The 136,712-nt window shown below is 39.3% G+C and overlaps 18 protein-coding genes and 1 long non-coding RNA gene across 26 annotated transcripts in view; 12 read left to right on the top strand and 7 right to left on the bottom strand.

Annotated features, from left to right (window-relative positions):
- The window catches only part of LOC117385800 (3-keto-steroid reductase/17-beta-hydroxysteroid dehydrogenase 7-like), a 2,167-nt gene extending 39 nt beyond the window's left edge, over positions 1-2,128 (top strand). Inside the window, exons 1-9 of the mRNA XM_033983129.2 lie at positions 1-137; positions 438-641; positions 717-809; positions 877-991; positions 1,063-1,257; positions 1,328-1,432; positions 1,508-1,564; positions 1,633-1,731; positions 1,797-2,128. The exon at positions 1-137 is cut by the window's left edge and continues 39 nt beyond it. Coding sequence (XP_033839020.1) covers positions 103-137; positions 438-641; positions 717-809; positions 877-991; positions 1,063-1,257; positions 1,328-1,432; positions 1,508-1,564; positions 1,633-1,731; positions 1,797-1,877 — 984 coding nt within the window. The 5' untranslated portion in view covers positions 1-102 and the 3' untranslated portion in view covers positions 1,878-2,128. The remainder of the gene's footprint in view (positions 138-437; positions 642-716; positions 810-876; positions 992-1,062; positions 1,258-1,327; positions 1,433-1,507; positions 1,565-1,632; positions 1,732-1,796) is intronic.
- Positions 2,129-2,523: 395 nt separating this feature from the next.
- Positions 2,524-8,088, top strand: serbp1b (SERPINE1 mRNA binding protein 1b). The gene is made up of 9 exons (XM_033983128.2): positions 2,524-2,939; positions 3,362-3,542; positions 4,380-4,520; positions 4,600-4,671; positions 4,795-4,869; positions 5,276-5,453; positions 5,531-5,596; positions 5,981-6,166; positions 6,469-8,088. The coding sequence occupies exons 1-9, from the start codon at positions 2,684-2,686 to the stop codon at positions 6,526-6,528; spliced, it is 1,215 nt and encodes a 404-aa protein (XP_033839019.1). The 5' UTR covers positions 2,524-2,683; the 3' UTR covers positions 6,529-8,088.
- A 292-nt stretch (positions 8,089-8,380) lies between these two features.
- LOC117385120 (UDP-N-acetylglucosamine/UDP-glucose/GDP-mannose transporter-like) lies at positions 8,381-10,601 on the top strand. 2 transcript variants are annotated; one of them, XM_033982393.2, is made up of 13 exons: positions 8,381-8,575; positions 8,717-8,750; positions 8,868-8,954; positions 9,045-9,112; positions 9,181-9,252; positions 9,329-9,397; positions 9,471-9,573; positions 9,639-9,731; positions 9,805-9,872; positions 9,948-10,026; positions 10,105-10,187; positions 10,268-10,320; positions 10,388-10,601. In XM_033982393.2, the coding sequence occupies exons 1-13, from the start codon at positions 8,388-8,390 to the stop codon at positions 10,396-10,398; spliced, it is 1,008 nt and encodes a 335-aa protein (XP_033838284.1). In that variant the 5' UTR covers positions 8,381-8,387; the 3' UTR covers positions 10,399-10,601. The 2 variants fall into 2 exon arrangements, with proteins under 2 accessions (XP_033838284.1, XP_055084676.1); XM_055228701.1 differs by having other exon boundaries at positions 10,268-10,499.
- Positions 10,602-10,661: 60 nt separating this feature from the next.
- mier1b (mesoderm induction early response 1b, transcriptional regulator) lies at positions 10,662-19,399 on the bottom strand. 2 transcript variants are annotated; one of them, XM_033982594.2, is made up of 13 exons: positions 19,320-19,399; positions 18,592-18,616; positions 17,901-18,049; positions 17,245-17,430; positions 13,587-13,710; positions 13,422-13,489; positions 13,270-13,342; positions 13,022-13,173; positions 12,867-12,948; positions 12,691-12,785; positions 12,424-12,551; positions 12,176-12,303; positions 10,662-12,102 (listed from the first exon to the last, which is right to left on the bottom strand). In XM_033982594.2, exons 1-13 carry the CDS (start codon positions 19,326-19,328, stop codon positions 11,786-11,788), a joined length of 1,536 nt encoding a protein of 511 aa, XP_033838485.1. In that variant the 5' UTR covers positions 19,329-19,399; the 3' UTR covers positions 10,662-11,785. The 2 variants fall into 2 exon arrangements, with proteins under 2 accessions (XP_033838485.1, XP_033838486.1); XM_033982595.2 differs by having other exon boundaries at positions 12,424-12,470.
- A 491-nt stretch (positions 19,400-19,890) lies between these two features.
- Positions 19,891-20,833, top strand: LOC129457043 (uncharacterized). Its single transcript, XR_008649054.1, has 2 exons — positions 19,891-20,256; positions 20,610-20,833. It is a non-coding gene; the product is annotated as an uncharacterized LOC129457043 (long non-coding RNA).
- Positions 20,722-22,077, bottom strand: LOC117385688 (dynein light chain Tctex-type 5-B-like). The gene is made up of 5 exons (XM_033982998.2): positions 22,014-22,077; positions 21,657-21,733; positions 21,423-21,505; positions 21,200-21,324; positions 20,722-21,109 (listed from the first exon to the last, which is right to left on the bottom strand). The coding sequence occupies exons 2-5, from the start codon at positions 21,725-21,727 to the stop codon at positions 20,906-20,908; spliced, it is 483 nt and encodes a 160-aa protein (XP_033838889.1). The 5' UTR covers positions 21,728-21,733; positions 22,014-22,077; the 3' UTR covers positions 20,722-20,905.
- A 385-nt stretch (positions 22,078-22,462) lies between these two features.
- Positions 22,463-32,926, bottom strand: LOC117385637 (SH3-containing GRB2-like protein 3-interacting protein 1). Its single transcript, XM_055228702.1, has 24 exons — positions 32,606-32,926; positions 30,808-30,871; positions 30,642-30,687; positions 30,502-30,558; positions 30,309-30,366; positions 30,010-30,185; positions 29,877-29,888; positions 29,154-29,165; positions 28,882-28,906; positions 28,743-28,800; positions 28,589-28,659; positions 28,440-28,514; positions 28,285-28,353; positions 27,462-28,205; positions 26,848-26,969; positions 26,638-26,773; positions 26,439-26,495; positions 26,117-26,228; positions 25,858-26,013; positions 25,641-25,773; positions 24,783-24,985; positions 24,640-24,704; positions 24,386-24,550; positions 22,463-23,911 (listed from the first exon to the last, which is right to left on the bottom strand). Exons 1-24 carry the CDS (start codon positions 32,613-32,615, stop codon positions 23,889-23,891), a joined length of 2,649 nt encoding a protein of 882 aa, XP_055084677.1. The 5' UTR covers positions 32,616-32,926; the 3' UTR covers positions 22,463-23,888.
- An 11,917-nt stretch (positions 32,927-44,843) lies between these two features.
- LOC117385017 (phosphatidylinositol 3-kinase regulatory subunit gamma-like) lies at positions 44,844-50,351 on the top strand. Its single transcript, XM_033982240.2, has 10 exons — positions 44,844-45,161; positions 46,754-46,859; positions 46,945-47,043; positions 47,124-47,301; positions 47,387-47,503; positions 47,621-47,763; positions 47,886-48,062; positions 48,168-48,242; positions 48,331-48,501; positions 48,815-50,351. Exons 1-10 carry the CDS (start codon positions 45,107-45,109, stop codon positions 49,086-49,088), a joined length of 1,395 nt encoding a protein of 464 aa, XP_033838131.1. The 5' UTR covers positions 44,844-45,106; the 3' UTR covers positions 49,089-50,351.
- A 4,732-nt stretch (positions 50,352-55,083) lies between these two features.
- ipp (intracisternal A particle-promoted polypeptide) lies at positions 55,084-58,056 on the top strand. Its single transcript, XM_033982986.2, is given in 12 exon segments — positions 55,084-55,155; positions 55,396-55,788; positions 55,883-56,079; positions 56,183-56,273; positions 56,276-56,401; positions 56,479-56,513; positions 56,515-56,635; positions 56,721-56,888; positions 56,958-57,095; positions 57,197-57,319; positions 57,441-57,661; positions 57,740-58,056. Coding segments are annotated over 11 exon segments (1,788 nt in total). The 5' UTR covers positions 55,084-55,155; positions 55,396-55,445; the 3' UTR covers positions 57,965-58,056.
- Positions 58,057-58,788: 732 nt separating this feature from the next.
- On the bottom strand, positions 58,789-59,931 carry LOC129457045 (transmembrane protein 69-like). Of its 3 annotated transcripts, none has more exons than XM_055228732.1 (3): positions 59,825-59,931; positions 59,569-59,610; positions 58,789-59,487 (listed from the first exon to the last, which is right to left on the bottom strand). In XM_055228732.1, exons 2-3 carry the CDS (start codon positions 59,602-59,604, stop codon positions 58,801-58,803), a joined length of 723 nt encoding a protein of 240 aa, XP_055084707.1. In that variant the 5' UTR covers positions 59,605-59,610; positions 59,825-59,931; the 3' UTR covers positions 58,789-58,800. The 3 variants fall into 3 exon arrangements, with proteins under 3 accessions (XP_055084707.1, XP_055084708.1, XP_055084706.1); XM_055228733.1 differs by having other exon boundaries at positions 59,845-59,893; XM_055228731.1 differs by lacking the exon at positions 59,825-59,931 and having other exon boundaries at positions 59,569-59,642.
- Positions 59,932-60,163: 232 nt separating this feature from the next.
- Positions 60,164-67,209, top strand: gpbp1l1 (GC-rich promoter binding protein 1-like 1). Of its 3 annotated transcripts, none has more exons than XM_033982139.2 (12): positions 60,164-60,357; positions 61,627-62,689; positions 63,048-63,162; positions 63,404-63,539; positions 64,396-64,715; positions 65,284-65,359; positions 65,435-65,628; positions 65,729-65,872; positions 66,016-66,171; positions 66,272-66,393; positions 66,474-66,576; positions 66,645-67,209. In XM_033982139.2, the coding sequence occupies exons 3-12, from the start codon at positions 63,103-63,105 to the stop codon at positions 66,813-66,815; spliced, it is 1,482 nt and encodes a 493-aa protein (XP_033838030.1). In that variant the 5' UTR covers positions 60,164-60,357; positions 61,627-62,689; positions 63,048-63,102; the 3' UTR covers positions 66,816-67,209. The 3 variants fall into 3 exon arrangements, with proteins under 3 accessions (XP_033838030.1, XP_033838029.1, XP_055084703.1); XM_033982138.2 differs by having other exon boundaries at positions 60,165-60,357; positions 66,010-66,171; XM_055228728.1 differs by having other exon boundaries at positions 60,345-60,468; positions 66,010-66,171.
- A 966-nt stretch (positions 67,210-68,175) lies between these two features.
- On the bottom strand, positions 68,176-71,897 carry LOC117384804 (histone-binding protein N1/N2-like). The gene is made up of 14 exons (XM_033981955.2): positions 71,785-71,897; positions 71,586-71,706; positions 71,325-71,405; positions 71,119-71,249; positions 70,128-70,799; positions 69,626-69,720; positions 69,486-69,562; positions 69,350-69,423; positions 69,084-69,272; positions 68,845-69,017; positions 68,733-68,780; positions 68,592-68,654; positions 68,389-68,534; positions 68,176-68,315 (listed from the first exon to the last, which is right to left on the bottom strand). Exons 1-14 carry the CDS (start codon positions 71,879-71,881, stop codon positions 68,309-68,311), a joined length of 1,974 nt encoding a protein of 657 aa, XP_033837846.2. The 5' UTR covers positions 71,882-71,897; the 3' UTR covers positions 68,176-68,308.
- Positions 71,898-74,384: 2,487 nt separating this feature from the next.
- On the top strand, positions 74,385-75,944 carry prdx1 (peroxiredoxin 1). Its single transcript, XM_033983039.1, has 5 exons — positions 74,385-74,497; positions 74,661-74,814; positions 75,186-75,308; positions 75,382-75,512; positions 75,702-75,944. The coding sequence occupies exons 1-5, from the start codon at positions 74,392-74,394 to the stop codon at positions 75,782-75,784; spliced, it is 597 nt and encodes a 198-aa protein (XP_033838930.1). The 5' UTR covers positions 74,385-74,391; the 3' UTR covers positions 75,785-75,944.
- Positions 75,945-76,765: 821 nt separating this feature from the next.
- On the top strand, positions 76,766-78,381 carry zte38 (zebrafish testis-expressed 38). Its single transcript, XM_055228730.1, has 11 exons — positions 76,766-76,913; positions 77,009-77,072; positions 77,166-77,202; positions 77,293-77,313; positions 77,385-77,411; positions 77,480-77,547; positions 77,631-77,779; positions 77,856-77,941; positions 78,008-78,133; positions 78,203-78,257; positions 78,332-78,381. The coding sequence occupies exons 1-11, from the start codon at positions 76,832-76,834 to the stop codon at positions 78,379-78,381; spliced, it is 765 nt and encodes a 254-aa protein (XP_055084705.1). The 5' UTR covers positions 76,766-76,831.
- A 437-nt stretch (positions 78,382-78,818) lies between these two features.
- aldh9a1b (aldehyde dehydrogenase 9 family, member A1b) lies at positions 78,819-83,436 on the bottom strand. Its single transcript, XM_033983148.2, has 12 exons — positions 83,274-83,436; positions 82,966-83,185; positions 82,679-82,824; positions 82,467-82,596; positions 82,051-82,185; positions 81,772-81,968; positions 80,344-80,484; positions 79,674-79,862; positions 79,521-79,608; positions 79,293-79,434; positions 79,110-79,222; positions 78,819-79,028 (listed from the first exon to the last, which is right to left on the bottom strand). The coding sequence occupies exons 2-12, from the start codon at positions 83,138-83,140 to the stop codon at positions 78,934-78,936; spliced, it is 1,551 nt and encodes a 516-aa protein (XP_033839039.1). The 5' UTR covers positions 83,141-83,185; positions 83,274-83,436; the 3' UTR covers positions 78,819-78,933.
- Positions 83,437-83,589: 153 nt separating this feature from the next.
- On the top strand, positions 83,590-87,831 carry uck2b (uridine-cytidine kinase 2b). The gene is made up of 7 exons (XM_033983149.2): positions 83,590-83,790; positions 84,943-85,102; positions 85,503-85,599; positions 85,686-85,828; positions 85,909-86,006; positions 86,081-86,129; positions 86,728-87,831. The coding sequence occupies exons 1-7, from the start codon at positions 83,608-83,610 to the stop codon at positions 86,862-86,864; spliced, it is 867 nt and encodes a 288-aa protein (XP_033839040.2). The 5' UTR covers positions 83,590-83,607; the 3' UTR covers positions 86,865-87,831.
- A 206-nt stretch (positions 87,832-88,037) lies between these two features.
- Positions 88,038-89,906, top strand: czib (CXXC motif containing zinc binding protein). 2 transcript variants are annotated; one of them, XM_055228734.1, is made up of 8 exons: positions 88,038-88,146; positions 88,238-88,322; positions 88,644-88,700; positions 88,791-88,872; positions 88,956-88,987; positions 89,481-89,558; positions 89,641-89,706; positions 89,780-89,906. In XM_055228734.1, exons 1-8 carry the CDS (start codon positions 88,142-88,144, stop codon positions 89,855-89,857), a joined length of 483 nt encoding a protein of 160 aa, XP_055084709.1. In that variant the 5' UTR covers positions 88,038-88,141; the 3' UTR covers positions 89,858-89,906. The 2 variants fall into 2 exon arrangements, with proteins under 2 accessions (XP_055084709.1, XP_055084710.1); XM_055228735.1 differs by having other exon boundaries at positions 88,644-88,705; positions 88,796-88,872.
- Positions 89,907-93,823: 3,917 nt separating this feature from the next.
- Positions 93,824-101,397, top strand: scp2a (sterol carrier protein 2a). The gene is made up of 16 exons (XM_033983147.2): positions 93,824-93,973; positions 94,754-94,811; positions 94,913-94,984; positions 95,530-95,661; positions 95,741-95,805; positions 96,014-96,140; positions 96,210-96,273; positions 96,347-96,433; positions 96,503-96,653; positions 96,725-96,872; positions 96,955-97,062; positions 98,217-98,370; positions 98,770-98,866; positions 99,781-99,910; positions 100,884-100,963; positions 101,083-101,397. The coding sequence occupies exons 1-16, from the start codon at positions 93,914-93,916 to the stop codon at positions 101,176-101,178; spliced, it is 1,629 nt and encodes a 542-aa protein (XP_033839038.1). The 5' UTR covers positions 93,824-93,913; the 3' UTR covers positions 101,179-101,397.
- Positions 101,398-104,689: 3,292 nt separating this feature from the next.
- slc1a7a (solute carrier family 1 member 7a) lies at positions 104,690-131,409 on the bottom strand. The gene is made up of 11 exons (XM_033983056.2): positions 131,235-131,409; positions 128,599-128,678; positions 115,654-115,869; positions 113,745-113,787; positions 113,173-113,404; positions 112,901-113,000; positions 111,688-111,921; positions 110,636-110,830; positions 107,897-108,031; positions 107,094-107,193; positions 104,690-105,346 (listed from the first exon to the last, which is right to left on the bottom strand). The coding sequence occupies exons 1-11, from the start codon at positions 131,373-131,375 to the stop codon at positions 105,080-105,082; spliced, it is 1,743 nt and encodes a 580-aa protein (XP_033838947.1). The 5' UTR covers positions 131,376-131,409; the 3' UTR covers positions 104,690-105,079.
- Positions 131,410-136,712: the final 5,303 nt, after the last annotated feature.

Here is a 136,712-nt window from a genome sequence, read left to right as displayed (position 1 = left end):
GAGCTGCTGCCTGAAGTCATCGGACGATGGGGTAGTACAGCCTTTAACACAGTGCAGGGGTTAAACTTTCCTTCTCCAGAGTGTTGTTAAGTCGTGGTCAGGATGGAGCGGATTGTGATTGTCAGTGGTGCTAACAGGCAAGTCATTTTTACAATGTTATTGAGTCGATCTTCTGTTAATAAGCAGGTAGCTAACCGTGTGTTTCTATTATACAACTATAGCATGTTTTACAATTAGGCTATTTGAACTATCATATGACCCAAATGTATGCAGTTTATGGGATATCATTAAGCTAACTTTCTGCTTTGTGACAATATTCAAAGCGTATACCAGCTCTAAACGTGAAAAGTTTACCACTGTTCATTAGCAGAGACTAGTTTTGTGATTATAGTCAGTGTATATTACCAACCAAGGCCAAACCTGCCATTTCCCCACAGTGGCATTGGTCTGGCGTTGTGTGAGAGGCTGCTGACGGAGGACAGTGGACTTCGGTTGTGTTTGGCCTGCAGAAACATGCAGCGAGCTGAGGCTGCCCGCTCTGCCCTCCTCACCTCTCACCCCAGTGCTCACGTGGACCTACTGCTGCTGGACGTAGGCTCTGTGAAGTCTGTGCTCAGTGCTGCTCAGGAGATCAAAGCCAGGTAAAAATGCCCAAAACTTGCAACACATATTATGAGTTTGCACATATTTAAAGCAGTGTTACCGTCCGTCTACAGGTACAGCAGGGTTGATTTTTTGTACCTGAATGCTGGAATTATGCCCAATCCACAAGTGGACTTCAAGGCACTTTTCAAAGGTCTTTTTTCTAGGTATGTCATGTTTCTGTTCTAAAGCAAAAATCTTCTGAGCGGTATGCCTCCTCTCACCTTCCTTTAGGAATGTCATTCATATGTTTGCCACAGCTGAGGGTCTCCTAACTCAACAGGACCGGGTTAACTCAGATGGGCTTCAAGAGGTTTTTGCCACTAACCTTTTTGGTCATTTTCTCCTGGTAAGATAAATATTAAAAACACACACTTTCATTGTTTATGCTTTGATTTACCATACATGTTTGCATTGCAGATTAGGGAGCTGGAACCGCTGCTTTGCCAGTCTGATCACACGTCCAGCGTAATTTGGACATCTTCTAGTAACGCCCGGCGATCTGCCTTCAGTTTGGAGGACATCCAGCATAAAAAGGGGAAAGAGCCCTATAGCTCATCCAAGTATGCCTCTGACCTACTCAGTCTGGCTCTGAACCAGCACATGAACAGCCGGGTACGTCTTCATCACTGCTGATATTTATTTGACTTACTTATATTATCAGTTGTTTTAATTATTTTGGCAGGGGCTTTATTCATCCGTTGTCTGTCCTGGTATGGTGATGACTAATCTGACTTATGGCATCTTGCCCCAATTCTTCTGGATTCTAATCATGCCAATAATGTGGTTGGTATGTTTTATTATTGTTGATTTATTTTTGAGAATTCTCGTCATAAGTTTATTACTATACTTCTTTCCCCAACAGATAAGGCTATTCACCAATACATTCACTATAACACCATATAATGGGGCTGAAGCACTGGTAAGTTGCTTCAGATCATAATGTTACTCAATGGATGTTACAAAGTTATAAAATGTTATTTTCCTTAGCTCTGGTTGTTCCTTCAAAAACCTCAGTATCTAGATCCAAGGTCAAAGTATCACAGTTTGACATCAGGCCTTGGAAAAAACTATACACAGCCTCGAAAAGTAAGTAATGCTCTGACGCCCCTAAATATACTACAGTGAAAAAACTAACTATGCTTTACTTTTAGATGGACATTGATGATTCTATGTCTGCGGATTTTTATTTGGAGCTTACTGAACTTGAAAAAGAAGTTAAAAAAAAGCTCTGACATCAGTACCCTTTTGTATTGTTATTGTGCAGCATATTCATGGGTTTCACTGAGGACCTGTGCCCTTGCAAATAGACAGTTTCAAGTGTAAATATCTTTTGAATAGGCAAATGTCCTCAAAAAGTCCTTCAAAACTAGCATAGTGATGTCATTGAAACCAATAAATAACTGGGAGTGCCTTCAAGAAATTTGTATTTGATTGTGCTAAATTTGTTTTAACGTTTTAATAAAATCAACCCACACACTGTTTCAGATCAGTTTGTTTTCTATTTGCAAAACTACACATTTTTATTCACCTTGCAGATGACCAACAAGGTGGAACAGCTGACCCTACACACATGTATTTTTTTTTTATCTCCAGGGTGATAACTTGCTGCTATGATTTAGGTTATTACTACTGCAGTCTTAAACTGTTTAAAAACTATAGCCACTAAGTGAGCTGTGTCAGTTGCTATGATTCCTGTGCCCTGTTCGCCCTGTGTCTGCTTCTCACTGGTATTTGAGAACTGCACATTGCTTTTTACATTATATCAATAAGTGGAGAATCTGTACCGGAAATTTCTCTCCACACGTGGCCAGAGTTTACAAAAGAGACTTTGACAGTTTCGCAGACCACATGATTACATAATGTCAATAAAAACATTGCGCAGCTCGTGCAAAGATTGGTGGGCCGCGCGGTGTCCCGGATGGTGCTCGCACCGGAAGAGAAGGGGCAGCTCTCCCAGCCATCTTGTGGCAGCATCCCGCTAGTTGTTTGCATCAAGCCTCGTAGAATCGGAGGTGAATCCCGCTGAAGGGGCGCCATCATGCCCGGACACCTGCAAGAAGGCTTCGGCTGTGTCGTGACCAACCGGTTCGACCAGCTATTGGACGATGAGACCGACCCGTACGAGATCCTGAAGGCGGCAGAAAACAAGAAGAAGGAGGCGGCCGCTGCTGGTTCAACCAAAACCGCGGCTCAAGCCGCAAAGCAGCCGAAGAAAGAATCTCAGAAAGACAGGAAAACCCCGCTGCAGGACAAAAAAGATGAGTCCCAGCCCCCTGTTCCACTCAAGAAAGAAGGTACGAGCGGGTCCTGTGAGCCTCAGTCACCAGTTTAAGTGCACATTTGTTGTTCTGTTATGTGCAGGTTCTGCTAGCTCCTTTAGCTCCAGATGGATGTGCAAAGCTAAACAGTCAAGAGTCCTGTCGTGTAATCGTAAGAAGAGAAACGTGCTTTCCTCTCAGTCTGTCAGCTTCTGTGAAAATACAAATGATAGTCCAGCATTTGTGTTTACAGTGTGCTGACAGGCTGTATGTTCTGCAAAACAACACTGGTCCCCCAGAGGTCATGTTAAACAAACGGGCTGTTGTTTTTGCCTTCCATGACTCCCTTCCATAAATGAAAATATCCACTCCACTTGTATATTTTATTAGCAGTGCCTTAACTGGTCATAAGACTCTGACAGCCAGCTGACAGACCTTGCATGCTCTGTGATTGGCAGGTATCAGACGGGTTGGCAGAAGACAGGATCAGCAGGGCCAGCCTGGTCCTCAGCACCAGGGTGGACAAGGTGAGGGGCGGCCTGCCGACAAGAGGCCTGACCGGAGACCTCCTCGAGAGCGGCGCTTTGAGAAGCCCTCTGAGGATAAGACCGAAGGAGGTGGAGAGTTCTCCACGGACAAGTGAGTAAAACCTGAGTGACCTGCTTTGGGGGGCTATCAGATGCATTTACAAATGCAGAGCAGTCAGCAGCAGGTCTATGAAGTGTATTGAGACCACAGGGCTGTGGCGTGAATTTTGTTTCGTTTTCGTGAGTTTTGTTGTCATATGTTCCCGGTCTCCAGTTTCCAAATTAGGGTCTGACTCCCCTGCTTTTCACTTGCCATTAATATTGAATTCAACACAATGCTTCAGACTAGAGGTAGAAGAGGTTCAAGAGAAGAGGTTTTAACAGACCAGTGTGTTGTTTACACATATCTTGACATGTTTCTGATGCCTTCTGCATCCTGCTGCAGAAGGGTCACATGATGTTGTCATATTTTGTTACCATTCTCCTACCTGCATCGGTAGGAGACTAGCGGTCTGCAGTCAGACTTCTCCAGGACAGCATCCCAGGTCCCTGAAAGTTGATATGCCCTCTCGTCTCTGTTTACTGTCCTATGGGCTCATTTCAGGATCTCAACCCCAGGAAGACTAGCAACCACTTTGCCGCTAATGAGGACCCAAATGACGAATAGCCTCCTTAGTCCAACGTTTGTGCTTGTTGTCCTATTAGAAGGATGCAGAAGGCATCTCAAACATGTCAAAGTATGTGTAAACAACACACTGGTCTGTTAAAAATAACTTTTATTTATTCAATATAGTGTTTAAACATGGCGTTGGCAAATATTTTATTGTCTAACAAACTCCATAAGCTCCTACATGTAAGATTCAAAGATTTGGGTGTATTTTGGTGGATTACTGCAACCACTGATTTAGTATACACAAATATGTGATAAAATTACCTTGCTGTGTTGTAGGCCTTCTGGAGACAGGCCCCCCAGAGGGCGTGGTGGCGGCAGGGGTGGGCGTGGTGGTCGAGGACGGGGAATGGGTCGTGGAGACGGATTTGATTCACGTGGGAAGCGAGATTTTGACAGACACAGCGGCAATGACAAATCGTAAGTCCAGATTAAATTTCAGTTAAATCAAACTTGGTATTAATTTTTTTTTTTTTTTTTTTTTCTCATTTTTCTCAAGCAACCAGAAGAGTGATGAAAAGCGTGGTGGCAGTGGTTCAAACAATTGGGGCTCTGTAAAGGATGAGATCAGGTGAGAAACATCTTGGACCTTTAAGCTTCTTTTTTTTTTTTTTTTTTTTTTTTTTTTTTTTACATTAGAGCACATCATTATTTTATATAAATCACTAATTTCAAGGCTCTTGGCTCTTTTCAGTGAGGCTGAGCCGACTCCTGCTCCTGAGACGGCCCCTGAGGGAGAGGAGAGTGCTCCTGCTGGCTCTGAAAACAAGTGGGTATTCAGGTTGTACCTTTTTTAGAAAGATTGCAACTTTGTATTAACTTACCTCTATCATTTTGGTCTGGAAGTTTTTAAAAACTAGGGCTAATGTTAAAGTATAAAAAGTACAGATGCAAAATTTAGACCCTGATATTTGATATTCCACATTCAAGTAAGACCATGAGACCCCAGTTGATATTGGCTTTCCATTTTTGCTTTTGTAAGACACTGAAGGCAAACCTACGCACAAGCCTCTTATAAATAAAAGACGTTACAATGTTTTTTGTCACTAATATTGGTGCAAGTGGGATAAACATTGTCTGACAAGCTGGCCTCAGGATTAGGCACTGCGCATAGAGCTAAGAGGATTGCTTTGTTGGAAGTTCACGCAAGTCTGTCCTATTTGAACTTGTTTCAGAGAAAATGAAGTTGAAGAAGTAAAGAATGAAGGTCCCAAAGAGATGACTCTGGATGAGTGGAAGGCTATGCAGGACAAGGAGCGTACCAAAGTCGAGTTCAACATTCGCAAACCTAACGAAGGAGCTGACAGCCAGTGGAAAAAGGGATATGTGCTGCACAAGTCAAAGAGTGAAGATGTAAGACATTTGTACAGTTAAGTGTGTGTTTTTTGCAGAGTAATTGCTGGATAACACTTGTTTTTTACTATGTGCAGAGGCCAGTTGGAGCTTTGATTGACCCTCCAGAGACTGAAGTAGAGCCCAACACACTTTACCACAAGGTATACATTTATTTATTTTTTAAAATTACTACAGAGAATATATTCTACAGTGCGGTGTAGAATAAATTGTAGTAGTCTGAGAGATGAAGAGAAGAGACATGACGCTGGCACCCTAAAGCAAGAGTTTATTTATGATCTGTTCGGTACCCAGCACCCGGAGATGTAAACCCTCAAGACATTGTGATAGTTGTCCATTCCAGTCTCATGCAGTCCAGTCTGGCTATTCTTCCGTTGTAGGTAGTATTGTATCTATGACGATGATGTCATCAAGGTAACAAGGACTGAACTGGCAATGTATGCCCTCGGTACAGCACACTCTATCAGCTAGTTCATTATGACTTATATTTGTAAATGTTTATTTATATTTTTTTCCTTGTTGTACAGGGCACTCCCGATGAATCAAGTGATCATCATTTCCGCAAACCAGCTAACGACATCACATCCCAGCTTGAAATAAACTTTGGAGACCTGGGCCGTCCTGGCCGCGGACGTGGGGGAGCTCGTGGAGGCAGGGGTGGCCGTGGTGGGGGAGGCAGCAGAACAGCACGAGGGGGAGGACGCTCTGAAAAGGTAACAATAAAAGCTGTTTTCACAGCTTTAACAACAAAGTCCAGTCGTGATGAATAGGATAGAAAACTACTGAGTTGGGAACCCAATTGTGGCTTGTTAAGTCCTATGATAGCATGGAACCAGACTCGTGGCGCTGGAGATTGTGGATAACGTAGCTTTTACTCATCCTCTGAGTTATCAAAATCTAGTTTGTTTTGTGGGTTAGTCATTAATGTTACAGCTTCCTTAACTGCTTTGTTTGCCTTTTTCATAGAATAAGATTTGTTTAAAGTTTTTTGTTTTTGTTTTTTTTCTTTTAACAGGCCGGTGGAGTGTCAGTCCCTAATGTGGATGATCCTGAAGCCTTCCCAGCTTTGGCTTAGGCCTGTCCACACCACCTGCCCACCCATCCGCCCCTCCGGGCCCCCTCTCTCTACGAGGCTTGCATGCTTACCACATCCTCAAGTATAAAAGAAAACAATGAAAAAAATACTGTATAGTCATCCCACATCCCCACACCACCTGAGGACTCAGACTTTAAGTTGAGGAGAACAAAGACGAGCAGATGGAAAATGGACCTCTTGTTACACTGAAGTTTTGTACCTAGGAACATGAAAGCAGGGATGTTTTCATTTTTATTTTATTTGCCCCACAAATTATGCATACTTAACTGATGTTTTGTGCTGCTTGATTTTCTTCAAATTGGTTGAAGTGCAGCTTTTTCCGTACAGCTTTTGTGCTCTTCATGACTTTAGCCTAGTATTGCATTTATACTGGAGTTTTCCCCCAGTAATAACACTGATGTTGTAGCACTACACTACATAGAGGACTTTTAATAGTTACTGAAATATGGCTAAACTTGCTTTTTAAAGTGTAATTAAGCTTATCCTAAACTTGGCTGCCCATTTTGTGGGGTTGGAATTGAAAATGGGTATTCAGGTGAAATGGTATTTTTCTGCTTGTCGTGCAGTGAGAAGTACATGCCTCTTTTCCTTTTTTAATAGCTTGCCTTTTTTGGTGGACCAGTGGTTCGTTTTGTATCCCTGATGTGCTGCCTGTGTTTTCAGGGTGTTCCAGGGCCCAATGTATATTTTAGACTGGTCTTCTTAGGTCATACAGACTGTAAAACTTAGGACCACTAAGCAATTATTGTATTTTTTTGTTTGAAATAGTGTGAATGTTTGTGTGTATGTGTGAACCTGAATGTGTGAAATGGACAGCTTGTTGCTGATAGTTTTAAATAATCTTGTTTGTTTTTTTGGGCACATTTTACACCTGAACAGTTGAACTTAAACTGTTTCATTTTAGTTGTGATTGACTATTGTAAACTGATACATATCTTGGAGTATCTGTAAGAAAAAAAAAAAATCAGATCTCAAAGAACATGTCCTGATTGTTGGTTCCTAATCATGCTCACTGTTTAATGGTTTTGGTCCAAACTGCAGCACAAATGCATTATTTGTCTGAATTGTCATTGCTGTCATTGTGGAACAATCCACAGCTACAGAATGTAATGTAAGCTAGTGGTGCTTCGGCCACTTGTGTCAGCACTTCTAGTGAGCATCTTATTTCAATGAAGTAGGTATATATTTCACACGGGACAGGGAGTGTGGGAGGAATATATGTAAAAAGTGACTTAATTTAAATTATGTTGTGCTTTGTAAAGACTTGCTGCCAGTGCCCTGATACAAATGACTGGAGCAGTTTTATGTAGGACTTTCTGGCCACATGATGGTAATAATTTCAAACGTCCCTCTTCTAATAAAATGCTTTAGAGGTGTTACATCCTCTCTGCCAATCATGGTTATTTCAAATCAAATCGTTTTCATGTCTTCACAAAAATCTTATAGAAAACGGGGTACATTGAGCCATTTGTCATTGCATTTGCAGTCTTCGTGTTGAGACAATGTAAAATAGAAATAAAATAAAACCCTTTACATACATTTAGATTGTTTGCTAATTGTTTGTAAAATGCAAAAGTATTTGGTGAGAGAATTTTGTTGCATTAAGAGAAAAAAAATGCTAGATAAATTCCATAGCTCACTGGTGATTAAATCCATATAAGACATCCCTCAAGTATTATTGTCATACTACTGCTGGCTCAGATCATGGACTGTATATGTATTTGACATGTATGTATATTTTGACATGTATGTATACTTTGTACAGTCTGCTCCAGATGTGGCTAGGTGTGACCACTGCGCATGCGCGTCACCATCCGCTTCCTTGATCCAGTAAAAACATGGCAGAGAGACAGAGGCACCGAGAGGACCGTAACGAGTCAACAGTGCCTAAACAAGCACACGGAAAGTCTGAAAAAGACTCATTAAATGATACTGGGCTTTTCCCCAAACTCTTGTCCGCGGTCTTTTACGGACTCAGCTCTTTTCTCATTGTGGTCGTCAACAAAAGCGTCCTGACTAACTACAGGTAGGCGAACAACCGCCTTCAGGGTCAAAGTTCACTTCAGTCCAATCTCAGCCGTATGGAGAGTCTTATGTTAAAACCATATGTTAAATTTGCCGCTTAACAAAATAGAACAAACATTGGCTACGATTTTTTTTTCTACAGTTTTCCATCATCAACATGTGTTGGAATCGGCCAGGTAACTTTAAAACAGTCACTCACCAAAAAACACAAAAACCTGATGCATGATACAGCATGCATTATTATAAACGTGTGACTGCATCTCTACACGCAGTTTGTTTTGTTTATACCGCAGATGTTTGCTACAATCTTAGTTTTGAGGCTTGGGAAGATGTTTGGTGTGATCTCATTTCCAGGTATAAGTTTAAGTATACCAAGAAAGGTGAGTTTATACTGTGGACCTAGTTACTTTCATGGTTAATAATTATGTAATTACCATTATTAAATAACTATTTGTTCATTATTGTTACAGATGTTTCCTTTGCCTTTGCTTTATGTTGGCAATCAAATCTCGGGACTCTTTGGAACACAAAAGCTCAAGTTAGATTTTGTTATATTTTGTGATTTACAAACGGCAACCTGCTTTAACCTGTTTTTTCTTTCCCCAGTTTACCCATGTTCACTGTTCTGAGGAGATTTAGTATTTTACTGACAATGGTATTTGAAGGTGTCCTACTCAAGTAAGTCAGGCCTAGTATTTTGTTGTACTCATAAGGAGTACAACTCAGGACTAAATCCGTGTTGTTTTCTTCACAGAAAATCTTTTTCTACTTCCATAAAAATGACAGTGTTTACCATGATCTTTGGAGCCTTTGTTGCTGCCAGGTAAGCTGTGACCTAAACCCTAAATCTAAAGCCTGCGGGCCTATGCTATTTGTTTTTATTTGTTTTATTGCAGCTCTGATTTAGCCTTTGATATAGAGGGATATATTTTTGTAATGCTGAACAATGTTATGACAGCAGCCAATGGAGCTTATACAAAACAGAAACTTGAGTCCAGGGTGAGTGGCATTAATGATAATAACATGAAATACGTGACATTGATATTGTTATGTTTTTTTTACAGGAACTTGGTAAATATGGACTTCTCTACTACAATGCTTTGATTATGATTTTTCCCACTGTGGCATACTCGTACTACGTTGGTGATTTGCAAATGGTCAGGACTCAGTAAAAAAGAAATGTTTGAGATTTGTTGAGATTTTTCAGATTTATTGTTTTGTGACACACAGGGCCTGGAGTTTGGTGGATGGACAGATGTGATGTTCGTCTTGCAGTTTGTGCTTTCATGTGTCATGGGGTAAAATCTATTTTTTCCCTCAGATGGATTTTTTCAAATATTTTAGCTTGACTCTTTTCTGATTTTCACATTCAGCTTTATTTTGATGTACTCCATCTTGCTGTGCACACAGTACAATTCAGCACTTACCACAAGTATAATAGGCTGCATCAAGGCAAGTAATTTTACTTCATTTTCATCATTTTAATTATGGTATTCATGTTCTGACAAGCTTCCTAATCAAAATCAATAGAATATCCTGGTGACATACATTGGGATGGTATTTGGAGGAGATTACATTTTCACCTGGACTAACTTTCTTGGTCTCAATATCAGGTAAACCTGCTGTTATCAATTCAGTCTTATATATCACTCAGTCCTTTTATTCTCAGCCAAACCATTATCATCTCCCGTAGTATTGCTGGCAGCCTGGTGTATTCATACCTCACTTTTACACAAGACAAAATAAGTAAGTGCAACAGGTACGAGCAATTGGTTCAGTTTATTTGACCTACTGAAACTGTTGGAGTTTACAGAAAATGCATGACAAGAGTGAAGGCCTATTTTGAAGAGGATTAAGCAGCACTAATCATCATAACCTTTTTATAGATTACAGATTTTTGAGTTTTAGCCACGTATATCCATAAGCATGTCAAAAAGACTTTTTTTTTTTAAATTTAAGTGGTGTCTCATTTTATTGTATTTTTACAAATAAAAAAATATAATAAAAAGTACTGTTTACAAATATTACTTCTGGTATTGATGAATTTACTGCATTTGTTAAACAGGCAACAATACAACTGGTGGTCATTCTTGGAATACACATACATTTATTTATGTCATTTACAGAAAAATAAACATTTTCAAAGCAACTACATGGTAAATTTTTGAGGAAAACTAATCACGAGTCTGAATGTTTGTGGTGCAAACAAATAACTCACATTAGGCGGCTACTTTACCAAAGAATAAATTAAATCTGTGAAAAAGATATGTAAAAGTCTACTTTCAAGAACCCATTTACTGAAGACACTAGCTTCACAAAGGAGCAGAACATGTTCTCTTAAAAGTCATAATCGGAAGTCATACGGCCAAAGCGCTGCAGATGGAAAGTCATTTTCGGATGATGCATCCATCTCCACAACAGATCAAAAAAGCATGGCATACAAAAGCAACCAGACAATACAGACAAGCAAATGGTTATAAAATGTACCAACTGCTTTAGTTAAGAAATTTATGCAATGTTTACAATAAAAAACAGACTTTCTGTCTAGTAAAAACAACTGTCAAGCACCGACTATGAAAATTCAAAAATACAGCAATCTTCAACATCATGAGTTAATAATACAGGACATCACTGATGTCAGTCTTTACACAAACAAACCTGCTGGTTTATTAATGAGATCAGGTATTGTACAGTTCATTACATGTCAAGGAGTGGAAAGGTTCTGCTGGGTTTCACTTGCACTCCATGAGGAACAATCTATCAAAGTGCGACTGCTAGCTGGCGATAGTCTTTGCCTTGCTTGCTTTTTGATAAGTTAAGCACATATTGAAGTTCATTTTCAACAGATCCTGTTTATTCAAATGCTTAAATGGCTTAGGCAGCGAACCATCATACATTTTATTTTATGTTAAAAAATATAAATATCTCTTAAGTATAAAAAATATTGGGAGTTTTTAAGTGTACAAATAGAAGACAGAGGTTCTAGTCAAGAGTTCAAAATGGAGAAAGATGGAAGATGTGCAGAATGCGTTCGCAGTGTGGTGCTTTGGGATGAGCTTCTCAGGCAGCCAATACATGAAGAGGTCGGAGGGCCTTGGTCGAAAGAGTCAATGACCTTTTTAAATAAAGTTCTTCTGCTTCAGTTTGAAATTGCCCTCCTAAGATCACTGAGGCAATAAATCCATGTCAATGGTGTTACATTGAGCACAATTTAGTTCTCCTGGGTATTTGACTCCATTTCATGACAAGGCAAATGCTCTGCTTCAGTTCGACATCTTTTGGTTGGTCTCTCTAGCTCCAGAGCTGGATCTGCTGTAGAGTGCTCTACAGGGGGTTCCATAGACCCATTTCGGTCATGGATGGGTGCATTAGTCTGGCTGCAGCCATTGGAGTTTTCTAAAATGTGAGGTCGTGTCTCCAAAATTGAGTAACAAGGACCGTTGGGCTGGGGAGGTTCAGGCTTCACTTGATGTGTTGCAGATAATTGGGCACCATCCACAGAGTGGCTTGAATTGTGGTTTGTAACACCTGTGAATGTGATGAGAACAGATTAGGATTTGCAAAATTCAAAGGCATCTGTTGAGACTTTGTATGGACCAACCATTGTGACCGCTACCATCTTCTTTCTCAGAGTGACTGGTGCTGCTGCCAGATGTGGCAGGTGGAGGGGACGCTGCTCGACTGGACGTGGCACTCTCTGTTTCATCCAACAATCTGTCCATGTAATCTCTGGAAACACATACACCTTCACTTCACAAGTAGCCCAAAACGCAGTGCTGAATTACTAATCATGGTGAAGTTAATCTTCAACTAAATATTATGTTAATACTACTATGGAGGTAAACTTACGTGACACCTGGGTGAAGGTTGTATTTCCTTTTTCCAAGTCTGGTTTGCTGTGCAAAGAAATCATAACGCTCAGACTTCTTCCACATGTAATAAAAGGCCACACAATCTCCTACAGACCTAGTTCTCACCTGAAAGATTTAATTCAAAATTAACCATTCATAGACTTTAACCTATTATCAGTAAAAAACTGTAAGTTCCCCCCCCCCAGCATCCAGTAATCACAAAGCAAGAAATTGCAGAAGAAAATGAAATATTGGCACAAGTTACCTTGTTGGCCTGTATTAAATGAAAATCTTTCCCATATGTTTTCAGTCCCTGTTCAAAATTTCGACATTCTTCCTCCGTCCAAACTGAGAGTTCCTCTGTTCACGAGAATAGGAAAAGTTATCATTTTACTTTGAATAGTGTACATTAAAATTTTAAAGAGCTTATTGAGTACTTACCTCTAGCAGCTTTGACATTAAACCTCAGCCTCCTTAAAGCTTCCTCTGTATCAAAGTCACACTTCACCAGTTCATATAAAGCCTAAAGAAAATTAAACATTGGTTTGCAAAGGAATCTACTAGAAATGACACAAACATTCATTCGATGCTCTTACTTGTTCATTGTCTTTGATATGAGCTCCCTCTGGAATGGCATCTACTCCTTTTTCCTCTCCTGTCCGCTTGGACGCCTCGGCCAAAAAATCAACCACTTTGTCTTCAGGCAGACACTCTGGGTTCCACAGAAGCTGGTCATCATTTTCATAAACTAGGAAAAGACAATCAAAAAAGACAAAGAAAATTTGACCATATTGTGATGATAATGCATTGAGTTCAGCAAACTATACATAATAGCTGCTCTTACCTTTCTCATTCTCTTTATATTTGCACAGCCCAACAGGAGTTTCTGCTTGATACATGGAACCTACCATAATTTCCTGTTTGAAAAGAAAGTGAATATAGTTGTGCTAATTTAGGCAATACACAGTACGTGTAGTATAAAGTTGGACCTCAAACCTTTTTCCAATCTTCAGACGGAACATAGTCCTCATCTTCGTCAGATTCCTCTTCAATATCATTATTATCTAAAACAACAAATAATATAAAACAAATACAGTCTGTTGTAAATCACTGGTGTAAGAATAAAATGTATGCACTGAATAACAAATTTACAATACGTACTATCAAAGTACTTCAATTTCTGAGGACGAATAAGTTCTGCTGTGCCAAGTGATCTGACGGGACGTGTGCGACCCTCGGGGGGAGTCTGCACCTCTTCACCAGAGGAGCTTTTCATGCCCTCACCCTACACAGATACAGGAAACCATTAAAGGACAATGCATCTACACCTACAGTTCAATTAAACCTCAGCTGGTATTGGAAAATAAAGTTATGCAACAACTAGTAGTATTAAAGAGGTGGTCAATATTGACAATATTACTTTAATGTAATCTAATAAGTAATCTAATACTACTTTAATGTAATCTGATTTAAAATGAAAAACGACTGATTATAATTTCATCAGTGCCCTGAAAACAAAAGTCAGATGGCATTTTTGCAAAGCATGAGAAATGCTAAAATGTACTAAGACTCAAGTATTTTGAGTGTACAATGATGGGTTTTAAATTCATTACCTGTTATGAAACGAAGGGCTGCGCAAAAGAGTGTATCTAAAAATTTCAAAGTAGAGGCTGACGTCTGAATATATATTTCTTTAATTTAGTACACTGAGGAAGGTTCCCTGAATAATTTTTTGTAGCTTGCACATCACATGTTTTTAGAAAAAAAAATAGTTTTATTTACATTCAATGATAACTTAAGATTTTTTGGGGAATTTCGTATTTTATTAAAATCTTGCTGCAGTTTTAAAATGACCTGATCAGCAGAGGGAGGTCTTGCATACAAAACAGCATCATCTGCATATAAATGTATGAGGCTTTCTCTTAAATTACAACCAATAGAATTAATAAATATAGTCAAAAATAGTACGTCCAAAATTGAGCCTTGGATCACTCCTTTACTTAAAGTCAAATCCAATATGCTTCAGGTGCTTCAAGAGGATTTTATGATATGATGAATCAAAAGCTTTAGTTAAATCAATAAACAGAGCTACACAATCTTGTTTGTCATCAAGGGCTGTGAAAATGAAAACTTTTGTGGTTGCAGTGACAGTACTATGCCCTTTTCTGAAACCTGATTTTTAAGACTTCAAAATTAAACATTTATTTTAATAAACTGTAACTTGATTTGCAACTAACTTTTCTAAAACCTGACCTAGTTGTGTGTGTGCAGTTTTTCAGGCAGCATTTCTTTCTCTAATTAAACTTAAATTTTTTCTCCTTGTTGAAACAAGGATTGTTATAGCTTTTCATTCTATTTTTTTTCTTTTAGGTGCATGTCAGTCTGCAATTTCATTAAATGTACGAATAAAAAATATTTAAGCCCATATCAGGGTCAGGGAATGCTGATGTTAACCCGTTATTATCACTGTAATACAGTGAATGAAGGCTTGCTCATTGAAATGTTTATATAATCTTTCCACCTTCTGACCTTGTCTTTTTAACTTTTGTATTTCGTATACACCCAATTGGACAGTGGTTACCAAAATCCAGTGGGAAAACACCATTTCCCTTTTAATTATGGGGTTGTTTTGTCAAGATTATATCAATGAGTGTGCCTTTATTTAAACTTCACTAGTCAGGTCTAGTTGGAATAGAAATTGTGTGGTATGCAAAATTCAGGTCATTGCATAAGTCTTTTAAAGTTTCTGGCTCTTTCCTCAGCCAGTTAAAATTTATATTGCCCATTATTAGGATCTCGTAATTTTACAGTTTAGAAAGCATCATGAACAGATTATTAAGAGCATTTTGGGTACTGAAGGTGCACAATAAGTGTGTGCAAAGACACATATTCAAATCATTTAGACTTTGAGAAGAACAGAAGGTCCACAGACAAATGATCTTTAAAATAAATGGTAAAACCACCTTCTTTAAATTGCAGTCAATTTCCTTATCACTTGTTAGTCAGGTTTCAGAAAATACAAATATATCTGGATCTGTTTGAGTTGCCCGGACTTTAATGTAATCTAATTTAGATGTGATACTATGTACATTAATATGTATAATTCCCAGTCCCTTCCCAGTCTTGAAGTTTTGTATATCAAATAGGCCCGACTCTTAAGGGACACTAGGGCTTATTTGTGTTTGATCGGGATTGATCTGATGCCTGAGGATTAGGTTTGTTAGTGATATTAATATCAACCAAGTTACACGACCTCCAATAATTTCTTTTGTGTTCATGTGATATTCTCTGTGAAATCTAAGCCGGTGGGCGCAGATTTTGTGAAAGAGTCACATAAGACGCTGTTTATTCTATGCGTAAGAAGTCACCCAAAAGGCCTTTTGGGGGCAGACTCCAGTGTTAGTTAAATAGTGTCACTCAACAGTTTTTTTCCGTCCCTGTTGAAATGAATACCATCACGGGCAAATAGATTATTCCTCTTCCAGATTCCACAATGACTATCCACAAAAGGAACTCCTAGAGCACTGCAATAACCCTTAAGCCAAACGTGCAGTTGGCGGATCCAACTAAATTTCATGTAAACGAAACTAGGAGATGGAATTGGACCATATATTACACATTGTTTTCCAGACTTTAGCACCGTGTCTATAGGCCATTTGAAGTTACTTCCCAACACGTCAGACTGTTGTAGTTTAACGTCATTGGAGCCGATCTGCACCATCACAGTGGATATGTCTGCATGATTGGTCAGTGTGTCTGTAAGCACGATGTTTATGTGTGATACCTCAACTCCAAGGTGACACTTGGCTTCAGCCCATGAGATGGCTACATGGCATACCATACACTAACTGATGAGGACCCAGGGCTGGTCTTATTCAGTGAAGGACGCTGTTCCCTTACAAACCGAGGACATGCAGTTACATGATGAATCACACGTTTCAGTGGGAAGGTTTTGTCCTCTTTTCCACGTTTTGTAGTATCTTCATAGACATAGAAATTACTTCGATTTTGTTGTCATAATGCAGTGGGTGTTGCTGTCCTGTCCCGTGAGGATCTAAAAGGGGATGGTAACTTCTTGTGATTTGATAGCGATGGAAACTCGTTCAGGTTAAATCAATTTGACAACTCCAATGGCTGCCTCCAATTAGGACTTGGATGATGATGTGAGAGCTTTACCTTTTGTTTGTCAGTTGTATGAGGGAGCAGAAGATGTTGGACCTTTTGGTTTAACTGTACCATGACAACCCCATGTATCATGCTGAACATGGGTAGAGGTTGGCTGACTGCATGCCTCGCCATCATGGCAAAGGACATGGTCTTCGATTTTGCCACTGTCACCAGAGAGTCAAGGTGCTGCTCACAAGACTGGCTCTGGGTTCAAGTAAGTAAGGAGATGCGGTTCTTTAATTCTGTCATCCTTGCTTACAAGAGTAGGCAGGTGTCACAGTGAGTCAAGCTGGCGAGTGACACCATAATACAGGGGACCCTGAAAAGGAGCCCACTGTACTGAGATGACTTGAGACAAATCAACACAGGATCCACACTCTGCCAGGAGGTATGTGTTTGAATGTGTCTGGCACGTAATGTAGAAATCCTCGCTTAATATTGCAGTTGCATCATAGTATAAGAATATTTACATCCGCTCTATATTTTGCGAGCTTGTAACTTTGATTTAATTGAATTTTTGAGTAAAAATCCCCTATATGTTTTCACCACCATACTTGAAATGCGAAAGCTACACGGCATCTATTTTAAACTTGTAGAAAATATACTGTGTCCCTCTCTTCTGATTTATTTTACATATTATTTCTGCCCATACCCCGGTTCGTTTGAGCTCTCCAGTGCTCCTGCTGCTCTCATCGTTGTCCATGTCCTCTTCCTCATCCTCTTCATCATCCTCCTCCTCTTCGTCAGGTTCTTCATCCTCCTCTTCATCATCCTCTGCTGGTGAACCGCCTCCATAACCATACATGCTTAATAACTCATGAATTGGCATCTCTCCCTCCTGTGTAATAAAAGTAGCTTGTTATATCAGTAGAATAATGTGATCAAGTATTCTGATAGAAAACAAATGTGCACTTATTTAGCATTACATTACATCTGGTTTATAAAGGTTTGGGTCGGGGAGCTCCCCCTTCATACAGTGGATTTTAGTTTTCAGGATTGGCCATTGTTAATAAATGTGTAACACTATGTAAACAGTAATAAAAACATATTATTCATTGCCAGTACCACTTGTTCCTAACAAATGAGAACAGGGCAGTAGCTCACTAAACTGCAGGACTATTGTTGAATGAAGAATCATTACAATCAAATTTGAGAATCCAATTCTGGAAATTAGGCCAAGAACTACCCAGCTCGCAATGCAAACATCTACAGAATATAAATATGTAGCATTAAAAATATATCGGTCTGTTAGAGATATGTCTAATAAATATGAGGTAGCATGTAATGGATGCATTTTTTGTACTTTACCCGTGCAAGGTCATCTATCTCATTAGCATTAGCTTCATCAGTTGCCTCCATCATCTCCTCTTCCTCCAGGGTTCTCTCGTCATCAAAGTCATGCACAAGCATGTCTGCTGATGGGTCGAAATCATGGTCATCAGAACCTGCTGAACCTCCTGTAATTTATTTCATAAATGAAAGAGATAAAACAGCTATTTGGAAACCATGCATCCATTACAATATATCAGGCATGTCCAAACTTTTTTCATTAAGGGCCACATATCAAAATACAGACCCGGGTGAGGGCCGATCAAGGGCCATAAACCTGCGGTCAAAACAGTGAATAATTCAAACAGGTTACAATGAGCCACTTTTTTCATGCTTTGATCTTAAAGAGGACACACTACATATTTACTTTAATGAGGTAGATTTCAAAAATATGCAGTACAAAGTACTGCTCACAGTAATATGGGCCAATTCACCTGGAGCCAGAGGGCCAAGGAAAATTGGTCCGAAGGCCGCATTTGGCCCCTGGGCCATAGTTTGGACATGCCTGCAATATATAATGCTACCATGTTATAAGCATTATATTCTAAATATTGAAAAAAATCACATGCTAAAATTAATTCCACAATACAGCAATAAAATCTCTAAAAATCTACAATTTCTCTGATAAAAAGTCAATGTACAATAACAACATTATAGAATAATAATTTACCTGGACTCAAATTGCCAAAGGAGGACTGAAACACAAAAAGCTGCATTACAAATTCTTAGTTATAGCACTACAGATATTGAACAGAAATGGAGTTATATGAATGTAAACAATAGTGAACTGCAGACACATGATGTCGTCTCGAGTTAAGAAAAAGCGCGCCTGACCTAAAGCATGGACTAAAGCATATACTAAAAACGAAGCAAAGACTCTGGGATCATCCTGCAACAAACTCTGGTCCTCTTTTAAGAGTGCCTTTACCGATTATATGAGTTAAACCCTTGCGTGAGCATTAACAAAGTTTTATGTCCAACTAAGTAACCTAAGATAACAAGTTTGAAGACCTCGCTCCTAGAGCAACGTTAGCTCATTTTGGACATGCATGTAATAACAATATGCGCTATCAAAATAAATGCAATAACCACACCCCTTTGTTTAGAGGAACACATAACACACAAATAAAGAGATTTGTATCGAGGCTTTCCAGTTGTTTAAGCAACCGAGGGGAAACATCGTTAATGCCGCAGAAGCATAGGCTAGCGGAGCTAGATTAGCCAACCCCGAAGTTTAATAAACAGAGTTGTTTCAAAATATTACATTTTATAGCATTGAAAATAGCGCATATACGACTAGATTTGTTACAGTTACAGTTAAAAGCATTGCAACTATGCAGATAAAAAATATACTGTCTTATAAATGTATTTTTGCAATTATTTATTTCACTTTCTTACCTCCGCCATGTTTGCAATCCGACGGGTTCACGTAAGGGGTCAGCCAAAGACCCGGATGTTCAGTCCCGCCCCCCTTCTACAACGCAAGTACTTTAAACGAAAAGTAAGCTATTACTAAATAAATAAATAAATAAGTAAATAAATACATAAATAAAAGAATAAATAACAATAGCAATAATTAGACGGATAAAAACATGTAAAAAAAAATGTTTTTCCAAACATGGTGTTACACATTAGACCAGGGTTTGTTGTTTATTCACATTATTCCATCATATTGTTACAATAATTTTTTGCCATTACAGCATCTGAGAGAGTGTATTTAGAAAGGTGCTGGAAATGCGTATTTGGAAACACCCACATGAGCAGTTAATCACTGATTTATTTGAGTGATAGTGGCCACAGTGCACTATGTTGCTATGCAGAGGACCACTTGCTGTGGAAAGCACATTTACAGTAATCCTTAAGCAAACACTTTTCTTATCCCTGACAATAAAAAAACATATGCTCAACACTGAGAAGTAGGATTTTCTTGGGTCATTTGGGTGCATCAATGGCTTTTCTAGTTCCCACACATGTGCCAAATGGGCAGAATAATATCCATTTCTGAAGGCAAATGACAATTACCCAAGATAACATTGTATTTCCGGTTGTCTTACCCGAAAGACATCCTTTGCAGGTCTATAAAAGAAACGGTTGGGCCAAGCAGTTCAATAAACAACACATTCATCTCAAGATTTAAAGATAGCCTTTTGAATTTCAATGAGACGTGCAGTTGTAGTGGTTCTGCTGTGCATACTATGTGTGGCACAGATTGAGAGCCAAAATAATGCCAATACTCTGCGGTTGTGCGGGCGAGCGTTTGTGCGGGCGCTGGTTTACACATGTGGAGGCTCCAGGTGGAAGAGACTGATGACAGAGGAGGGTGCTCTGCTTGGAGGTAACATATTATTTCTGTCATTGTACTTCTGCTCATAATATTGAATTTAAAGGTGTACTGTGTAACTTTTTTGGTTAGGGGTCCACCACCTGCTTGATTCCTTGATGTTATTGCTTTGCCTAATATATTCCACAGAATGGCATTAAAGTTGTCTATCACCTATACAATTCTGCAGGCTCACTTCTCAACAGTTCAGACCTGTAACTTGGCCTGGTCATATACAAGTGATATAGAGTGGAAGATTCCAGGCAAAGCATTAACATCTCTGTAATATAAACGTTACATAGCGCACCTTTAACCCTTAAGACCTTAAGACCAAAACTGTTACAAATTAAACCACCATCTCATTGCAGAGACCACAGCAGCAAATCCTTTAAGCACAGAAGTTTTGAGGCCTATGAATCGCCAATGGAGGGACCACCACCAGGCCTTAGCAACAGAGTGCTGCGATGTAGGATGTCAAAAGAGTGACCTAACTTTACTCTGCTGAGGGAGCACATCCCAGTTAGCTTTAAGGATCACAAATTTGTTTGTTAAATGTAATTTTATATCTTTAGTTAGTAAAAACATAAAATCACTTGTAGTTTCTGAGTTCTTTGTACATTTTGCATAACATAAAACATGCTCTAGTAATAACACACAGTCCCACTTACTCAAAATATACAACATACACAATTGCTAATCCAAACAAGGAGCTGTTTTTGAATGAATAGGTGGCAAAAGTGTCATTGGTTGCATCCCAGAGGCAGCGGCTGCTGATCTGCATGCCCTGTCCACTTAATTGTCCTATATTAACTATAACAACAGTCTTATATCTCGGGATCATTAGCTCCTTCACACGCGCCCTGATCACCTGTGAGAACATTAGACAGCAATTAGACTACATACAGTTACAGGTAAACTTAATTATAGCACATCTGTACCATTTGCATATTTTACATACATCACATAATGTTTTTGTCATTTGTCGAGACCACTCAGCTTCATATGTTTCATGCTGGAGATAACAAGTGAGTACATCCTTTAGTATTTCCGTGATAACAGGTACTGAGTGACGTTTATAAGGTCCTACAATATAAACAGAAAACACAGATATTGTTGTGCCTTAATATGCTTAACAGATAATAATAGGTTAAACAATGACAAACATTTTAAATACAGCTGACCTAGTTGATAAGTGTTTTCAGTAGGCAGTCGTGTGTCATCGTGGTGTAAGGGGTCCTCCACATTTGAGACAGTGCTTATGGAGCTATGGATGGGTTATCAGAAAATCATCAACAAGAAATATTAATTTAATACAAATCAGGAATCTGCCATTATTGAAAATAAATGTGTGTGCATGTGGCAACAGCGTGCAGACACGTGTCCATTACTTTGGCCAGTAGCTTAGCTTTACTTACTCCTTTGGTCTGCCATCTTTTCCCATCTTTTTCTCTTTCTTCAGAGCTCTGTCTTTGAGCAGGTCCGACATGACAAGCTATAATTAGCAACATAATCAATATATGAAATTAAACTTAAAAAAAACAAAAAAACATCAACTATAAACTACAAGCAGATGATACAGGAAAGCTAGCAGTAAATCAAAACCAAACAGACTTTAACTGTTAGCTTACATTACACTATCTTGAGTTTTTTGTGTGTTTTTTTTTTTTTCTTTTCTTATAAAGCGAAATCTGGCTACACGTTTCTTAACAATTATCGTATTATCGTAGTGTACTATTGTCTAGGAAACGATTAGCGTTAGTAAAATAATGTACCTTTTATTTTGTTGGTTAGCGACGAAATGTTGTCAAGGCTGAGGGTTATGTCGTCATGGTAACTGTCCCAGGGCGGGTTCACGCTTTACGTGGGTTACGTGCATCTGAAGTCTTAAATTATGATCAAAATAAACCCAAAACTCGTGCGAGAGGCTAAAAATAATTCATAATAGTTTATAATAATACATCATTTTAAATAATAACTACATTGGCATTGGCACTAAGAAGGCAAGAGGCAACATTTTATATCTCTTTATTATCAAGGGAAACAGGTATTACATTACAATGACTTTTTAAATATATAACTATACTTCAAATCTTTGGATGGGAAATTTACATGAAATGATTGCATATTATGTGTTCACTTTACATAAAATAAAGTTATTTAAAAAAAAAAAAAAAAAGTTAACACCTTTACCAATAAGGCAAATAAAAATCATATATGTGCTTGGTTGAAAAATCTCAATTTAAATCTTTCAGTTGAAAATATGCCATTTTACATCATAGCTGCAAAAAATAATAATCCACGTTAGGCAAATATTCCCAACCTAAGCTACACATCAATTGTTGCCTATTATTAGGATAATGCCACATATGTTTGAGTCCAATTGTGAGACTGACACCACCAACTGTAAAACATGAGGTGCTATTGCTTTTAATCTGAATTAAACACATTTTCAATCTCTGTTTGAATGTCACATTAATGCCAAAACATGGGTGAAAGTTAAGGACAAGATAAAAACAGTCTCATAACAAAAGTAGCATTATTTGATAGTAGACATTTATTTTTGGGGGGAAATTGCATTGTGTATTTGCAAATTTCATGCAGCACTGTTTGGGAGTCAATGAATGGCCACACAGTTTTAGACAAAAAAACATTCCCAACAAAATATGGTGCAGAGTTAAATAAAGACCTGACAGCAATAGAAAACAACAACAAAATAGACCCATATGTCCAAAGGACATTTTTATATACACTTTTTACAAGGTTTTATATTGCTATCAGAAAACAAGATTACTGAACATGGTGGAAAAAGAAGAAAATACATTTGTATGAATAGTATTTTTTTCTGTATGCCTCTCAACCATCTTGCAGTCAGAAGTGTCAAAGGCAACTCTAAAATTTGTCAGCTGTCTTTCTTTCACAATTATCTTAAAGCTCCATCCCACCACACCTTTATGGCACAGCAAACATTTAAGGCCATTTCAGATAAATACAACAGTCCAACTTTAAGCACTTCTGTCATATTATAGTAACAAAACACAAACAGTCATCATCACTCATCATTGCACAATCCCATACTGGTAATTTCACACTATGGATAAAAACACCGCCTTAGTATAGGCTACGGCAGCATCTTTATGATTCCCTTCACATTTAAGGGGAGCACAACTGCTGGAACAAAAAGCCAAAACATCTGGCTATAGATGGCAGTGTAAATAAACAACAGCAAATTAACCTTATGCTACAAATTTCTAATATTTTCTATCAGTTTCCACCTTGTTTAAGATTGTTTCATACTTTATTATAATCTATTAAGTATTCACATTGTTTTCTTTTTTTACAGTGCAAAGACAACAGGTTAGACAAAACAAACTGAGGAATAAGGCTGGATCACTGCATGAATCCACAAATCCACAAGACCTAAAAAATAGGTGGATGTACTTACATTTGACTCCAAGTGTTCCAAGTGCATAAAACTAATCATCTGTTTTTACTTGCATAATCTCAGCAGTAGCCAGTCTATTGAAGTATTTTTGTGTTATTGTGTTAAAACAGCACGTTAAACAGCTGCTAAAGATGTAGATTAAAATGAGTTGAGATACCAAGTCCAAGTGTTCACAGTCAAAAGCCAGTGTTCCACGCATGATCTGTTATTTATCTGCCAAATATTTTCCTGCAAAGACATAAAACAAGAAGCATAATCAATAAGCAAGAAACTCTTACTGAGTTTATGACATGTGATAGATAGCTGCTAAGTGTTATGCACGTGATAGTGTGCAAAAGGTGTAATGTATGAGCGCTATCTGTACGATAGTACATAGAGCACAGTGGCACTTCCTCTCTGACTGCAGATGGAAATAAGGTGCAAAGCTACAAGATGGAACGGGCACCTCTATCATTATGCTTTCATTATACTTTGAATAATTGTACATTGTCCTTCACATACACAAATTAAATGACAGTATGAGACTAGGGCAGATTTTTTTTTTTTTTAGAGTTAATTGAACAACTTTGGAACATTTCAATCTGGAGTTGTTTTTTTTCCTACATGATAATAGTGGTAGTCAGTACTTCAACAATGGCAGCACAATATTTACAGCTATCAGTGTTGTATTAGCACAAAAATGTAAGCGGTTTCCAAGCTAACCTGCTGCAAATCTCTTTTTGACCAGTGATAACCGGTATCCAGTCCCCACCAGCTGGATGTCACACCCAGAAAGAGTGTTACCCTCAGAGCTGAACTGAACAGAGAGCTGTGAGGGCTTACACGGACCCTCTGTCATCTGAAAACGTCCCAACAAAGCCCCCACTCCTACAAAAGTACAGAATCACTTATTTTATACAAAATTGTACAGATTTACAGTTTACTATATAAAATACTTTTAACTGCAATATGGCTACCTCCATTTTCAGATCTATGTGAAAGACTAGGGATCTTCCACTGTATAGTCTGTGGCTCTGGCGTCCTGAAAAGAAAATCATTTTATACATTTTTAAGCATATACAGACGATCTCATCTAGGCTTACAGATAAGGAGCACTCACCATGTGGCAGGTGGGATCATGGTCTGGAGTTTGGCAATGCCTCCATCCACTGGGACCACAAAAATTATGTTGTGTAATGGAGCAGGGGCAGCCATAGCCCCAGTGTTGTATTTGTAGTCTATTCTGAGGTCGGTGGAGTTGGCATCACCTCTCCAGCTCACAGCCAAGTTTAGGGGAGTCGACTGGATGCCCTCGGCTGACACCTGATGAGCATGGAGAAAAGTTACAGTCCATCCATTCATTTTCTTCCTCTTATCTGGGGTCAAGTCGCAGGGGCAGCAGTCTAAGCAGGGACTCCCAGACTTCTCTGGGGCCTCCTTCCAGTGGGACATGCCCGGAACACCTCCCTAGGGAGGCGTCCAGGGGAAATCCTGAACAGCTGCCCAAGTCACCTCAGTTGGGTCTTCTCAGTGTGGAGGAGCAGCGGCTCTACTCCGAGATCCTCCAGTGTGACGGAGCTCCTATCTCTAAGGGAGCGCCCAGCCACCCCACGGAGGAAACTCATTTCGGCCGCTTGTATCCACAATCTTGTCCTTTCGGTCATTACCCAAAGCTCATGACCGTAGGTGAAGGTAGGGATGTAGATTGACCAGTAAATCGAGAGCTTTGCCTTTCGACTCAGCTGCTTCTTTACCACAACAGTATGATACAGCGACCGTGGACACTGCACCAATTTGTTTGTTCATCTCACACTCCATCCCTCCCTCACTCATGAACAAGACCCTGAGATACTTGAACTCCTCCACTTGAGGCAAGGACTCACCACCCACCGGGAGAGGGCAAGCCATCTTTTACAGTTACAATATTTGTATTTATTTTTTTTACAAATTAGGACATGAAACCTTTCCATAGACATACTTGGTATTTGATCATATCCACATTGTAGTATGTCGCCTGCGGTTTCTGCTCAGCAATCTTCTTAAGATGGCTCATCAAGTTTGGCATATTGACCGAGAACTCCTTAATGTTTGTGCTCTGTGTTAAGGATTCACTAAAGGATAAAGCATCATTAATCTTAATGGCAAATCTAAAGTCACTTTTGTTATTATTAATTAAGTATTTATTATTTTCTTACCAGCACAACAGTTGTGGGTTAGGTAGGACTTGCTCTAATCGATTATAGTTGATAATGTTAAAGGTGAGGGTGGGCTGAGTTGGATGACTTGCAAAATGACGGGTTATACCCGCAGGGAATGAGAGAACCATCTCCCCCGTGATCTTCACAACACATCTAACAGACACAAGACATTAACAACCAATATGAATAAAATACTAAAATGAACATAACAAGAAGTTATTATTTTCTATTAAGGTGTTTTATACAGCAGCCTTACTTGCTGGGGTCAGCGCCTTTGAAGTAGGCATTGATTGTTTCTGTGAAGGCAGCTGCCACTGGTAGAGTGTCCTGTGGCCCCATGGTCAGTGGACTGGGTCCTCTTGAGCAGCCTAAGGTACACACACAAGTATAAACATTTAAACATGTATGTAATACATATACACCATGTCTGACTAAAAGCACTGCATCTATACCTCGCACATTTTCTAATTAGAGGTTTTCTAAACTTAACTACTTCAAGCACTGAGGGGGTGGAAAGCAACTACTCCCAAGTCATGCACCAGCAGCCATACAGAAGCGCAGTATCTGACTCAGCTCACCTTCAAAAGCTAAATAGAACCTGCCATGGTCAAACCACACCAGAGGCTGAGATGCCTCTAAGCAGGAGACATGAGGAGAAAAGAACATGAATGGACAGGAAGGAGTGGTGACGGTGTGTCAATGGTAAAGGTACAAAACAGGTAAAGCCAAAAGATGATGACAGCTGTCTGAACACAAACTACAAAAATCTATATATACCTGTGTGTATCCCTAGGGTTGGGGTGGATGCTGCACTGTGTGAAGTAATGGAGGAGATGGAGGAAGAACTCTCTGCTCTGGCCAGAGGGGCGAAAGGAGGAGGGCTGCTGGAGACAGGAGGACTGTAGGACCGGCTCTGAAATAACACACCCCGATGATGCGGTTCATTTAACACACAATACAGAACAGTTCACAGCTTTAATCACATACAATATCTGAAAAGGGTTTCCCTGGAGGCAGCTTAGGACGAGAGGACGGCCGAGGAGGAGGAGGTGGTGGGACAGGACTGCCTCGAGACTGAGGTGTGACTGAGCGAGCTGGAGATGAGGGACCTTAGTGGAACAAACAGTCTTTTGCTTTAGTTTAATGTAACTGAATGTTGACAAAAGAAAGAAAAACATCTACTCTTTTTTCCTACAAATCTCAGGAAACAGGACATTTGTTTATAATTTCGGTGATGATGCCAAATAGTTACAGGTATATTCACCTTGCCCCTGAGCGCTACCATTATTATTCTGGTTGTGTGATTGTTGATATGGCTGCAGTCGCCACAAGAAAGGGTACATTGTTGATTGACTTGGCAAATTAACCTATTTTATGTAATATTTTAGCTTTGAGACTTTTCCCTAGTTCTCAATTAAAATTACTGGAATCTGATTACAAAATGAGATTGCATGGGAAGTGCAGGTCAGTAACAGTCAGATGTAAAAGTGGCCAGGTCAGAATAAGGTGAATAATTACCACATACATAATTGCCACATACATTTAAAGCATATTCTGCTCAAAACAGTGTAGACATGCCAGAGATAAAGTGTGGTACTCACTGCTCCCAGAATGAGGCCCAGGGGAAGACATTATGGACCTGTAGGTGGTGGGGGGAAGGGGAGGTGGGGTACTCCTAAAAATGGGAGTCAGTTCTCGGGGTGAACCCACAATGTCAGGGAAATCATCTCTCAAGTATGACCCATCAGGAGTGCCTTTGCCACTTGTGACCAATGGAGAGGTCACTGCTGTGCGGTGCCTCCATTCCACCGGGAGGGGGGGTACAGGACTGGTGGGCGCAGGTGAAGAACTGTACTCTGCAAACTGAAGTACCTCCTCATCCAGGGCCTCCTCATCAAGGCAGATAGGTGGTAAATGACAGGGCGAGAAGTCAGGGGGTAGAGGTGGTGCGGGTTCAATGGGAGGCGGCGGCCCAAGCATGATGGAGGGGGGTGAGTCCAGGGGGGTAAAGGGCGATCCTGGTGAGAATGGTGGGGGCGATGGCGGCGGTTCGTTTGGTGGTGGTCCGGGAGATAGACATGGCGTGGATGGGCTGGACAGAGGTGTTCCTGGGGCAGGCGAGTCTGGAGGGGGAGGGGGAGCGGGTTCATCTGGAGGTGGAGGTCTGTCCTCAGGGAAGGTGACCCATCTGGGAGACATAGTGTCCTCCCTGGTGTGTGAGTTGTCAACAGGTCCAAATACATCGTCCAAATCAGGAGCAGGGGAGCCACGGTGGGATGCAGGGGATAGAACATTCAGGTAGATGGGTGCAGAACTACGAGCTGCTCTTCCATTTGGTAAATCAGCTGAAAAAAATACATCGGGTTAAGGTCTCTTGTAAAAATGAGCTCTCAAACTTGAAAAGAAGCTGATGGATGATCCTACCAACACATTCAGACGGATATCCATACTGACATCTAGAAGGAATGTTTTTAGGAGGAAGAGGAGGGGGAGCTATGGTGAAGAAAAACAATATTTTTAATAAATAGCAATATAGAAGATAAACACTTAATTATATCAGATAGACTAGTCTTTCTCACCTCCTGTTGGAAAGCTCCTGCTCAAAACTGATTCAGAATGTGGTCTACATTCTCCCCATGCATCTGTAGGAACCACTGTTACACATGAAGATACTAATTACTATCAAACAGTAAATATTGCTTATGTATTACTATATGATCAGACAGACCATCATATCGGGCATATTTGATCTCTGGAGGAAGTCCAAAAAAGGTAGGGACATTTTGTGATAGCCTGTCGCTGTAAAAATTGAAAAAATATAAAAATAATAAACATGCTTTAGCTCTTAAAACACAGACATAGCTTGTCAGATTAATACAAACATGGGGATCTCAGGAGCAGCAGTGGGTGTGGATCTTCTGGGTCTTGCAATCTCCTCACCTAAAAAAGGAAAAGAAAAAAAAAATCACTTTTTTGCTCTAGTCTAATAAATGTGGGAAAAAAAATCTAACAAACACATACAGGATAGATTTCTTTTCATCTGTCCCTGAAAAACACAAACAAATATTTAATTCAAGTATAAAATAAAGTGCATGTTTAGAAATAGTAAATTAATGAGTAACTAAAACTAAATATGTACCATATGCTTTCAACCACTGTAATAATGTTATTTCTCTTTATATTTTTAATGTTGAATAATGCACAATAACAGGCAATATGACCAGTCCTGCCAAATGCTTACTGATAGAGTTGTTTTTGAGGCCATGGTCAAAATAATTGTTTGGGGAACTTACCGGGCTACGTCTCTGAGACCAGCAAAAAGGAAGAGAGAACAGACCTGGGTCAGAGAGTGAGTGACATATCAGTCAAATGGACACAAACAAAAATGCACAAGAGCCTCTTTACTTTCATTGCAAAGTGCTGGGGATCTGATATTGTCCATAACACCACTTAGAGCACCATACCTACAGTTTTAGTATAAATCACAAGTAAACTTTGCAAGAAGTAAAGATTTGCTCAACAAAGGAAACTCAAAAAGGTTGGAGGTTGTTATATTCTGCACAAACACAATAGATGGTGGTGTTAGAAAAGGACTTAAAATGGCATACAGCAGTGTTTCTCAAACTCTTTGATCCAGGTATCACCGCAGACAATACTTGATCATTATATTGTGTTATGATCTTTATTTTACCAATTTACCAAGGCAAAATGTTTTATTAACCAGTTCTTCTGATGTGCAATATAGAAATAAAGGAAAAGAAACTCAAACCCCGCTTAAATGAAGACTAAACCAGGTCTAAACTGATACTAGTCAAGGATTAACTCATGTCAATACCAAAACTACACACACCAAACCTGAACTAACTAACTTGAAAGACAAAACCCCTTTGAATATCCACAAAAAGAGGATTTTGTCACATGTACCTGTACCACAGTTTGAGAAGCACTGAAATATAACATATCAAACAAAGGAGCCCCATGCCATGCAATCTTTCCTGCTAATTCTATATGCTTACCGGACTCCGTCTCTACAAGGTGGCAACAAAAAAACACAGGAAACAAGTCAGACTGAAAAGAGGTATTCATGTGACAGCAGTAACAGTTTTGGTGTGATCTGAACAACCACACAGTGTCCTTGTCAGTGCTCACCAGAGATGGAGAGAGAGCCAGGCCCCCCACCGAGGCTTTGAGCTCGTCCATAGAGGGAGGCAAACACTTGGCGCTGTCTGAAACTAGCGGCTTGATCCTGATTTTGAACTTTCTCTTGCTGTCCTCGTCGTCCTCTGAGTCACTGGAGGAGAAAAAGTGCTTCCCCTTGGAGGCGGGTGAACTCTTAGTCAAGGACAAACTGAGAGACTCATTTAGACAATAAACATGAGCTACCTTTAACATATTACAGTACAGAATGAGGTGCCGTTACAATATAAATTTGTTTGCTAAAAGGATATAGTCCCCATCATCACCGGGTCGAAGGCTGAAACCCTCCTCATCAACATCAGGAGAAGCCTACAGGGAGACAAAGAGTTAAACAGATCTAAGGAAATCTTTATCACTGGATCAGATGCTCAGTGGCCTCTTCACTAATGCTGACTCTACAAATTTGCTGTTCCAAAATGTAATTTTAGACCCAGAATTACTTACATATCTATCCCAGTCGATTTCCCCATAAAACCCATTGGGCGCTCCATTCGCTTTTTTCTATACATTAATGTAAGAAATAGTGTCATAAAACGACTTAACAACTAAATCCAACAAGAAAAAAAAAAGTAATTTGGACTTACACTTCCTTTCTTCCCAGTTCCACCTCCTTCTTTGTCAGGTGAGCTTCTGTTGATAAAAATAAATGTATACAATAGACTATTAATTTATGCTAATAAACCTAATAAACACATTGTATTATCAAATGTAAGTTCAGCACATATTTTTGCAAAGATCAACAAAACTTACGTAGTGTCTGAATCCCTGTCTTTTTTTCGCAGACCCAGGGCTTTCCTGGTGCGTTTTTTCAATCCTAGTACAAAAAAAGTAAAGTAAAAAGAATACACAGAGAAAAAAAGAAAGTTTAGTGATGTTGATGTTCATTTGCGGCCCAAACATTTTGCCATCAGCATACAGCTCCTTAATGCAGCACAGTAGCTTTTGATATGACGCCCTGACTCTCATTGTATGGAAGAGAAAGCAATCGCTAGCAAGAATTGATCAGTGGCCAATTTCATTAGCGTGAGAGACCCACTCGAGTCTGCCAAACTGAATGCCAAACTCCCTGCAGCAGTGACGCCTGGCAGCACGCAGTTCTAACCCACAAATCTGAGACAAGTTTATCCAAGTAATGTAATCTTTAGCTGTGTGTATATTTTGGACTATCAAACTGAACTTGGCAAGCCAAACAATTAAAACCAAATAATTGCTACCACATTACAAACTCATAAAAACAACATAGACAATGAAGTAAACTATACAGAAAATCTGTGTTCAAGATTAGTGTCTCTCAAAAGTAAACAAAGCAGAGAGTTGCTGCACTAATCCTGATTGGAGTAAAGAGTACTACATGTGTGCGCTTCACTCGTGAGCGTCAGTGACACACCAAGGCCTGTGTTACATTAGAAGCTGCTTAATGGCAGAGATCATGCTCTCAAACCCATGTGTATCATGCTAGCAGAGTTAAAAATAAAACTAAATCAATTCTGGCAAGGCAACATCTTCAATAATGAACACAGAGAATTACGCAATGATAAATAATAAACAGTGGCTGTACAGATAAGTACATATGCAGGATCAACACTTAAAACTACCCATTTTACCACTTAAATCCATTACATGTTTCCCAGTGAAACATATGTTTTGTTATTTTATAACAAATCATTTGAATCTACTAAAATGTATTGTACATCAAAAACAATGAACTCATGTATAGTATTTAAATTAAATAATAAAACATATGGCCAAGCAGAGACTGGCTGGATTTTATTTAACCAGGCATAAATCATAGCATCTACAGACATGTCCTACTTCTATGGACACTCATAGTGTTTCACAATATGGAACCATTCATCCATTCAAACTCACAAGCATTCACCATTCATTCAACGCAGTTTCATACACTGGGGGCAGGGTGGGCAAAGTGTCTTGCCCAAGGACACCTGAAGTGTATGTCAACCTTCATTTTATTGAACATAGATATTCCATACACAACCATCAAACTATGCATATGAGTCAGATACTTTATTATAAACATGTGTTCATTATAGAATCGCTCTGTTTCTTGAGGTAAACTATCACAGCTGCCCGACAGTAGACCTCTGGCTAATTATAGCTGGCACTTCCATTACCTTAATGGATGTTTAAGGTCCAGCATGCTATGATTTATAACACAGTGTACAAATGAGTTACTTTAACTTGATACTTTTGCATGGTGTATGTTGGCATGGTGTATGACAAATACCCTACAGGCCAATGGGATGAAAGTAGTAGGATTAATCAAAGAAGTTGTATATCTTACTAAAGGCAGCACATCTCAACCAGCTTTACATTACCTGTTTACTCTATGGTTTACACTAATCTGTGACTTTGTGCTCACATGTGTTGTTACATGAATCAGGCAAATATCAGTATAGCTCCAGAGGTCTAGATAGCACAACGGATCACATCACTGCTAATAGCCCAGCAGGACAGCCAGAGGAGGACAGGAAGAGGACACACATAAATAACATGTAATAAAATGATACGGAGGGGTGCAAAGATTTACCTTGCATCATGACTGCAAATTTTCATCCTATGTTGCCCCAAGCCTGGTGTGCAAGCTGCTAAATCAGAAATCCGGCCAGTCAGAAGGTGCCTCGACAGGGCATAGCTAATGCTCCATGATATTAAGTCCTTCCTTTCCCCAAAGGACTGGACACCCAATTATCCGCACAGAGGAAATGGACAGTGGGAGTAGGCTCCACCGTCAGGCGCAGAAAGGTCCACTATTTCGGGGGAAGGTGTCCCCTGTGCAAAAGGCTAGGCCCCAGAAGCCTGAGCAGCATCGACACACGCCATCTCTGAGAGGGGGATGCTGAGGAAAGGAAAGAGAAAAAAAAACAGTGCGTTAGAGAGAGAGGAAGATGGGCGAGAGAGGCAAAGAGACACTGTAGGGGGGGGGCCTGGTGATGTCACATCTGCACTAAACCAATCCGTGCCACCGCAGTCACATGGCTCTGCTCCTAATGCTCCAGCTCTGTTAGTCCTGTAGCTGCACTCTACAGCTCAACGACACGTGAAGAGGACAAGATTAAAGCCACTAGAGAGTCAACAATCACTCTCTACAAATGGTGTCTACTCAGGCCTGGATTCAGTTTACCGTTATAGGTGACATCTTGAGGACTTTCCCCCATTCAAAAGATATATGTGCAAATATTGTACATATTTTATACAATTTGATTATCTTAAACTATCAACAACAGGCTCCATTGTTGATGAATACAGGGTCTGTCATGTTCAATATTTTTTAACAAATGGACATTTAGAGACACTTATAGTAAACTGGGTATAAATATTTACAGGTTAACTTTATAGGTTAACTGCAAGTGCACATAAAATTATACTTATTGTCATAATTGTCATATGTAAGATCCCAAACCTAAATCATAATAAAACTATTGGCCTAATGGTATTACCTGGCCTGGTCCAGCATCCGGGGTAAAAGTTTATAATCATCACTGGATCAGAGGAGAAACTAGGGTAGCCCAGTCTGACCTTTAGATCCATGAGCCTGACAGTGCACGTGAGAAATGCCCTGGAATTAGATTGTTTAAAAAAAAAAAAACGAAGAATCGAATTGCTTAATATATTCGAGTTATTCAATTCTAGCAATTGTGCTGTTTTTAAAAAAATGACAATGATTGCAAACAAAACATTTTAAGATTCTGTGATGCTCAGCACTGCCCCCTAGTGCATGGTCAAATCAACTGCAGTTTCACAATGAAGTCTCGAGGCTCAAGTATGAACAGGTAAAGGTTGGTAAAGTCGTGAGTGTATTCAAGAAACAGTTTTAATTATTTTTCTGAGCCAGCAGCATTACAAATAGACCCACTTGACGTTTGCATTAAGAATATGGCCTCCCACACAAAAAGCCATAAAAAGTGTTGCTGCAGTTGTAGATGTAATTCATGAAAGGCACAGTAACAGCAAGAACAAGTAGCCTAATACATAGTTTATTTGTGTTATAGCCCTACCTGTAGCCACAATTAATGCCCATTTTCACTCCTTGGATTTTGTAGTCAAGATGGCAAACAATTACTGAGTCTTGACACTAGATGGTGTCCTAACATAAAACAACCACCATAGGCCTCTCCAGCTCAGATGACAATAGTAATAGGATTGCCACACTGTATTTTACCCAGCTAACATCTTCATCTGTTAAACACCATCTGAATTGCCTGTTTTTTATGCGCATTATGATTTTCAGGTTAGGACTGACCGAAATCATCCCCTGTGGTCAGTGCTGGAGTCGTCAGGAGATGGCAGTGTTTTGCACTTGTGAATGCACCAATTGTCTCTGGGCAGAAAAGGCTGAAGACTGAGAAAAAAGGAGCTAGAGGATGATGTAATCCCATAAAATCTGCTACAATGGACACCAGGTAATGGCAGCACAGACAGGCCATGCAACTGTATTTCTGTCACAGACGCATGACACTAACAAACAATACTGTAAATATTGGATATTTGTGGTAATTAAGGTAATTTTGATGAACAGAATGCCCTTTGTTTATGGGGATAACCCAACTAAAATTACCCTCGGATGCAGACATATTTGCATTGCTATTTTTCTCAACATGCCATGGATTGTTATAGTATTCGCTTTAGTGCTTTCCTCGATTCACTATTTTTCAGACCTTGCCATGAGCTGTACTTTCAGATGTCCTTGTTGAACAATGTTAGATTTTCTGAAAACATTAATCATCATACTAGAGGACTTAATTCTTCTGTTATGCAAATGAATGGAAAGAAACTAACTGCACGCCTGAAGCAATCTATTGATGTAAGTGAGAAGTGAGGTGGTGTTAGTGTTATTCAAGGCTTTTAATTATTCCAGTCCTGATTTAATTTGGCGATTTACTCATTAAGTTTAGACAGACTTGGCCTAGTTTAGTTTAGTTCTAATTTACCAAGTTAGTCTTTAATCCTGTCTTAAATCTGCATCTTAACCTTGTTCAGTCCTTAATCACAGTACCCATCTTATTATTTTATCTACTAATGACTCTATATCTTTGACTCCCTGTCAATATATGTAGCAGAAATTTTTTTTGCAGTGACTGTATAAAAGTCTAGGCCAAAGATCTGCCTTGTTTGCATATGACCTCAGTCCCAACGCCTAAGGCTAAACAGAAACACCATCCATTATGAGGAGTGGTTAACCAGCTCTCTCCCAAATTACAGTGACTCTGGGTTCCCATTTTACTGATTTAGCGGTTGTGTGGTTCCCCATCTCATGTATACGGACTATTATAAGCGAGACAAACTCACGCCAGGCCATCCTCCCCTTGTAAAAACTACCTCGCCATTTGGATTTAACCAAGCACCAACCGGGGATCACAGGGTAGCACTTTGAGGGAACGTTTACTTATTTTTACAAACGACATTTCAAGTATAATTGCCAGTCCAATTCGTTGAGCTTATGATGGATCATGTTGTCATTGTTGCTTCAGTAACACGGCCAGCTCCAGGCGAAGACTTGACCACATCCTCCGTCATGGCAGGGGGAACATTTTTACCACCATGACCAAACAACTGTTAAATATTTTTTTAGCAGATGACAGTTGCTGAGCTTGGATGTTTTAAATCAATAGGTTTTTTAGGCTGATTGGCAGCTGTGAAAAGGTATACAGATAACTTTGTGCGAATGGCGCTGACCCGCTGCACACCTCCTGTCTGCACCCAACCCCCTCCCTGTCTAACTCCTAGGCCTATCCAACACATTTACCCTGCACCAAACTCCTTTAGGAACATCTGTCATTGTTTTTAATGTGACCTATGACCTCAAGGCTAAAGATAGTTAACCTTTACAACCATGTCCTCGCACAAGCAACATATTCCTTGTATACTATTGTGCTGCATGTGCGGACAGCTGAGTGGAATAAGATTGTAATAAAATAATTTACACAGACTTGGTTGAAGAGGGGGAGAGCTACAAAGTTTTAAAGAATTTGGTCTGTAGCTGTATTCCTCCTGTTCTGCAACACCAGTAAAGGGATTTTCCTTCCCACCATCTCCGGCTATGGAAAGCTATTCCGGATTGTGTCGTTCATTTACTTACTTTGCTGAGGCGCCCAAGAATGAGAGGGCCATGGAAAAGTGAGGTGTGGCAATGTGGCTTTAGTGGTAAGACAGACAGAGAGAAAGAGAGTATGTGTAAGAGGTGGATCGCCAGAATACAAGCCAAAGCAGGGACATTTTTACAGAAATAGCACAAGCAAGAATCTCCGGGGGCTACATACAGAATGATGAACATGATAAATAAAAACAGTGTCATAAGTTTCCCATATGTATTGAGAAAGACCATGCTTCTCACATAAAATTGCATGTAATGGCGGTAAAAGCTTGTTTTGTTTGGTCTCCAGTCTGGAATTTAGTTCATTCTTTCTTAGAATTTGAACTGGCTTTTAGTTTCACTTTAGTTCCTGGTTTTAGTCCTGGTTTTGTTGTCCTTGTTTTAGATTTTGATACTAAGGAAAAGGCTTGATATTCAATTATAATTTGAATACCACAATCATAACAGAAACAATCACATAAGCAGTAGTTTCTTCAGTGTTACCATGTGGTTGTATGCTAGTTTGGATATTGTTTAAGACTAGAGATGTAAACATTCATTATTCATAATCATAATAACTAAATACTAATAAATATAATATCTGTGACAGTTTTAGAAACATAATTGAAATGTCATCTCAATTTACCCCAAAAAGTAGAGCTACATGTAAAGTTCTTTTAGTCTTGACTAGTATCTAGTTATTGATTTTTGAAGTTTTCAGTAATTCACATTTGACTTCATTAGTATTTTCAGGCCCATATTTTAAGGGGGGATGTGATGTGAGAGGTTTAAGAATCAGTTCTCTGTACAGTACTTCAGCTAAACACCAGACAATGGTTTCTGTTGACCTATTTACCTTTTGACATTTCTTGTATTGGTTTTAGGCTAACCCTCTGTGACAGGCATAATTTCCAAAGAAAGGTGGTCACAGGAGCTTAAGAGGCCTTCAACCTTCCAGCACATGCTCTATCCGTGTATAGATGACCAAACAGGATTGAATCCAGTCAATAAGCTCATCTTTGTCTTGACCCCAGGGGGTTATTACAGGAAGATATAGGCCAAAAGGAACAAGGCACATATTGAGTCCCCACATTTCATTATTGTATGTACACACCAGCCAACAGCAATAACCAAAACCACACTCCGCTATTTAAAACGTAACTGTATTTATTTTATTAGACTGATCTATAAAAGCCAGACAGATGTTCCACATGTGCAGCACTGTGGTGGCACAAAGTTGGCTGTTAAAGTGCGTGTGATAAGCTTAACCAAGTTTCTCCAATTACTTTGCCATTAAATTGTGGAAAGGGACAATAAAACAGCTTTATTATCTTCTTTTTCACTAGAGAGATTGATGAGAAATTCACTATAGTCTACTATAATGAAGACATTTACTTCATTGAGCTTACACTGTATATTTAGGTAACTGTTTTAGCAAAATATCACACAAATACTAAGACCATAACATCATGAACGACTTTATTTCTAGTTTATTTCTGGTTTTGCAATTTTCATGTAATTTTATTGATACTGCTACTATTACTACTACATGTTCAGAATTGGATTTGTCACTGGCATCTATGATTATATTATGTAAGTACCCATTCATTAAAAGCATGTCTTGTTTAACTTTTTTATTTCTGAGGTCACTGTGACAAATCCAGGCAGTCAGCATTTACAGTGTAGTCATCCCAGACCACAGGTGCAGAGTGGAAAATGACAGCAGCGATAACGTAATCATTATTTTGGAACATTTGCCGAACATGTTGTTTTAATAAATTTGTAGTAATTTCCACAACAGGAATAGCCTTCACACTGGACCATTAATGCATAACACCAAAGTAGAACAGAGCAATGTGACTCCTGATAAGTTATGTTATGTAGATTATTCCAGATTTGGCAGAGTTGAAACAGGATTAAAAAAAATCTAGCACAGCAGCTCTCTAACATTTCATAATAAGTACCACTAAAGAATAGATTTGGCTTTATGAATACCACTGAAACCTCTAATTGAATAAGTGCACGATAGCTGCAATGCAAACCCTCCACCAGAAAAGTTGCACAGTGCATCTTTAATGACAACTTTTTATTTATTTATTTGTGTGTGTATGTGTTATTGTGAAGCACTATACCCACATTATTTAAATTGCAGTTGTAGTAATCGTAGGAGCGGGAGTACTCCACTCTTATAATACCACAAAGTTTTATTGCAGCCATTTATCAAATATGTTACTGTATGTCCAAGAACATTTTGCTCTTGTGTCGCTTTAAAAGTAACTATTTTGACTACAGTCAGCTATGGCAAAAATGTACTGGAATTATCATCTGATCTGTACTTTTTCGAGTTTGCTTCCAGCTGATAAATAATCCTTGATCTTTTGAGGGGGTTGAAAATCGGGACGTGGAGTTAAGTCAGACCAATGATGATGCTCTTACTGTTCTGGGTCAGATATACCAGCCTTTGGCCTTAAAGTGCCAAGGTAAATCCAAACGCATGACGCAGAAAATGAGTTAACTGGCTCTGCCCATAGCTCAAGGTTGTCTCATTTGCTCAGGTCAGTGGTGCTGCTATTGTTTCGTGCCGCAAGTTGTGTAATCCTAGATACATTTGGGCCTATCCTCTTATTGTTATGGCTCCTCACTGGCTGCTTAACACACTCTGAAATAACTTCCTTAAGACCTATGTAAGCAAATGCCACTTAAAGTATTTGTATAGCCGCACATGATAGTAGTGATGTGTGCTTGAGTGTGGGCGTGGGCAAAAGGTAGAGGGGATGGGGGGGCTATTGCGTGCGGTTTGTATTGTCAGCAAAATGCCAATCTGTTCTTGCAAGGTTATCCCATATGATCTCCCTAAATACACACGGGCCTGCTTGTCCATCTGGTTGGCAGTTAAGCACCCACCCCACCCCACCACCCCTACCCCAACCCATTTGACACCCACCACCTTTACCACTAACCACCAGGACTATAGGTTTGGACTTCGGAGGCCTTGCCTTTTACCTCCCACTGAGAGGATACGAAAAGGAACGACAAAAACTTTCCATTCTCTTGGATTTTTTGGATCGGTGTAATGCTCAATGGCTGCAACACAAGTACAGCGGTTTGGTTGCTCCCTAACAACTAACTTGACAACGAAACAATGCAATGCTCTTTGAGACAGAGGACACTAAAGATTCATGCACTCTTAAACGCACACAGACACAACCGGGCTGCCTTCCAATTTCCCCCAAAAAGTAAAAAAAAAAAAAATCATTCTCTTTCCAAAGAACTTTTTTTTTTTAAATGAAAGATGTGACTTGGAACAGCCAGAGCCTCCGGGCCTGAGCAGAACTAACCTCGCACGCAGCAGCCCTCTAGACAAGTTTGGCACCCACACCAGCTTGTTGCGTGCTAACTCTCTCCCTACCCCCAATTTCTCCTTGCTATCCCGCTCTGCAATTATATGCTACGCTCCCACCCAAACATGCAAGAATAGGCCCTTCTCAGTCAACAGACAAACCAAGTCATTCTGTCCTTCAAACCATGACATCATGACCATTTGACTTCAGCGTGAAATTCAAGCTTAATTTAACTCTGTGTCAGTGGCAAAAGAGAAAAACTGGTGTGTCTTACATCGGCAGTACTGGTGTGGCGAACAGCAAGCACTTCTGGGAAAACCTTTCATCTAATAACTAAATAAAGTGAGACTTGAGCATTCTAATTGGCAATGGATGACAAAATGATTTATTTTATAATGCGTTTCATAAAAGTCCCTAAAAACATTCCAAAAAGTAGATTGTACATAGTTTTAATAATATTTGCTCAGTGTTGTAGTACTCTCTAGGCACAGATAATTGCAGTTTTTATACTTTTTGTGCCGGTTCAAAGCTAATATATATGCACATGGTTGTATTAAGCCCATCTGGTTTGAGAAAAACATCACAATTATGATTATTTTTGGATGTAATTAATGTAATAGTTAACATGCAGACAGGGAATAGACTTGTTATTGTGTATTTGTTATTCATGTTTTAAAAGTCTCTGTAAATGGGTCCAGGTACAAGCTTCATACTCAAAAACTGTAGCTTCATTTTTACATTTCACTCTTTAATATTTTGTATGGGTCAGATCCTCTCTCAATTGCATTTCTCAAACTGCTGACAGCTCTTGAGAAAAGCACACCTCATTTTCAAAATCTGCCTTGCAACAGAGTGCCTCCCTCTCTGTCCTTGCCGCTCTGGGAGGGGATCTTAATACTGAGTGTGCATACATGACAGAACCGAGCCAATGACAGGCAACACCTCTACCCTGGCCAGCCCTGGTAACAAAGAGCCCCCTCGCTCCCACACACGCATAAATAACCACTGCACACAGTCCCAGGCCGGGACAGGGGGAGAACAACTAGAGAAAGGGACTATTTAGGTTGGTCCTCTGCTCTCATGGATTCCAACTGACCTTTACTGTGGGTCACTTAGGCCAGCCACAGCTAACCCAGAATGCCCCTCATTCTCTCTCTCCTTCACACTAGCCTGAATCATCTCAAGACTGTTCTAGAAAGACCAAAGTGTATGCATTACTGTTCATTAGTGTTACTGTTAAAAAGCTAAGACATATAGGTTCACAAGATCTCCTGTCTAGAGCATGGGATGGTAGGCAGGGTTAAAGGTGAAGGTCACAATAAGGAGGAGGAATAAATCCTGTAGGAATAGAGACAATGGTTGCAATCCCTGCTGACAATGCTGCCTTTGTAGGTCCTGGGTTGCTTAGTGTGTCCTGGAGCTGTGCCTAATAGAGTTATAGTGCTGATGTGATGGCCGTGGAGCCGAGGAGAGTAGTGTCCTTTTATATAAAGGGGGCAACAGCCAAAGAGCTTGAAAAGAGCCCTCGGCTTCTCAATTTTGCTCTGCATGAAAGGCGCTGATTGTGTGAGCGAGGGGCCGAGAGAGTTTACCAGCTTAACTCGCTGAGCTCACAGCCATAACTGTGCTCTCTGCTACTCACATGACTTTCTCTCCGTAAAGATTCACAGTCGACAAGACACATCATCAAAGGTCAGCTCAGGTGGGCCAAAAGAAACAAATGTACCAAGTTTGGTTCTATTTTTGTAAATATTATATTCACCTGCAATATTAGTTTTACAAATGTGCATATGACAGGATAGACTCATTTCAATAAAGCATAATTAACACAATATTTTTTTCTAAAAGAAAATCTCGCCTAGTTTCTCCAAGTCTGACACTTTCTGTAAAGTTTATCATTTTACTTCCTGGTTGGACATGGACAGCAGATGTGACATAAAATATCAAAGTATTATCTTGCAATAAAAGCTTGCCTTATATACTCCAGTGATTATTTAAATAATAAACATAATATGATTGATGTAAAAACTATTATCCTTAAACACAAAACATGAGTCCATCTTGTGTACATAATATCGCCCCAGCACGCTCCAGTCGTCCTCCTTAGCTCACCCAGACACTCAGCTGCTAAATGTTATGCCGTGGCATGCCACAGCTACCTCAGTTGTCACCTCTGCTGGTGAGATTAGTCTGTGGAGAGTCAAGTGACAGATGATGAGTGGTGTGACCACTGGGTGCTACACGAAGCAGGACAGACGGCCTCCACACACAGTCCATCTGAGTCTGCTGCTAATGTCTGTAAATGCAGCCTCCAATTTTACATTTCCTTCACCAAACACTGGGTTATTGCTTTTTTTTTTCTTTTTTGGCTTTTCTTTGACCTCTGAAATGAACAAGCTATGTTTCCCAGGCCCAGCTATTTGAAGCTCATAGTTTTGGTCATCCAAAGAAATCCATTCCAACTCCAGCCGTTAGACACTGTCCGCACTTACATATCCACAATGGTAGGGTCCTGGGGGCCAGACCAGAGCCGCCCTGCTCACTGCCCACAGTTGAGTTGCCTCTGGCAGGACGACTGCATGCTTTGTATGATGGTTCTGGCCCCTGATCAGGGAAACCCCAGTCTCTCCATACTGAATGTGGAAGGCCCTGCCAAGACCGTTCAGCCTCTCTTCAATGGTGGTAAGCAGCTCACTAGAGAGAACTACAGCTCAAACTACACACAACAGCACAAACAGTATAGACAACAGTACACACAGCAGTGCAGTAATGTGTGACCATGACACAGATACTAACCTTAGTGAACTGCACTAATCTCTGTCATGGTTTGTTGTGTTGCGTCTTTCAGGATCTGTGATGCACACCAAAGAAGACAGTGATAAATACTGGCTGAATAGTGGCTTGTACTTAAAATATGAGGGCTCAGGGTAGGAAGCAACACATTTTTATTCTTTGTCATTTCAAATAGTTGACTAAGACAGTTGAGAAGAATAGGCTAAAGTCAGTAGCAAACAAAGCATATTTTTGTCATAAAGTCATAAACCTATATCACACATTTGAAATCTTTACATGGCAGGCCTTACACAAGTGAAGAAGCTGAAATTGAATTAAACTGGGACAATGTTTTTTTATTATGTTTATATTTTTACATTTTCTGTTGTACCAGGTTTACTGAATAGGTCCTGTGTTCCCAGTGTTCCCACAGCACAGAGGCATATTGCAGTGGTGTCAGGATGAGTCACACCAGTGAGCAGGCAGCTGGCCGGCTTGCACTATCAGCCTATCTCCTTAATCTTACGATTAGCCTTTACTGATCCCATCAGGGCTATCTAGATCTGAGGTGCAGAGCCTAAAGGTTTAGCCCACAATAAGCAGCACATGATAAAACACACAGAAACAAGCCATTCAATTTATTGATAAATAAATTAAAGTTTATGGCACTTATTAAAGCTGCAATACCTATTGTCCTCCAAAGACTTGGTTGGTAAAGAAACCTGTTTTTTTTATCGAATAAGAGTTCTAAGTACTTCAAAAATATTACTCAAGTAGAAGTGAAAATTAGTACATGTCTAGTAAGGGTACTGTTACATGGTAACATATTACTCAAGTAGGCTAACAGTAAAAGCATTGCATCTGAAAACTACTCAGAGACTCAAGTTACTCGTGGTTTGATGGACTTCAGGAAACAGTACAAAATAATGTATACAACTGTTGTGCCAAAAGATAGTACCAGGATAACAGTTTAATTATGTACTTTCTCCTTTATGATTTTATATATATCTCAGCTTTATTTTTTATTCTCTGTATAATTACATTGTATCTTGATTAAAATTACATTATGTAAAATTGGGTCAGAGATAGCAGTCAAAAGTTGAGGGGGAGGGGGACTGGGGAAAATCCAAGTGACATGCTGCGGCATGCCCAAGGCCTCATACAGTTTAACACATAGACATACCCAGCAGGCCTACATATGCACACCCATATGACTTGTCAAAAGATGACTTTGTTGTCAGTGAAAATTGAGATGAGCCCAAAACTGTTTTATGTGTGAGCAGCATAACTTTATTAATAGATCATTTTCTTTATAAAGACATGGCCTGCATTTTGCAGGTAACAGAACATCACTTTTCTTCACTTGGCTGGATGTTTGATGAGAATGGGGAATGTTGGGGGCAGTAACCTCCCTGACGAAGTCTTGGGTCAAAAGGGGACCAGTCATAAACGCTGGGACACCAGCTGAGCAGACCCCTGACCAGAGACCTCATTTCACTCTCCCTGCAGCCATTAGCATCAACTCAGAGCTGTGTAAATGGGCACTGCACAACGAAGCATCCATTCATAATAGCACTCATACTAACACCAGCATGCATTCATAATGGCACTCATACCAGCAAAGAGGCATTTCATTCTTTACTAGGGTTTTCCATTCTGTCACTTGTAAAGTGCAGTCTTTAAGTGTCCATTATTCCAACAGTCAAGATGCCATTTTTTTCTTTGCCAGTGAACATGTCCAACAAGCTAAACTAGTATACCACTCATACTTGCCAAAAAAGGCAGTCAACCCTGTTGCTGAAACTGAATAGTCTAGTGCAGTTATGTCAAACCCAATTTCACAAAGACATGCTGAATCATGAGTCTAAATGATGATAATTATTCTAACTGTTAACTAATTTTCCATTCAATGGTGCTATTCAATGTTTCTTGCAGGACAAAGCCTCTTATATTTTATAAGCCTTTTATATGTTATGTTATAACAAATGTGGATTGGCATTATTGTATTAAACATTAAACTAAAACTTAGGTTTTCTTTGCTAAATAGCAATAACACCAAAGTTTTGAAACTCCAAGCAAAAGTAGTAGGCCTCAGTTTATTACTTACTATTACTGGCTAGAAAACTCTTTACTGCTGAATAAGCCCCAACTGTAAGAAGCAGGCTATTTAAAAGTTTTTAGATTGTTGGCCTATAAGGTATTCACATTTTTGGCTCTTGTAAAAACACAAATGGAGATTCTGTCACAACCAAATGGTTTAAGGTTTTAAACTCCCCTTTTCCATTCATGCCCAGTGAGGCATTTTTCAGCTGTTAACAGTGAAGCTTGAGGAGGGTGAATGAAACGATCTGGGTTGTACCATGACATTTTAAGTGGCATCTCATGCGCGCAATCATTTCTGCACTACTGTTTGATTGCATGCAACGACAAGTTCATTTTCATATGTAGGATAGGAAATATGTCATATTATTAACATCCTACTTTATATGGTCCTGTCCCTACAGCTCTTTTGAACAAAATGCACCCCCCTTCAGAAATCCCGTTGGACTCTACCAAGATGATGTGACGAGCAACCCTTTAAAGTAGCTCCACTTCCGAGATGAAGTAAGTAGAAGAGCTTCTGCACAGCGAGAGGACGAAGACAATCTAATTCTCTAAACATAACTTTTGACAATTAGACTCTTTTGTTTTATGGAGTCGGGGGAAACGCATTTAACATTTTTCCACATCTATGTAGGACGTGACGTTTGTCTACTCTGAAGTTGCCTAAAATCAAAAGAAACAATTGTGCATTTTTACGCACAAACACAGCGACAGAAAACTGGACCACTTTTTGCGAACAGGAATGGTTTATCCTTCTGAAGGGTTATTTTACATCGAAATGGATCAAGCACCACCAGGTAAGTTAGGGTTAAACTAAGACATCTATTGTCTGCTCCGTATGCTTCTGGACAGCGTTTTATTCGTGCATTTCTTATTTTATCCTATTGACAGCTCATTGACAATGCTTGTAATTATGTTGACACATTTTGGGGTGCTCAAAATGCTGTGCAGGTGTCACTAAAGCGTTATAATGGAGTCGTTCTGGGCGCTGTGCTCCCCCAGTGGCATTGCCCAGGCATGCATAGCGCAATTCACTTGGCAATTACGTAATACCTTTCGGTGAACCAGCGCTCAAGCGTCAGTCTTTTCCTTTGTCCCGGCTCATGGGCACAAACTTGGCCAAAATGCGCACCCTGATTGCTTTGCAGCACATTACCGAAAAGAGATAGTCTGGTCGTGGCAATCATGATGGAGAAGAAATACAATTGAGACAGCGATAATGAACGGCGCATGAAACGAGCGCTTTGTTCTCCCTCTGCAGCCAGCCGTGGTTAATTTGTGCGCTAGCTCTGAAAAGTAGGCTAGAGGCAAACAGACTAGACGGCTCGTCTCATGACTTGGATCCTCACGAACACTTCATTTTCTATTTACATTTGACCATAGCTGATAACTCTGTCTTCATTTAAATTTAGGCCTGTGTTTATTTAATCATAATTCACAGCTGACAGCCTTTATTTGTTCTTTTTTCAGTCAGTGTCAGTGCCATAATTCCAAGCACAAATTACAATTGGACTTGCTGGAATGCCTAAAAGTGTGTTTTGACCATTTTCCTCAAACAGTTTCCAAAAATCTGTGGCGTGACGCGTTCCTTCTTTCTTATGCCTGTTTTATGCGCACATTGATTTAGCGCCAGTAGTTTCTTGGCAGCACACTGAAAGGGGAAGGTGTGCACATTTAATTTTGCTGAGTCCAGGGGCCGCAGGTTTTCGTTTAGCCTGCCACTGCTCTGCTGCACCTGCCTTTTATTTATTTTAAGGTCAGAAAAAGAGGAGAGCGGATGGTGGAGAAAACCCACATTTGGTTCGTTTCTGAGGCAGCTCTTGTGCGCCATGAAAGGCACTTTTGTCCTGCACTGAAATATATCGCCTTCACCTCCCCTTGATGCGGTTTGTCCGTTTTTCATTTTTAGGAAAACGCTTAGTCTCAGGCAGGTTTTTGTTGATGGAAAACTTACTAGCGTATGAAAAAGTGAAATAATTATAAAAATAACAGGAGTTGGCCAGAAACATAATAAAATGGTATGCTTTTAACATGAGTCCAGTGTGTGCCAAAAGCAAAGGCAAGACATTTCCCTTTTCACCGCCCTAAAACAGCTGAATGCAATTACACCATGGCTTAAATCAATATTTGGGAGAATTAACACACAAGTATCAACTTTCTACCACAGTAATGAATCAAAAGGATGTTAGCACGTGGTACCTGTTGGAAACATGCCTGGGCTTGTCTAATCTTGACAGGCTTCAAGGAGCAGAGGGAGCAAGGAGTGGGGGTGACATGTCTGCACAGCATCTATACAGGCCAATTTGGACGTGCTCTTAGTTCTGTAATGATAAAATAGAAATGTTTAATTCTTTTATAAACTAATTTTTATTCATTTTAATTTTGCCAGCTCTGCCACCTCGGTCTGCAAAGCCAGTTTCTTCAAGCATCAACAACAACATTCGGCCAGCGCTTTCTCTACAAGATGCTGAATGGTATTGGGGAGACATTACAAGGTAAAAGAGATAAAAAAGTTTTATTATCGACATAGTATTTTGCAGCATTTTTGGTCAGTTTTGATCATACTCATTCATCCAACAGAGATGAGGTGAATGAAAAGCTGAGAGACACACCTGATGGCTCTTTTTTGGTGCGCGATGCCTCCACGAAACTACAAGGAGATTTTACCTTGACATTAAGGTAGGTAAACTGGAAAATAAAAACTGATACCTTTTCGCTTCTTACATAATTGAACAATGTTTATTATAATTGTCTCACAGGAAAGACGGACACAACAAGCTGATCAAGATTTATCATTGCGACGGCAAATATGGCTTTTCCGACCCTCTCACTTTCAACTCGGTCGTAGAACTTATCTGGTACTATCAGCATCATCCGTTAGTGGAGTACAATGCAACTCTGGACCTTATGCTCACCCATCCCGTGTCTCGCTTCCAGGTCAGTAAGAACCCAATTTTTTTATATCAAGGTTACTGTAATTGTGTTTACAGATTTGTTTTAAAATATTAATTTTGGATTTTAGGTGAATGAAGACACCGTGGATGTGGCTGGGAGAAAACTTAAGGAAGTGCAATGTCAGTATCACGAGAAATCAAAACAGTTTGATCGTCTTTATGAAGCGTTTACAAAGACTTCACAGGTAAAATAACACCAAATTTGTTATAATTTGATTGTCGTAATGAACTGTAAAAACATATTTGATGCATTATAAGGCAAAATGCATAGCACTTACAAGAGGTTTTATTGTGTGCTGCAGGAGATTCAGATGAAGAGAACTGCAATAGAGGCATTCAATGAGACAATGTTGATTTTCGAGGAGCAATGTCGAGAACAGGAGCGCTACGGAGAAGAGTTTGAGAGAAATAATCAATCAGAGGGAGCTGACAATGATCTGGAAAGGTAATTACAGCATCACATGTAAAAAACATTCAATACATTAAACTCAAATTTCTCCTTTACTCTGGATTTTCATGTACACCATTAAGTTTTGAGTCTGATGACCTTTTGCGTTTTCTCCGCAGTTTTCTGATAAATTATGAGAAGTTGAAGTGCCGCCTTGGGGAGATCTACGACAGCAAGATCCATCTGGAAGAAGACTTAAGGACCCAGGTGGAGGACTACAGGGAGACGGACAGGAAGATAAACAGCTTGCGACCTGACCTTATCCATCTAAGAAACATCAGAGATCAGTATCTAAAGTAAGGACGAACTTAGTTTTTTTAACAAAACTTTTTTCAACAATTGTATTTTACAATTCAACAATTGTAAATTAGAAAAAATAAACCTATTTATGTTTTCTCTAGCTGGCTCAATCACAAAGGTGTACGGCAAAAACGCATTAATGAATGGCTGGGACTACAGAGTGACAGCCTTGATGAGTAAGTCATCAAAAACATTTATGTTTACATTTAAAAACTGATGCAGTTGATATTGTGGTGTAATGTAACTATTTTATTTTTATTTTAGCACGTACGTATTGAAGGGGGATGAAATGAACTTGCCTCATCAGGACGAGGAGAGCTGGTTTGTGGGGGAGCTCAGTCGGACTCAGGCTGAGGAGATGCTGCAGGGAAAAGCTGCTGGAACGTTCCTGATTCGAGAAAGCAGCAAACAGGGATGCTACGCCTGCTCTGTTGTGTAAGTGGGGCATTTTTAATATTATTGTAACAAAAAGGAACAAAGTACTAAATGCTCTCTTGTTTACATGTTTCAATATTTAAGTAAAACATTTGTGTACAGAACTAAAAACTGCACCCAGGACTTTTTTCATTTTTGACCAAGTTGAAAAATTATTATTTTATTATATATTTTTACATTTTTAATACAAACCTATATCATAATTAAAGTCATTCTTATTTATTCAGTCTCTGATAATTATGAATATATATAGTACTAAAAGGGGTCCTGTGTTGTCATTTGTGATAATAATTTTGTGCCTTTTTTGTTGCAGCGTAAATGAAGAAGTGAAGCATTGTATGATCTACAGCACGGCTCACGGATATGGATTTGCCGAACCCTACGACGCCCACTGCTCGCTCAAAGACCTTGTCCTGCACTATCGCCTGCACTCCTTAGCACAACACAACGACGCTCTGGATGTGCGGCTGTCCCATCCTGTGCACGCAAAAGCTGCAGACAGTAAAACGTCACACACAGAGAAACATAAACTCTTACAAACTCCCAAACACCCAGTGGGACTCCTGCCTGCTGCCCCAGAGATGTAACCACGGTGGACAGGCGATAACGGACATTTTGTTTACTGTTACCTGCGAGAACGACTGCATCGAGGTGCATTGTGTAAAAATGTTTTGCACTACAGTGATTCCATCGGTTTTTGTGACTGCACAGTTCACAAATGAAGTGGGACCGGAACTTGAATGTCAGCTGAAACATAGATTTTTTATATTTTTTATTTTCAGAGAGACTGTTTAAGCTTTTACATTTTTTACGTTTCATTTTGGCCGTTCATTGGGATGTTGTCTATGAGAAATAATTGCTCAGTCGCATCAGGTGCTGCACTTTTGACTTCAGCTTCCACTCGAGTTGATGTTCCTATAGCTATTATTAATTCTAGCTCTAATGAATTCTGCGTTTGCATTCGTCAGAAAAAAATGGTGCTGTCATATTGATGTGATTGACCAAGTTAATTTTGGCATAAATGCTACATGCAGATTATAAAAAATGTGTTGGTGCATTTTGACAATTTGATACTTTCATTAAGATTTATATTCAACACAATGGATGATTATGTAGCATTGTAATCCTTTAGAATATGATTGTAACCTGGTGAATACTTAGTCCCATTGACCAAAGCACTTAACTTAAAGTTAACACACATCCCAAGTGTATTTTGAAAATTGTATTTGAGCAAACGATAGGGCAGTTTGATGTACACCTGCTGATGTGCTGATCAAAACATAATCTGAAGTACTGTATGTAATATTCTGTTACTCAAAGAAGTATAAACTTTTTGTATTCTATCTATATCTATTTTTTCTATAAACATGCCACAAGATGAAAGCTTGAAGAAAGTGCAATCCAACAGTATTTCTCTAAAACGTTGCAATGTATGATAATGATGGTGACGCTGTTGAGAGGTTGCCACAAAAATGCACTCTCTTTGGTGGCGTTGGTATGATGTGGCCTCCTGTGTCTGTGTGAACTGCCAGAGGCCCGGAAGTATCCTGCCTCCATTACTTGAACTGTGGCTTTGCTCAAGCTATGAATGTTTTTCGTGACATGCAGCCTACATAGCTAAAGAGGAGAAGGAATCGTGTTGAACTTGGCACATTTTTTTCAAGTTTGATGACAATACTCTTGAAGAAAACATCTATTTAAAATGTATTATGGAGGATGGTCTATTCAATGGAATGAGGGTGATTCTGCCTCTTATAAAAATACAGTGGGTTGGAAAATACTCAAAAGCAATGTGAGAGCCTGACTTTTCTTGCTGAAAGACAATAAACTGATAAAGGTTTTGTCGACTATTAATATTGTTTTATTTGTCAAATATTTGTGAGTGGTATAGTTTACTAATTGTACATGCACCGTGTAATAGTCTAAAAAAACTGCATCAACATACAATAATGTAAAAACCTCTTGACCTCTACAAAGGCAATGGCTGACGCAATGTTAAAGAAATGCCGCCCAAACCTGACACAAACAACTCAGTTCTATCTTAGTTCAGTGCCAAATTTGCACAATGGTGAGTCATTATAACGCAAAAGGAAATACTTTACTAAATGATCTTTTGTTCTTGGTGCGAGTGAAATCGGCATGTCCGGTTTGTATCTTAAAAATGTACAGAAGCATTAACATTCCAGTGGAACAATGAACAGGATCCCGGTTAAAGCTAAACATCTTGTTCTCTGCAGACTACTGACCTTTACTTCAATATCCCAAAGAAAGATTTACTTCTGTAATTCTTAAAATCACTGCACAAGGAACAGTATTTTAAGTCCAAAGTCAATTTTGTATCTGCAATGCATGGAAATAATTAAGGTGATGGGAGTTTTTAAGTGATGAACTGTTATCTTAAACGTACCATCTGCCTCTGCTGTAGCCATTGCAGCCTACCGGCTTATCCTTGGGTCAGTGCTGAGGGCACAGGAGGACACTGTGGACAGATGGAAGCGAAAGGGAAGTGCTGAACACAATAGCAGGACATGTGAAAGCAAGGCCCGTTTAGTTTGGCCTTGCTGTAAAGTCAGTGAAAACGTTCAACCTAGGAAACGCACTTTAGATTTCTGGCCTGCTTCATGGTGAAAGGAATGTCGACCAACTGTAAACACCAGCCAAAAGGAGCTGCTTCACTTTCTCAGACTGGGACGCAGTGTTTCAGGATTCAAACAGTACTGCACAGTATAGCACAAGTAATGAAAGCAGCCCTGCGCAAACCCCATGACCAATACAACAGGTGTCCCATTTCAGTCATCACTTAAGGTGTGTGTTAACTGGGGATTAATGAGATGCAAGGGGGAGGGACATAGCACGGATTGCCTCTTCTTACCTGTGTCAGCAAAGAAGAGAGCTGCACTGTTGAGATGCAGGCAGGCAGCAGGCAGCAGTGGGCCTTTGCACGCACAGTTTGGAGATGGACCAGAGAGGACAGTCTGCACCAGCGCTGAGTCACCCTCGGGCCTCTGCTGCTTCAAGTGTGTCAGAATCAAGAGACAGAGAGAGTGGGATGAGAAGATGTGTGGGGAGATCAAAATAGAAAGAACTCTCAGAAATGTGTAAATCTAAAGGGCAGCTTAAAAATACAGTACAGGCTAGAAAATGCACACCTCTCCACTGAAAACTTCCTCTCTCCTCAATAAACTTATTTAACATGGGCTACACAGATTTCCAAATGACACACACTCCCATGTTAACTCACCTAGCTTTCTCTCTTTTCCACCCTTGCATAGAGGTGACGTGTTTATATTTTCAGAGGTGATTTTGGTTTTATAGACCACAATTTAATTACGTCTTGGGGGATGTGCTCAGAGTGGGGGGAGCAAGAAGAATTGCCTTTGGAGTCACGCCTAAAATACACACCATTAACAGTCTCGCAGGCCTCAGGAAGGAGGTTTTTGCTTTCAGTTTAGCGGCAGCCAATCGCCACCTCCCTCTGCCCTGTCTCCGTCTGAGTCCACATTTTCACACAGAACCACCAGCCAATCAGAGGCCGACTTTGTTTTCGGCAGTGGCCAATCAGCGCGCAGTTGCTATGTTGGAGGCTGAATCGATAAGAAGACTTTTCCCTTACTCTTTTACTTGCACATTATAGCCGGCTTATAGGATGGAGACAAGAGATCCTGCCAAGCAGCATACAAGCTCAACATTCATTGGCTGCCCTGAATCCCGCTAAAGATCATTACCCACAATGTTACCATACAAACAGTTTTAGTAGGCTACTTGTGGCGTTTATATGGCCTGGTTATAGCATTTAGGCCTGGGACACTGACAACAAAAAACAAAAAAAACAAAACAAAAACAGCATAAAACAAAGCCAAGAGAGTCACTACAAAACTCTTTCTCGAAAGATCACAGCAACTGTCTTCTATATTCATTTGGCTATTTTTTCTGCAATTTTAATTAGCTTACCAGTTTTTTTTTGTTTTTTTTTTATTATTATATTATATTCAGTGTTCTATTTTCTATCTCCAACCTAACTACTGAGATTTGATACATTTTTCAGTATATCTTCACCTCTAAAAACACCCTTTAAAAATGACAAAAAACTGAGTAGGCTAAGTGTAGTCAATTCTTGTAAGCCATTATAAAGCTGGTTGTCATGTAAAACCGAAATTTTATAGGCTTGGTTTCAATAATCTTTTAGGCCTGTTTGGTCCAAAAATGAAAGGCATGTGTTGACCATCAAACACAACCATGTTTCATGTTGTGTGAGTCTCTTGAAAACATTTCTAGACAAAAAAATGATACACCTGTCTTAGTCCTTTTGTCTCCTTGTCGTCTGTTTGCCCTTCTGAGAGGTAAAAGTTGCATAGTTCCCCTTGAAATGGAGGAGAGGGCAAAGCGACCTTATAATAAATGTACCTTTAAATTATATAAAATAAAACATCTGTATTTTGAGATAGTTATTCTGTTGTAGTAAAATATAAATATACTACCATTACTAACTAATTAACTGCTAGTAATATGTGAAGAACCCACTACCTATTGGTCTGTGGGGCTTTGTGTGGACTCTGGAATGTTACACCATTTGGCATTAAACTTAAATATATCTTATTTTTATTCAGTTACAGGTGTTTTAATTGGTAAGAAAGAATACGTTGAAAAACATGCATTCTCACTGTGAGCTTGCGTCTCAACATAACTTTGTAACTGTAACTTAGCCTGATGACTGGTTTGTCTTAGAGATTAATATGCTTAATATGGAACATTCTAGGCAAATCAATAACATCTTTATGAAGACAAGCAAGTGGTGGACCTTCCATTAGAAAAGTTACATAGTGCATCTTTAACTCTAGCATCATTTTACAACTTAATTATTATAACTATACTCTATACATTTCCAGGTATGTTTCTTATACAATGCATTTTTATTTACAGTGATGCAGAGTAATTTTGTGTGTTTTGGAATGGTGTAGCATTTGAGAATGTAGGCTACATGCTCCTCGAAGAGTCTTATTTAAGCATCTCAGCTCTCAGATAAATTAAACATCCAATTTGTCAGAGTGCGAGAGGATTCAGAGGAGAATCACTCTTCCCTTCACTACTGCATATACAGAGTCACAGTGAACTCCAGCCAAGACGAGATAAAGAAGGGTTATGTAGTTCACAAGTCCTGTCAAGAGAGGACAGAGGCCTGAGTCAAGCCATGTCTGAGCAAACATTTGGAGAACATATGTAAACGAGTTTAAGAACACATATTGTACAAACAAAGCTAAAACATGAAGTCACCTGCTTTGTGCGCCTCACCTGAACCAGTTTTGCAAGAGACTGATACTCAAAAGACTAAAAGACTACAGGTTATACTACAGTAAGTCATTCACCACTAAACAATAATAACTATGCTATTTTAATACTATTGTGGAAAAAGATTTTCCATTACATTAAAAGTGAGTGAAATATCTTGGTGTTTGTCATATTACTTCATGATGACCTAGTCACATTATACAAATTGCATGCATTATAGAAAGATAAAACTGAACCAAAAACTAAACCGACTTATAGAGCTGTACAGTTATTCAAATTTTAATCAAATCATTCTGATCGGTAACAGATTGGCAGAGAGTTTTTAATTGACATATGCACCAGCCAATCCTCTGTAAATAAAACCATTATGTTTGGATTTTGAAGGAGTAGGCTTTGTTTAAACAGAGGTATAATCAAAATGGTTATTATTAAAAGTCATGTTTATTTGATTTTATAATAAAATTATTAATTCAATGCAAAATTGTAGAAGTAATAGTAATAGTAGTTGTAATAGTAAAATTCTTCATGGCTCAATCATTTTTATTTAAAGTGCAAAAATTATACAGCCTGTTTCTTTCTATTCAAGTTACAAACAATTTATGAGGTTAGTTGATTCTTAGTGCATGATCGCTGTATTAAAAAAGCTAATTGTTTAGTTATTGTTGGATGACCTTTAGAGAAACAGGACACACTGGAAATCGAACAATACAAGGCAACTCTATGGAGGGTGCAGGTGAAGGGGTGGCCAGGCTGGCATGGCAGGTGCCATCTGATATTCTTAGTAAGTAACCCACATCATCACTGTGTATGGCAGACACATTAAAATGCAAGAAATACAAGCTTTGCAGATGTTAAAGAACTTGTACTTCAAATGTGTGAAATGTCACCCCACTTACACATTTTAATGCCTTATGTTATAAAGACTGGCCTGTTTAGAGCAGTTAATTCAAACATTTGATGTATATGTGTATGCTTTAAATTTAAAACGAAAAGTTCATGTAGTAATGAAGTGTATGGCTATTTGCTATGATAGGTACGTTTGTGAGCTGTAGGCTTGCTCACCAAAAGAAGACAACCTGTAAATAAAACACAATTAAGCCTTCTTACGAAATTGAGGCTCACGTGGTCCAAATACCATGGTCCATACCATGATATTTTTGAATGATTAGTAGAACGTTGTCAAGCTTACATTACTTTTACTACAATGCCATCTAGTGTTGACTGTGGAACCTGTTTGAATCATGGATCTATGGTTTGAATTGGTTACTCGATTAGCTATGTCTACAATTTTGCAGTGCAGAGCAATCGATGCAGATATATCGATTGACAGCCAGCAGGAAGTTCCCTGCACCGTCAATAAACTTATGGGTAAGCTGCCGTTATTACTTAGAATTAAACAGTTTGTAATATGGTATATTCTAACGAAATGTAGAAATATACTTGACATCATTTCGTAAAAATGGTGCCTACTTATCCAAACTTCACCTTAGCATATATGCTACGGATCATTAATTGTTATTTACTATGGTTTGCAAACACTTGCTATTTTAGTTCTTGGTCTTTAGTATGACAATGTATGTAGTGCATTGCCTGTTTGCCTCTGCCTAGAGCTGAAGGTCTGGACCCCGTGATAACACAGCCCCTGCCTCTCCGGTGCCATGTCTTCCTCCTCAGCATCTGTGAGTTGTGGGGCCGGTGGTGGGGATACGGCCCGTGCATTGGAGCAGGCTGTCCTGGCGTCTGATCGCTACGCTAGACTCATCCTGGAACAGATGAACAAGATGCGGCTCCGCCATGACTTCTGTGATGTGGGGCTGAATGTGGGAGGTCATATATTCAGGGTACACAGACTTGTACTAGCTGCTAGTAGCCCATACTTCTCTGCACTTTTTTCTGGAGGAATGAGAGAGTCAGAAAAAGAAGAAGTCCAGATTCTCGGAGTTGAGAGAGAAGTCTTTGAGGTTTTATTGGACTTCATTTACACAGGTACTGTAAACTACAATAAAGTAGATTGTTTTCTCATGATCTGGGTTTGTGCTTATTAAATTGTTTGTATGTTCTATGTTTTCTTCATTTGCAGATTGATCAGTATAACTTGTGGAAAATGTACAGGAGTTAATGGTAGCAGCAGACATGCTTCAGCTGACTGAAGTAGTGTCTATCTGTGGAGAGTTTCTGAAGGGTCACATTGACCCATCCAACAGTGTGGGGATATTTCAGTTCTTGGAGCAGATTTCCTGTATGGACATGCTTGAATTCACGGAAAACTACATTCATGTTCACTTTTTGGAAGTATGAACCATATTTTCCTTAATTCAACATTAACTCTTAAACCTGCCTGCAAAACAAGACTAAGTTATTGTTGAGGTATTGATGCTTTTATCCTTCATTTTAGGTGTGTACCACTGACGATTTCAAGGGGCTGTTAAAAGATCAGTTGGTGAGGCTGCTCAGAAGTGAGGAGTTGAGAATAGAGGATGAGTATCAGGTTTCACAGCAGCGATGGACTGGGTTCTTCGAGATCTGTCAAAGAGGAAAAAAATACATTGTGGAGGTGTTAGAACCAGTACGGTTCCATTGCTCTCCCCAAAAAGACTTTTAAAATATATTGAAGGTAAAAAAAAATAGCTTTAGCATTAAAAAATGACAAAATTAGTCAATTAAACTAAAAAAAACATCTGTCTCTTTAAGATATTACTGACTTTAGTCTACGTGTGGCACTGCAAAACTCTGTTAAAAGAATACACCGAAGTAGCAAAGTCTCCAAAAGAAAATAAAATGTATAACCCCTTACAATCAGCCAAGATGAGACCTAGGAGAAAAGCTCGGAAGTATCTCTACGCAATAGGTATGGTTTTCTTTTTTAATGGCTAAGTATTTTCTAATAATACTTAGTCATTAACTAAGAGGTTTGTGATATGTTTTTATTTCAGGAGGATACACCAGACTGCAAGGTGGCCGCTGGAGTGACAGCAGGGCCTTGAGCTGTGTGGAACGATTTGACACTTTTAACCAGTACTGGACTACTGTCTCCTCTATTCACCAGGCTCGCAGTGGCCTGGGGGTTGCTGTATTGGAAGGAATGATTTATGTGGTGGGAGGTAAGCAAATTAATATTTTACTAAATTCTTCTCTTATGTAGAGCCATTTATCTGATTTGTATTTAATAGGTGAGAAAGACTCAATGATATTCGACTGTACTGAAAGATATGACCCAGTCACTAAACAATGGGCTGCTGTGGCTTCTTTGAACTTTCCTCGATGTGGAGTAGGAATTTGCCCATGCCATGGTGCTCTTTATGCACTTGGTAAGACTGACCTTAAATAGCAGTAGCAATGCTGCTGTACGAGCTAGGTAACAGGAGGTTTTATATTTTTAATATTTTTCTCTATGATTGTGCAATTGTAGGAGGTTGGATTGGTTCAGAAATTGGAAAAACTATGGAGCGTTATGACCCAGAGGAGAACAAGTGGGAGGTCATTGGTAATATGGCAGTTCCAAGATACTACTTCGGCTGTTGTGAGCTACAAGGTATCTTTTATCGCCCGTAATCCTCACATGGCTCAGAATTTCCCAAGTACATTTTTACTTAACATTAGAAATAGATTAGATAGTCTGCCATTGCACTGGCATAAGCATTGTTGTCTTTCAGGGTTTATTTATGTGATCGGTGGAATCAGTGATGAAGGCACAGAGTTACGTTCGGCTGAGGTGTATGACCCCATATCCCGTCGATGGACTGCCCTGCCTGTCATGGCCACTAGGCGAGCCTATGTGGGCGTAGCCTGTCTCAATAACTGCATTTACGCTGTGGGAGGATGGAATGAGGCACTTGGTGCCCTTGAGACTGTGGAAAAGTACTGTCCTGAAGAAGTAAGGAAAAGTTTATCATCATGTGTTCAAACTCATCATGTATCATTTCTTCTTTTACCTCTTTACCTATGTGTACAGGAAAAGTGGGTAGAGGTGGCACCAATGTCGACCGCACGTGCAGGAGTGTCAGTGTCTGCAGTTAATGGGTTTCTTTATGCTGTTGGAGGCCGGGCAGCAAGCAGAGACTTCTCTGCACCGGTGACTGTGGACTCAGTGGAGATTTATGACCCTCACCTGGATACCTGGACTGAAGTGGGCAACATGATCACAAGCCGCTGTGATGGTGGTCTGGCTGTGTTATGATGACCAAAACAATTAAAAGCAAGAGTGGTCTCAAAACTCTTTCACACAGGATAAATGTGCACTTTAGGAGATCTCTGTCAAGACAATTTTCTTTACAGCAGTCACAATGAACGAAGAGCTGCACTTTTGCTGGTGTGTCTTTTCTAAACCGTTAACCATTGATTGAACATCTTTATAATGCACATTTTAAAAATATTTTATTTCAGTCTGTTTACATTTTTATACTTGAAACCATAAACCACCTTTTGTTTATTGAGGAAACAGTAGACACTTCTACTTTGTGTGTCATATCGGTGTCATTTTTGTACAGGTTTCCATTTTAAATAGTTGTCTTTCTATTTGTATTTATTTCTGTTAATGTGATGACTTTTAAGTGAGAATGTAGCCTGATAGCACTTTGAATTAACTATTTATGGGAACTTTTGTGTCTCATTATGTTATAAAAATGGAGACCAGCATATGTTTTTTATAATGTCCTTTAAATTATTAAACGTGCACAGCATCATTTTTCCTAAATGTTCCAGTTACCCACTCGCAATTACTTCAGCAGCCTATAAGGGTTCCACTGTTGAACAATTTAAAAAAAAAAAAAAAACATGCATTTTTACTCTGAGCAAGGTCAGTTCTCCACAAATCTGCCTTGTGGCACCACCTGCCCATCTCCAAATAGAGAGGTTTAATGCCATATTGTGTAACATTCTAGGTAAAGCAATAACAACTGCATAGAGATGAGCAGCACACACCATCTGCAGTGCACTCACACAAATTATCTTGTGTTGTCACCAAGACATTGTTCAATAAGGGACCAATGTCCATCTGCAAGTTTTAAAAATTGTTTATTGTTTCACTTTTTCAAAATATATATTTTTAAGAGCAAGTGTAGCCACAAGTGAGAAAGTAGCCACCAAAGTTAGGATAGTCCGCAGTGCTTTGAACCAGGCAGGGTATTCAGGCAGGAGGGTAAGGTCATAGTGCAGAGACAGACCTAGTCCCATGATGACAACCAAAACTCCTTCTGCAATGTTGTCTCTACAGAGTAATGCCATCCAGGCCAGAAGTGATGGCACCACACTATTTCCCAGGTTTTTCCAATCAGGCAGAGCAGGACTACCTTGAGGGAGAGCAAAACCCCAACGTGCACCGCCAAGAAATGAGACAATGGATGCTCCGTAAACCATCTGAGCAAAAGCAACTTCAGGGTAGAAGGTATTTGTGGCTGCCATTAAAACTGGGGGTGCCAGAAAGGGTATGAGTCCAGAGAAACCAAGATACAAGGCTGGTTTGGGACTTTGGAAAAGAGCTTTTAGACTGAAACTGTTTCTTTCATCTCCTTGAGGATTTTCTTCCACTGCTCTGTCATGACAGAGGCGTGACAGCCCCCAGGTGATGGGTCTGGTACTCAAAAAGTCGCTTTTAGGGTTCCATCTGTGTGGTAATGAAGGGGGATGAAAAAAGACATGGGAGTTTGTGGAGAATTTATGTGACCTGAAAGTCTGCTGTTGTAAGCACCTCCATGCTGTGACCTTGAATAGAAAAAGAAAAGTATAATAATTAGAACAACTTTTAAAATATGTACTTTTACTGGATACAACATTCTCACTCACCTTTGTAATTATGCCTCTTGCCGCAAATTTTAGCATGTCAATCTGAAACAAAGATAGATGCATTATTTTTCATTGTCCACACATTAAAACATTACTAAAATCAAGTCAAATGACCAAGGCTAACTGGATAGCTAACAGCTACGTCAAAGAAGGCTGCATAATATGATGCAATATTCTATGCTTGTGCAGTAAAAGTCTACAGTAGGCCTTTTTCATTCGAGTGTTAAAGGCTAAACTAGTAGAAAACCTTTATTACTTGTTTACAGACTACTCCACCTCCAAAGGTCGTTCCGCTTGATGGCTGTCATTTATCGATGCTCCATTAAATGCCTGCTTGTTTTACTAGTTTTCTTGAACGAGTTGCGGTTCTGTTATCGATTGGTTTGGCGGGGATACGCTGAGTTATGTTCAAGAAAAACATGTTGCATTACACATGCTGCCCAAAAAACATGAGTCAAAATTTATATTACAAATAAAATAAGTCAAACTGTGAGATTTGATATGCAGTGCAATCCAATATCTTGCCTGAAGATGTGTCTTTGTAATTTTTACATACATTTGTTTAACAGTAACACGTTGCATAAGTAAGCTTCGTGTTGAATGTAGCTCTATTAAGGCTCTGAATCCCTCAGTGCCAGCGCCAGTGGTAAGCGCTCTGAAAACCCAAACAAACACTTCTAGTCGTCATATAAATTAAGTGGATGGTGGCGTGAGAGTATAACCTCGTTGTTGATGTCCGGAAGTGTTCATAAGAAGCGATCCACCACAGATTATCTGACTCCAAAGCAGGTATCGTGATGAAAGCCTAGAAAGTTAGCATTAGCCTTTAGCAAGCTGATGAATGTGTGCTGCCGCTGCTAGGGTAGCCATTTTGAAACAGTATTGGTCCAACGAAGCCAGGTCTGTTTACCTCCACACCGTGGTCCCGACTATAACTTGAATTGTTTATTTGAAATTCTGTTGGTGTGTAAAATGCGTTTGTAGATTATTTTGGGATAAATCGTTTTGTTTATTGAATCAGCCAGCATGTTTACGTGTGGTACTCAACTGGCTAAGTAACGCTAGCATTTTGCTATCAACGAAACGCTAACCATGAAGATAGACAAACATTTAAAGTTAGCAAGCAACACAACAACCGAATAATAAAGATACAAACGAGCTAACCATTGAACATATTATTACTCAGATTGCATAATACTATGTTTAACGTCCCCGTTTTATGTCATTAAACTATTTGTTGGTGTTAATTCCTTGTTGGCTACAAAAGAACCGTGCATGTTGTGTGCAAAATTAACGATGTTCTCGTGATTTTATTATGCCTTAAACAGCGTTACTGTAATTTATGTTGTACATGTATGTACATAATGCACATGTCTGACAATGAAAAACAGTTATTGTTAAATACTTAAGCTCGTAAATGTGACAGGCTCGTTGATGCTGAGCTGTTATATAATAGTTCATCCCATCGTAAAAAGCTGCGTCTCGGGCCTTAACTTTAACTTTGTATTTCTGTTAAACACGTTGTATAGGTTTGCCTTGTTTTTATTAATGCACTGTTGATAATTCGTAAAATAGCGTTGTATGGTTTATCCTCTCTGTCGGACAAACCAGCTTCAGCTAGCAATGAACTAAGAAAGTTACGTCTACACTTTATAGTCGAGTCGGATATTTTAGAAAGCGTTGTTAGAAAATGTTGCAGAGTGTTTCACACAAGTTTATAAAAGATTAAGTTGATACAGTCAGTGGTACAGACTGTCCTTGTTGAATAATAATGTTGATTACAATTTGTCATTTAAATGTGTCACTTATTGTTTATACTTATCCAAAAAGGACTGATTAAAGATTAAGTTATTAAGTTGTTCCTTTATGTTTATGACCATATAACATGCAAAATAATAGTTTCAATACCAATTTATTACTCACCTTATTTTAGACATGGTGCAAAAATGTGACTATTGAGAACAACAGTTCTTTTCTCTGTCAAAGGAATAAACTGCATTATGTTTTGCGGTTAATGTTGTTGACTAACTTTGGGCTTACTATTGTCTTATTTTGCAGATCTACTTTTTTCCTGTGCGGATATTAAGAATTCAACATTTTCACTCTACACCTGATAAACTGTTTTTAAGAGAAGAACCACCAAGAACATTTTCCTTAACTAAACTGGACGCATGCTATCGCTCGCTCAATGCCCTTTCTTTCAAGAAAAAGTTCTTTCTAGTCTGTTGAAGCCATTTGAAGTCTGTACAACACTTGTGCATGACACAGAACGAAGACTTTGGATTTGTGGCGGCATATCTGGAATAACTGATCCACACATTTTACTGCTTTAAACAGGAAACTGAAGCAAATTGAATGGACCTAAAACAAATGTGAACCTGATCATCTTAAGTTTAACAGAATGAGTTACTCGGCAATGTTTAGGTCTCACTAACAAAAAATGAAAATGACAGAGATGTAACGTAAGGTGTCTCTTCCTCCTTTGTCATGTGACACTGAATATTGATTCATTATTTTTGTTACGCCAAGACAGTCATTTCACCAGTTAAATGAGGTGAGCATTGTTTTAGAGCCCTCCATTGCCTGTTCAAGACTGTCTCTGAAATATTTTTTCTTTTAACTCTTTGGTTCAGTAAACCTTACAATGATTCGGTAATAGGTTTATCACACCAAACAAATACTGGCACACAGTGTGGCAGGACAACACCTGTGTTAATCCTTTCATCTGGAGGAACTGCTAAGAACTGCTAAGAACTGCTGTCCAAGTTCCACTGCATAGCAAATCATCTTTAGATCAACCACTTTGCCAATCACCCCAAAGTCCAATCACATTTCATGATCTACACTGGGATAAATTAGAACAAATGGAAAAACCCCAGTGAAGAGTGCACCTTCTTTGGGAAATTACACACAGATCAACAAGTGTCAGTTGATTGGAATTTTCAGTTCAGGATTCTTGTAACATTGGAGTATCACTGGACAAAGCTGGAGAGGAAAGCTTTGGGTTGTGCTGCTACCAAACCCTAACGGCACCCACTCCGCATCCAGTGCCAACCGGCCTGAGAGGCGAAGCCCAGCAGACACAGAGAAGGCAAAGGACTTCAGAGCTTTGCACTCTGGGGTAACTAATAACTCCTTTTATGCCTTTTTTAAAAAATTTGGATTTCATCAACATGTAAGATTGATTGCTAGAATAGTGCAAATTATAGATGCATAGACATATGCATATACTAATTCATATGAACTCATGATGCAATAACGAACATTTTTGTCAGTACATACAGTATTATTCTTTTTTAGCTTCACAAGTTCACGGTCAACTGTCACAGATGCTGCTATTGTGACTAGCTTTTGAGAGTAATATGCCTTGTGGTCTATAATTACTGTGTGAATTACAATACAGCGTCATCCATTAGAAAAGATGTTTGTGGCTGTACCAGTATCCAGTAAATAATACCTACTTTTTCCTGTTTGGTCAGATCCTGGCCATGAGGTTTGATGCCTCGTTCCACTGACCGGAAACACTGGACCTAAATGGCGCAGCATGACTTTGTCCCTGCCTGGCTTAATTTCTCCACGCCCCAGCCTGCCAAGGTAATGGGTTTTCTTTTATAATCCATGCAAAATTTGCATTATTTTTCCTCATGCTGAACCTGTAGCATGTAGCCATGTAGCTGTCAAGGTTGGTGCAGACCTGTGTGTCATTTATTTTCTTACAGACAAATTATTTAAACTGAGTCTCTACCAAGTCCACTCAGGACTTATATTGTACAGTACAAGTGTGTATGCGGGATATTTTTAAACATTTTTACTGATTATTTAAATCCCTGTCTAGTCCCCTGCTGCAAACCTCGAAAAACAAAACGAGCCTCACCACAGAGATGGACGAACATCTGTGAGCCGCCGCCGCCACAACTCTTCTGATGGCTTTTTCAACAACGGCTCCCTGCACACTCCAGCGGGTAACACAGGTTTGGTTTCTTTCTTCATTTAATTCAGAAACACTTTGTGGTCTAAGGTTTGTTTGACTGATTGGCAACCTTCAGAGTAGGGCTGGGATATATTAAAATACAATTGGGATCCCTGTGATGATCTGCTATTTTGGTGATTCACTGCTTCACCAATATCTATTTCTGGATCTGAACAATTAAAACCTGCCTTTAACTGGGGAAAAATGGTTGGTTGATAAGGAAATTTAACCCAAAAAAAAGCTGAAATTTAGTTTTCTGTAGTACAACACTGTTTCTAGACATGCACACATATCAGGCTGTTATGTGTTTTACCCAGAAGAGATAACATTACAAAATACGTTAATTGAAAAGAAAAGTAATACCTGCTGATCTGTTTGATCCCACACTACTCTTGGAGTGCAGAAAACTTGTATTTTACAAAAAATATTTTGTTATTGTTTATTTTTATTAATAATACCTATCGAGGTAGCATAAGTAAGAGTAAAAAACTGCAGGTATGATGGATGCTACATGTTCAGCCAAAAACATATGTCATGCTAGCTAACTGGCTGCTATGATTGACTAAACACTCTTCAGTGCCTTATCCCAAACAGGAGCTATTGTTATTAGAGTTGTTATATCCATCTGCCTTATGCTAGATAACTATGCATGGCCATTTATAATACAAAATAATTATTAAATAATTGAATTGTATAAAGCTGCAATTATTTATATACCCAGATCTGGTGGCTCCAAAAAAGGTTAATTGCATATGATTCTAAAGCTGTAGGTTGCAGATGTCTGGCCAGTTTTTTGCCTCAATATATTTGCTTTTTTCTTTTGCCTTCATTTTTTTCTCTCTGTTGTTCTTTTAAAGGTGATGGGTGGCAGCAGCTTCTGAGGCATGACTCTGTGGACTCTGGGGTGGCCAAAGGGGGGCACGGGGGTCTCGTGGGGGGCTCTTGTTGGAAGGAGACCCCCAGCTGGCATGGCGCTCCACGAGGAGCCCAGGACGGCCACCACCATCAGGGACGCCAACCCAAACGTGGAGCAGGTGAAAGGGACAGGCAGACGGGGCACAGGCAGCGCAATGGCAACTTCCACCCTCGCAAGGGCACCTCGTATCAGGACAAGTTTCCCAACGAGGAACGCAAAGACAACAAGGATGACAAGCTGAAGTTTGTGGAAGAGGATTTTGTAAGTCACAGCAAATTATTAGAAAAAAAAAATATTTAAAATGGTCACAACTCTTTAACCTTAGTCTAGTTGGAAGTCTGGGGTTATGCAATTTTTAGAATAAGTTGTCTACTTGTGGCATAGCTGTCAGAATAATAGTTCTGTACAAATCTACAATGCATACATGCTGAGCTCTGGGTTGACCTTTGACAGAAATTCAACTGTAATGTTTTCAAGTATAAAAAAAATGTGATATTTTTACTATAAAGTATACCCAACAATTCAGATCATCCATAATATTGTGAATGTTATTTTAAAGATAACTAGATTCACATTATATGTTCCTTCAGCAAAATAATTTTTAGTTTAATATAATTTGTTGGTGATTTATTGTGGTCTGGCACACTTCTACTTACAGAATTTGACTTAGTTCTCATTTTAAAATCCAAAGTACTTCCAAAAGCTAGTTGGCTGCAAGATGTCTCAGCCGTCCATGTGTGATTCATAGCAAAATACTGTAAATACTGAAGTTGTAAATATTTTTCTGGAGAGCATTTGTTTTATTCTTTATTCATCCATGTTTTTGTAGCCCTCCCTCAACCCTGAAACAACTGGAAAGCCTGGGACTCAAACACGAGCAGTACCACCACATGCTGGAGTGTGGGGTAAATACAATGAAATGGGGAAAAAAACAAATGCATCTTGACAGTGTTGGATAATGGCTATGGTATGAATTCCAGAAAACCCCCCAAGTGGAAAACAGATGGTTTCCAAGATGCTGGTTATCAAGAAGGTTTCCAAGGAGGACCCCAGCACTGCCTTCTCTGCAGGCTTTGCCACTGCTGGGGCCCTGCCCAACGGCAGCAAGGCGCCTATTGCTGGCTCCAGCGTCTACAAGAACCTGGTCCCGAAGCCCGCCGTGGCCCCTACCAAAGTAGGACCCAAGTGCATTCACAAGATATTCATAAACACAGTGAAGAATGACTTAAGTTGTGCAGGTCCCCACAGTGGAGTAACTGTATATGTCCTCACAGAGCACCCAGTGGAAAGCTGGAGGAAGAGAGATCACCAAGTCTGGCCTTCACGTGCCAGGCCGAGACTCGGTGTTCACTAGCCCTGTCTCTGCAGCCAAACCCAGCCCCCCCAACAGTGCCCCACAACACAATGCCCCAAAAGAGGTGAGGGCCAATCACACATTGAGATCAGATGTGTTAAAGGTAGTACTGAATGTAATTAGACATTTAATCGGCCATACTGTGTACAGTACACTGTGTGGTTATTCAGTTTATAAAAATGTCAAAATTGTTTTGTTCAGCAACAGCACCCTTCCAGCACCACACCTCCCATAGACATCGCTCCATCAAGGCTGAAGCTGATGCGCCGTGGTCCTGACCGGAAAAGTGAATTCCTGCGGGCGCTTAAAGACGAGGGCACAGGAGAGCTGACCACGAGCAGCAGCCCAGGAACATCAGGAGAGGTTAGATACTTTTATTTATAATAGTTTATCAGTACTCCATATTTTACATTGAATTACTTGACAAATAGACCTGTGCACCAAAATGATTTGTGTTTGTCAGGGAGAGAGCAGTACACCAGAGCCTAAAGCCTACAGTGAGGAGGTCCATGAGAATGGCCTGTCCTACTCTCTGAGTGATTCAGACACTGAACATTTGTCCAGTTCCCTGGAGGCGGAGCACAGGTACGACTCTGCACATGGTTAGATATCTATCAACATGAATGTAGCCATCACTGAGGTAAATGTGTAACTGATGTTTACAGGTTGCTGAAAGCTATGGGCTGGCAGGAATATCCAGAAAATGATGACAACTTCCTGCCTTTGACTGAGGATGAGCTCAAAGAGTTCCAGACAAAAACTGAACAGGTGAGAGTGAAGATAGTGAAGTTTTTTTGGTTGTGGCCTCTTAACTATGTAAATTTTATTTTCCTCAGTTGAAGAAAAATGGCATTCATCGGAATGGGGTTCTTCCAAGGGCACGGGGCGTAACCCTCCACTTCACCCCCTGGAGGAGTGTTGCGGAGGCGCATGTGGAAGAAGGGTCCGAGTCCGACACCAGTAGCAGCAGCCAGACCTCTGACGATGATGACTGCATCAAATCCTAACATGGCTTTATGGAACAAAACTTTGCAGCCAACAGCATCCCAACATGCAATGCCCACTTCCTCTCATCTTTGTTTTTAGAGCACCATTTGAATTTCTTGATTTTTGTTGTTCTTGCACAAGGGAAAACCAATCATATCCCAGTGAAGGGGGGAGATTCCTGCTCTGCCAGATGTCACTTTCCCTGCATTACCTCCTTCACTGCAGCCCCGCCCTAAGGTCCCTCCCCTTCCTTCTTTACTTCCTGCTTTTGAACTGAAGTGTTTGTCAAGAAAAGAAGGGCAATGAATGCACACGTGATTCTGCTTTAAACAGACTAACTCATTTCATTGATGATGCTGATGACACATTAATGATATTAATAAATTGGTTCCCGAAAAGCTGTTTCAGTATGAATCCGGCTCCTGTGGTGCTTGGTTTTTATTTGGTTCTATTCAGAGAAAGGGCATGCTGCATTCAAACAATTTGATGTTTAATTTTTACAGTATATCGACCAAGACGGTGTCGTAGCAAAGATGGTGATGGCAGGTTATGGTGTAAATGCTAATTTACACTTGTAGTCTCTGAGCAGGTTGGTGTAAATATGGAAATATTAAATGTATATCAAAGAAATTGACCATAAATATGTTATTTAAGGTCATGTCATCCAAACATTTAAAATCAACATACACCCATACACATAAACATTTGGCCAGCCAACCAAAAGGGCTGCTATGTATTCCATACCAAGAATGATTTTGTCTGGAACACGAGGAAATCAGATGGTGTACAAACCAAGAGCAACAGAGGAAAATGCTTATTGGGTAAGTATTTTTTCATTTGGGGACACCTCTGGAAGATGTTTTCTGAGCTCAATGAGACAAACCCTACCCTCTGAAAACCCTCAGCAGCAACACAAGGAATTTTGATAAACAATTTTATTTCATATTACTCATTACAGCTTTGAGATATTCAGCAGAATGAAGTGAGATTCCCTACTACTTTTTAAAAGGCTTTAGTCAACTCAACCTTAGTCACTTTTCTATGTTCACCACTAGTCCACACTTAAGTGCCAAAATTAAAAACATGGCAACATTTCATCTAAAAAGTTTAAAGGATGACTGACTCTTGGGTGTTTGTAATCAGTTTCATCCAATTTCACTAGAGCGCCAGAAAAGGTGTGAAGATTCTATAGAATTGGTATTCCAAGATTAATACATTTGTTAAAAAAAAAATAACATGCTAGATATCAAGAGGGAATTGATATTAAAACAATTTCTCTTGTATGAAATGCATTAAATTTGGGCTAAATGTACTTACAAGTTTTGTAAAACTCAAGTCAAGGTCTAAAGACCCCTGTACTAGGACATGCAAGACTCATTTGAAAAAGGTATAAAAAGTATTTTATTAAGTTTATTCAAGGCAACACAGAAATATGAACACATTTACAAAAGTCAAAAGATGTGCAACAGAGCATATGAATACAGGTTGGTGTGGCAGCTAGGGAAGAGCGCAGTCAGTTACTGAAAAAGAACATTAATTAAGCAAAGCAGTTACAAATGTGCAGTTTAAACATGCAGACCGAAGTCATCTCACCTCTCCACCTCCATGCTGTCACTGTGTCCATTATTGCGTCCGTTCGTGTGAACTTCATTGGTCTGAGGCTCCTCAGTGCTGTTGGTTTGGGCGTCATCCTGCTTCACCTTCTTTACCTCCTTCACTGGACTGTCCTCTGGTTTCCTCTGAAAGACACAGCTTGGTCATTCAGTTTCATTCAAGCTTCTCATTTTTTGTCTTACCTTTTTCCTCACTAAATGAGAGATGTCTGATGCAGTGGTCTGTTCACTTTGTATGTCATTAGCCTATTGGACAAACAAAAGCAATTATTAGAACACAACTTCCCAAGAATAAATTTAAAAAGCTACTACATTATCAAGTACCTTTGTGGAGATTAGCTTGTCACCGGCTTCAGGAGCCGTATTCCCATCCTGGTAAAAAGATAAGATTACAGTAATGAAACCAAATCCTTCCTTTAAAGACACAAGAGCTTACCAATACATCCTTGACTGCTTCTGCATCTGTACTGGCAGTTTTCAGACCCTCTGTGGCATCTTCTATCTTCTCTTGGATTTCAGGCAGCAGAGCTTTGAGCTCATCCATTTCCTTTCGCTCTTCTGGCAGAGCATCAGGGCCCTCAGCTTTGTCTATGAGCTTCTGTATGTTCTCTGCACAAAGCCGCATGTTGACGATACCATCGACATCATCATCATCATATCATCATCTCTGCTTACCGATTCTGCTCTTAATGACTGAGATGGAGCTGTTGAGTTCATCAATTGCCTGTTTGTACTGACAATTCAGGCTGTATGTCAGTCCCAGCTGGTAATGCGTTTCAGCCAGAAGACGGCTATCAGACTCCAGGTGCTTTAACTGCAGCTTCAAACACTCTTGGAAATCTTCAACTGCTTGTGTGTAATTTCCTAAATATGGGGGCAGCATTTTAGACATTGGTAAACCATCTACAGTTGTTTGCATTAGGGAAAAAAAAAAAAATTACCTGATTCAGCAGAAACCTCTCCTAGTTTTAGATGAGTCTGGGCAGCCATGAGCTGATCCTCTTTGGCTTCTTTTCTAAGAACAGATTAAAGCAATTTAATCAATTACCCAAATAAAATGGTTCTTAATTGACAAACCTTTTGTAGATAACTTTAGCCACTTCTAACATCTCCCAAGCAAGCTGCAGATTTCCAACTTCTTCATCATCACTTCCCTAACAAGTGAATAACAAAAGTTGGCTGTGTTGCATTTCACAGATTAAGCTCATTCAAATAACCTTCTCAGCAGTGTCCTCGCCCTCAGCCTTCTCATCATCCTCCATTTCTTCAGCTTCTTTGTCATCGTCCTCATCATCACCATCAGCTTCACCATCTAAACACAAGACAAAATTTTAAAAAAGTGCACCAGGTTAACTTGAAGAGGGTCTGTCAGCAGCTGTCTCCATGGAGAGGGTTTCGCTTTATCTCCATAAACACACATTTCATGGCATACTGTGGATTTTTAGGCAATCAGGTGATGCCACCAATGCCAAAATACAGGTCACATCTGAAGTGGTGACCCCACCCCATTAGAATGCAAGTTTTTTTTGTTTTGTTTTTTTAAAGCAGTAGAACACCTGGAAATAAAAAAACAACAACACTGAAACCTTCCACCTTATGGCATTAAACATTCCAAACAAAGCATTGACATCTCCATGGCGACATGCAGGTAGCAGCCCTACACTAGAACATTTACATAGTGCAGGTTCAAATACAGACTACAGAAATTTACAGCCTCACCTTCCTCTGCCTCTTCGTTTTCAGTCTCCTCTGCATCCTTTTCCATTTTTCCTATTACATTTGCATTGTTCTCATCACTCTCAATTTTTTTTCCCTCAGTAGTCTTGTCTTCCACTTTGGCATCTTTGCCCAAGTCATCCTTAATGGGAGATACGGCTTTTTTTTCTTCAGCTTTCTCAGTAGCACTTGGAACATCTAGTTTCTCTGCTGTGGTGGGTTCCTTCTCTGTGGCTCCATCTTTCATTTCTGAAATGTTATCAATTTTCTCTTTGGCATCCTCTGCTTTTTCTGTCGTAGATGCGTCCTTCTCATCAGACGCCTTTTCTGTCGTAGATGCGTCCTTCTCATCAGACGCCTTTTCTGTCGTAGATGCGTCCTTCTCATCAGACGCCTTTTCTGTCGTAGATGCGTCCTTCTCATCAGACGCCTTTTCTGTCGTAGATGCGTCCTTCTCATCAGACGCCTTTTCTGTCGTAGATGCGTCCTTCTCATCCGACGCCTTTTCTGCCGTAGATGCGTCCTTCTCATCAGACGCCTTTTCTGCCGTAGATGCGTCCTTCTCATCCGACGCCTTTTCTGCCGTAGATGCGTCCTTCTCATCTGATACTTTTTGCTCTTCCTTCTCTGACATGGCATCATAGACTTGAACTCGCAGCTCATCTCTGGTCTTGTCTGCATTTACAAAATATTTTTGATGACACATTTCATTAGTTTCATTTAAAAGTACCCTGTTCTAGCATATTTGTGCAATTAAGGAAAAAAAAAAAAAAAAAAAAAAATGGAGCTGGGTATTACCAAGCACACTGTGATACAATGATATCCCCAAACTTTTTTATTTTACTAAATTATCATGTTGAACAATAAAAGGCACTGGAATTCTATGCCCCAAAAGCAAACAAAGACTACCTGAATTCACAATATTTCTTAGAAATATTGCTTGGACTCTTGATACAAAGACAGTCCCATCTTGGTTACATCACAGAAAGCTTACCATCTAGATTTTCTGTGCTTTCCATTTCCATATTGGAGTCTTTAGGTTTTTCCTCCTCCTCCTCCTCCTCCTCCTCCTCGTCCTCTTCTGGAACTCCTTGCAAAGCATTACCAAGGACTGAATTCTCCATCCTAAAGCACAAAATCAAGGCACTGATTAAGTAAACAGTTACAACTCCAACAGAGAATACAACTTTATATACCAACCGTGCCAAATCCAGGAGCGCTTTACCACACCAGTAGAAAGCCTCACCGCACTCATCTGCTGTGTCACCATATTTCTTAGCTCTGAAAGAGAATAGTGAAAGTGTGAGCTTAATTGCTTATTTTAGCAAGTGAAGATAGGTCCATAAAACGAGCACCAGTATACTTTTATTGAGCTTTGTACTTTTAGGGAATTCTACGCGAAGTCACAAGGGGCTGTGACATCAAATCCATTTGCAGGTCTAAATATCTTAATTGACTCACAGCATGCTACAGGCCTCCTGAAGCGTGTTCACGGCCTCCACGACCTTCCCCATCACCAAGTGCTTCTTGCCCAGGCCAATTAACTTGTTTGCCTCTTCCATGTTTCCAGCTAAACTGAAAGCTAAAACATGATTATTATTAAATCTTATCAGAAAATTACACCTTATTTAATTGATCACAAGTTCAAGAGCCCACTTACTTGAATAAAGTAAAAAGCGATGCTGCGGTGTGGCTGTGAGCTCCTCTGTTGCTCCAGTGAAATGCTTTGTTTCAGGAGGTTGGCGCGAAATATTCATACGTTTTAGTGTCACTTCCGGTTCCGTCTTCCAGCGCGGGAGAGTCTTTAAAGAAACAGGTGTGTATATTATATTTCTTATTTATATTACTCATTTTTAAAAGTCATAAAAAAGTAAGGGAAAAAAAACACGTAAAGACATTATCCATTATTAAGTGTTTCAATTAAAATGACCCTACATATGTCCCACATAGTACCAGTTATCTGTCTTGCATTTGTTTGATTTTGAGTCGTTTTATTTATTTGTATTGCTAATCTAAGTCTCCCCTGTGTGAATAGCAATAAGCTCCTGCTGTGAATGATCAGCATAAGGCACAGCACAGGACCCCCTGAGCTCCTCCTGAGAGAGGATTCTTCAGAAAGGCAAGTCTGGACTTGGAAACCAATCATCTTTGATATTCAAATTGCCTAAACCCATATAGGCATAGCCTCCTGTCCTTTTAATAGTTTGCCATACTATTTTACTGTAGGCCTATGGGTCTACAGTTTGAGAAACAGGTAAAAATGTAGTCTGTTGAATACTTCACACATGTCGCTTCATTGATGCTTTAATTATGACCTCTTTGTGTGACAGTGACACAGAGCCTGCATGGGGCCATTTGATGAGCGGCCATCTGCTGAGCCTCTGAGGGCATTATTTGTGTCTCCTCTTATCGGGCCCTTGATGGGTTGCCCAGGAGACACAAGGATATTGCTATAGCGACTGCTCAGAGATGAGACAAGAGATGGAAGCAGATTAGTCCTACACAAAATATTGTTTGGGTCAAATTCTATTGTGACACAAATTTTATTAGTCAACACACAACTGTCAACACTTTCACTCTGCCTCTCTGTTCTGCTTTGTTGGTTTTGAGGTTTATTTATAAATAGCTAAAGAACACCAAAAATGGCACTGGTAGTATGGCATAGCATACTGCCAAAACCATTCATCTCTTACCCTTTAGTGCCTTATCCATGATCCAGTAGCCCATGTTTTACTTAACACTTCAAATACACTATAAACATATCTTATGAAAGTAGCAGGTACAACTAAAACAGAACAGCTTAATATATCCAAGGCCATTAACAGAAACTAGAAAAAATAGTTGAAAACCTCTTCAGGATCATGCGCATGTCATGACAGAAATGGGAGAGATTGTGAACACTTTTTGCATGTCATTTTATGGGGTAAGTATGACTCCGAGTAACAGAATAAACATTGTTAGAAGGAAGTAAGTGCAAAAATGCATTAAACTGTGACTCACAAAGACAGACCTGTTGCTTAAACTAACTTGAAAGAAAGGTCATGTCAGAATGACTGGATTTAGGCTTTCTTAAAACTTTTGAGATCATATGACATATATATTTCCCCAGATTTCAGATGGAGGGCAGGTGACATTTCTATGGTAGAATTTGTCTTTTAAATGTATATGGCAAATGTTTTGACCATTTTTTATATCTGCAATTACTGTACCTAGTCACATGAGACAAACTGGCACAAATTTCAATGTTTGCCAGGATAAATTAGTTTATTCTTATTATTTTTTTTAAATATTATTAAGTGGGGCTGGTTGAAATTGGTTGTTGTAAAATATATATAATATATAATATAATATATAGTAGTGATAGAACTTAGCAGCTCAGTGATATATTTCTGGATTTTCTATTTCTTGCAAAAAACATAAATCTCCCATACTCCATCTGATATTGCATTCAAATTATATAACCTATTTGTATATAAATAGCTTAAGTTACACATTCTATGCATTTATTAGGCTATTCATTTGTTTTAGCTTCAAGGTTAGATCAGTCCTTGCTCTTTATTGTGAAGTGGGTTTGGAGAAGCCTTCCTGTAAAACATTAGTCAAATGATTTTGCACATCCTTGTTCTGTGGCATGACGTGGTTTCACAAAGCTTCAAAAATCTTGACAAAAATGTGCAAAGTCATTCTGTGTATGTGTGTGGAGTTTGAGCCTGAACTGGAGCGGTCCATGATCGCGTTTCTCTTCCTCTCGCGAGATCTTGGGCTACAGCCTGGTATAAATTCTCATCTCGGTGGATAACGCGCACTCTGCTTCCAGCCGCTGTTTCAGACGAAACAAATAAGAAACAAGGTGCGTAACTTTCACAGCATTGATGGAAAAGTAAGAAAAGTTTAGTTCTGTGTGTCTTTATTTTTTAATCTTTAGAAATATTTGTAGACTATACCTATTTACTTTGGATGATGTTCAACAGGTGTCTTTATCAATGTTATAAGATGTTCTTTTATTGTGGATTTTCTACACAGTTAATGTAAGTGTAGGTGTAAACCAGAACCCACGCATCCGGAGGACACAAAAAGTCCACAGTATGAATATTTTCAATACTGGAATAATTTAATATTGTTTTAGAATAATTGTACTTATTACACAGAATGTAAAAAAGGTAATGCAGTCACGCCAGATTATTCGCCTAGAGATTTTGAAACTATCTGTATTCATGATTTGTCAGTCAAATTGTGCACTAATGCTTTTATAATCATTAGGTTGAAGATGTCTGCAGGCAAAGCACAAATCGGCAAACTGGCACCTGATTTCACAGCCAAAGCGGTGATGCCTGACATGGATTTTAAGGACATTAAACTGTCTGACTACAGAGGTAGGCTATAACAACATATAGATAAGCTTTACCAAGAAGTGTTTGATGCAGCAGTCCATTGTGAGGTGGTAAATAGGAAACATTTGCACCACAAAGATGGCACATAATTAGATTCCAATTAAACAGACCATTCATGTTGATTTGATTATTCATCTTTTACCAGGAAAATATGTGGTGTTTTTCTTTTATCCACTGGACTTCACCTTTGTGTGTCCAACGGAAATCATTGCCTTCAGTGATGCTGCAGATGATTTCAGGAAGATTGGCTGTGAAGTCATTGCTGCCTCCACAGACTCACACTTCTCACACTTTGCATGGCAAGTATCCTGGCATTAAATGAAACTGTAGACCAAAATTCATCTTAAAGCAAAACAGTAGATTGTGCCCCAAAATCTGCAATATTTGGACATCTCATTTATTTCCACATTTGTATATAATTAAAAAGGCTCCATGGAGATGATCATGTGAGAAATGTGTAGATATTGTCAGGCTTTAGTTTGTGATTTTACTTTTGTACAGTCAACATTTCAAAACAATCAATTGTTCAAACAGTGTTATGGGAAAAGCATTTAGGGTTGTTTCTCTTCAAACTACTCTCTATCACTGAAGGAATATACCAACCAGCAAAACACACAATTTTTTAATGATGAAAGGATGTTGAAATCAAGAATTCATATTTGTGTGACAGGTGCAACACTCCACGAAAGCAGGGTGGTCTGGGTGCAATGAAGATCCCTCTAGTATCTGACACAAGGCGCACAATTTCCACAGATTATGGCGTTCTGAAGGAGGATGAGGGCATTGCTTACAGGTTCTACACTTATTCTTACATTTATCATTGTAATTTTGACTGGCAGCTCATTGTGTCTTATGTGCCTTTTTAGGGGGCTTTTCATTATTGACACCAATGGCATTCTAAGGCAGATCACCATCAATGACATCCCAGTTGGTCGTTCTGTTGATGAAACCCTGCGCCTGGTCCAAGCATTTCAGTTCACTGACAAACATGGAGAAGGTACTTTGTTTTGCAAAAAAAAAAAAAAAAAGAAATATCAAAAAATCTAAAGGCAAATTCATAGTCTAATAATATAATTCTGATACTATAGTCTTCTTACATTTGCTACTCTATCTGTTTAAATGATATTGGCACATGTCTGCTGTTTTGTCTTCTGGGCCAGAACTCATTACCAGCTTATCTTTTCAGTCTGCCCGGCCGGCTGGAAACCAGGAAGTGACACCATCAAACCAGACATCCAAAAGAGTAAAGACTTTTTCTCCAAACAATAATAAGCCCAGGGCCAGGATCTGCTGCCTGCTATAGTTTCACTTCAATATGTACGTTTGCTGCAGGAACAATGTATTTTTTGTCTAGAGAAAATTACTTTTTTTAAACATGTAAAACTTTTAATGTAAGGTTTGTGTCATTCATTTAAATTAAACCACAGGACACTCCTAATAAATACTATCATAATAAATCATCTTATTTTCAAACTTGTTTATTTATTACAAAATACTTGGAATAAAAAGGAAAATGTAAATCTTTAGTAATGTTTTAGTGAAAGGTTCAAGTGCCATGTGTAAAAAGGTAATCGGTTATGTGTGGGAATAAACAAAAAAAGGCTTTTAAGCATCGATAGAAGCTAATTGCAAATACAAACCTAACCACATATCATTGCTTTATTTAATTTAGTTGTTTTTTTACATAGATTATTTGATCCAAAGTGTATATCACTCATGGATGTATTAAAGTAACTTTAAACCGCAAGTTCCGTACGCATTTATGGGACTTTGAATGCAACTTAAACGGCGGGAAATTTAGATACTAGATTTTAAAAAAGAAAAGATAATATCATAATATCATTATGGTGCTGATCAGCAGTTTATTAGCTGCACCTTGAGATATTTTTGTATACAACTTAACATAGACCATAAACGCCAGAGTTATTGCTGTAATTGTATAATTTATTTTACAGAGGAACTAGCGTTAACATGTCTGCTAGCAAGATGTGCGTCAAGACAAGCAAGGAGGAAATGGCAGAGGCAAGTTTAACAGTAACTAATGTGATACAAACCGTAAATACTATGCTTTTGTGGAGATCACGTAGTGTAAAATGTTTATTAATAGCTGTAGTTTCACATTTAGGTCGTGTTTCAGGCTTGTCTCGCCTAGCTAATAGCGCCAACTTGGGGTTTTCAGACCTACGACCGTGTAAAAGATGTTTGTTTCATTTTTTTTATATATATATATATATACTCTTCGTATTCTCAAAGTGGACAGGATTATTTCTGGGCGACTTGAAGACCGAGCAGGCGTCGCTTGTGTTTGTGAAGAGGATGATGGCTGTAGCCGTGTCCTCCATCACTTATCTCCGGGGGATCTTTCCAGAGGACGCCTACAGGTCCAGATACTTGGAGGGTGAAGAAAAACTTGAACTAGATCAATCTTCAGCTGCTTCAACACAAATCAAGGCATTCATTTATATGTACTTGTTTATTTTTTTATATCAATAGATTTGTGCATTAAAGTCTTGCGTGAAGACTGCAGCACCCCTGGAGCAAACAAAGTTGTGAAATGGTAACAATTTATAAAGTTTTGCCTGAAAATATTAAATATACAATAATACTAAAAACATCAAAAAGGCTTACCTTTTATATCTCCATGTTTCAGGATGATGGGCAGCTTTCATGCATTAGAAAAGCAATATGTAAGGGTGTTTTTTTTTTTTGTTTTTTTTAGAAATATGGTATTTCCTAAATAGAAACTATATAAATATATTATCTTTTGTCTTGTTCAGCTCCAGATTGTGTTTATTGGGGTAAGTTATAAAAAGGACAAATAACATACTGCGTAATAATGGATAACAATTTTGCTTTGTAATAATTATAGGTCTACACTAACCCTGATGATCCCAGTGTAAGTGTTTTTAATAGTTTATGTAATAAAATAACATAGATAACATAGTAAGTTATTTATTCTTTTAGTGCATAATTGAGTCCTACCAGTTTAAATTTAAATATACAGAAAAGGGCCCAGAGCTGAACATCATCAGGTTTGAAGACACCTACAAGCATTTTCTTATGAATATATTGTTCATCTAATACAGTTTATACCTACCATGTTTGTTTTTTTAAGGAAAAATGCTGTTCAGATGCAGGTGACTCTAGAGGACACCAAAAGGGCGTCTGTGCTGCTGATCAGAAAGCTGTTTTTGCTTATGCAGAATTTAGGCTCCCTCCCAAACAATGTCTACCTGACCATGAAGCTTTACTACTATGATGACAGTAAGCGACCCAATATCCAAGCAGATAAAATGCTGCAATGTTTCCAAAGTACATAAAAATAAACATGTTGCTATAGTGACTCCTGGGGACTATGAACCCCCTGGCTTCAAAGAGGGTGAATGTGACAGTTTGTGGTTTGAAGGCACCGCCATTCACTTTAAGGTTGGTAGTGACTTAAGCCTCGAGTTAGAAAAACTGAAGTGATTCAGCATTCATTACACTTTTAAGGTTGGCGACGTGCAGACACCTTTCCACACTTTGAGGGTGCGCGTGTCGGCAGAACAAGGTCGAATGGCCAAGCTTCAAGAAGGGAATCGCCTGCGAGACACCAAACGCAAGAAAAATGGCAAAATGGTGAGTCCACAAATATTTTTTTTTATTTGTGAACTTCTAAGACCTTGTTTTAATGTTTGGTATATAAAGCAACAAGACTATCAAAAGAAGGATTTCGACAAAGAGGATGTCCCTTCAGAAGATGGTAAACAAAAGTCCATCTAGTTTATTTTAAATATTTTTACTTAAATGCTCATAGTTCTTCTTTATTCAAAATAGAGTCTGCACAGTTCAAGAAGCCCACACAACCACTGGCAAAGGTAAGGTAAATCTGTAAAAAATCTGTAGCAGATCGCCAAGGCACACAAATAGCCACATTAAAAACAATTTGGGTTTTTTTGCACAGAGAAAGGCAAAGGTCAAGACACAGGTCAAGACACAGGTCAAAAGGAGTAGAATCTAAAGTTTCTACAGTGATTAGTGACAAATTATTATTGCTCTGTTGTCAACATTTCAAAGTGTATATTTTTTATATGTATTCTAAAGTAAGGATTTAAAGACAATATTTATGTTATTGACAAGTATTTTAGCTGTTATGTACAAAATAGTACATGTATCAATCTGTATTCTGAATAAAATATTTGTTTCAAAAATGGTCAATTTTGGCAATTGATATGAGATGATTTATATGTAAATATATATGTAGCTAACAGGTCTGTATTATAGTGCAATATTTCTATTCTAAATTCAAATCATGGCATTTAACAGCATCTACTACAACATAACACTAAATAGTGGCTTAATAGTGTAGGCAAGTATTTAAGTACTTCAAGTATTTTCCCAGACCTCCTATTAGTTCACTAATTGCACATCAGTGAATTTCAGAAAAGGCTGTCCACATCTCCCATCTCCACAAAAACAGTCTTCAACTGTGAGTAATACTCTATTGTGACCTGTCCATTCTCTCGCCCAATGCCTAGTAAAGTACAAAGCAAGATTATTGGGGGATTTATAAATGCAGATCATTTGTTGCCATTAAATCATCAGCAGTTTGTACCTGACATCTTAAAACCTCCAAAAGGCACTTCCACAGGAGTTATGTTGTAGTTATTGATGAAACAAGAACCAGCTTTCAGATGTTCAACAATCCGATGGGCTCTTCTCACATCCCTATAAGCAAAGTATAAGGTAACTGTTCATCATTCATCCAAGAGACAAGTTATTCTTTAGTCCGTCTTACCTGGTAAAAACTCCAGCAGCCAGACCTAAATTTGTGTCATTTGCTCTGTGCAACACTTCCTCTTCTGTTTCAAATGACAGCACAGACATGACGGGACCAAAGATCTCCTCCTTCACACAGGTCATCTCATCAGTGCAGATTCCTGAAAAAAACCCAAAACCCAAAAACATTTAAGTTTAGATCCATTGTGTAGGCACTGGAAAATGTATGCATTCTTGTTGATTCAACCGAGTACACATGGAGTCATGTAGTATCCATCTTTAAGTTTAGGATCGGATGGGACGAACACTTCCCCTCCACACAAAACATTTGCTCCCTTCAAAAAAACAGATATTTTAGATGGACAATTTTAATCATGACTAAATCTTAACAATAAAATACCTCTTTCTTTGCCTGATTGACATAGGATAACACTTTGTTTAGGTGTGGCCGATTAACCAGTGCTCCCATTCGAGTAGTCTCCAGCAGTGGGTCTCCTATTTCTATTAATTTAGTCCTCTTCACAACCTCCTCCACAAACTCTGGCAGAATATCTTTATGAACAAAAACTCTTGTTCCGTTGCTACATACCTGTAACAGTAATATAAATACATTTGTGCATAAATAAAAAAATGGTACTAAAGACAAACATTTTAAAAGGAACCATATGCAACATTTTGATTTTAAATTCTAGAAAAATTGTGTCCCCAGATATGAGACATGTTCAAATCAAATATAGCCAATTTATTCTATTCAGAAACATTGGACATGAAGGCCAAGTTGTTGTTTGCGTTTTGTATCCAATTATAAAGCAGAATGAGTCTCACGTTTGAGTCATTTAGTTAAAACCTAAAAGGATTCCCTCTGGCTACAGGTCATTTAGGTAGTGACGAAATCAATCATTAATCTGTGACTTTGCTGCTGCGGTAAATGTCCGTATACTGAGAATGAGGAAAATCTGTATGTCCTATCTGCGGATAGAAGACATACACCGGTTCAGTTGTGATTGTAGTACGTTGTTTAAAACTATGACAGCACACTACATACAGTTCCTTTAAGACTAAACCAATACCTGGCCTTGAGATAGAAAATTGGCCATAAGAGCTCCTCTCACTGCGTTTTCTAGACCACAGTCATTAAAAATCAGTAGAGGAGACTTTCCTCCAAGTTCAAGAGTCACAGGTTTGACCCCCTGTGAGGCCATTTCCATTATCTGAAAAAGAAGCAATAATAAAGTCAATGTACAATGCTGTTAAAAAGTATTTTCACCCTTTCTAATTTCTTACTTTTGCATGTGTCACACTTAACTGTTCAGATCATCAAACTAATTTAAATATTAAACAAAGATAACCCAAGTAAACATAAAATGCAGCTTTTCTATGATGATTTTATTTATTAAGCGAAAAATACTATCCAAACCTACATGATCCTGTGTGAAAAAGTAACTCCCCCCCTTGTTAAATGATGAGGTAACTGATTAATCATATTATTGTGGAAAGCCAAGTTAAATTTCATACCCAAACCATTTCAAATGAAGAAATCACTTAAATGTAACCTGTCTGACAAGGTGAAGTTGGCCCTATTGAAATCAAGACATCAGGCCGCGGCCCAAGGAAATTCAGGAGCAGATAAGAAGAAAAGTAATTGACATGTCTCAGTTTGGAAAAGGTCACAAAGCCACTTTTAAATCTTTGGGACTCCAACCAACTATGATGAGAGCCATTATCCACAAATGGAGAAAGTATGGTACGGTGGGGAACCTTCCCCAGGAGTGGCTGACCTACAAAAATGTCCCCAAGAGCACAGCGATGACTGATCCAAGAGGTCACAAAGGAACCCAGAACAACATCTAAACGACTGCAGGCCTCACTTGCCTCAGTAAAGGTCAGTGTTCATGACTCAACGATAAGAAAAAGACTAGGCAAAAGTGGCATGCATGGCAGAGTTCCAAGGCGAAAGTCATTGATGACAAAAAAAAAAGAACATAAAGGCTCGTCTCACTTTTGCCAAAAAACATCTTGATGATCCCTAAAGCTTTTGGGAAAATATTCTGTGAACTGATGAAACAAAAGTTGAACTTTTTGGAAGGAGTGCATCCTGTTACATCTGGCATAAAATGAACATAGCATTTGATAAAAAAGGACATTGTGCCAACAGTGAAACATGGTGGTAGTGTCATGGTTTGCATGCTCGGAAACCCTCCAATGTGGCTGATTTAAAACATTTTGCAACGAGTGGTCCAAAATTCCTCCACAGTGATGTCAAAGACTCACTACCAGTTATCACAAATACTTGACTGGTTGAACCACCCTTGCAGTTGTTGCTTAGGTTTAGGGGGCAATTACTTTTTCACAAGGGCCATCCCTTACTAAAACTGGCACTTCAAACTTAAATATTAGACAAAGATAACTCAGAAAGTAAACACAAAACGTGGTTTTATCTGAAGTTTCAGCTTGATCTGAAATGGCTAAGAGTGACAACTACTGTTCACAGCACTGACCTTTTTCCCCGTGGGTACACTTCCAGTAAATGAGACCTTGGCGATGTCAGAGTGCTGGCACAGTAGTCGGCCTGTCTCTTGTCCACCCTGGACAATGTTAAAAAGCCCTTGTGGAGCCCCAGCTTGAGCATATATTTCTGCTAATAACACTGCAGTCACTGGGGTCACCGGGGATGGTTTAAAGATCATAGCATTTCCTTTAAGGGACATTGAAGATTTACTTTACAAAATGTCTATGATCTACTTTAAAAATTACAGTGTTAACAAAAACTTTAATACCACAAGCCAGGGCTGGAGCGGATTTCCAAGCAGCGATTTGAAAGGGATAGTTCCATGCACCGATGCCAGCACACACACCAAAAGGCTCTCTTCGAGTGTAGGCAAAGGATCCACCAGGTAACTGGACATGTTGCCCTGAAAGATTAGAATAGCAAAAGAGCCATGTTATACCCATATTAACTAATAACTGCCTGCCTATTAGTCATTATTTTGTTTGGAGGGTCTGCCTAACAGCAGCAATGTCCTGTTTATTCTACTGACACATTATCAATTGGAGCAACTAGAACAACAGTAGTTTGTCCACACATGTCAGTCTTGAGTCATGTTTGACCTGTAGACCATTGAAAACAAGAAAAAATGAACCTGCAGTTTGAGATGGCCAAGTTATCTAGTGAAACATTAAAATTACTTTAGACCTGACAAGGTGCTGGCCAACCCTGCATAGTATTCTATACAAAGTCTGGCAGAATCAACATCCAAACGAGCCTCTGTAATGGACTTTCCGTTATTGACAACTTCCATCTGTGCAATCTCCTCTCTTCGGTTCTGCATGAAACATTTTAATACAAAATATTAATATATACAAAAAATATATTTCAAATATATAATCAGGCCACTGTATACATACCTCAATAATGTGTGCAGCTTCTATTAAGATCCTTGCCCTCTCCAGCCCAGACATTTTGCTCCAGCAGTTGAATGCTGACTTGGCATTATTCACAGCTTCATTAACATCTTCAGGACCACACTCGTGTAATTGGCACAAAACACGTCCTACAAAGCAACAGCATTTGGTTATATAGAGATTAGTCTTCAGAGGCTGAGAGGGGGAATAACAAGGCATTTTTGTAGAGTTCAAAGATCAGTGTGAGGTAATAAAGTCGATAGCTATGTTGCAGAAATAAAATGTCTCGCCTGTTGCTGGTTCGTATACATTTTCCACGTTGCTTTTTTGTGTGCTTGATCTTCTCTCTCCAGCCCAGAAGTTCAGTTGCTCTGAGATGTTTACAGAGCCCGAGGAGACCCATCTCACCAGCCCCAGAGAAGAGGCACGACAGGGGTGAAGAGCCACAGACAGCCTCTGGAGCATGACGAGATCGGATCTCTTGCTTCTTGAACCGATCAAAAGACTACGCTGCACAAACAAGTTGACACATATAAATATCTAAAGTTCAAACGGCGAACATGAAATAAGTAGATCTGTTTGACCCAGTTAAACTTACCCTGCAGTGCGTCTATACGGTCATCAGCATAAAAAGGAGATTTTCGCAATTAACATTGCAAAGTTGCTCTGTGTTTTGCTGGTTTTGTTCCTCGCGTCTGTACGGCTCAATACGGCTCTCTGTGGCTCTCTGTGGCTCTCTGCTGCTGGTCCTGCTCAGCGCTGGGGGCGGGGCCGGGGGCGGGGCTATAACGGCTCTGGCGCCAGTGTACGTCAGTGACGTCAGAAATCGAGTGTGTAAACTAAATATACAAATTGTCAGTTGAATATTAAATGTATCGCTAATCATTGACATCTGTGGTTCTGTGTTTAAATAATTGAATATAACCAGTTTAATGCAGCGTGTCCCTGTGTGGGAGGGGCTTGGGCGCTATGATCTTCCTTCTCTGGAGCTCCAGCTGCACATTGCAAGTATGGCCGGGGACACTGAGACACATATAAGGGACCGGGCCGAGAATGCCCACGTTATTCGGCAACCTTTTTTAATCGGCGTGTCCGGCGGCACCGCAAGTGGCAAGGTCAGAATTAAACTTACTGTCTTGGTTGTTTTCGTTGGTTGACAGTTTTAATTCAAGCCAAATCACGGTCAAATCCCAGTCAGCTGCCGGCTGGGGGAGTCGACCGCGTGGCCTCGCGGCGTCGCGGCGAGGCTTGGTATTTGACAGGTGACTGATTGATTTAACCATTCTTTTGAACGAAATAATGACCGTATCCTTTTAATCTTCTCTATCACACCGCAGTGTGCTGTCACATCCACAACAATATTACTGCTGAAATCTTTGAGAGACCAGCCGCTAAACAATGGTTAACATGGATGCTACAGCTAGCGCTGCCATCCGCGTCTATTTATAAAGCAGCGGCAGCACGCCTCGGGAACTCAGTGTGTTTGTAAACAAGAAATCACAAATGCATGGTCTTTTTGGGAGAAGAACCCAAGCTTACATTTATTGATAACATTTTACTTTTATTATCTGACTATTGGTTATAAGTATGCCACTCTGAATGGATCACGTAGGCCTATCTACAAATCTATGACGCGCATCTGCAAACCACATCCGACAAAACCTATTTTGTTCATGACTTAAGCGCTGGTGCCTTTATTTTTTGTTTTATTTGCTATGCCATGAGTGGGCGTAGGAAGCACGTGTTAACGTGGAACTTTTGTGATGAGGCGCCACGTTGTTTTGAGACAGTCACTTGTCCAAAACTACAGAGGCTTGTGTTTGATATAAATAAAATAATAGTTTATTAACCCCCAGAGTGTGTTTTGCTTTAAATTGCTGTAGAAGTATTGACTACATTGTACATGACGGACTATTGTCTTGTTTCCTTTTCTCCTTTTTGCTCCTCCTCCAAACTTTTGACACAGATTAGTTCACTGATACGTAGACTGTTTTGCTTCCTCAACCCCCGATATGGGCGGGAGAAAGCTTTGTTTTGTTTACTATTGATTTAGCTACTATTATCTTTTTATAACTATTCTGCCTGCTTAACTGGTAATAAAAAAATAAACACATTTATTTAGTTTAGTTGAAAATCTGCTGGACACAAAATATAGTCTCAGATATTGTATGCAATATCCACCACTGATGAATGTTGAGGCCATGGAGGAGAGTCAAATGGTACTGGCTAGCCTTTGACTTGACTCTAACCAGTATCTTTTCTTTTAGTCATCTGTGTGTGAGAAGATCATGGAAATGCTGGGACAGAACAAGATTGACCATACCCAGAGGCAGGTGGCTATTCTCAGCCAGGACAGCTTCTACAAAGTGTTGACTCCTGACCAAAAGGCCAAGGCACAAAAGGGCCAGTACAACTTTGACCATCCAGGTATTTTTCAAAGTGTGAAGAAGATGCCAGCATGTAGGATGACAGAAATCAGCTAGTTATTGAATGGCACTTATCCAATCTCTGAGGTAGTGGAAGCTTAGTTGGCAGCTTGTGGTCCACTAACACCACCGCATTCATAGTCAAGATTTTGGCAGAACAGCAGCCCCTTTTTTGGAACCATACATTGACCCTCATGCAACGACTTCCTTTCATGGCTCATTTTAAATGCACACGGTCAGCAGGCCTTTTCCAGAGGCAGCTGCCTTAGCTGTGACTGAAGCAGGCACCTGCTACAAGAGATTCCTTGATTACCAGAATGAGACCCACGTGCCGAGTCCACACTGGTGTCAAGTGAAATGCGTGTTCATATTTTAAATTTACTTGACTGCTTTCTTTTTAGATGCCTTTGACAATGAACTCATCATGCAAACACTAAGACTCATCCTGCAGGGAAAGAGCGTTCAGATCCCAGTTTATGACTTTGTGACCCATTCCAGGTGAGAAAAAGACAAATGGTGACTACTGTTATTGTCCAATAAAAATAAGTAGGGTTATCTATGTGTCATTATGGACATTGTTACAGAAAAGACGAGTTTGTGACAGTGTACCCCGCTGATGTGGTCCTTTTTGAGGGAATCCTGATGTTCTATTCTCAGGAGATTAGAGACCTCTTCCAAATGAAGCTATTTGTCGACACAGATCCAGATACACGTTTGTCACGCCGAGGTTTGAGGCTGAAAATTTTGTTCAGATGTGTACAAATATTATTGACACCATTGATTTTAAAAGTAAAGTTTTTATTTCAGTTCTCAGAGATATAAGTGAGCGTGGCAGAGAGTTGGAGCAAGTGTTGGCACAATACATAACTTTTGTAAAACCAGCCTTTGAAGAATTCTGCTTACCGGTAAGTTTAGTACATCTTGAGCTATTAATTATTAGTGTTTAAAGTAACTGCAATAATGTTGTTTTACTTTTTAGACAAAGAAATATGCAGATGTCATCATTCCTCGAGGTGCTGACAACCTTGGTAAGGGCAACATTGCAACAGCTTAAAAATTACATTGGATGCGCTGCCATTTTTCAGTAAATGCATTTTTTAAGCTTCTACCAATTGGGACTACCTTACTAATCCACACGTGCAAAGATCAGACTTCAGCTGTCTCTCAATTACGTTATTTATAATCATTCAGGGAAAAGGGGTTTTAAAAAGTTCATTAATTTCCTTTTACTGAAGTGTCACACCGTGATGTTCCTGCCATCACACTGGCTCGGCTCTGTTGATGGTTGTTTGGGTGATGTATAGTCTTTGGCTTCTAAACAAAGTTTTATTAATAGAGGACACTATGGCAATGGTTCCAAATGTTTCGGCTCAGACTTTAAAGGGGCCCAAACAGACTTACATTTTTTTAAACTATGTTGTAAAACAATACATCATTGTTATATCATGTATGGGTTGATTTCTTTCCATGTGTGGATAACTTTTTCTTTATCTGGTTAAACATGTGAATGAGTCCTTGTGAAATGTTTACGGGGGAAAAAATTGCGGCATCTACAATAACATTTGCAGCCTCTGTACATGTTGTTCCTAAAACATGAACATGTTAAAACCAAGTCCTCTTTTTCAGTGGCTATCAATTTGATAGTACAACACATCCAAGACATTCTGAATGGTGGACTGAACAAGCGACACAACGGGTGCACAAATGGCCACAGTACCCCCCGACAACGAAGGACCTCAGAGTCAAGCAGTCGTCCTCATTGACCTCATCACACCTCTCTTCAGTGCGGAGAGGGGTGTGGAGGGTGCTGTAAATAATGCCAGTTGGTGGTCAACATATTTAATAATCAAAGAATTGCAATGCCTTTTACTACTACATTTGGTATTGGTTTAATTCCCTGTAATAGTTGGATGTAGGGTTTAGTATTTTGTTACAAGGAAGGAGGACATGGCCCAATATTTTTGTGGCAAGTCAATAGTTTAAATCACTTGTGTTTTCTCTCCAGGTTGTATTTTGTTAATTTACCCTCTGCTGCTTCATGGAAGTCCATGCCCATAATGAATAAAAGAGGGAAACACTTTATTTTATTTTATGTCTGAAAAAAACTTGAATCCCTGTGATTAGGGGAGATTGAAAGGATCTTTGGATGGGTAGCATCAAAGATGAGCTTTTAAAAGGTGTCTGGTGTTTTTATGCAGAAAATCTCATGTAATGAATCATCTATGTCCAGTGTTGCGCAGAACAATCAATTTATGGTATTATATACTACAAAATGTATGTGTGGCTTCATTACTTGTAATCGCAAGCAAAGTAATACAAACTTCAAGCAACTGAAGCCAAAGGTAGACCAGCTGGATGATAACAATATTGCAAGGTATTGGCTAAGATGAACTATGTTGGAACAAAAAGTAATACATAAACTCAGGTTGGCAACACGGAAATAAAACTTGGAGCATTAAGTAGAATGCCACAGATCAATAAATAAGCCCAGGATGTTCTCCACTCTTTTCTATGCCTCTGCAAAGTTGCCTCAGGTAACAAATTATTAAACAATAACATCCCATAACCTTTATAATGTAGTTGTGTTTTGTAAGTTATTGTATTCTGTAAAAAGATGTGTGAATGATTTGTACCAGCTATTTGTACTGTATGACTGCCGCACTGGATTGTGGGATGATTTTTATTCAAATGGATCTAATTGATTAATGATCAATAAAGTATCACAACCAACTAGCCCTCCGAAGTCTTATTGATCAAAATGGTGTCATGTCATGAACATGGTGTGTTTGCCACCCTCATGTGCCATAATGCCACTAGAGGGCGCTTTTATTTACGTTTGCATGTATACCAGTGGATTTACAGCGTGTACAATCACAAAATTCAGACCCCATCCGTTTTAAAATGCTTATATTACCAACTCGTAACTTTCCGGTAGTATAATAACATGAAGTATTGAAATTGCTCTGTTGAATCTCTAATATCGCACAACCTGAGCGTGTACCTGAACGCAGCAGAGGAAGTGGTCAGTGAAGGCGTCAACATGGTAATGTGTACATGTAGCATGTTATACTTTAAACAGTAAATGGAAATTATTTATCAATTTCCTAACATATTGATTTAAATATACGTTTTTACAGAAATTTGGGCTACAGTTTAAAGCCACGCTGGAAAACGTGACGAACGTGAGGCCGGTTGGGGAAGATTTTCGATGGTTTTTGAAGGTAGCAGCATTTTATTAACTAAACTTGTGCTATATTCATTTCTGCTCCATTGTATGTTGAACAGCAAGCAGTTTTTTACACATCTACGTTTAAATACACATTTTATCGTTGGATATTGATTGGGTTAGCTTATTTTAGAGGGCTGATTACTGCTCCAAGGACTGCTGCATCGTTAGCTGTCATGTCTTCTGTCAAAAAGTTTGTTAACATCCAATAAACACTAAAATATTAGCTTCTTCAGTTTGTTTGGTAATCCTCACATGAACAAGAATAATCAGCATTTCATTCATTATTGATGTTGTAATACTGTGTCTGTTCTAGCTCAAGTGTGGAAGCTGTGGAGAAATCTCAGATAAATGGCAATATATCACGCTGGTGGTAAGGTTATTTAATTAATTAGCAAAACACAGCAAAAGAAAAATAATTGTGGTGTTATCCATATACTCATTACAAGTGCCATTTTTGCAGGAGAGCACTCCACTAAAAGGTGGACGAGGAAGTGCCAGCATGGTGCAAAAATGCAAACTTTGCTCCAGGGAAAATTCTATTGGTATCCAACTCAAATCTACATCATCTGTGGAAACAATTCAAAGAAATGCATAGTTTCTAAAGAGCCGCATCAATATTTTACAGATATCCTTGGGGACACAATTACACCATATAATGTAAGTAAGTCTTTTTATCTTTTGTATCAAATTTTCAGGTTTTCAGTCTGTCTGCCATGTACTTCTTTGAGCTTTATTGACTTGGAAATAAAGAAACTTTCCATTCTGTTTTATTGTTTCAGCAATGAACTTCTACCCATAGGTTTATTTGAAAAAGTAAAATGTATTTTTTTCACACTCTGATAAAGATCTCCAGCACCAAATTACTAACAATATGATGATTTTTTTTTTTAATAATCATTACCTAGTTTGATTTATTATGATTTTAAAATGCTGGTGAAGATAAGTACTTATGTTTTTTTTTTTTTTTTTTAGCAACATTTAGTTTAGTTAAATACTTAAAATTAAACCCAAAGTCCCTTATTGATATCTATTATGTCAGCAAAATCTGGGGCCGGGTCACGGGGGCAGCAGTCCAAGCAGGGACTCCCAGACTTCCCTCTCCCCTTTTACATGCTCATTGCATTGAAATGATACTTTCCCTCTGTTTTAGGCTGAGGACAATGAACGCTTCAAGACAATGGTGCAGTTTGAATGTCGAGGTTTGGAACCCGTTGACTTTTGGCCTCAAGTAAGAATATTATATTAACATAGAATTTTAAAAGATTTTCACTTGGGATGATGTAATACTTTTCTGTTCGGTCATATTACAGGCTGGCTTTGCAGCAGAAGGAGCTGAGTCTGGTACACCTTTTCCTGAAATTACCCTCTTAGAAAAAGTAAGTCACTTCATCCATGTCTGATCATTATTTGAAATGTCAAACAGTAACAGATTGCAATAAACATTTTCAGGACTGGACCGATTATGATGAGAAAGTCAACGAATCAGTTGGAATATATGAAGTAACCCACAAGTTTATAAAGTGCTAAAGTAATTTCAAGAGTCATAAATAAGTCAGATGTCCACAGGTTTGTTAAACATGAACACTAGCAAAAGATAGTTTCAGAAAAACCTTCTTTACAGTTCAAAACAGTTACTATTTTTGATGTCAATAAAACTGGCAGTGTTACATTCCCCTGTCTGTGTCCGTTCTTGTAATTGTTTTGGTAAGGTCACTGGGATTACATTTGCTGTGTGTTGGAACAAGCTGATGGATGAGGTGAGAAAGGAACCTCTATGGACTATGGTGTTTACAGATGACATTTGCGGTTGCAGTGAAAACAGCCAGGAGGGGAAAAAAAAAATCATAAAGCCACTTTTTAATCATTTTACCTCTTCCAGTGCTGGAAGATTTGTTTAGTTATGATTTCCTTTTAAGTAAACCAAAACTCAGATTTTTACCACTGTCACAGACTGATGTTGATGGAAACATACAAACAGAAAATGGATTTTTTTCACAAAACAAAAGCAACAAAGTTGGCAAAAGAGCGACGGCAGACATGCGACCTGTGCCAGATGTCAAGGTCAGAGATACGCTGCTGTTAGGAGACAGTGCTATCAGAGATGTGAGCCACAGAGGAACCCAAACTTGCTCTTATCCCAGTCATACTGTTTCTGAGATTACAAAACTCCTGCCAAAAGTTTTGTCAACACACCGAGGAGTTAAACAGCTGATTGCGCTGCCATTAAATTATTCAAGGAGCTTGATGAAGTGGAGGTGAAGACATTCATCAGTGGACCTCTCCATAGCATAGACAGAAGGAAGATTTACAAATTTACCTGGCTGTTTCAGCTGAACACATGGCTGTTGAACAAATGTGTGGCCAGAGGGATTGCACTACATGGAAAACTTTAATCTGTTCTGGAAACGAGAGGACCTGTTCAAGGGAAATGGCCCGCACCTGAGCAGAGGTGGAGTGAGAGTGCTGATGGATAACCTCCTCCGTGGTCTGAGGAACCGGTCTGGACAGAGTCCTGGGCCAGTGAGAGAAAAGAGAGATGAGAGAAGCATTCCTGCTGCGTCATCCACAGACTGAGCCAATGTGTCAGCACCACCAGCAGCACCACAACTACCACAACCACGTCCCCCAGTGAGGGAGTCACCACCAGCAGCACAACCATCTCCCCCAGCAAATGATTCAGCAGCAGCACCACCTCCCCCAGAGAACAAGTCAGCAGAACCACCACCTTCCCAAGTGAAAGATCCATCTCCAGCATCCCTTCACCCATTACCCTTCCCAACCATCTAGAAAGCCTCTTCAGATCAAAAAATTAAGATGGCTCCTCTCACACCCAATATAGCGCTATCAAGAGTTCTGGCATCAACTATGCTGAACTCTTCCCTGTACCCACCTATCCCCCCCTCGTCACCCTAACTCCCCCTTGCTCCACCTCCTCGGCCCTCACCTGGTCCCTCACCAAAACTCCCCCCTGTTCGCCTACCCTGCCTTCCCCCAGAGCTGTTATCACCTAGAGCTATGGCCTCTGCTGTCTCAGGACATACAGTCATGATAAAGATAATATCATGCTGAGGCCCGGTAATGGAACTATATCTACAGTTACACCACGCAGACTGATTAACAGAAGGACAGGCAGAGAAATTTAATTCGCATTCCCTGTAAGAAAATAACATCCAGTCCTACTGAAACTAATCTGAAACTTGCTGTGCTCAATGTCAGATCTTTATGTAAGTTCTTCAAAGGAGACACATAAATGATAACACAGATGCGCTGTTCAGGGAAATGATACACTTTGAAAATGCCTCTTCTTCTAATGTTGATGATTTGTTGAACTCTGTGACTTCAAGTGTTTTGAATGTTCTGGAGACCATTGCCCCGATGAAGGTTAAAATGGTTAAAGATAAGCAGAAAGCGCCATGGAGGAATGATGACTCGGTCAGGGCATAGAAAAGAGAGTGCTGGAGGGCCGAGCGGGAATGGCACAAATCAAAGCTCGAGGTTCATTATGAGATTTACAGAGAAAAGATGCACATGTACAACCACAGTTTATATAGAACAAGGGAGAGGTATTTTTCAAACATTATTGGAAGTTGTAGTAACAACTCTCGTGTCCTGTTTGCAACAGTAAACACATTAATAAACCCTCCAGCTCCGCTGCCATTAGAACTCATTTCCACATCTAAGCGCAATGAGTTTGCAGTATTCTTTAATGACGAGGTTCAGGGCATTAAAAATGTCATCAATTTCACAATGCAAATAACAACCCAGCACCCACCTAGACGCTTAAAGCTGACTCAGTTTGCACCAAAATGAACTAATTTAACTGACAAAACTGTCCAAGAGATTGTCACCAGTCTGAGTTCATCTACAGGCTGCCTCAATGTGTTACCCACTAACTCTAGCTCAACAGTTTGCTATCACCACTCACTTATATGTCACTTCAATCTGGAACATTGCCAAGAGCTTTGAAAACTGTGGTTATCAAGCCTCTCCTAAGAAGAGCAGTCTTGATGCCACAATATTGAAAAATTACCAACCAATTTCAAATCTGCCATGTTTAGGCAAAGTCCTCGAAAAAGTTGTTTACCAACAGCTTATTAACTTTCACCAAATGAACAATTCCTTTGATGTTTTCCAGTCAGGTTTTAGACCCCACCACGACACTGAGACTGCTCTTATCAAGGTGATGTTAGCTCTGAGTGCTGCCTTTGACACTGTGGATCATGGGATCCTCTTGCAGAGACTGAAGGACTGGGTGGGCATCTATGGTACAGCACTAAACTGGTTCAAGTCCTATTTAGAAAACAGGGAGTACTTTGTTGAAATTGGAAAATGTGTCTCAGATGAAATGTCTCTGACTTGTGGGGTGCCCCAGGGGTCAATCCTGGGACCCCTGTTGTTCAATCTCTACATGCTGCTGTTAGGCCAGTTAATATGCAGCAATAATGTGCCCCACCACAACTATGCAGAGGACACTCAGATCTATGTCTCACTGCAGCAGGTGAATATGGACCAGTGGATTCACTCTGCCACTGCATCCAACAGATCAGTGTGTGGATACAAAACAACTTTCTTCAGCTAAACTCAGACAAGACTGAAGTGATAGTCTCTGGCCCACAGAAACATGGAGAAAGTGTCAGCAGTCAACTCCAGTCTCTCTCTAAAACCTTCAAATTGGGCTAGAAATCTAGGGCCGAGGCAAATCAGTAACATCTGCAGCTTTTTACCACCTAAAGAACATTGCAAAAATCTAAGGTTTACTGTCAAAACCAGACTTAGAGACATTTATCCATGCATTTTTCTCCAGTAGGTTAGACTACTGTAGTGGCCTGCTCACTGGCCTCTCCAAACGAGCCTTAAGACAGCTGCAGTACATGCAGAAATGCTGCTGGGGTCCTGACTAGAGCTAGGAAGTACAAGCACGTTTTTAATTTTTTTTATTCTGCACTCTTCTGTTTTAATATTAATTTAATGATGATTATTTGTGATTATTCGTGTGTTGATTTGTGTGATTTTAGTGTCTTTCTTATTCTGTAAAGCACTTTGAATTATTTTGTGTATGAATTGTGCTTTACAAATAAAGTTGGCTTGCCTAGGACTGGGATAGTGAATCTATAGGGCTAGAGCTATAAAAATAAATAACTGTGCCTATCTAACAGACAGATAAGCACAGATTTGGCACTGTATTATTCTGTGAGTAAAGTAAATAAACGTTATCTCAGAAGAGCAATTAAGGTTCATTTTTTTTTCATTTTTTTAAATTTATTTTTCTTTATTTTTTTATTCTATTAAGTTTGACATTTACATAGCCTAGTGCTAAAATATATATGATAACATGAAGGAGCTTAGAGACCCAGTTGGAAATGTTTGGATAGCTTTTATATCGCACTAGTCTTATTTTTTTTTTCTTTATTTCTTTTTAGGTGAAGGTTAAATTCGGACGCTCCTTTGCGTTGACCACGTGACACATCTTACGCCTTACGCGATCTTTGCAGTTCTACGCAAGCCTCAAAGTAAAAGTGGGACACACGGAAGTTCACTGGGACAGGACCAGTCACCAGCTTTGCCCTCTGACCACCCAGCACCATGGCACCAGCAAATAAAAATAAGAATAAAGTCTATGTCATCGGAGTTGGGATGACAAAGGTAGATGTTTTTATTTTATTGGTTCATTACCATACACATAAGCTGCTGTGATAGCTTTACGTTAGCATTATGGCTAAAGTAGTTGGCAGATATCCTGCAAACTAACAAAATTATTATCGCTAGCTGAGGAAGGATATGAGGAAAAAAATCTGTTAAAATGTTGCTTTCTGTTTTAGCATCATGCATTACTTATTTTTTCAGCTAATTCAGACAGTGGGGTGATAATATTGACTTTAACAAAACAATAATGCTAAGGGTTTGCTAGCTTCAATACTCATTTTGAGCTTAGTTAAGTGGTGTGTATTGTTTTTCTATCAATGTATACTTGTTTTTGATAGACATTAATGTTGCCTGATTCTTGTCTGTCCAGAGTTCATGGTCACTGTGTTAAAGTTCATCATTAAGCAACATCAGTGGTGCTTAACTTTTTCCTAACCACCAGCTTTAAGTAAACTTTTAAATGTATGGTGTTTATTTGATCTGTTTTCATTGGTGGAAGAAGTATTCAATTTAGTTACTTAAGTTAAAGTACAAATACTCAAATACTCAAGTAAGAGTAAAACTATCACATGAAAAATCTACTTAAGTAAAAGTATTAAAGAACCCCTTCAAAAATGTACTTAAAGAGTATTTTGCGCATATTTTAAGATCTAATGAAGCTTCAAATGTAGGGATTTTAGACATTTTAGATCATAATACTTTTACTTTTCAGTGCAGTACTTTTTACTTTGTTGGGTTCCACCATTGTCCATATATCATAGAACAAAATATTTCTTACAGTTTGACAAACCTGGAGCAAGAGATGATTATGACTACCCTGACATGGCCAAAGAAGCTGGTGAGTAAAGAATTGGACACCTGTCATATATATAAAAAAAAAAAAGTAATTATGTTAAAGTAATATTCAGTAATTAAACTTTCTGTTGTTGGTTTTCTCAGGTCAAAAGGCATTGGCTGATGCAAAGGTCCCATATTCTGCTATTGAGCAAGCGTGTGTTGGATATGTCTATGGTAAGGCTGCGTACACGTAATTATTTACTACCTACACGTTGCACCCCAAACTTTGACCCATTGGAGTTTGATTTTGCGTACGAGTATTGTTATGTATTATGCTTTCACATTACATCATTCATTAAATCACTAAATCATTCTGACTTTAAAAACAAATTGGCTATGCCAAATACTCCTAAAATAAAAATAAAAATACTCACTGGCTGCGATTACATGCACAGGGAAAATCTGATTATTAACAGATTTTTGGAGGTATTAAGAAGGCATGTAAACAGCTAAATAAGTTCTTTTCAATCATGGCGATTACTCACATCAGATTTAGCTGTTTTCGCGTTATTTAAATTCTCTTAAAGGTTCAGAAATCAGATGATAATAATCCGATTTTTGGTGTGTACATATGAACATAGCTATTGATAATTATTCAAATGGACATTATGCATTACCACTGCACTGTATGTTTTTAATTGCTAATGTGTTTTGTTGTCTTGTGTTTTTGTAAGGTCTCATTAATACCATTATTCCCTTGTTCCTTGGCTTCTGTGTAGGAGACTCCACGTGTGGGCAGAGGGCTCTTTACCACAGTCTTGGTTTAACCGGGATTCCCATCATCAATGTGAACAATAACTGCTCCACTGGCTCCACTGCTCTGTTCATGGCCCGGCAACTTGTTCTGGGAGGTGAGCTGAAGAGGCTTATTTAGCTTCACTTTTTCTTTTACATCTTGCTTTTACTGACATCTGTGATCTCAATGGGCAGGACTAGCTGACTGTGTACTTGCCCTTGGATTTGAAAAAATGGAGAGAGGTTCTCTTTCTGCAAAGGTATTCAACAGTGACCTTGTTTTTAATAATTATGCAATAGATAAAACAAGTAATTCATGTATTATAACATTTTAGATTGAAAATATTAGCAGGTAATACTTCTGTCTCTTTAAACTGTTGACAAATGATTAACAAACATATGCAAATTGGACTTGCCAAAAACACTAGAGAAAGTATTAAATGTTCTCTAAATGTTTGTTTTATTTAGTATATGGACAGGACAAATCCAATGGACAAACACATGGAGGTAATGATTAATCGTTATGGCATAGCAGCAGCTCCGGCAGCTCCTCAGATGTTTGGCAATGCTGGCAGAGAACACATGGAGAAATATGGTATGAAAAAACATTTATTAAAAGTAACATGCGGAAAACATAAAAGATAACAATATGAACCTCTTTCAGGGACAAAACCTGAACATTTTGCCAAAATAGCCTGGAAGAACCACAAGCATTCTACCAACAACCCGTAAGACACAGCTAACCATATTTTCAACAATTGTGTAGTAACTTTGTTTAAAAAACATTAATTTATTATGCAGGTATTCCCAGTTCCAAGCTGAGTACAGTCTGGATCAAGTCAAAGGCTCCAGAAAAGTCTTTGAATACCTCACTCTACTGCAGTGTTGGTAAGAGTCTACAGAGATATTAAAAGTTCAGTTTTGACTCTTCCAACAATCTGTAATCATTTCTTATAGTCCCACTTCAGATGGTGCGGCGGCTGCAGTTTTAGCGAGTGAGGCCTTTGTTCGTAAGCACCATCTGGAAAAACAAGCCGTTGAGATCCTGGCCCAGGAGATGGTGACAGATCTGGCCTCCACATTTGATGAAAACAGCTGTATTAAAATGGTAAGTCACCCAGTGCGCCTTAAATTAATTTTTAACTGGAATTGGAATACTATTAACCTGTATGTGTACAGGTGGGATACGACATGTCACATACAGCTGCTAAAAAGTGTTTTAATTCTGCTGGACTGACTCCTAATGATATAGATGTGGTTGAACTACATGACTGCTTCTCAGCCAATGAGCTCATTACTTATGAAGCTTTGGGCCTGTGTCCAGAGGGTAAAACGTATACAAAAATGTTTAACCATAGCCGTATGCTAATAAGATTGTTCTACCAATTCTTGATTTATGCTGTTCATAGGCAAAGCAGGAGAGTTTATTGACAGAGGTGACAACACATATGGAGGCAAAGTTGTGGTCAATCCAAGTGGTGGTCTCATTTCGAAAGGCCATCCTTTAGGGGCCACAGGTAAGAGGGGATTTTAATTTTTTATTGTTAAAATATTATTATTATTATTATTATTATTAATAATAATAATAATGTATATGTTATGCAATTTTGACATTGTACTTGTTATGACTGTACCCAAGTTTCCATCACCCATTTCAGTGTTTTTGTTAGATGACACTAGGGGGCGTTATTCCCATATAATTTGCACAGGATCACTTATATATGACGGGGTCTGATGCCATTGGCTAATCTAAATATGCTGTTGAATTGTTGCACTTTTGCCCTTAGTTTTGGATTTTTTGTTAATTGTTCATTTGTTGCTCATTGCTGGATTTGTCAGTCTCTGTCCCTAATGATTATATTTCACGCCTTGCATTTATGTGGTTCATTTATGTTTTCCCTGCTAAACTCATGGACCTTCTTGCGTTGTCCCACCATCTGTTATACTCCCAATTTCCATTAAGAGGAGATTGTGTGTATTGTACTGAGTAATGGTATGACCGTGGCCTTGTACCATCTATAGAACAATTGACCTCCAGTTGGATATGGTTTAGAAACATGAAATGTTATCCTTGAAACAGCGTGGATGTGCTGCTTCACTGAATATATGGAATCTGTGGGGGGTTGAAATATAGCAACATTTGTAACCCTATTGAGAATATTGTGGAGAATTAATTTAGCTTTATTCTCTTTGTAGATGAAGATTTTCAACATAATGGTGAAAATCAGATTTTAGTAAACAGACCTTGGTATATTAGTTGGCCCTGCTCATATCTGGCTGAGAACTTTCTGATACTGAAGTAGGAGACATGTAATTAAGATATAAAATAGACATATTGTACAACCCTCACAACATCACAACATTCTACAGCCCAGTATTGCTTAATAGAGATGGGGAAGATAAAATTAATATTAAATAATAAGTTCTGTTGTCTAGTCAATAATAGAAATGACCAGGTTCAGCATTTTTGAATTAACCTTGGCAAAGTACAATGTAATCCATATGGGAAACTGGCTCATGCCCCGTCTAAGAGTATGACATCATCACAATCTACAATCTGAAATCCACAAATAAAAAGGGAGGGACAGTACAAAAATAATCAAAAAAAACTAGTTCATCTCAATAGGGGAAGAGCAGTTTACAGCGAGTGACTTGTCTTGATTGTCTCTAGGCCTGGCCCAGTGTGCTGAGCTCTGCTGGCAACTCAGGGGAGAGGCGGGCAAGAGGCAGGTCAAAGGGGCAAAAGTGGCCTTGCAACACAACATCGGATTAGGAGGAGCAGTGGTGGTAACTCTCTACAGACTGGGATTTTCAGATCATGCCAGGTATAGTATATTTTTTTCTTATTTCTCAATCCCCCTCTTTCCCTTCTTATAACATACTCAGCTTTTACAGCAAAGTGGTTACACACTGTTATACTTCCAAACAAAGAGGTTTAAATATATCTGGGTTGACGTCACATTTGTAACCAAGGCAGTGACAAAACGGCCAATAAGTCATCGACTCATCTCATATTTTACACTGTGCAGCAAAGGAACAGGTAAATGTTAGAGGACTTATTCTGTAATGGCAAGATGATGTTGTAGATTGAGTTAACCTCAAAGACATGACAACAATGATGATAGAACTGGAAATATACTTGTTATGATAATGCAGGAGATTTTACAACAATACTGTTTATTTACTGTATTCCTTGTTTACAAAGTCTGTTGTTTCTTTTACAGAACACAGATTTCTGCTGTTCCTACAAGTGCAAGCAACAATCTGGAAAGTTTTAAATCTTTCTCTGTCTTCAAAGAAATTGAGAAACGCCTCCAAGAGGTAATGTCAATGTGCTATTATTAATACAATGCAGTTCTTTATAATACAATTATATAGAACTACACCATGCATTCATGCACAGTACATAGGTAATAATGTACAAATACAATAATAATAATGCCTTACACTTGTCAAAGCCTCTCAAAGCGCTACACTATAGTCATTATTCATTCATTTCCACACTTGGTACTATTGTAGCCACAGCTGCCCTGGGGAGACTGACGGAAGCGAGGCTGCCAATCTGCGCCATCGGCCCGTCCGACCACCACCTATCATTCACGCACACACCACTTTCATACTAGGCAATGTGGGTGAAGTGTCTTGCCTAAGGACACAACGACAGAACTTGGTCCGAGCGGGACTCGATCCTCCGACCTTCGGGTTGGGGGACCAACACTCTAACCACTGAGCCACTGTCGCCCCAATAAGTCACATTTAAAACTGGTGTTGGTATCAGTAGAGCTTGCGGGCGAAACATCCAAAGAAATGCATTAGCAAAAACCAAAAGTAAACACAATATTTGTGGAACAACGCACACACCAGAGGTGAACAGTCCCACGGTCTGTGGTGGTGACAATGGCAGTTCTTCTCTGTCCCTGGTCTGCCAACCAGATAGAATACTAATCAAAAGAATGCATAAAGGCATCTACAGTAAAACCTTCAGAGCCCATTCATGGCCAGTTATTCCACAGAATTACTCTATTGCTGGTTGAGTTGTCTATATTTTGGAAATTTATTAGAATAATTGAAATAAAACTTGTGGCATGCACTTTCTCCACAGGGTTTTGTTTGACTTTCAGTGCTTCACAATCAGTTTCACAATTTCTGTTTGAACAGTTCAATAAATTGTATTTAAGTGAGGGTACGCTCCATGCACTAATAATGCTGTGGTGGTTTGAAACTCTGTTTTGCAGGAGGGAGCACAGCTGGTGAAAAAGATTGATGGAGTGTTTGCCTTCAAAGTAAAGGATGGGCCAGGAGGCACAGATGCCACTTGGATTGTGGATGTGAAAAATGGAAACGGGTCAATAAGCAATGATCCAGGTATGAGTTTTAAATTAACTGTCATTTACATTTACTGTAGTAAAACATTTAGGAGCATTACTACTTGTATTCTTCTTTGGTACAAGAGTAGTACAATATATATAAATTATTACACAATGGTTAAGTTAATCCCAGTTACTCTAAATGCAGTTACTCTCGTTTAACCATGGTTTAATCTTGTTCCCTCATAACAAACATGCTCCCGTCCCCACCTGCTGTAAGTGTGAAGCCTTGTTCATGCTTACTATAGGGCCTTTCCCTAACTGAATTTAATTTGCAAAGTGCACATACAAAAGAAGACAGAATGGTTATTTCTTTCTTCATTACACAAACGCTGAAGGAAGCCACCACCAAATGTGTTGTAGTAAAACCCGTCCTCAATGGACAGCCGCACACAATAGTACTTAATATTAACACAAATCAGGTATTACAATTGCAAAGCACTTGCAGCTTCTCACTGCAAGTAGACCACCTGCCATCCTTCTTTACGCATCCCTTTCTTCAACTCGCACAGAAAAATCTCTAGCACTTTGTCTAATTAGTGTCTTTAGAGTTGGTTTGGATTGTATCAGAAAACAGCATTTTCTGTTTACTCTGGTTGTACTTTTTGACTCTCTAAAATGGTCGGTTTCTGTGGCACAAGTGTCATGTTGTTGAATTTCCCTCATTTATTCAGTGTGTCTTGGATTTTCTGCAAAATGGTAATTTTGTTTTCTAAACAAAGCATTGATTGTCAGTTAGTGCCTATTTCGTACAAATAAATAAAACGGTATGCACTGCACACAAATGCTGTGAATGCTTTTTTAAAACAAGATTATAATGCAAAGTATTCCCAGCGGTTGTATAGTAGTAAATACATGAAGAAAGTAATTTCATCAATTTGCTAAATGCTGTGGCAACAGTTTACAAATAATTTTTAAGGAAAACAGCTTTATTATTATTGTTATAATTGGTTACCTCACTTTTCTTTCAGCCATCAAAGCAGACTGCACCTTAGCTGCAAGTGATGGAGACCTTTTGGAGTTGATGACGGGAAAGTTGAACCCACAGATGGTGTGTTTAAGCAACTGTCACATATGTTTTATGTTCCCTTAAACTATAGATGTCATTTGATATTGGCTGTCTGCTGTCTGGTCAGTGCTCTGTCCTTACATATTTGTTCTTTGTGTCAGGCATTTTTCAAAGGGAAACTGAAGATCACTGGAAACATGGGCTTGGCCATGAAACTGCAGAACCTACAGATAGCTCCAGGAAAAGCAAAACTGTGACAGCTCAGAAACCTGCAGCTGTTCACTAAAACAACAAGAATTATGTGTTTGCTCATGTCTAATATTTCAGAATTGTGCCTCTAATTACTGTCTTATCAAATCTTTGTGGAAAATACCAACACTGTTAGAAATAAGCATTTTCATAATTTTTTAGAAAATTGTAATAAACTAAAACCATATGTTCTAATCAGCTAATAAATGTCTTTTGCATTATTGTTGAAAACAAAATTGTCATAGCATTCCTCCTTTAGACATACCCTTATGCACATCCTAGTTTCAGTTTGCTCTTGTTTGTTTGCTGTCCAAAAGTACTGTATTTAACCCATCTTAAAATTCAGTTTTGAGATTGTATCTATCATGAAAAATGACAAGGCAAATAACTGCTTGATGCTACCAATTACTCCTTTTGAGTTTTCACTTAGCCCTTCACTGGTTCTATTCAAACATGGGTCAAATAGCAAACCCTGGCAGCAGTTCTGCTGTGATATTTCATATCATAAATATAGAAAATAATTCTTACTTTCGTTAGGTTATTTCAATTTCACTATAAAATGAAAAAAGTAAATAAACAAGAGCAAACAGGATACAGAGGCATTCCTTCATAGTCCATGGTGTAGAGTCCTGTAGGGTTTATAAAATTCAGGTTAGATTTCAGCTCCAGCCCTGGACTTGATCTTGAAGAAATCAGACTCAAACCCTGAGTTTGTCAGAGGAACAAGGCCCTTGGGCATTTGTCCATGTTTCATTCATTTAATTGTAAAAGAAAATTCAATTCTGTCAACTGGACAAACGTTTTCGGAGTGAAGATGTTTCACTGGTCATCCAAGTGGCTTCTTCATCTCTGGTCAGGTTACTGGTGAGATACTGCCCTGCATCTGAAGGGAGGCGATAACTACACTGAAGACGCTTGGAAGAGCAGCGAAAAGTCTTCACACTAAATAAAAACTTTGGTCCATGGACAGGGATCCTGCCTGGACAACTGGGGCTTTGCACCAACATTGAGTTGATTTAATTTCTTATCTTTGTTTATCATGTCTTGTTTTTTAAAGGCCCCTTATTACGCTGTTTTCTGATCTATGTTATAATGTTGATTCCTCATTAGAAACATACCCGGAGTTGTGTTTTGTTTCATTAACATGTTTAACACACGCATTGGGGTTTGTGCGTAAACCTTTGACAAAACGTTCAAGTGAACCAAAAACAAACATGGCAACGCCAACAGACATACTTCAGACTATTTTAGCCTCAATACGGACTATTTTGTTTGTGAAAAACGTGCGTAAGGTAAGCGCTTTGTGCATATGTGGACAGGGAAGATGTTTGTGCTTTTATCCCAATTGGATGTAACAAAAGTTAGATTGTTCATCTTGTTTGGCTTTTGTGACACTTCGACCAATCAGATTCAAATAATCGTCATGATGTTTCGCATTTTCTGATCTCTTTCGGCGAGAGCCATCCCAGACTGATAATGGAGTTAACTTTGACAGCCTGGTCATGTTCCAGAAGTAACTTTTCCATTCATTTTCTCCATAGACTTTTTGAAAAAGTCAAATATTAAGAATATTATCAAAGGCATCGCAAAGGTTTACCAGCTACGTACTAACTAATATCCGTAACATGGTTGTTTCAAGACCAAAAAGCCTCTTTAAAAAGAGGCTTTTTGGTGAAATGCTTTAATAACTTGGCGGTTTATAACAATTCAGAAACATTAAATAAAATGATAGGTATTATGGCCATTAGTTAACATAAAGTTGATTATCCCCAGGCAAACTTTATACTTTTAATATACATTTTATTCAGAAAGTCTATGAGAAAAAAAATGAATGAACCGCTGGGAGGGCAGTCACTGCTGTGCTCCATATGTAGGACTCAGTTCAGAGTAACTCACTTTTTTACTCTTGTTCACAGGTTTGTGGAGCCATGCACCATCACACAGTGGCAGCTCATGTTTACAAAAGCCGTGTCCCAAGGCGGCTCTCTCCATGTTGCCTCCATGGACCAGTCCACCTTGAACATTCATTGGCTGCTCAGTGCGGTCCACAAACCCAGAACAAGTGGCTGAAGTTATCCACAATGAGCACATCTTTGAAAGGTGAATGGCTGTATGCAAAAGTGCCCATGTTTAGAACAGTAGAGTATGGGTAAAGGTCACTCTGAATCCACCTGTTTGCAGCTCAGAGCAGCCTCAGAGCCTGTACTGCCCAAAACCCCCAGGGAGAGCTCTGCAGGCTTTTTCTGAGAAGTCCAGTCACTCCATGTAAAGAAAATGGCCTACTTCATTCAACAGTTTGTGACTGATTTGCACGAGCGGAGGGGTGGCAGATAAACGACAGTGGCGATCTGTCTAATAACTTACAAACATATGGGACGTGTAAAATGTCAGCATTTCAAAGTTTGACCTCCTTTATGAGCATTTATGTAAGATTTAACTCATCCAAGCAAGAGTCTTTTGCAGTCTGCTTTCTCTTTGACCCCTAAATCATTCAATGTCAACTTTATATTTGGTAAAATTATGTCTTTTTTGGCTATGACATTAATCTCAAAATATTACACCTTTATTCTCATAAAAATTTGAATGTATTCTCATAAAATGACTTTAATGCCTAAATGTTATAACTTTATGCTTGTAGTGCCCGGATTATTTTAATTTTTTTCAAAGTGACCCTTGTACTTCGCCGTAGTTTTCTGTTTGAACCCACATGTCACTTATTTTTAGGCCAATCCTGGCATCTCCCTGCTGTCCTGCTCACCCCGCCTTCCCCTGTGCGCCTTCTGCCAGGTCCATGCTGTGCTCTAAATTCTCCCAGCTCGGCCCCACCATCCCCCTACCCCCCCTCGCCTTGTCTCTGCCAGGATGCCCCGCTGGCCAAATGTCCATAATCAGTCCGAGGACAGTTGCAGGAGCCCAGCCTGCATTAGGATATGTACTGAGCAAACAGGTGGATGAATAGAAACATGCAAAATCTACTAGGTCAGGATTAACTACAGTGGGATGGGAGCAACAGTGCAGCGTAATCACTGGATCATTATGACTTGCTGCCACCCAGTCCCAGGTTACTTTAAGATGATTAGTTAAATCATTGCACTACATTCCACAATCTAATGGGGAATTCTACTTTAAGACAATAAACTATAGAATAAAGGCAAAGCTGCTTCTCCCAAGAGTATAATTGGATAAATGCATTAATTTATGGTAATTGAAAAGTCTTTATGAAGCACCACTTGTACTTAATTACGATGAACTTTATCCCCTATGCAAATCTTACTCTCATTCTGTGCATATGGCCTCTTCTCATTATCAAGAAGCAATTGTGTAAAACTTCAGGGCATTAACAAGACAGACACGAGAAGAGTGTGGAAACATTTTAATTGTTTTTGATTAATGAGTTGTGCGCTTCAGAAAGTTTGGTAAAAAAAAAAAAAAAAAAAACTTCAAAGGTCAATCAAACCAGCCTGGTCCTTTTTTATTTCAGGGAGTGATCAAAATTAGGTATACAAAACCCAGAAACATACTGCTAAAAATAAAAGTGAATAAAAAGAAATATGCATGACAGATTCCTTTCATTATAAGTAGAAGTAGGCTATTTGGTCCTTTGTGTACTCCAGTGGTAAATCAGACATGAATATTGTTATTTCTTCAATAGCCAGTCCTGTACACTGCCACCACCTTACCATATAACATACATTATTACAAATAAATTATATACACACACAAACGGTAACATGCAAATAGATCTTTAATAGTTATGAATGTCTTTATATGCTGTCATCCACAATTAGCCTTCTTCAGTCATCGCTGGAGGAAGTGTCCATGTAGCTCCTCTGTTGACCTTGTGGATGTCCCATATGCTCTGACAGGGCATCTGTGACATATTAAATGTTAAATATTTTTGATAGATTTCTATACATTTGTCTCCAGTCCATTCATGTCGATAGAGCAGTGGTCCTTGTCCCTGTGCTCTCTCTTGTGGTGGGAGGAGTGGGCGTGCTTCTTCTTCTCCACCGGTCGGATGCCCTCCTCTAGCTGGATGAGGCGAGCTACGTCTGGGGACAGGTGGTCGTGCTTGCTGCCCGAAGGTGGAGGTTGGTAGCAGCCATTTTTCTGGTTCTGGTAGTTCATCATTTGCTGGATGCTTATCATGGGTTTGGTCTCACAGATCAGAGGCACCTGACCAAAGAATTAAGATAAGGTAAGCATTATCATTTGTTGTTAAATTATGGTACGATAATAATCATGTACATAGTAAGCAAAGTTGATCTTTTTAAAAGGTGCATTATTCATTCCATTCATTCCAATGGTTGCTTAGTGGTGGTAAGAAACTATTGCACAGAGCTGCTCTGCATCTTCAACCATTATCATCACTCACATACATGCAAGCAAGCACTAATTGTCTTGTCCAAGGACACAACAACAGTTTGCACAAAGGCTGCCCCTCTGTGGCACATGTTTTTTTTTCCAGCAATCTCCCATTCAAGGACTAAAAAGGCCCAAACCTGTCTGGCTTTTGAGATCAGAAGAGATAAACAGAGATAAACAGGTGCATCTTGGTGAGTATTGCTATAAAATTTGGAAGCCAAATCAGTTTTGAATCCCAAATCACAAGTATATACTGAGTATATAACCTCATTCAAGGCTAACACACAAAGAGATATTAATCTAGATGCATGTAGCCAGTTAATCAGTATAATTTTCCAAGGATAATTTATGTCTGTCCATATAATAACTACTCCTTTTCCTCTGAAAAACTCATGCACTCTTGAGCTTTAATTATTAAATCAGTGCTGGGCTTGTGCTTTCAGGGCTCAGCTGTGTGACTCCACAAAATCAGATGAAAGACCAAAAATATCCATCTGCTTTCAAACCCACTTAAATTTGCTTCACAAAATAATGAGAACATTTTTCAATTACTACTCTCTTTTCAGTTTAAAGAGGACATATTATGGTTATATTATAATAAATATTATATTATTTTCAGGTATTTAGTATTACACTACAACATATGTGAATCATCATTGTACATTTTGTTCAGTCTGGACAGCAGTATTGATCTAAAACAACTTAATAACAGAAGCGGGTCCATAGACTTCCTGTTCCAAACTGAACATACCTGATAAACCTCTTCACAGTGGCATTTCACTTTAGTAAGTAGTAAGTAAGTAGTGTATCCACATATTTCTATTGTTGAAAAGTGGCTATGTGACAATTTTTTAAATTATTGTGGGTGAGTACACACAGAGCAGTGGGCAGGGATAGGGGGTAGGTGAAAACAGATTTTCTGAGCACTCAGACCTTGAATGTAGGACAATACAGGATTAAACAAACCCACTCAAAATACAACACTGAGTAATAGGCCTGTACTCAAAATATCAATATGGCAATATATCGTTACGGATACTTTTAAACAATGGTGATTAATTATAAATTGTTTAGTTATTCAATACAGAAAAGAATATGAATTCACTTAACTACCTTCTAATGCTGCATTAAGGCTGAATCTGCATATCTAAAAGTCACTTATTCATATATTCTGGCATTAAAAGCCTTGTGAACATGAAATTCCAATGTATTTAGTTATTCAACATAATCAAAATATCAGTTTAGTGCATTTTGAAGACCCCTTTTTAGGAATGTGCTTGTGCGTATCATATCATGGACCGTATCGTATCAGGATATGTATTGTATCGTGACAATATGTGAGGTACATGGCAGTGCTGTATTCAGACTTTGGAGGAATAAACTGACTATTTTTGTTCAGAAAATTAATCATGAAAAATGTGTATTTCTTTTTAATGAGACTGAGAATGAGAATTTGTATTTTCATGTTTTTAATCATGTGATTTTATGGATTTATGTAAAACTATGAATATATAAAACATGTTTCTGAACCTCCTATGTGTTTGTGGCTTCACCGCACCTGCTCTCCTTCTTTGACAAAGTCCTTCCTGCAGATGTGAGCCATGATGCCTGTAGCCAAAGCGTCGCCCATCACATTCACCATGGTCCGAAATCGATCTCTGTGCAGCCGAGGTCAAAACATCAGTCATTCTCTTTTAATGGCTTAGCTCCATAAAACCACAGACAATATTCATTTGGTGTGAAATATTATCATTAACAAGATGACATGTAATAATTATATTTTCTATGAGAGCAATTGATGGTGCGTGGGCCAAATGTGTTGACAAAGCAAACCTGGGTGTCTGTATTTCAACATGTTCCAGTTCAATAAGCTGTGTCACATCAGGTTTTTTTTTTACATTTTTTGTTTCGTCTTCAGTTTCAAATAAATGATTCCTTCCTGATTTGAAGGCTCTTTCCCATTCAAAAGATATAATATTCTGAATAACTGAATGATGATGAGAAACGCACTTTGAAACAGTTTAACCCAGGTCCTCCTTGAAAAAAGATTTTGAGCTCCCTTACTTAAATAAAGGTGAGCAAATAAAAAACTTGAACCTTTAAGAGAAGAATTCCAATGTGTATGGACTTTTTGTGTTAGTTTTGAAAGTGCTATCTTTAAATCAGTAAAATTACATGGTCGATCTTTGAAATTTGAGATTGTACATTAGATTTGTATGGTCTCATCGCCTAAGCAGCAGTGTCTATCATCTCTATCTTCACATCATGTCAAAAACTGAAGCATGTTATATTTATCTTAATTACATGACACTTAACAAGTAGAATAGATCCTTTGTGTGTGTTAAAATAGCTGTTACTTACAAAGCCCAATCAACAGCAATTATGAGAGTAATGTCATCCGTCGGTAGGCCCACGGAAGTCAACACGATCACCATGGTAACAAGTCCGGCTTGAGGGATCCCTGCCGCACCTATACTGGCCGCTGTGGCAGTAATGCTATGGCACAGAAAAGAGGTAGGGTTAAAATTCCTCCAAATTCTACATTTTCAGAGCAAGTTGGAACCTTTTATTTTGGTTCTGTTTATTAGAAATGCGTTATATTCAGTCCACAAAGTCAACACATCCTCTTGGTGTAGTAAAAATGAAGTATTCATTTTACAACTCAACACGGCCAAGGTAAAAGGGCCATGTAAAAGATAGAGTATGAGGTGACGTTCATGGTGTTTGTGCGATTCAACTGTTAGCAGAGGTCATATTGACATTAGAGAGACTGCAGAGGTGGAAGCAAAATGGAAGCTGTAAGGAACACTATGTTACAGAACACCACAAACAGTTTCCTTCAGACGATCCTGACATAAATCATAAGAAGAATTCCTCAATAAGAATATAATAGCTTTCCATTCCAAGCCAGACTCACTGTTATTTAAAATAAAGACTGAAACATGAACATATGATACATTTTTTGAGCTTTTCTGAAGTTGGTGTTGTTTGTTGTTGTTTTATTTTTACATTTTTACTCTACCTGTGCTGGTAAATTGGCATGTTATTGTTGTTTGCACTAGTTGGAACTATTGATCATTGTCTAATATTGAGCACCTTCAGTGTGAATAGATTAACTGAAATGATGTAACAAATCTCCTCTTGAGGATTTAACTCTCAATGCTGGACATATTGGACAGACGTTTGATCTTTGAAGTCCTCCCTCATAATGCCCCTTTAATTAGTAAGTATTGCGTGAAGAAGATGCAGAATGGAAAGAGGAGAAAGAGAGATGTAGAGTGAAAGAGAGGAAGAGGAGAGAGAGAATGATTATAAATATGGTGCAATAACGGGTGAAAGTAATACAGGTCATATGGGTTTTACTGCCAAAGGATTATGATGGTCACACACTTCTACCATGAGGGGGTCTCTTAATATCATTACAATCACAGTGATCAGACATGGGTGACGGTGGCCTGTGAGGGACCTGACTAAAGGGTTCACCTGGGAGGAAAATGCATGTGAGGGAACGTGTTTTTGAGCGACAGTCCTGCCTCTGTATTTCAGCAGCTTCCAGACTGATTTAGCAAAAACCAGATCAGGCTAAGAAGCTCATGCATAATCTGTGTGACATTTACATTTATAAATCCCATCAAATTTGTTATTAATTCAGTATTAAATAAAATGTGTTGCGCTAGATTCATTCACATATTGCCTAGTTACTAGAACCAGTACAAACTGGATACATAATAAACTGTAAATATTACTATGGAAGGGAACTTGTTTGAGCAGATTTTGAATTATCACTGCTCATGAGTCTCTCATTTTGAATAATAATAATAATTAAAAAAAACTTTTCAGTGAATTATGCAGAACATATTTTAAATGTGTTTTTCCCAATAAAAAACACCCTTTTAAATATTCAGAGTATTTTCAGACCCTCAGAATCAAAAGTCAAAAGTGTAAAATATGCAGTGAAAAATGCAAACCAATTTAATTCAGTAAAGCATCAGCAATGGATTCTCCAACCTCCGAACACACAGGAAAAGTTGTAGGGAAGCACAATGTGTTAGAATGCACCTCCTCAAACCCTCATCTCCTTCATTTATAAATGCTGTCTTTGTCCTCTTCAGTCAGACACATTTGCATTTTCTATTTTGTGGATCTTTGCAGCAAATCCTTTCACTGTGAATTTTAAAATCAGATTTTTTTCATTTTGAATAGTAAAATACATTGGAAATGTGAACTGCAAAATTCAGTGACTGAAATCATTTATTAGGCTAACATGTTTTAACGTTCTAATTGTATTCCCTGTTTATCAAGGCTTGGCACTAGTCTAAACAGTAGGCTATATTTCGTATAATCCACCACCTGCTTGTTGTCTTGGAGATGTTATTTCTCTGCATTGGATATTTCACAGTATGGCATTTAACTTATGTATCTCCATGGATGAGCAGACACCCACAGACAGGCCCAGGGGGCCCAGGGCAAGAAACCTCACATGGGCCCCTCTCTGTGCGGGAATAAGTTAATAATGCCATATTGGGGAACATTCCAGGCAAAGCCACAGGTGATGGACCCCTTTTAATAATTCAGTGTTTTTACACTGAATTATTAAAAGTGCACTAATCACTTTTAATAACTCTGTAAAAACAAGTGTAAACTTAAGTAGTGTTATTGAAATCTTTACTCAGTGTTTTACATAATTTATACATTGTCATATAGACTGTGTACTGGTGCACAGACCTCTTAGTCCCAGTTTGTTTACTCTTAGTTCAACTTTATCTTATCCATTTGACCTCAAGATCCAGTACACAGTGCTCTGTTGTCCACTGTCTGACAAACTGTTTATCCTATGTCCCATGAAGTGTTTTGACCTTGTGCTCCTTTAACAGGTCTAAACTGGTTCTCTGGTTCATGTGGTTCTTATCTGTGTGGTATAGATATAGTGTATCTACTGACAATGACACAGCTTAGGGAAAGATGACACTCTGTCAGGGACAAGTAGCTCTTTACAACTGCGCGCACAATTGCTTTAAAAATTCAGACTTTTTGTTTCAACTTCTCCTCAACTTCTCAGTTAATTTCATTCTTTAGTTGTTTCCATAACAGCAGTTTTACCTTATTGTGATGATCTGTCCGAAGTCGAGCTCGTAGTTGTTGACTTGGGCAATAAAAATGGCGGCGACAGCTTCGTACAATGCTGTGCCGTCCATGTTGATGGTGGCTCCCACAGGAAGCACGAAGCGGATGATGCGTCTGTCGATGTGGTTGTTCTCCAAGAGGCACTTAAAGGTGATAGGCAGAGTGGCAGAGCTACACAGGACAACAAGTTAAGATAAACATTAGCAATTATTTCATCACTTTCGCTCATCATTTCAACACACTTTTACATTGATTTTTGGCCATTTGCTATAATATGTATCCAGATGTTATGCATTTCTAAGCAATCGCACTTTTTGCATCAAATGTGTATGTCTGTCTGTGAAATTGAATGGATAAGAGCTAAATACTTATTACTGTAACAATTTAACAACTTCTCCTTAATGTACTTTTGTTCAAATCACCATTACTTTTACTTCATGAAAAAGTATAGTTACTTTGTTGCTCTCAGGCCAAAGAATATGGGTATATTTGTTACTTAAATACTACACAACATTTCAACTCTAAAACGCTTGTTCAATATACTCCAGAATACCAATGTGGAGATCCAATGAATATGAACATGCACAGAACAAATCTTTTCTAATTATTTACATATCCCAGGGATCGCTGATGTACATCAGATTCCCCAATAGAATTATTGCTGACAAATCCATAAAACATCCATTGTTACTATGACAGGCCTTAACCTCAAACCTCTAGAAAGGCCTCTACCTCTTTTTTTTGCCATGGAAATAGTTACAAATAGATACTTACAAAGTTCTGAACTATGGTTTGAACTTTCTATTTCCATGGAGCCATGCAGGTGATATGCCGTATGTGTCATCATACATCAACAAATAAAAAAGCACCCTTAGGTGTCACTGTGGCCTATTGTTTTTAATTGCCTGCCTGTGCTGTTAAGTTCAGAAGACACTGTACAGCATACTGCAAACAAATGAAGACTTCTGGGAGAACCCTTTCACACATAGAGTAACAATGAGGAACATGCATCATTAGTTTTATCTCACCTTGAAGATGTGGCCAATGATATGAGCAGGGCTTGTAGGATGCCTCTAATATAAACTATGGGGCTCTTCTTGGTGATGAAGAAGTACATGGCAGGCAAGATGAACATCCCGTGGAGTATCAGACCCATGACCACGGTGATGGCATAAAACCCCAGCTTCTTCCCCATGGCAGAGGGATCATCCATCTCCAGGATTTTACCAGCCACAAGGAAGACAATCCCAAAAGGAAAATACCTAAACAAAGAGCAAACATGTTGATTACAGATTATGATTTGTCTTGTCTTGTGTGTGTATTTGTTATTTCACTTTTGCTTTTCACTGTCACTAAGTGAAAGGTGCAAAACTAAACTGCACACAACTCTCAATCTTGTGAGTATAAAATGCATCCTCACCAGAGCATAAACACTGCCCAAAAATAGTTTGCGATAAAACATTTATGAACATAAGCTTTAGACAGAAAGAATTAACTGCAAAATGTTAATAGAAATTGGCTTAGTTAAATAAATGGTTCAATCAATCAACTTTTGATTTAATAAGTGAATAAACACATCTAAAATACAACAACAACGACAATAATAATAATTCTCACACTTTAAATAACCCCAAGTTCTATCTTAAGTCGATTACAGTGACGTGTGAAGTGAAGTTAATTCAATCTTGAAAAACTCCAAATCCATTAATACCATTATGTTTATGTCACAAATATTTTACTTGTTCCAGATTATCCCTGTATTGTAAGTCCATTTTACAGACTCTTGTACCCTTGTATGGAAGAAGTACTGAAGTCAGTCTAATGAAGAACAAATAAATAATAAATATGACAAAGACAAAATAGACTTAAAACAAATGGAAGCTTCCCACAGCGGTGCCATTTTAATAATACGTAAAATTATTCACTTGTTTCAGCCTCTGCCCCAAACATGTTTTACTGCCACAGGTTAAGCAGTACTGTTGATTAAATAACACCAGGCCGATAATTCTTCTGTTTAAACAGTTTGATTAAAATTTGACTAATTGCCCAGTCCTAATTCATGACAGAAATATTCATGCAACAGTTGCCTCTTTTGAACAACAACAAACGTTTTTTTTACTTATTACATCTCAAATAAAGAAAGAATAAGCTAAATGTACAGGATAAACTTTCATTTCTAAAAGAGTGACAAGTCTACGTAACATTAAAGCTTTCTATAATCATGTAACTATCAGCTCTTACCAGATGACAATGGCAACGATCTTGAGCACTGCCTCATTTAAACTCTGGCAAAAGTTGACAAGGGCACTTCCATTGGGCCCCATTCTCCCAAGCATTATACCTATGAGAAAGACACAATGATTTTAATCACAGTAAATGCACACAACTGAATGTGCAATCATGCGGCTATCGTGGGGAACTCTGAGAACCTCTTTCTTTGATCCATTATTATGTGTTTCTATGTGACAAGGATGTCCAATTAGTATTTGGAGAATCTACTTAGAACTTCATACCCATTGTAGCAGAGAAAATGACTATTCCCAGGACGTTCATGCCTTCACTGGTCCCCGGGGAGGTTTTCATGATGACATCCGGAGGAGGCGTGAGGTCCAGGGAGAAGTTTTGGACGTCAGTGCCGTTGTCGTCCTGGATGCCATAAATGTAAATACGACGTGTGGTGGTCTCATCCAACAGCTGAGCCACAGTAGGTTTAGGGATGAGCTCCGGTACTCTCTGAGTCCGATACTGCAACACAGAGATCATTTCATTTTTCTGTTCTTGTACTTTTAAATGCAAAAGTTTAAAACTGTGGAAAAGACTACACATCATAACATGAATCACAAAAGAAATGTTATGTATTTTGCTGCCCATTCATTATTTTCTTTTTATTATCCAGGGTAAAAGTTGTCCTAAATGTGCACTGTGTATGAATGTGAACTAGTGACTGTCCATTTCTTTGGGCAGTTGGAGAACATGCAGACTACTCTCTAAATAGTGTAGACCAGCTTAAGTGTTCAACAACCACTAACCACTCTGCCACATTTTTTGCCAAAAATGTCTGTCAGAATAGGACTGTGAAACATACCTGCTGGAAAGTAGCTTGGACCAAATTGGCAGGAAACATGTTGCTGAAGGGACACAAAACACAAATTATTTTCAAAAATATGAAATGTACTGAAAATAACATTCACAAGTAAAGCCTGAGCAAATGTAGATAAATAGAACTGCATAGGTTTTATACATAAAATAAAAACTAAAAAAACTAAAACTAAGTGCATAAAAAACAAAAAAGGAAAGGGAATATTGACTGTTTTTAGATTAACTGTAGCTGGCAGAAATAGTAACAGTTGGTTATGCTGCTATGCTACGAAAAATATCACAAAAAACATCATCAACATCAACAACATCAAAATATCTGGAAGAACATCATCTTTTGTGGGCAGAAATAGAAATAATGAATTTGTGTTTTATACTGATGTTACACTGAACTGCAGTGTACTCTGTGTATTCAGGCTGCAACAGCATGCTGAACTATAGTTTACTTAATCATTGTAATAAATTATAATAAACATTATTTAATCCCAAATCATGATGTATGCCACCTGCCACTCAATCTAAATCAGGCCAGCTCTAAATCCCACCACTGTGGTCCTTCCTTTCTCTTTACATTGTAAACAAATGATTCTGTGATGAAGGTGTGCAGTCGTATTATTACATGTGGAACTGGCTATTTTAAAGAGACAATGCAGAGTAATATAGCGAGTCTTTTTGAGCACTCCTGCAACAGAGGTTTGAAAAGTAAGCTAATAAAACATGTTGACATTTGGCCCAAGTAGATGACAGTATTTACATTCATACAGCGCACAGCTCATTACTGCTGTTTATCACATGCAGGCACTGGCACACGCGACAGTCGTCAGTCTGCTGCATGATAGATGAAGGCTTTAAAGGAGCTTTGCCAGATAAATCCAACGCACAGCTGTGCCCAGGAACACACACTCAGGGCCGGTGAGCTAGAGCAGCACATGATCGCTGTCTCCTGGACTTCACATTTGGCCCGGCCTGATAGGCAAAGGCCACTAAATACTGTAAAAAGTACAACTTTACATCCAAATCACAATTTGTTTTACATCAAAATGTCATAAGTAGGCCACGTGTAACCTTTTAAACAACAACTTAACATTTTCAACTACTTAACATTTAATGTTAAGTAGAAGCTTTTGATTGCATTGATGTAATTCATATTTCACATGTGACATTTTTCAATAATTGGCATTTCAGATATGGCTTTCAAAACATAATTTGAGAATACTAATTCATTTCTCTTATTAATTATGCCTTTTCATAGTAAGGTTATGTTACATCAATGCTGCAGTAGTCTGTGGTGAAGCCAATTGAAACCTTCTTCTGACCAAATGACACAACGTCTTCACATTTGTCACTGACCCAGGCTCACCTCGACACACTGGCAGCCTTTAGCTTAGCTAATTAGCTTAGTACAGTAACCTACTGGCACACAAGACTTTGGCTTCTGACACTCAGCTGTCTACTGTATTGTAAAAGACACACGCAGGGGTCAAAGAAAAAATGTACTGCCAAATAAACCGATAAGGATAATAATTGCAAATCTACGTGTTGCATCTCATTTTTTATGTTGTACATTTTAATACTTTATTGTGTTGTTGGACCTAATTTCACAAAAATATACTTTTTACTTTTTAAAATTACTGTTGGTGGCCTTAATTTGGATCTGATATCTGGTTACCATAGCAGCAGTGCAGAGGGAGTGCAGAGGGAAGCTCTAACCCAAACAATGACAAATGGATGTGTCCACTGTTGTATAAAGGGAACAAAAATAGGAGAACATGTCTCTGAGGATCAAGACCAACAACAAGTCTCACACAGAGCATATATTACAGGACACTACAAACATATACCACTCCCCTGGCTGCTCATGTGGTTTCTTGTTAGATAAAAGGTGGGCTCTTAGTTACCGGATAAGGTCAAGCAGGGCGTCCGCTGAGCTGGTCATGGGCTTCTTGCTTTCCTCTGAGTCCTCCTTCTGAGCAGCTCCCCCAGGATGAATGATGTACACCATGACAATGCCCACCACCACCGCCACAAATGTGGTCCACAAGTAGTAGGAGATGGTCATGATACCCAAACGGCTGGAGCATTTGGCATCCAGAGCAGCAAGGCCGGACATCAAACTGCAGAGAAAAATAAACTTTGAAACACTGAAGATATGAAACATTTTACGCTTTTGTTATTCTTATTAATATGGACTCTTCTTTTAACTTTTCCATCTGGGCTTCATAGAATAATGTGCAGCAGATTTCACAACAGATGCTCTTCAAGTGCTGGATCAACACTGTGACATCACATGTATACAGTGTATTTCAATGTCTATGATGTGATAATAGTGGTATTTACAATACCTTTGTACTGTAAGTAGGCAAACAAAAAGGAGAACTGATCTGTGTAAACAGCATTATTGTTGTCATGAGTGGCCACAGAGATCCTTCTGTGTTAGGGATGGACCTATGGTAAATATTCTTATTTTCATAGGACATTTTTAATTATATGTTTGTATGTACACATAGTATCTGCTCCTTATGAGAGTCCAAAGTCCATTGTGCTTCAAGAAAAGCACAAAATAACAATTACCTTTCCAGATCATCTCAGGTTCAGTCACTATATTTGTAAAGCTGTTATAGGCCTATATTGAATCTGCTGCTATGTTTGAACGTTTTTTCCTTACACAAAGCTGACCAGATAAAGCACTCCTCAGTTTTTCCACACACACTGAGATGTATGAGCTCTTACCTAGTGTTGCAACAGCACTCTGCTGCATGCAACAGACCAGGTTAAAACTAACTACAGATGATTTTTTTTTTTAGCATATTATCATATACTGTTCAGAAATCTTTAATCAGTGGCTACTGCTGGTGATGTAATGTATGGCAAGCGATCAATGAAACAGTCCACATCATGCTTTAAAGAGCTATGTACAGTTTTTGAGTGAGCATAAGTGTTGGATAACACACATAATTCAAATCCAAAACCAAGGTCCTTGCTTTAGTCATAACACTGACTCAGTCACTGACACATTTACATTTAGATAACCATCCTTCACCAACAATAAAGCAACATTACATTCAAAGAATCAATATGGAAGGCACACACTTGAAACCTTGAAATATTTGATGTACCATAATCTGAGCAGTGGTACCTGTTGCTTGCCCTGTTACTAATAACCTTCTTTCCTCAAATATGACTTTTACTGATTACAGTGTTGATTTATTCTTTATTTATTTACAAAAACACTAGACATGATGGTGCTTGGATTCTCAAAACGATTATCCAACCAGAAAGCAGAATCAGAAGAGCCTCTTATTTGGGTTGCCAGTTTCAATGCCAAAATCCAGTTGGTTTAAAAATAAAATGACTACCTGAGCTGAGTCCTCACAACCTAAAGCCTTGTGCCTGCAGCCAATCATTAATCAGTGCTGCTAGTGCAGCCTCTGCAGCTCAGAGAGTGAATTCTGAAGGCTCTGAGGTTTCACATGAGGTCTGGCCTGAGAATGAGCATGTGTCCTCTGTCTGCAGGTTAAGGTAGTGGCAACTCAAGTTCATTTGTAACTGTGTGGCCTACATTAAAAAAAAAACAAAAAAACATATGCCACAGTATGACATCACATGGAGAGAGGCAGGTGACCCCTTCAGGTCAAGTTACAGGTCAGATTTTCAACAAATTTCAGGGAAATAAATCTGCACTTGAACAAATGCAAAATAGATAAGTTTAATTGTAAGATTCCAGGCAAAGCAAAAACATCTCCATGTTGGCGGACCTTGAATAAGTATAGAGCACCTTTAAAACCTAAATTATCCAAAATGAAACCACTTTTCCCCAGGAGCAATAAAAACAGCAACTCACATCTAAAACTCTCCAAATATTCGTATTGCACTACTATATGACTAGAACAGATTCACTTTTAGAGGATCATGTTTATTCAAAATATGGCAAGTAACTTATAACCCGCAATCCATTAAATGTAGGCTACCGGTTGCATTAGTCTAGCAGCAGTATATAACAAATAATAATCAGGAATATGACAATCAGGTTGTCTGAAATTAATCTGGACACAAACTCTCTTGATTCTCAACTCTCTTGTCTGTTGTTCGATCTTACCTGACCTGTTGTGCCATCCCATGTACCTCCCTCAATGCAGCTGACTCTCTTGGATTTTGGAGGGGGGAGGGTGTAACAGCGGGACAGTGATGCACACGGGGTAAACCAGTGCCTACGCGGGTGTCTAAGTGATATGTAAATAACTGAACTATTATCTAACAGTGGAAAAAATAAATAGAAATAAAGAATTATTGCTTTAAACCTTCAAGATCAAAATTGTTATGCAGACAGATCCAGGCGTTTGGAAAGATGCACTCTCTGAATATTTAACACTTATTAATACAGTTTTAGTTGTGTTATCATATCCAGCCTGTATAGTAGGCCTAGTACAGTTGTTGTAGTTTTATACATTACTTTATTCTTTTTATCCAGGCTTGGAACTGCCACAAACAGCACAAATTGTTTGGATTGGTTAAGTGGAGGACAACTACATAATATGATTTTGACCAACACTGTAAATTCCACACCTACAGTATAATGTTAATGGTGTTCAGGGATCAGCCAAGAGGAAATAACAATAAGGCAGGTTAAAAGCATCTCAGGTGTGTACAAAAAAAGTATTATAAAACAACTGGTGAATTTATCCAAAGTGGTCTATTTTCAAATTGAAGAGTCATTTTCCTCTATCATAATATCTATATTCAGGTGGGATTACCATGTCCAGCCTGTTTGTATCCTCCCTGTTTATGAGGGATAGTGTACAGTAAGATTTTGGGACCATATGGGGCTTTAGTTTGCTGCCTGCTGCACCTTTCCTGTGTCCAAGAGCATTAGACTAATCCTAGGTCCAGATGAAATCAAAGGCCATGTTTCCTTCTTGGAGAATTGATCCATGTATTTAGTAAATGGTGACACTATATCCCCCTTTGAAACGAGTCTGGAATATCCAAAATACTGACCAATCATAGTATGGCTGCACAGTATTGGAAAAAATATTGAGATATGCAATATGTGGCTGTAAGAACCATGATATTTATTTTATTTAATTTATTTATTTATTTATTTATTTTAAAGGCAAACCTTGTGTTACTGTGATATACTTAGTGTGTTGTGAATCTGTGAGAGTGATGATTGCGTAAACCAGTATGGTAAAGTTGATACTATTGCAGTATAGGCTAGTTTATTTTTTAATGAGAAAACTTCAACTTCTACAGAGCTGTAATGGATAAAAGGCATAAGAGTACTGACCTGCTTTTGTTTTTCTGTTGTTTAATAATCTGCAGTGCACAAATACACATTAGCAACCAACTACAACAAGGTGGAAATAATCTTGCATTTGTAAATCTATTTAAATCTAAATCTTTGAACTGCTTCTTTCTACTACCCACCACCTATTGTGTGTGTGTGTGTGTGTGCGTGTGTGTATGTATATATATATATATATACATACATATACATATATATATATATATATATATATATATATATATATATATATATATATATATATATATATACATACATACATACATACATACATACATACACACACACACACACCCCCCCACCCCCACACACACACACACACACACACACACACACACAATAACACAATAGGTGGTATATAGGTAGTAGTAGTATATAGGTAGTAGAAAGAAGCAGTTCAAAGATCATCATATCGTCAGAATGTGCAGTAAAATCTTACATGCATGAGTTTTTTTTCACATATGTTCTTTGAGCATGTAACTGTCAGAAACTAGAAAAATGTATTATCTTATCTTACTTCTTCAGTTTTAACAAATAACATCTTGTTTCTTATGTTTTGATGAAAATTGTATACAAGGAGAAATGATTCTTCTGAGTAATAGGTTAGATAAACACAGAGAGAACTATCACAGTAATTGTAATTTAATTGACCAGTAGCTTGTAGCAAACCATTGACATAGGCTTTCATCCGGTTGTAGAAATTGTGACATTTAGAGCTATTAGTGGAGTAGAACAATCGTATATGTCCCTGCATCACTGATAAAGCCTCTAAGTAATGTTTATGCTCATGAGTCATGGGGTTCTTCAAACTACATGTCTCCATGGAGAACTTATTGCTTGAATTGCACAGCGTGACACTGATTTACACACGTAGAGTCGAGCATGACAGAGTCACTAGGCGACTTTACAGATCAAATCTGTTCACACACAGTAAAAATGCATGTCTTTCAAGGTATTTTTGAATTTTTCAAGCAGATGGCGGAACCTCCACCAGAAAAGGTACACAGTGCAGCTTTAAGCATTATTAATAACAAAGATGTGAACCTTGTGAGTGCTGTGACAGTATATGTTGCAGGTTGTCAGGAGACATCATCTTAACCTGATTTTGCATTTCTGCTAAAATATCTGCAGCTCTTAATGTACTGAGCAGCAAATAGAAATTAGAAGAAAGCTGAATGGGTGAATGCAAAGGGACAAGACACAGAACAGTAAATAAATAACTAAATAACCTTGCCTTTTCTTTGTGTTGAAGCGATAAATCCTTTAATCCTTTATCAATTCAACAAAGGCTTGGATACTGTGCAATTTGATGGCACTTGTTGATTATTATAATTAAATGTCAAATGAATAAACTTCAAAATAGTGTGCTTGGAGAGACCAATCAGCTAATGGAATATGATTATTTACAGGCAAAACATCTCATAATGTTACAACTTAAACTTATACAGTTCTTTGTGTGTGGATCAGTGTTGTAGAATTTACTTTGTAAGAAAATAAATATCTATATCTCTAGTCTCTGACATCGGTAGATAGTTATTGCTTGAGAATTGGTACCAGAACTGAAATAGGTCAATCTTAAGACATTGCAGGTTCTGTTGTTTTCCGATAACATTTACTAATTAACAATAGTGATCAAATGTGGACAAATGCTCCCTGTAAGAGAGCCATTTCTTCAGAGGTGAATGTAAGATTAGATAATAGACATTTTCTACAGCAACAGGTCACAATATGAGCACCAGAACCCAGTGACTCATTAAAACATCCACATAAATAGTCCAAGGACGTCAATTTGTTCCTGAGTGCAGTACATTTGTTGTTCATTCTGCAGCTTCCCGGGTATTGAAGCTTATTGACCTGTTATAATGGTTCACTCTGTTCCCATTAAAGTTTCTACAGAGACATTGCACTGCGCTTTAGACTGAAAAAGAACTAATAATAAAATCAGAAAATGAAAAAGATATAATGAGGACAGCTGTGGGGCAATGAGCAAGCCCACACCAGCTCGCCGCCGCGTGTTGGGGTTCACTCCGGTGAACGAGAGGGTCGCGTCCCTGCGCCTTCGGGTCGGGGACAGGTCTCTCACTGTTGTGTCGGCCTACGGGCCAAACAGCAGTGCAGAGTACCCGGCCTTCTTGGAGTCCCTGGGAGGGGTACTAGACAGTGCACCAACCGGGGACTCCGTTGTTCTCCTGGGGGACTTCAACGCCCATGTGGGTAACGACAGTGACACTTGGAGGGGCGTGATTGGGAGGAACGGCCTCCCCGATCTGAACCCGAGCGGTGTTTTGTTATTGGACTTCTGTGCTAGTCACAGCTTGTCCATAACAAACACCATGTTCGAGCACAAGGGTGTCCATCGGTGCACATGGCACCAGGACACTCTAGGTCGGAGGTCGATGATCGACTTTGTTGTCGTGTCATCTGACCTTCGACCGCGTGTCTTGGACACTCGGGTGAAGAGAGGGGCTGAGCTGTCAACTGATCACCACCTGGTGGTGAGTTGGATCCGCTGGCGGAGGAGGAAGCCGGACAGACCTGGCAGGCCCAAGCGCATTGTGAGGGTCTGCTGGGAACGTCTGGCGGAGCCCTCTGTCAGGGGGGTCTTCAACTCCCACCTCCGGGAGAGCTTCTCCCTGATCCCGGGGGAGGTTGGAGACATGGACTCCGAGTGGGCCATGTTCTCCACCTCTATTGCCGATGCGGCTGCTCGTAACTGTGGTCGTAAGGTCTGTGGTGCTTGTCGCGGCGGCAATCCCCGAACCCGGTGGTGGACACCGGAAGTAAGGGATGCCGTCAAGCTGAAGAAGGAGTCCTATCGAGCCTTGTTGGCTCGTGGGACTCCTGAGGCAGCTGATGAGTACCGGCGGGCCAAGCGTGCCGCGGCTCGGGCGGTCACAGAGGCAAAAACTCGGGGTTGGGAGGAGTTCGGAGAGGCCATGGAGAAGGACTATCGGACGGCCTCAAAGAGATTCTGGCAAACCGTCCGACGCCTCAGGAGGGGAAAGCAATGCTTCACCAACACTGTATACAGTGCGGGTGGAGAGCTGCTGACCTCGACTGGGGATGTTGTCGGGCGGTGGAAGGAATACTTTGAGGATCTCCTCAATCCCACTGTCACGTCTTCCGAGGAGGAAGCAGAAACTGGGGACCCAGATGCGGACTCGTCCATCACCCTGGCTGAAGTCACTGAGGTGGTTGGCAAGCTCCTCGGTGGCAAGGCTCCGGGGGTGGACGAGATCCGTCCTGAGTACCTCAAGTCTCTGGATGTTGTGGGGCTGTCTTGGCTGACACGTCTCTGCAACATCGCGTGGCGGTCGGGGACAGTACCTGTGGAATGGCAGACCGGGGTGGTGGTCCCTCTGTATAAGAAGGGGGACCGGAGGGTGTGTTCCAATTACAGGGGAATCACACTCCTCAGCCTTCCCGGTAAGGTCTATTCCAGGGTACTGGAGAGGAGAATCCGACCGATAGTCGAACCTCGGATTCAGGAGGAGCAGTGTGGTTTTCGTCCTGGTCGTGGAACACTGGACCAGCTCTATACTCTTCATCGGGTCCTCGAGGGCTCATGGGAGTATGCCCAACCAGTCCACATGTGTTTTGTGGATCTGGAGAAGGCATTCGACCGTGTCCCTCGTGGTGTCCTTTGGGGGGTGCTCTGGGAGTATGGGGTCCGGGGCTCTTTGCTAAGGGCTGTCCGGTCCCTGTATGACCGGAGCAGGAGCTGTGTTCGCATTGCCGGCAGTAAGTCAGACCTGTTCCCGGTGCATGTTGGACTCCGCCAGGGCTGCCCTTTGTCACCGGTTCTGTTCATTATATTTATGGACAGAATTTCTAGGCGCAGCCAGGGGCCGGAGGGGGCCTGGTTTGGGAACCACAGGATTTCATCTCTGCTGTTTGCGGATGATGTTGTCCTGATGGCTTCTTCGAGCCAGGACCTGCAGCAGGCACTGGGGCGGTTTGCAGCCGAGTGTGAAGTGGCTGGGATGAGAATCAGCTCCTCCAAATCCGAGGCCATGGTTCTCGACCGGAAAAAGGTGGTTTGCTCTCTCCGGGTGGGTGGTGAGTCTCTGCCCCAAGTGGAGGAGTTCAAGTATCTCGGGGTCTTGTTCACGAGTGAGGGAAGGATGGAGCGGGAGATTGACAGGCGGATCGGTGCAGCGTCTGCAGTGATGCGGTCGCTGTATCGGTCCGTTGTGGTAAAGAAGGAGCTGAGCCGGAAGGCGAAGCTCTCTATTTACCGGTCAATCTACGTTCCTACCCTCACCTATGGTCATGAGCTCTGGGTAATGACCGAAAGGACAAGATCGCGGATACAAGCGGCTGAAATGGGTTTCCTCCGCAGAGTGGCCGGGCTCACCCTTAGGGATAGGGTGAGGAGCTCGGTCACACGGGAGGAGCTCGGAGTAGAGCCGCTGCTCCTACACGTTGAGAGGAACCAGCTGAGGTGGCTCGGGCAACTGCTCAGGATGCCTCCTGGACGCCTCCCTAGGGAGGTGTTCTGGGCATGTCCCACCGGGAGGAGGCCCCGGGGAAGACCCAGGACACGCTGGAGGGACTATGTCTCTCGGCTGGCCTGGGAACGCCTTGGGGTCCCACCGAAGGAGCTGGCGGACGTGTCCGGGGTGAGGGAAGTCTGGGAGTCCCTGCTTAGACTGCTGCCCCCGCGACCCGGCCCCGGATAAGCGGAAGAAAATGGATGGATGGATGGATAATGAGGACATTTTGGTGACTAAGCTTAGTCTTAAATTAAGGGATGTCGACAATTTCTCACAGGAACCTGGAGCTACAATGTCTGTTTTTGTCCAAATTATTGCTGAGTTTCAGATTTCATTCCACCCTCTATTAGGACAGTGCCATTAATCAGGTTTCAGTTTAAATTCTGATTGTTGCCCTAAACAATTAAAAAAATGTGTAATCAAGTAATTCACAGTTAAGTGTGTTCAAGGCACATACATGATATGGATTGCACAGTTAGCACTTTAGTGGACCTAGGACCTAATTTGAGTTTCACACATCTCTATTTTCTTTAGGATGGATTGGAACTTCCATTTCTAGGACCTTATAGTTTGGTACTATTTTAGGGCTACCGTTTTCTTGCTGGTACAATTACATTTTTGTTTTTGTCCATAACAGCTGATGGCAACAGGCCTACTCCCAGAAATTGGTTAGAATATGGTTTTGGTCAAATGAATCGCCTAATTTCAAAATGTACATCAGACACTATTATGTTAAAGTCAGGTTCATGATGTTTTTGCGCTTTTCAGCAGACATTTTCCTGATGCATTTTAACACTGAAGCTGGTATGAGCATAAACATCCAGATACTTTTTTGTGCACAAGCTTCATTCTGTCTGAAGTCCTATGGAGCCCTCCGCCTTGTCACATATGTTTAAATCATGTTTTAAACTAGACCTGTTTATTGACTTTTTCACATTGAGTCAGAAAGATCTAAATTCTGAGAGCAAAACCAGGACCAATTTGAGGGAGACAATTTAGACATAATAGAGAATGTGGACTTTGAACTAGCTCTGAGATAAAACAAAAACACTTGAGCTGCATTTGAGGACTCTCCTCCTATGTGAAATTAAACTCAGCCCTGCCGCACTGCCCTGATGCACCGAGAGCGTCGGGGTGTGTAGGTGTGTGTGTCTGTGTATTTGTGTCTGTCTCTGTGTGGGTGTGTGTGTGTGTGTGTGTATGTGTGTCTGTGTATTTGTCTGTGTGTCTGTGTGTCAGTGGGACTACTTTTCTGTGCGTAAAGTTCGGCAGCTCGCATGAATGTACTGTACTGACGCTTAATATGGATAAAAGGGGCGAAAGGGGTGTGTGAATACTGTGTTTATATGTATCATTTTTATATTTTTATATGATGTTTATATGCATCATTTAATACTCATTCAGTGTACTACACTGTACTGCTCATTCAGAGTCAAGAGAGATCTTTAGCCTTCACCACACAGACATCCTCTACAAAGAGCAAAAATAATTGTAATGAACTGTCCATTCTAACATAAAAGGAGGGAGTGCATTGACAGATGAAATTGACTTAACAATCAGAAACTTGACCACTTTGATGGTCTTTTCTTGTATAAAAGTAGATTAGTCTTATTTAATGAAATATTGAGAGAATATCAAATTAGTCTGAGGCCTTGGCCAGAAGTGGCCAGGGGCTTTATGTGGTCACCTGCTGTTGCCTAACGGCAGTGCGGCGTCTGGATTGTACCTTATTACTTGTAGAGTACATTTGCAACAGTCTAGAGTAAAGACAGTGACATATGCTTAGACTGTATATACACATATACATATGTTCTTTGTTCTACAGTCTATGGACATATGTCGTCTGTCAGTTCATCTGTCGATTCTTTCCTAATTTGAAGAATTTTGTGAAGACCTTCTCCCATTGAAAAAACATAATATTTTTTTAATAATTCAATTATTGCTATAACAACAAAGGCCCACTGCCAGGTCAAATCCTTCAAATTATGAAGGAATCATGGCAACTAATGCTGTGATTTGATTGATTGATTGATTGATTGATTGATTGATTGATTGATTGATTTATTTATTTATTTATTTATTTATTTATTTATTTATTTATTTATTTATTTATTTATTTATTTATTTAACATGGACATAGAAATTACATTGGACAAATCTGATGTATTGTTTCAATTATTATAGCAAGAAATACTCATTTTGAACACCTGTTCATAGGAGACCTTTTTTCAGGTATGAATGAATAAATATGGTCAAGGAGCAGCAACAAGTGAAAAAAATGCATAGCACACTGAGATGGTCCAAGGCAAGAAAAAGAAATGATCAGATGAAGGCAAAGAGCCTTTGTCTGATCGTGATGCATTTTTGCTATGCATTTTTTTCACTTTTAAGTTGCTGCTCTTTGCATTCGCTCCTCTTTAAGGACATTGGTGTGCGTTTTCTGTTTCATTTGTCATAGTAATAATATAGTCTATGTCATAGTAGTATGTACATTTTGCACATTTGAAAACAAAGAAAAAAGCTAGAACAGATGGTGTATGTTTTTACATTACCACTTGTGCAATATTTTTAATACAGATGTGTCTATCAGCTCTGGCCTCTGTTTGGATCAGCCATATGTTTGTGAGTATGGCACATGTCATTTAACAGCTTCACCTTTGACCTTTGGATCTCCGATGCAGCATCGATGAGTGTGTTTCAGTGGCTTTGAGTTTAATTAAAAAGTGTGACCGAATATGTCTCTAACCCTAAAGCCTTGACCAACACAAACATAAAGGGACAGTGGAGTGGGTCATTGATTGTGCATGACGGCGACACAAGATAATCTGGTTTCCGCTTTGGCCAGTGGCGCAGATGGCGATGGGCGGAGGGTATCAACAGAGACAGGCGGGCTATAGGCTGTATACTACACCCTTGTGTTAAGCTCTACTGTACCACATAGTAGCAGCTTGTCCAGCCAGCCGGCTACACTCACTGAAATAAGTCAATGGAAAATATGAAAACCAAATGTCAATACAGAGCAGAGACATTTTCTAATAACAATATTGAGTTACAGTGCTCTACGGGGCTTGAGGTTTGAGCCAGGTATGAAACAAAAACACTGTGCTTTTTTCAGTCATTTTAATTTCCCAGTTATCATCAGTGGTACATTTATTTTCTCTTTTGGCTGTTTTATGAACAGCAGGACAATTGCTATTGCCAAAAGGTAAAAAGTTGCAGCTGCAAAGGAAAGAATAGGGGCAATGAAGCAAACCTTAACATTTATAACTCAAATACATATACAGTGATTGCTCTCAGAAAGGAACTACAACAAAACTAATAACATCACATATTTCTATTATATTTCTATTTTTTACAACTGCAATATTTTAGCAGCAAAGACCTGTCACTAAAAATATATATATTAATAGTCAGAATTTAAAACAGGTACCAAATGTTCCTTTTGTGCCAACTATCATGACTGGACCATGGAGGAAACTGACTGACTTCTGTTCAAAACTGCAGAACTGAGAGGCTGCACCTCTTCATAGTAGCTTTGCTCTGTAGAAAGCACTAGCACCAGCTTTTCTTTGATACGTTTTTATTAATTTTCCAAGCTCTCAGGCCTCAAATGAAGGGCAAAACAGGGCTACTTAAGCATGCATCAATCAATTAAAATACAGCTCCGAGTAAACTAATGATGAGGGAACATCATTCTAATGTGGCTATCTGTTTTATATATGAGATATTTTAAGTCACTGAAAACTATTTGTTCTTGTGAGTTATGCATTATAGAAAGTGCATTTACTCTTGAATTAGAACATTTGAGACCACACTTTCGCCCTGAATTTTACACAACTCTTCATGACTTCCATGCTAACTAATTAGATGTGTAGGCTTCCAGTTATACATTTTCAAGGTGGCCTCCAGCATGCCTCGAAAAACTATCGAAGCCTGGTGACTTATTATTTTTACTTTCAGGCATAAAACTATGATTGCTTTGCCATTTGCTTAGGCTATGTCACTGAACTCAGCAGCTTTTGGCGCGGCACCCATTCGCTTCATTTGAGATTAGATGTAATTAACGTTCTGCCTCACGTACCTTGACCTCTTGGTGGCATTTCTAGAGACATGTGATGACCAGCCTCATAGAAATGCACTCTTAAAGCTGCCATACATTTTACTGTAATAATTAAACACACAGGATGCAAGACTGCAACAGAATGTGAGACAGACAGAGGGAACTGAGGATTAATTTCTCATCCAGTCTTTGCCGTTGCATAGATTGTAAGTAGCTTATTGTACAAAGAAGCCCAGCATGTAACTGGGTGCTTTTGCATTATTTGTTTTGGTAGTTTTTTGGTTATGTTGTACCTTTTTGACCTCAAACTATGAGCTTTGTGCTCAAAATAGAATAAAGAAGGGAAATGCAGTAGCAGCTTGCAGATTTACCACAATAAAACAAAACAAATAACGCTCACACATAAGAGGTGATGCAAGATGAGTCTATTATCAAATCATGAGAAATCAGATGCAGTCTACATGATGTTTTATTCATACAACCAGGTTTTATCACCTCAAATTCCCAAGTTATTTTTTCATTTACATTTTCCCCAGAAGAAACTTCACCACCACAGACGTGCTTATAAAATATCCTGCATAATCTACAGACCCATAATGGTAAAATAACTGTTTGGAAGAGAAAATGTATTAATCTGCAAATACACTGCAGTATATGCATGGTATGCAGTGTATGCAGTGTCTTCAGTGTATGCAGTGTCTTCAGTGTATGCAGTGTCTTCAGTGTATGCAGTGTCTTCAGTGTCTTCAGTGTATTCAGTGTCTTCAGTGTATGCAGTGTGTTCAGTGTATGCAGTGTGTTCAGTGTATGCAGTGTGTTCTGTGTCTTCAGTGTCTTCAGTGTATTCAATGTCTTCAGTGTATGCAGTGTATTCAGTGTCTTCAGTGTATTCAGTGTCTTCAGTGTATGCAGTGTATGCAGTGTATGCAGTGTCTTCAATGTCTTCAATGTCTTCAGTGTATGCAGTGTGATTGTTTTTACTTACCTTGATACAACCAGAGGCAGAATCAACATTTTTAACATGCGCATCAACAGCTCTCCGGGAAACTGAAAGTACTTCACCTCCTGCAAATGAACAAACCATAATGATTTATGTCTGTGTAATCCCCCAGTCACACAGATAGTTTCCATAGCAAAAGAAAATTCAACTCTATCAAATGGGCAAAAGCTGTAGAGTGAAGACATTTTGCCACTCATCCAAGTGACTTCTTCAGTTCTGACTTAGTCTTTTTTAGTAATGATTTAGTCTTTATGTAGCAGGACTGTCAAATACCTTTTTAGAATGAATGAAACTTTTAATCTGTACATTTAGAGACATTATAGTCCTATTCACAGGATGATCTGTGATTCTTAGTCACAGGGTGGGGGCCCATGGAAAGGCCATGTGACCTCCTGCAGAGCATAGGAATAATACTAGATTACATATTGAGATTGTGTCCTAGACTACTTTGTTCAGAAATTGGGCTATGAGTTTGAAATGGTTAAGAACCCCTGTTCTGTCATATATTTGATGTTGCTCCTAGTGACACATTTGTGCATGATATTGGCTTTATGCCTTCATTTTTTTCTACCCAGAGTCCTGCTGCATAAACATTTGTTTATTATGCTCTATTTTCATTTTGAAGTATTTGCTTGATCAGATTGTAAAGAAGTTTTGGTCTTTATGTCCTTCTGCTCTTGTAATTGAAACACCCTTTTGAACACCCTTAACAAAAGATGATGCAGAACTTCTTCAAAGTGTCTGAGAATGTTAAAATGATGCAGATGACTTGCAAAAGTAATACCTGTTTACTGTTTCAGTGTAGTTAGCTCCTCCCTTCAGATAGATATAAGGCAATGTCCACCAGAAACAAAACAAAACGTATCTTTGCTTCCTTAGGGACATTCATGTGTTCTTTTAAAATACACATGATTTGTATTGTGCATCTTTTGTGTTTCTGAGTACCACAAAGCTTTAGACACATCTTGCTCCTATCTGCTCATGTAGTATACTTACTATCTAAAAGTCCTCCTACACCATCTATATAGTAAGAGTGACTGGGGTGCACAAGTGAATGAGCTGAACAAAGAGACACTAGAGATGAGCCCATCTGTGCTGCAGCAATGATGCAGACAGAGTTTTGCTTCTGTTTTGAAGAAGAAGATTGCTGTGTTTGCGCAGTGTGATCCTGCTAAAATGTACACCAGTTGTCCCTGTGCTGGTCCTTCATGTTTAACATTCATTTTAGTTTAAGTTGACAAAAAAAAAAAAAAAAAAAAAAAAAAAAAAAAAAAATATATATATATATATATATATATATATATATATATATATATATATATATATATATATATATATATATATATATATATATATATATATCACCTTGCTAATGTGGTATACAGACAAAAGTCATTTGGTCAAGCAGATGTAGCAGATGTGACACCGGTTCTTAGTGGCTCTCTCTTCCAGGCAGAACAGGTCTTTAGGTTTTCCCAGGTTGTATTGTTAGACAGATACAAAACTCCCTTGTGTCATACAAACAAATGGATTGTGGATGAAATGACATTATGTGTTTGTGTTGAGGGTGTGGGGGTGAGGAGGGTTGGACCGGTGAGTTCGGGGAGTTAACCTGCTGTGTTGTTCTTCTGTCAGGCCTAAGCTGACACGCTGTCAGACAGCAGTAACGTAGATAGCATCTTGTGATGTTAGGGGAGAATACAATAGGGTCAGGACGATCAATGTAATTACAAATTGGAGATTAAACCAGATTGTATCAATAGCAAGAAGGATATCAGTTTATTGTGTGTTGAGCTTGGCAGGAGAGAGCAGCAGACACATGAGAGAGAGTACAAACTGTAATTTAATTTATGCAAACTGTATTCTGCTATATTTAACTCAGCAAAACATGAGCTGTCGTGACCTCAGACTAATTCTTCCTATTCAGTGAATTATATAAGTATGTGATACGAATGGTATGTTGTTGACTCGGTGGGTGATAATCTCTCTTACTGCGATCTCTTTTAATGAACAGCCACAATTCAACCAACAGGCTATAAGCAACCTCACCATGCAAGGAGATGCCATTTTAAAAGAAAAGAAAAAAGAAAAAAAGATGAAGAATATAGAATGTCCTGTGAGGCTGAGGCAGATAAATTGGTTTTGAACAAGGCTTAATGCTGCTATCACTGTAGCTGGAGCACACAGCTAAAGAGATGAAAAAGATGTTTTTTTTACTGCAGTTTATGCAGATTGTCTATAAACATTATTAATGGCAAATATGTCAAATATGGCTAAAATGACAGATACAAATACATGACATACAGTTTGTGTATGACTGGCAAAAGAGGAGGGTTGTATAAATAGATTGTATGGCTGTATACTCTATGTGCCAGTCCTAAGCCCATGCAGAAGAAGTGCATCTGAAGTAAAATCTCTGCAACAGAAATGTAGTTACTATCGAATAATAATATTTGATATTTTAAAATAAAATTTAAATGCATTGCTATATTTATTGCATTGCATATCAGGGAATATGATGTCTTCACTCTACACCAGCTAGTCATGTATACATTTAGTATTTCACATAGTACTGGTAGTTTGCCTTCACATGTGGAGGGATGGGGTCTTTTATTACTGACCTGCTCTGATAGCTGCTTGCCTCTGAGGAAGAATCCCAGCAGGCAGCCGATGACCACGGCCAGCACGGACAGGATGAGCAGCCCGTTCTGCTTGCACACATTCTTCACCCTGCCCCAAACTTCATCCAAAGCCACTGCCATCCTCTCCAACCTCCTCTCCCGCCTCCGCCTGTCCTCCTTGCGGCTTGTTCTGGTCCGGACTACAACTTCACGACACCAGGCCTAACCAGAACTAAGCCCCTTTCTGACGGTGATTATTCAGCCATAGAGATAAAACGCATAGGCCAAAGCGGTATGGGATAGGATGGATTTTCAAGGGCAAGGTTAGGCACTGGAATGGGAGGAGAGAGTAATAAAAAGCAGAGATTTTGAAGTTAGTATTTTAAAATGGACAAAAAGTCAAAACAACAAAGGTAGTCCCAAAGTAGAGCAATTTTAACGTATGGGGTTTGAGCTGCGTCTTTGGTTATTCCACATGCGCTTGTCGTCCAATCTATGTCAGTCCGTCTCACTAAGCATCAGTCACCAGCTTCTAATCCAATGCCCCATTCCCCTCCTCCCATGATGAAGTTCCTCCAGTAGCCAAAAGGGGGCTCTACCGACAGCTGGTGGTATTGTCATCGGGGTTAATACTACGATCCTATTAGGGCAGCGCTGCACGACTCTAAGGCAGGATTAGAGAGCTCTCTGAACAATTGGACGGAGGATTGTTGCTGCCCAATGGAAAAAGTAAAGAAGCAGGAAAAAATTGCACAAGTGGCGTGGCACAAGCAAAACAAACAAGGCAAATAAACTAGAGTGACCTCCAAAGGTCCTGTGTACTCGCTTCAGCAAGTCTGTCCAGCACATGATTGCCCACTAATCATAATTCATCTGTCCTCATGTGAACGCTTTTTGGCCTGCTTGGCAGAGTTAAAAATGGAAAATGTGGTCCACTCAAAAATACAGTAAAAGGTTAATATACTTTTGCACAAATGTGCTTGGCCTGCTGATGATTTCAAGTAAACTCCAGAGGTAATTCTGATAGAACAAAGTCATGGTTTGAGTGCATTGTAATGCTGTCTAAGTCACTTATAGTTGCAGCACACATGCAGACCGAGCTGTGCGACACAACTAAAAAAAATCCTTTGGCATTGCTCTCACAGTTTGCCAAATGTTTCTCCCCACTCTTGACTCCATTTCACACTGTGTTATCCTGTCCAATACAGGCCCATACATTTTTTGATATGTGGTATTTGTTGGGCTCAGTTCTGTTGTTGTGTCCTTAGGCAAGACACTATACCCACCTTGCCTAGTATGAATGAGGAGTGTGGTCGTGGTCAGAGATTTGCTGCCTCAGTTCAGCCAGTCTGCCTCAGGACAGTTGTGACTACAAAAGTCGCTAGAGCACCTTTTTTAAAAAAACACAGTGCTATGGTGTCAGTATACCCTAAGTGCTGCCAGTCTGCGCCATCGGCCCCTCTGACCAACAATAATTACTCACACACCACACTAGGCACACTAGGTGGATGGAGTGTCTTGCCTAAAGACACAGAATTTGGTCCAAGCAGAAGTTAATCACTGTTCTACATCTGGTGTTTGTTGTAGTCAGAAATGATAATTTTAGCTGTTGTATTTATAAGAACAATAATAGTAATATAATGAAAGAATATACAATGAGTCTGCATTCATTATTTTGAGTTTATCTTGTGTCACCAGCAGCTTTGCTGCATATTTGTTTGTCTGAATGCTGAGCTTCAAGACAAAGACTCCATAATGTATTCTGAAAATCCTGGGGCAAAGTCAGGATACATACATCAATTATCAATTATATATATACAGTAAAATCTCCTCCTCACCCTCCGCGGGTGGTCTCTCATCCCCTCTTTTGCCACGCTCAGGACCTCTACCAGAGGCCTGGGAGCTTGAGGGTTCTGCGCAGTATCTTTGCTGTTCCTAGTACTGCACTTTTCTGGACTGAGAGGTCTGATGTTTTTCCTGGGATCTGCTGTAGCCACTCCTCCAGTTTGGGGGTCACTGCCCCAAGTGCTCCGATGACCACGAGCAGCACTGATACTGTCACCTTCCAAGCCTTTTCCAGCTCTTCTTTGAGCCCCTGGTATTTCTCTGGTTTCTCATGTTCCTTTTTCCTGATGTTCCCATCACTTGGTACTGCGATGTCCACCACAACAGCTTTACTCTGTTGTTTATCCACTACCACAATGTTCGGTTGGTTCGCCATCACCATTCTGTACCTGGAAGTCCCACAGGATCTTGACTCGATCATTCTCCACTACCTTTGGAGGTGTTTCTCACCTTGATCTTGGGGTTCCCAGTCCGTACTCTGCACAGATGTTTCTGCACACTATGCCTGCCACTTGGTTATGTCGCTCCATCTATGCTTTCCCTACCAACATCTTACACCCTGCAGTTATGTGCTGGATTGTCTCAGGGGCCTCTTTGCACAACCTACACCTCGGGTCTTGTCTGGTGTGGTAGATCTGGGCCTCTATCGCTCTGGTGCTCAAGGCCTGCTCCTGTGCAGCCAGGATGAGTGCCTCTGTGCTGTTCTTCAGTCCAGCTTTATTAAGCCATTGGTAGGATTTCTTGATATCAGCCACTTCAGTTATATTCTGGTGGTACATCCCATGCAGGGGCTTGTCCTTCTATGATGGTTCCTCCAGCATCTCTTCCTCTGCACTCCACTGTCTGGGACCTTGTCTTTGATGTACTTATGGATTTTGGATGTTTCATCCTGGACAGTGGCTCTCACACTCACCAATCCTCAGCCTCCTTCCTTACGGCTCACGCACAGTCTCAGGGTGCTGGATTTGGGATGGAACCCGCCATGCATGGTCAGGAGCTTATGGGTTTTAACATCTGTGGTCTGTATCTCCTCCTTTGGCCAGCTTATGATTCCTGCTGGGTATCTGATTACTGGCAGCTGTTTATTGCCTGGGTCTTATTCTTACCATTGAGCTGACTCCTTAGGACTTGCCTAACTTGTCTGAGGTATTTGGCAGTGGCTAGTTTCCTTGTTTCCTCTTCAAGGTTGCCATTTGCTTGTCGGATACCAAGTTACTTGTAACTGTCCTCAATGTCTGCTATTGTCCCAGACCTATGTAGAACAGTAGTGGGAACAGTGCGTCTCCTTGGTATATACCACATTTGATGGTCACTTGTGCGAGTGGCTTGCCATTGCCCTCAAGGGTTGTTTTCCACAACCTCATCAAGTGTGCAATGAAGGCTCTTAGAGTCCTGTTGCTGTTGTACAGCTCCAGGCATTCAGTGATCCATGTGTGTGGCATTGAGTCGTAGGCTTTCTTGTAATCAATCCAGGCAGTGCACAGGTTGGTCTTACGGGTTCTGCAGGCTCGGGCGACTTTTGCCGATGCCCTTCTGCTCTGTGCTCATGTACTGTTCCATGTGCCCACTTATCTTAGCCGCGATGATGCCTGACTCCTTCTCCCGTATGTCTTTCCAGTACTGTTCGGTTTCCAGCCTTGGTGGGTCTGCTCTGGTATTACCCTGCCATTGAGTGTACACTTTCGCCGATTGTGTTGCGAACAGCCGGTTTATTTGTCTGGCATCATTGTTTACATACATACATCATTGTATACATACATACATAAATATGTATGTATGTGTATGTGTGTATATATATATATATATATATATATATATATATATATATATATATATATATATATATATATATATATATTGCCTGAGTCTGTGTGCCCATGTGTTTGTCCTCAGTGCATCTGATTTGTCTTTTTGATCAAACTAATGAGTAAAAATGGAAATACAAGAATAAAAAAGAAGCAATTATGGCTGTTTAAACAAACATTAAACAAATGATTCTGTATTCCAGATAAAGACATTTTGTTATTATTTTTACAAAATTGAATTGTGAATTTGAATCATGTAAATAACATTTAAAAATAAATAAATTATATATATATGGAAAAAATATATATATATATATATTCAGCGCAAGAGATTTATGCATGTTCTTTCTCTCTGTATAAACAGGAGAAGAAGATCTAGTCTGAAAAATGGTTGCTGTGTTCGGATCTGTAATAAAGTAAACAAAAGTAAACAAACCTGCACACTTATCTACTTGTGAGGATGGAAAGTAATAGCAACATTTTCACAAGTAGGTGCTTCTGGCTTACAGCGTGAATAGTGCTCATGTCAAATATAGGTACTACACTCACAAACTTTGCCCTTCAGATTTTGTTTATTTCATTGATCTACAATGATATGTGAGCTGTCGCCTATAGTTAGTTAGCCAAATACGGCCCGCCATGTCATTTTATGTGGCCCGCGACAATGTAAATTTAAATGTATGTCATGTTAAAATGTCAGTTTATCAGGAGTTATGCAGTTACACAGACATATTTTTTATATCTTTGCAAATTTGACACAAACCATTTTGCTGATGTGTCCCTCGATGAAATTGAGTTTGACACCTCTGGTCTAGAGCATATGTGTCAAACTCAAGGCCCGTGGGCCAAATGTGGCCCTCCACATCATTTTATGTGGCCCTTGACAGAATAAATTAAAAGGTTTGATGGTCTTAACATGTTATTTTATTAAGAGATACACTGGTACACAGCTATATTTTTACATCTATGCAAATGAATATGCAATATTTGTAAGTTGAATAAGTAATAAATACAGAAACAGTTAATTAAAAAGTTAAATAAGTAGTTACGTTTATTTTACATCTGGCCCTTTGAGCGCAGCCATTTTGCTGATGTGGCCCTGGTCTAGAGTTTCAGTCCAATCAAGTGTCACTGATTTCTTTCCACTATTGTGATCATTTTCTGTGTGCATTTTAACTGAATTGCTTTATATTAATGTGAGGAGCCTACAGATGCCCTCTGGAGCCTAATGGAGGAGTTATAGTACATTATGATAATAGCACACTGTAGTGTAATGAAGAGCTGTGCTCTTATGGTCAGTGGTTTGCTAGAGTCATCAAATTAGACCCAGTTCAGATGTAACATTACTGGTTAGGGTCAGGGTTAACACAACAAACTAAAGTAACTAAGAATACAGGTATGGATAATTCAGAACTTGAAATCACCCAGTTTAGGTGTAAACGCTCTTCTTTGGCTGTTTGTGTCACATTCTCAGATGAGGGGAAAGAGACAACCATGTCATGAGTTTCCTGATTTATTTGATTACATGGTTTTCATCAGAAATATCTCAAGCGTAAGATCACAAATAGAATATAATAACATAGTTTAAAAACAAACTATATTGCAACAGAAATCTGAATTTTAACAATATTTATTTTAGCAGTCACCCCATCTGTATGAAGCATTAGAAAATGTATATTCAAATCTACAGGATGTAAAGCTGATAAAAAGCTTCTGTCTTGAGTGTTACAGTAATGACTGAGCCAAGAAAGGACTTTTAACAATCCAGAAGACAACTAGACGCGTTCATCAGAAGCTAATTTCTCTGTTGAGATGTTAGATAAGCCTT

Source organism: Periophthalmus magnuspinnatus, chromosome 17, assembly GCF_009829125.3.
Source record: "Periophthalmus magnuspinnatus isolate fPerMag1 chromosome 17, fPerMag1.2.pri, whole genome shotgun sequence".
Taxonomy (NCBI): domain Eukaryota; kingdom Metazoa; phylum Chordata; class Actinopteri; order Gobiiformes; family Gobiidae; genus Periophthalmus; species Periophthalmus magnuspinnatus.
The sequence above is the reverse complement of the archived record's forward strand: the minus strand, read 5'-3'. Positions and strand labels throughout refer to the sequence as shown.

Excerpts from the sequence above, each read along its gene's own strand:
- serbp1b (XM_033983128.2), top strand. The coding sequence starts at position 2,684 with ATGCCCGGACACCTGCAAGAAGGCTTCGGCTGTGTCGTGACCAACCGG. Across the intron at positions 4,521-4,599 it reads CACAGCGGCAATGACAAATC|CAACCAGAAGAGTGATGAAA; the intron begins GTAAGTCCAGAT and ends ATTTTTCTCAAG. Across the intron at positions 6,167-6,468 it reads GGGGAGGACGCTCTGAAAAG|GCCGGTGGAGTGTCAGTCCC; the intron begins GTAACAATAAAA and ends TTCTTTTAACAG.
- LOC117385120 (XM_055228701.1), top strand. The coding sequence starts at position 8,388 with ATGGCAGAGAGACAGAGGCACCGAGAGGACCGTAACGAGTCAACAGTG. Across the intron at positions 8,576-8,716 it reads AGCGTCCTGACTAACTACAG|TTTTCCATCATCAACATGTG; the intron begins GTAGGCGAACAA and ends TTTTTTCTACAG. Across the intron at positions 8,751-8,867 it reads CATGTGTTGGAATCGGCCAG|ATGTTTGCTACAATCTTAGT; the intron begins GTAACTTTAAAA and ends TTTATACCGCAG.
- mier1b (XM_033982594.2), bottom strand. Across the intron at positions 13,490-13,586 it reads GAAATTGAAGTACTTTGATA|ATAATAATGATATTGAAGAG; the intron begins GTACGTATTGTA and ends TTGTTGTTTTAG. Across the intron at positions 12,304-12,423 it reads AACCTTCACCCAGGTGTCAC|AGATTACATGGACAGATTGT; the intron begins GTAAGTTTACCT and ends ATGTGTTTCCAG.
- LOC117385688 (XM_033982998.2), bottom strand. The coding sequence starts at position 21,727 with ATGTCGGACCTGCTCAAAGACAGAGCTCTGAAGAAAGAGAAAAAGATG. Across the intron at positions 21,325-21,422 it reads TGAAAACACTTATCAACTAG|GACCTTATAAACGTCACTCA; the intron begins GTCAGCTGTATT and ends TTTATATTGTAG. Across the intron at positions 21,110-21,199 it reads TGACAAAAACATTATGTGAT|GTGATCAGGGCGCGTGTGAA; the intron begins GTATGTAAAATA and ends ATGTTCTCACAG.
- LOC117385637 (XM_055228702.1), bottom strand. Across the intron at positions 28,660-28,742 it reads GCTGCTCCTGAGATCCCCAT|CGACAGGCTATCACAAAATG; the intron begins GTTTGTATTAAT and ends CAATTTTTACAG. Across the intron at positions 26,970-27,461 it reads TGGGCCTCATTCTGGGAGCA|GTCCCTCATCTCCAGCTCGC; the intron begins GTGAGTACCACA and ends TGTTCCACTAAG.
- LOC117385017 (XM_033982240.2), top strand. The coding sequence starts at position 45,107 with ATGGTTTATCCTTCTGAAGGGTTATTTTACATCGAAATGGATCAAGCA. Across the intron at positions 45,162-46,753 it reads AATGGATCAAGCACCACCAG|CTCTGCCACCTCGGTCTGCA; the intron begins GTAAGTTAGGGT and ends TAATTTTGCCAG. Across the intron at positions 47,044-47,123 it reads GATTTTACCTTGACATTAAG|GAAAGACGGACACAACAAGC; the intron begins GTAGGTAAACTG and ends ATTGTCTCACAG.
- LOC129457045 (XM_055228731.1), bottom strand. The coding sequence starts at position 59,631 with ATGCATCTATCTTTGTTTCAGATTGACATGCTAAAATTTGCGGCAAGA. Across the intron at positions 59,488-59,568 it reads CAAGAGGCATAATTACAAAG|GTCACAGCATGGAGGTGCTT; the intron begins GTGAGTGAGAAT and ends TTTCTATTCAAG.
- gpbp1l1 (XM_033982138.2), top strand. The coding sequence starts at position 63,103 with ATGGCGCAGCATGACTTTGTCCCTGCCTGGCTTAATTTCTCCACGCCC. Across the intron at positions 65,629-65,728 it reads CCGCCGTGGCCCCTACCAAA|AGCACCCAGTGGAAAGCTGG; the intron begins GTAGGACCCAAG and ends ATGTCCTCACAG. Across the intron at positions 65,873-66,009 it reads AACACAATGCCCCAAAAGAG|CAACAGCACCCTTCCAGCAC; the intron begins GTGAGGGCCAAT and ends TGTTTTGTTCAG.
- LOC117384804 (XM_033981955.2), bottom strand. The coding sequence starts at position 71,881 with ATGAATATTTCGCGCCAACCTCCTGAAACAAAGCATTTCACTGGAGCA. Across the intron at positions 69,563-69,625 it reads GCGAGGACACTGCTGAGAAG|GGAAGTGATGATGAAGAAGT; the intron begins GTTATTTGAATG and ends TTCACTTGTTAG. Across the intron at positions 68,535-68,591 it reads CTCATTTAGTGAGGAAAAAG|AGGAAACCAGAGGACAGTCC; the intron begins GTAAGACAAAAA and ends TGTGTCTTTCAG.
- prdx1 (XM_033983039.1), top strand. The coding sequence starts at position 74,392 with ATGTCTGCAGGCAAAGCACAAATCGGCAAACTGGCACCTGATTTCACA. Across the intron at positions 74,498-74,660 it reads TAAACTGTCTGACTACAGAG|GAAAATATGTGGTGTTTTTC; the intron begins GTAGGCTATAAC and ends ATCTTTTACCAG. Across the intron at positions 75,513-75,701 it reads CACTGACAAACATGGAGAAG|TCTGCCCGGCCGGCTGGAAA; the intron begins GTACTTTGTTTT and ends TTATCTTTTCAG.
- zte38 (XM_055228730.1), top strand. The coding sequence starts at position 76,832 with ATGATGGCTGTAGCCGTGTCCTCCATCACTTATCTCCGGGGGATCTTT. Across the intron at positions 77,314-77,384 it reads TCCAGATTGTGTTTATTGGG|GTCTACACTAACCCTGATGA; the intron begins GTAAGTTATAAA and ends TAATAATTATAG. Across the intron at positions 77,942-78,007 it reads GCACCGCCATTCACTTTAAG|GTTGGCGACGTGCAGACACC; the intron begins GTTGGTAGTGAC and ends TACACTTTTAAG.
- aldh9a1b (XM_033983148.2), bottom strand. The coding sequence starts at position 83,140 with ATGCTCCAGAGGCTGTCTGTGGCTCTTCACCCCTGTCGTGCCTCTTCT. Across the intron at positions 82,825-82,965 it reads TGTATACGAACCAGCAACAG|GACGTGTTTTGTGCCAATTA; the intron begins GCGAGACATTTT and ends GTTGCTTTGTAG. Across the intron at positions 80,485-81,771 it reads GTGTACCCACGGGGAAAAAG|ATAATGGAAATGGCCTCACA; the intron begins GTCAGTGCTGTG and ends CTTCTTTTTCAG.
- uck2b (XM_033983149.2), top strand. The coding sequence starts at position 83,608 with ATGCAGCGTGTCCCTGTGTGGGAGGGGCTTGGGCGCTATGATCTTCCT. Across the intron at positions 83,791-84,942 it reads GCGGCACCGCAAGTGGCAAG|TCATCTGTGTGTGAGAAGAT; the intron begins GTCAGAATTAAA and ends CTTTTCTTTTAG. Across the intron at positions 85,103-85,502 it reads GTACAACTTTGACCATCCAG|ATGCCTTTGACAATGAACTC; the intron begins GTATTTTTCAAA and ends CTTTCTTTTTAG.
- czib (XM_055228734.1), top strand. Across the intron at positions 88,873-88,955 it reads CTCCAGGGAAAATTCTATTG|ATATCCTTGGGGACACAATT; the intron begins GTATCCAACTCA and ends AATATTTTACAG. Across the intron at positions 89,559-89,640 it reads CCGTTGACTTTTGGCCTCAA|GCTGGCTTTGCAGCAGAAGG; the intron begins GTAAGAATATTA and ends GTCATATTACAG.
- scp2a (XM_033983147.2), top strand. The coding sequence starts at position 93,914 with ATGGCACCAGCAAATAAAAATAAGAATAAAGTCTATGTCATCGGAGTT. Across the intron at positions 95,806-96,013 it reads GAGGTTCTCTTTCTGCAAAG|TATATGGACAGGACAAATCC; the intron begins GTATTCAACAGT and ends TGTTTTATTTAG. Across the intron at positions 96,654-96,724 it reads AAAACAGCTGTATTAAAATG|GTGGGATACGACATGTCACA; the intron begins GTAAGTCACCCA and ends GTATGTGTACAG.
- slc1a7a (XM_033983056.2), bottom strand. The coding sequence starts at position 131,375 with ATGGCAGTGGCTTTGGATGAAGTTTGGGGCAGGGTGAAGAATGTGTGC. Across the intron at positions 113,788-115,653 it reads GCCCTGCTTGACCTTATCCG|CAACATGTTTCCTGCCAATT; the intron begins GTAACTAAGAGC and ends GTGTCCCTTCAG. Across the intron at positions 110,831-111,687 it reads TCATTGGCCACATCTTCAAG|CTCTGCCACTCTGCCTATCA; the intron begins GTGAGATAAAAC and ends TGTCCTGTGTAG.